We start from the raw sequence: 144,179 nt of genomic DNA on the forward strand, positions 1-144,179 counted from the left end.
AAATCAAAATGAAGGCAGTCCAAGAAGATGAAGAGCTTCTGTGTATTGTATGGGCCAAAACTGGGGATGTGAGTGGCCACACCATTCTCAGATATGGCAGCACATAGTTATATTGCACAATCTCTGGCCTGGGTCATCCATTAATAATATGTTCTATGTTCTCAAAACCAAAAGTTCAGTATACTACAGGCCACTACTCCGGTGGTTCCAAACCTGGGATACATGTACTCCTGTGCAGAAGTAGTACAAGGGGTATGTGTCAGAAAGGGGAGGGGGGGGGAGGGGATCATCAATGATAGACTTACTGAAATGTTACAGTAAAACCCACAGTGTTAGATTTACATGGGAGGCCCTAATTGCAGTTCTTTAACCCTTTTTCTTATATTCCTCAAAATAAGGATTATATGTCACTTGTTGAGATCAAAGCAAGGAACAACAGAGACGAGGATCCAAGTGCAGGTGAAATAAGATTATATTTAAGCAAAACAGTGGCTGGTACAAAAAGGGCAACCCAAAAACGTAGTCAAGAAAAACTGGCATAACATGATAGGATGTGGTCTGATAGAATTTGTAGTTCCTAAACATGGCATATGTAGTTCACCAGCGATCTGTCAGAAGTGGATTGCTGGTGATCATGACAGTACTCCCCTCCAAAAGCGGATTCCAGACGCTCCCAGAATAGTTCATGAGGGAGGTGGTGCAGAGGCGAAACAGGGGGAGGGATGGAGGGCTTGGAGTGTGGAGCTGCAGGGGGTCTGGAATGTAGAGCTGCGGAGGGCCTGGAGTGTGGATCTGAGGAGGGCCTAGAGCGTGGAGCTGCGGAGGGCCTGGAGGGTGGCGCTGTGGAGGGCCTGGAGCGTGGAGAGGGACTGGTGGTTCAGATAACCCCAGTGGGTCAGGAGGCACTGGCAGTTCAGACAACCAAACTGAGTCAGGAGGCTCTCTATCAATAGTCACTGGTGGTTCAGGTAGCACCAATGGATCAGGAGGCACTGGCGGTTCAGATAACCCCAGTGGTTCAGGAAGCTTAGGGTCAGAAAGCTTGGAGTAATCAGACGGCTCTGGCAGCACTGGGAAGTCACACGGCTGTGGTAGCCATTCAAGGAACTCAAGTGGCAGCTCCGGCCTTTTGTGGGACTCAGGTGGCAGCTCCGGCCTTTCGTGGGACTCAGGTGGTGGCTCCGGCCTTTCTTGGGACTCAGGTGGCGGCTCCGGCCTTACGTAGGACTCAGGTGTTGGCTCTGGCTTTTCGTGGGACTCAGGTGGTGGTTCTGGCCTTTTGTGGGACTCAGGTGGTGGCTCTGGCAGCACTGGTTGTGACAAGGAATCTGGAAGCTTTGGCTGTGATGGGGAATCTGAAAGCTCTGGCTGTGATGGGGAATCTGGAAGCTTTGGCTGTGGCGGGGAATGTGAAAGCTCTGGCTGTGAAGGGGAATCTGGAAGCTTTGGCTATGACGGGGAATCTGGAAGCTTTGGCTATGACGGGGAATCTGGAAGCTTTGGCTGTGACGGGGAATCTAGAAGTTCTGGCTGTGATGGGGAATCTGGAAGCTCTGGCTGTGGCAGGGAATGTGAAAGCTCTGGCTGTGAAGGGGAATCTGGAAGCTTTGGCTGTGACGGGGAATCTAGAAGCTCTGGCTGTGATGGGGAATCTGGAAGCTCTGGCTGTGATGGGGAATCTGAAAGCTCTGGCTGTGACGGGGAATCTAGAAGCTCTGGCTGTGATGGGGAATCTGGAAGCTCTGGCTGTGATGGGGAATCTGAAAGCTCTGGCTGTGACAGGGAATCTGGAAGCTCTGGCTGTGACGGGGAATCTAGAAGCTCTGGCTGTGATGGGGAATCTGGAAGCTCTGGCTGTGAACTTGACTCTCGAGCAGAAAAATGGGGTACAAGTGATGCCCTCACCCTTGTAACTGTGGGCTGTCTTATACAACGTATAATTCCATCATTTACTGACTACATACCTGTTTTCCACGTGAAAGGCTTGGAAGATGGATTAGACTGTAGAAGAGCAGGGCTGTTCAATTGGCGGCCCGTGGGCCGAACCCGGCCCCCGAGGCAATTTGTTCCGGCCCTCCAAATAGTGCAACCAAGACATAAAAAATAATTTAGTTCAGTGGAAAAAACCCATGATTATTCTGCAGACTATATAATCGTACAACCAAAATCTATAACTGTTGCCTCCCTAATTGTAATGCAGTTTGAAAAGTAACATATGAATGTATCTGAATGAAGAAGCCTACGTCAGCAATACACTGCTTTTGTTGTGCTCTGAAATACAACATTTGAATATGTTTGTAAAAAAGAAAAGGTCTATTGTACACTGCACTAATGTTATGTAGTTTCAACATACAATGTATTAACATTTTAATAGGAAAAGCCAACGTGAGTATCTTAAGGAGGAAAAAAACAGCATATGGGCTCTTATATGCAGTTTTGTTATCCCTCATATAGCAAGTCATATCTTTCCGGTCCTTCGTTTGAGATGTTTTTCATGAACCGCCCCTCATGACAAACTAATTAAATAGCCCTGCTGAAGAGCAAGGCACATTAAGCTGCACTCGGCGACTTGCCTCTGCTATTGTGAGGCCATGGTTGATGACATGGTCTATAACTGTGGTCCGAATTTCATCCGGGACATCACAGTGTCTTTGTGCACTAAGGCCTCTTCCACCTATTCCACCACCCTTACTCCTCTTCCTCGAGGAGGCAGCTGCCCTTGTTCATTTACTTGGCCAGGTGCCTCCATGTTCAGAAATAATACTGGTCCTGCATGGTCAAGCTCTTAACATACATGTTTGGCAGCATTCACAGTCATGGGCAGCAACTGTCAAAACTGTCAAAAGTAACTTTCCACAACATTGTATATAAATATAATGTGTGTGTGTGTATATATGTGTATCATATATATATATATATATATATATATATATATATATATATATATATATATATATATATATATATATATATATATATATATATATATTTTTTTTTTTTTTTTTTTTTTTTTTTTTTTTCAATTTAAAAGAATAAACAACATCTAGAGACTGAAGACTCAATGCTGGTCTGCTCAAATTGTGTAATCCAGAAGAGAACAGAAAACCAAGTTACAGAGAATACATTTCCAGTTATCGTGCATGTGTGTACACACCACAAACCACATTAGCCTATACTGCATTTAGTTCATGAGCATCAGAGTAGACGATATTTTAACTTGTACTGTAGCTGAGCACTTGTGCCTTTAGTGTTGTGAGTACAATGGAGCTGCAGCAGCGTTTTTCTGTGTCTGAGTATGAATACGAACATCACGGTGATACAGATATAGAGAACAGAGGCAGGCAGATAAATGAAACTTTTAAAACAGAAGATTTTTACCAAAGTCTTGATGTTCCACCAGCAGACCGAAGAACTGTTAACCGAACTGGACTAAAGTCAGGTAAAACAAAACACAACTGATGAGTAAATTAAATGGAAAGTCATGACTTTTATATGATTTATTATTTGTGTATTAATCTCTAATTATCTCTGTTTAGAAAAGCCTTGTAAGGGGAATTATGTGTATTTACTGTTTGCCGTGAACATCCTTATCTTGGTCGTCATCCTTGCCATTGTGAGCTTAAATTGTAAGTTTTATGGGCAGCATTTGGAAATTACTAATGCTTTAATTATTCTATAAATGAATGGATGGTTATCAGGATGAGTGCGTTTAAATGTTGACAAATTGATTTATGGATATCATGTTTTCTTCTCCAGACTCTCACAACCAAGAAAAACAACCGACAAAAGGACAAACAGGTTTATTTAGATTTTTTACCTATTGACGAGAAGAAACTAATTTTGCAAACTAATTTTCTATCTATCTATCTATCTATCTATCTATCTATCTATCTATCTATCTATCTATCTATCTATCTATCTATCTATCTATCTATCTATCTATCTATCTATCTATCTATCTATCTATCTATCTATCTATCTATCTATCCATCCATCCATCCATCCATCCATCCATCCATCCATCCATCCATCCATCCATCCATCCATTTATCTAACTAATATATGTCTAAGATTTTTATATTATATCTAATATCTCTCTATCTATTGTTATATTTTCTAAATCAAATCCCAAAACAAACTCTAATGATTTCTACATAATTATTTTTATTGATTATTTTTAAACTAACAGAAACCTATCTTTCAGAAGTGTGGCTTCTGTACAACAATGTGTTTTATTTGTTCTGGAGTGACGACAGTGACTGTTACGCTGCCAAAAGCTTCTGCTCAAAGAGAAATGCCACCTTGGCCACTTTATCAGAGCTTAATAAGGTACAGCTTCTATTTGTAATTATCTCTTTTTAAGTACTCTACATTATTGTTATCTACATTTATGTTTTCTGATTTAGGATTTAGACATTAATGGACAAATTGCAACAACTAACAAAAGCAAAATGTATAAAATGTTTTTTAGTATTTAAAAATGTTTAACGATAAAACATTAAAAATGGAAGTGAACAGTTTGCCACGAGCTCTATTATTGTAACAGAATGAAAGAGATCGTTACTTTATTACTGAGCTTATGAAAATATTGTAAAAAACTGAAAAAACTGTACACTGGCAGGGCTGGCTGATCTCCAGAACCAATGGAAAAACTTTTTGGATCTTACAAGCCCCTTCAGAGGGATCTGGATCTGGATCTGGATCTGGATCATCATATGTGGTAATGCATCTGATATATATATATACAACAGTTCTGTCTGGTTCTCGAATTTGATTGGCTGATAGCCGTGATATATTTAAGTAATATCAGCACCCGTACATCCTCTTTACCCTTTGTATATTACTCCGCCCACATACAGCCAGCAAAAAGCAGACACTATAGATCTAAATCTAAAGTTTAAAAGATGCACGCTCAACTGTTTAACTGTCAGCTTATGATTTAAATCTAACGTAGAAGAAAGTAGTTCCTCAAACAAAAGGCTTTTTTAGACTCTCCATGTTTGATTTTGTTTTTATATACACAATTATGCCGTCAAACTGTTGTATAAACGCAATATCACACGAGTAGCAGTGCGATATGGCTGTATATCGGCACTGGTTGGGGCACTAAGGCACGCATGCCTCCCACCAGTGCCGACAGTACAGCCATTTCGCACTGCTACTCGTGTGATATTGCGTTTAAACAACAGTTTGATATTACTTTAATATATAATGGCCATCAGCCAATCAGATTCGAGAACCAGACAGACGTGTTGTATAAATAAAAAAAAAAATATATATATATATATATATATATATATATATATATATATATATATATATATATATATATATATATGAGCAATATCACACGAGTAGCAGTGCGATATGGCACCCACTAGTGCCGTTAAACAGCCATATCGCACTGCTACAAGTGTGATATTGCATTTTTTACAACAGTTTGATGGCATAATTGTGTATATAAAAACAATATCGCATATTTAGAATATCGCACAGCTATCAGCCAATCAGATTTGAGAACCTGACAGAACTGTTGTATGTGTATATATATATATATATATATATATATATATATATATATATATATATATATATACACACACACACACACACACACACACACACACATATTATATTTATATACAATATAATGTGGGGGAAAGTTACTTTAGAAAGTAATACACTACGATATTACAAAAATACTTTTTAGGTAAGTATTGTGTTACGTTACTTTTAAGTTATTTTTGCATTACCTGGCTGCGGCTTGATCTTTTTCAGAAATTGCAGGTTTTTGTCTTCCGGTTGTTTCTTAAGAGCTCTGCAATTAACAACACACTGTATAATGAACGCCTTTAATAACCACATTCAAAAAGTAAGATTATGTTATCTTCTGAGAACTTCCTGACCTCTGAGTTACACAAGCTGTACATATACAGATCATTTACTTTTCTGCTTTTTGTCTTACATATACACACACAGTTGAAGTCAGATTTATTAGGTCCCCTTTACATTTTTTTTCTTTTTTAAATATTTCCCAAATGATGTTAAACAGAGCAAGGAAATTTTCACAGTATGTTTGATATTTGTTCTTCTGGAGAGTCTTATTTGTTTTATTTTGGCTAGAATAAAAGCAGTTTTAAGTTTTTGAAAAAAACATTTTAAGGTAAAAATTATTACTTCAAGCTATTTATTTTTTATGATAGTCTATAGATCAAACCATCTTATACAATAGCTTTACTAATTACCCTTACCTGCCTAGTTAACCTAATTAAGGCTTTAAATGTCCCTTTAAGCTGTATAGAAGTGTCTTGAAAAATATCTAGTCAAATATTATTTACTGTCATCATGGCAAAGATAAAATAAATAATTTATTAGAAATGAGTATTAAAACGTTTATGTTTATAAATGTGTTGAAAAAACTCTTCTCTCTATTAAACAGAAATGAGGGAAAAAGTAACCGGGGGGGTGGGGGGGGGGGGGGTATTTCCATAATAGCAGCACTTATACAGCCCCCTCGCCCTTGCGTTTTACTTCGCCCACATAGTTACAGCAAATCAATGATCAATGACTTCAGCTTTTGACAAATATTGCTGCTGTTGGACAACATAAAGTACTTTTGAAACTTTTTAGGCAATAATGTAGTTGTTTAGATTGCAACTATGCAGTTTATTTATAAGAATAGTGTTTATTTTAAATGTTTATAATTTTGGAGAGACAGCGCATTGGCATCCATCAGCCTGTCTTATTGGGCAGAGCAAAGATGGTTGATGTTGTTCGTCCACAAGATGGTGACAGAGACCACCTAATATAAAAAAAGTTTTTAAAACAACTGAACAAATCATTATTAAACAGGCTAGTTACATTCTAAAATGATCTGTCTCTTTTTTATGTTGTAATGATGTATTTATCATATATCACAAATGTATGTATTGTGTGTTGGCCACTCTTTCTCACATGTGTTTAGCATTTTTCCTTATCGCTAACACAACAGTAATCTGGTAGTGTTTGCGTTGCATTGGATTTTTCTGGGTTAATTATTGTGATCTCCCGATTACAACAGAGAAATACTGGGAAATCCCTGTAGACTGATGGCATTTCTTGGCGTTCAGTCTTATAATCTTAAAATGCCAGCAAAATCACCTGTTTTGTCATTACGTTAGACATTATGCAAGAGAATCATTCAAACACTAGCTCCAAAGTGACATTTGTGAAGTAGTGAACAGATTCTGCTGTTCTGACGTCAGCTGCAGATGTGAATGAATGGCAGAAAGAAAGTAGTTCATCATACAAAAGGGTTTCTCTCCTTGTTTGATTTTCAATTTTTTATACATGATTATGCCATTGTATAACTGTTGTATAAATGCAATATCTCATAAGAAGCGGTGTAATATGACTGTATATCATCACTGGAGGGAGACTTAGTCATTTACTATCATAATTCGTCACCTTAGAATTATATGGTTCTATCTGAGATTTTTGTCAAAACTGAGTTATTGAAATATTCTTATTAAATGACAACTTATTTAAATTATGGGATGTTTTTTTTATAAGTTGTTTACATTTTTACAACTTTTCATTTTAAAAAGAAATTTTACAAACATACTGTTTACTATATGGAATGCAAAAACTTTGAAGCTCAATATCTCAAAATCATTCAGAACGCAGATAGAACCTTATAATTGCAAGGCGACTAATTGAGAACAGAAAAAAACACTGATGATAAAGACAAAACTACAGGAAATGTGTTTTTTGTGGTTACACTGTTTTCTTTCTTATTTGTGGTTGCACTGAAAATGTATTGGAACATTTCTGGGTATTTTTTTAAGGAGGATTTATTTTGCTAAAATCAATAAAATCAGGTATTCTGTTTTATCACATACATACATACATTTCGTCTTTGTCCAGTTGTTATACCCAATACCTAAGCCATTTTTGTACATTTTTAGCCACCATACATATTGATTATTGTAACTCAAATTTCAGCTGGTTTCAAAAACATATAATCTATCCATATAATTAATTACCTCTTTCACCAAACGCAATTCTCGTCTGTTTTAGTAACTTTCTGTACATTGATCTTGTCCTCTTGACTTGTACTGAGTTTTAAAAAGAAGCCTATACAATACATTATAATTACTGCTGTTGTTGTTGTTATGTGCACAGTATTGTGATACATTTTGGGGGGAAACACTTGTTCTGAGTACTATGTTCTTGTTTTTCTCTTAGGATGATGAAGATCATGAGTGTGGCATCGTGAGCTCTGATGGTGATGCAAATTATGGAGAAGGGTTTGTGTGTGCTAGAAGAGTGAATCTTGACAGCTCTTCGGGAACGATGCTGATGTACAGATGAACAAAGGGGGGTTTCAAGGGTTTCAAGTGTCACCTTCTGATGGTCTTCATCTTCTCAAGCAGTGCCTGTTAAGCGTTTTTGCTATTTCTGTATACAGTATCTTCATGTTGCCTACTGATTTCCTATTGTGCAATTCTTTTACTGAAACTCTTCAAGATTAACTTTATTGTAGTTTAAGATAAATTTAATTAATTAAAAATATTTAAATGAGTTTTTAAAGCATTAACTTTAAACATGAACACAGTTAAACATAACTCCTTTTATGTTTCCTTATCCTAAACGGGACATTCAGAGAGAAACATGAAAGCCAATATTACCCTTCTCGCATTCGTTTTACGGGTTCTGGCGCCCCCTTCCTGTTATGTTTTAAAGTCCGCTTAACGAAGTTGGTTAGAAAAAACAACAACAACAAAACTTACCTTAATCCCCAGAGAGATCGTTATTCAGGTAAATCAGAGGTTCTTATCTTATTTTACGTCATTTTTTTTGGCGTTGTTACATTTCAGTCTAAGACCTTTATGTTTATTGTTTTTTCATTAAAAAGTTAAAAGCTAGTTTAGTTTAAAACCTAGCTTGCTGTCATTTTTTTATTATTTATCATTAATATTACAAACGCTTAGTAGCATATATTTAATGTGTTTTACTGACTAGTCCTGTGTAAATGTTGATACCGTGTCACAAAGACATGAGCGACCATTAAGTTATATGTTATTATATTATTTACTGTAGGGATGGAAGCAGGAGATTCTCTGTCACAGTGGCTGAACTCTGATATTTTCATCGTGTTTGTGGTGTTGCTGTTGCTGCTGTTGCTGGTCATCTTTGCAGTGTGCTGGCTTATGAGACGACAAAACACACAGAGACCCCCAGAGTACTAAAACACCCACTCTGCACCTCACTTTAATTTCCATTTCCATTGAACACTGGTCCCACACATTTCTGTAATTAAAGGGATAGTTCATCCAAAAAAAAAATGTTTACTCACCCTCATATGGTCAAGTGAATAGCAAATAAGTGATGACAGAATTTTCAGAATTTTAATTTTGGAACAGTGGAACAGTGGTCCCACACATTCCTTTAACACTGGGTTCCTTTCGGAAGAGCTGATTATGTCATAATCCAGGGGTGTCCAAATTTGGTCCTGTGGGGCTGGTGTTAATGCATAATTTAGTTCCAACTTTCTTCAACACACCTGGTTACTTTAGGTTAAACTATACAAATGATGTGTCTAGTTCTTTTTTTAGTGTGAATACTTAAGATGACTATCGGTGCTCTAGAGCTGCCAGTTTCAGACTTTGAATATTTTTTCTTATAGCATTGATTGGCATAATTGGGTAATTTTTTAACTACGGGCACTTTTATGTCCTTTGATCATATATCCAAATATATATATATATATATATATATATATATATATATATATATATATATATATATATATATATATATATATATATATATATATATATATATATATATAATTTTGTTAAAATTCCTCTTTTTTTGTTTCAAATTTACTACATTTCTATTATATATTTTTTTCATATTATTCCACCTCCTTTTTGGTGTCAAATTCTCTGTTTTTGCCTTGTTCGACACCCAGAGTTTTAAACTTCAACAATGAAAATAACCTTTTCAAATATTATTTATCTGGTAACTACTAATGTATTTGAATTTTTTAAGCGCTAGTGAAATAATTTAAATGTTTTATAGTTATTAATGTGAGACTATTATCAATATTATTTTTATACAAAATATAGCTGTCGCACAGTATCAGTGTCATTTCCACCACAACTCTATAATGGCGATTTAAAAAGATTATTTTGGTGGATTTTATGAAAAGGAATAGTGACATTCGAGCACATGTTCAAGATCGAAAGAATAAAAATGTTCATCAACAACACATGAAGAAAAAATAGGCTAAACATTTCTTGACAAGGTCATACATTTATTCTGTCATTTCCAAACATGCTGTACCTTCAAAGGTGTTTTTAAAAACCAAACAAAATTAAGGTAAATAAGGGTATTTTGTATAAATGAAATGATAGTATCAATTCAAAGCTGATCAGTGAAGCTATCTTTATTTCTTCTCAATAAACTGTAGAAATGTCATTTCCACCACACTGCCCCCTGTGGTGGAAAAGAGCATGTGGTGGAAATGACATTTATGGTTATAAACACAATTGATATGGATTGCAAATGTACAGGGGTTAGACAATGAAACTAAAACAATGGCAACTTTAGTGTTGGAGGTTTCATGGCTTAATTTGAGCAGCTGGTGGCCAGTCTTCATTGATTTTCATTCCACCAGTAAGAGCAGAGTGTGCTCTTTGCTTAAAAGATTGCAATGCACACAACATTATGTCATATGGTGGCATATCACAGTTCAAAAGAGTATAAATTGTTGGTGTGTGTCTTGCTGGCACATAAGACAGCAAGTCTTTATCAATTATCACAGTATCCAGAGCAATGTCAGCAAACCAACAAGAAGAAGAACCACATCCAAAAGGAGTAACAACTGTATGGACACAAGAGGCAACTGTCTGAAAGAGATGCCTGGATGCTTACACCAATTGTATTCAAAAGACATAGAACCACAGCTGCCCAACTCACTGCAGAATTATTGTGCAACTCAACTCTCCTGTTTCCATTAAAACTGTTGGTCAGGAGCTCCACAGGGTCAATATAAATGGCTGGGCTGCTATAGCCAAAACGTTGCCTACTCATGCCAATGCTAAACATCTGTTTCAATGGTGCAGGAGACAAAATCTTGGGTTGTGGACAATGTGGAACATGTATTGTTCTCTGATGAGTCCACCTTTGCTGTCTTTCCGACATCCGGGAGAGTTACGGTGTGGAGAAGGCCCTAGGACTACCAAACTGTTCTAAAGGACCATGTGCACCCAATGGTTCAAATATTGTATCCTGAAGGCAGTGGGGTGTATCAGGATAATAATGCACCAATACACACAGCAGGACTAATGACAAAGTGGTTTGATGAACATGAAAGTGAAGTTGAACATCTCCCATGGCCTGCACAGTCACCAGAGCTGAATATTATTGAACATTTTGGGGTATGAATCAGGAAATGTTTTCCTCCAGCAGCATCAAATAGTGACCTAAACACTATTCTGCAAGAAAATCAGGTCAAAATCCCTCTGGCCGCTGTGAGAGACTTGAATCTGTCATTCCCGAGGTGAATGATGGTATATTATCCGCAAAAGGAGGCCTGACACCATACTAATGAATTATTCATTCATTCATTTTCTTTTCAGCTTAGTCCCTTTATTCATCAGCGGTCGCCACAGTGGAATGAACCGCCAACTTATCCAGCATATGTTTTACGCAGCGAATGCCCTTCCAGCTGCAACCCATCACTGGGAAACACCCATGCACTCTCAATTACACACATACACTATGGACTATTTAGCTTACCCAATTTTTCTGTACTGCATGTCCTTGGACTGTAGAGGAAACTGGAGCACTTGAAGAAACCCCACTGAACACGGGGAGAACATGCAAACTCCAAACAGAAATTAAAACTGACTTAGCTGAGACTCGAACCAGCGACCTTCTTGCTGTGAGGCGACAGAGCTACCCATTGCACCACCACACCACCTGACTAATAAATTATCGTGCTCTAAAATCAAGCCTTTCAGTTGTATTATCCAACCCCTGTAGATGTATAATACTTTTTATTTTAAAATAAATTCATATAATAATGCAATAATAATTAGTTATTCACAGTATGCTGTTACTGTTCATCTGTTCATCAATCTCAGCCTTACACATGCAAAACGTGTAGTTATGTTTAGTAATTTTGTAAATTGAGTTTATTAGTGTGAGTTTACGAGTTTATTATTTTTTCTAATAAATATCTAAGGTTTTTCAACATTAACATTGATTCATTGTCATTTCCACAACACCCTGTCTTTCCATCACCACACACGTTTTTTTTTAAATATTTTAAAAGTTCTTATCACACAATAAAAATTTATTCACAATGTATGAGTGCATGCTCTATTTAATATACAAATTCAATTCATTTATTTTCTAATAAGCTCTTAACTAAATTAATTTTAGAGTGTGGCAGGTGTACAATTCAGCATTTGGTCCTAAGGGACTAATTTATTCATTGACAAATGTACAATTATTGTATTGTGGAAAGATTGGTTAAACTAGATACAAAAATGATCTCGGACAATGTTTGACTGCCAGAATTTATTTCATTTCTAAATAAAAGCTGTGTATTGAGATGTGCTGGAAATGACATTGGTTCATTTCATGACGGAAAAAAATGTTAAATACTAACAATTTCTCATTTAAGTTTGTCCTTTTACAGATCTTAAAACTAGACAAATTGTTGAAACATATGAGGCAGTGTTGTGTTACTTTTAAACAAGTTTTTTTTTACTCACCTTCACAAGGCTAAAAGTGCCCGTAGTTGAAGAATTGCCCAATTATGCTTTCACAATGGTATGAACCATTATAGGTGGGTCAAATGTGTATTTATATTTACATTTTTAATTATTTATATTTAAGATATAGAACAGAGAAAGCTATTTCCTACTATTAAAGGGCTGACCCCCTGCACTTAAATAGCAGCATCATTGGTCATGATTAATTCACTCCGAATGGCCCTTCAAAGGGCGATAGCCTATATCCCGTTTATAACACACAGCACACGTGTCCCTGAAGATCTTATTTTGTTGGTTTACATGCATTGAATACATTTGTAGTAACACTTTATTTAAAGGTCCCATGACATTTAAATAAAGGTAGATATTATTAGTAAAATTGCTATAAAACAGTGACAATAGTTGTGTTTAGAAGATATAAAGCTGATAAAAACATGTAAAGCTTGAAGTTTGTCACTTCCTCCCAAATTAATTAACGGTCTTAGTCATGTGACCTCATACTTCAGTTTCTCATCAAATCTTGACCAATCAAAGGCTCTCTAGTATCTGACATGCTCCGCCCCCTTTAATTTAATTAATAACGTCTCTCACTCTCTTTTTCTCTAGGAAAATGGCTGAAATAGAGATTATTCCAGTTAACAGTGCAGACGCGGGCAACCCATCCAGATTTACCCTGAAGATTGTGACAGAGCAGACACATGCGACAGAGCTTGTGGAGATGTTAACCCAAAGAGGCTGCTGTGTTGAACCACTAAATACCCACAGGAACCCCTCTGTCTCAGCTGATGCAGCAGATAATGACAGCGATCAAGACTTCACTGATGCATTACAAAGCATTTAAATATTTTTATGTATCAATTAGATTCCCAACCAAAACATTGTTTACTTACATTTGAAATACAGAACAAAACAAGTGAACTTGTTATTGATTTTCTATATTGTTTATTAAACTAATAAAATTAAGCTCACTGCAACTGCACATGTTTGTACTATGTAGTAATTAGTAGTATATTTTAATGGACACACTCTCTCTTATTTCCGTATGCACCACATACTTTGCTTGACAAAACACCTCTGGACAGACTTTTCTCTTCTCCATGCTTGGAAAAAAACTTTTCAATTTAGTAACTTCTGGCTGACATACATGCGACAATCTATCGCCTTTTCTGTTTAGGGGTTACACCAGTTGTAACCCTCCTTATGTCCAGTACAGACAGAAACTGAGCTATAAACCTTGTTTATTTAAATTACTGGACACATACATGTGACTCAGCATTTTACATCTGGTTTGCAGAATGAATGCATGAGTGGGCAAATTTTCTCTAAATATCACAGGTCTAGAGAATCTCTAGCTCTAACTTGAACTTGATAATAAGTCTTATAAAAAAGCTTGTGCGGATTGGTAAATAGCCACATTTTATTTATTATCAGCTGCTAAATGCGTATCTCCCGCCTATGCCAACACCATGGCAAAAATTTCGTGAAGCATTAGAGACCTCTGCTGCTCTTTACATGAAACCCATAATTAGTTCATTTTCTTTTCGGCTTAGTTCCTTTATTAATCTGGGATCACCACAGCAGAATGAACCGCCAACTTATCCAGCATATGTTTTATGCAGCGGATGCCCTTCCAGCTGCAACCCATCACTAGGAAACACCCATACACTTTCATTCACACTCGTACACTTTGCACATTTTAGCTTAACCAATTCACCTTTACTGCATGTCCTTGGACTGTGGGGGAAACCCGAGCACCCAGAGGAAACACACGTGAGTGCTGGGAGAACATGCAAACTCCACACGGAAACGCCAAGTGGCCCAGCCGAGGCTCGAACCAGTGACCTTCTTGCTGTGAGGCGCTTGTGCTAACCACTGCATCACCGCGTCACCCTAACAAATAATGTAAAGTACATAAATGTGTTGAACACATGATTAAATGCAGTGCTTTAATGAATGTCAACTCTCTAACTATTGTTCCAAAAACTATTTTATATATATTTTATATTAATTTTGTGCCATTTAAAATTTGTCTTAAACCTTTTGACACCAAGTAACTTTTGTTTGGATTGTATTCATTAACTCTTAATGTCGTTACTTACCAAACTCATTTTATTTTAACACATCCCATAATTTCTAAATGATCAGCATCTACCAAATGCTAGATATGTCGGTTTACAATAAAAGTACAGAAATGAATACAAATGCTTTGAAAAATCTGAAAATATGAAGTGTAAGAAAGAAAGTAAGAAAGTAAAACATTTTTGAATACTAAATCATCTTTATGTTTTGAAGGATGCCATAAAATATTTCAGATTCTCGTTTAACATGTTTTTTAGTTTTTCTTTTTAAAATAAAACCAAAATCAAGCAACAGGATTATGTTTGTTCAATTTTTTTTTTTTTTTTTTTGTAAACCAACAATGCTGTGTGTAAACCATTATTTAAAACAGAAACTCTTTAATTTACTTTTATGCTTTTTAATTAAAACAGTCAAAATAGGGTCAACCATTTCATAGAGCAGGCAGTTATAAGGAATGATACTGGTGTCAGTAATGATCCGTTGAATGAGGATAATCATTCCAGACTGGAACTGACATAAATCACTCTCAAATGTCTGTAAACATTATAGCTGCAGGCTGTCCATAACCTCTTTCAGATAAAAGCTATAAGTACAGGCAGAGTTTAAATCTCCTTATACTTCGCCCGATTCACAGTGTTAATTTTATTTATTTTATTTTTCTATTTATATTTCGTTTTTAAGTGGTACTGAGAAATATGAGCTTTCTACCTACACACTTTTGTTAACATTAACAATCTGAGTTTAAAACGATAGCCGTAGCGTATTTTGCATAACATACTGTATTCCAAGACCTTGTGTTGAGTTGTGTTTGATGATCAATTGAACTTCACACATTATTAAAATAAACAAATCCTGCAAATCTACAACATTAGGAAAATTAGACCCTTAAAGCACGCTACATAACTCTCTGTTCAAGCTCTTGTTCTGTTCAAATGCCTGTTCAATTGCACTATTTGAAGATCTCCCAAAATGTTTATGAAATATCGAAAATTTTCCTGATCAGTCAAATTTGCCTTTTCTGACTTATTCTTTCTTAGACATGCAATAAATAAACCTTAAAATGACTTTGATTGATAGTTCACCTAAAAATGAAAATGTCCTTGCAATTTACTCACCCAAGTGACTTTCCAAGTACTTTCTCTCTTTGTCCAACTGAACACAAAACAATATACTCTGAAAAATGTTGTTGAAAAACAGCCATTGAGAGAATTTACAATATGGAAGTCAGTGACTGCTTTTGTGTTTAACAGAAGAAATAAACTCAAAATAATTTTGTCAAGTGAAGAGAGAGCACATGATGACAGAATTTAAATTTTTGAATCAACTATCCCTATAAACATACAGTGTAAAAAATCTGTAAATGATGAGTTTTTTTCCGGCAGCTGGGGTGCCAAAAAAAGTAAAATAACGTCCGTTAAATTACAGAAATGTCCATAAATTAAAATTTCTGGTAAATTTCTGTATTTTTAACTACTGCTATTTTACAGTAATTTTTTGTAATTTAATGTCTGTTTTTTTGCTGTATTGTTTTTTAATTTAACGCCTGTTATTTTACATGACGAATTTTACAGTTTTTTCACAGTGTGTATATATACAGTGTTGGGGTAACATATTACAAGAAACGCAAGTTACAAAATAAAATGAGTAAAGTAGCACATTCATTAAAAAGTAATAATATTTGTTTAATTTTATTTTAATTAGTTAATTTTTATTTTAATTAATTAGATTTTTTTTAATAATTGCTGAATTAAAAGGATAATAGTCACATTGAATCATGCACACAATAAGATAATGCATTCATTATTTTAAATGCATCAAAAAAGGTAAAACATAGATTGCCTCAATGGACAAAAAGCAGAAAAGTAGATGATCTGTATATATACGGCATGTGTAGCTTTGGGGTCAAGAAGTTCTCAGAAGATAACATCTTACTTTTTATGTTTTTTTTTTAAAGGTAATTAAAGGCATAGGTTTAACAGTGCATTGTTAATTGCAGAGCTCTTCTATTAAAAAACAAGAAGAAGAAAAAACCCTGCAAGTTCTGCAAGAGATCAAGCCTCAGCCAGGTCAGAAAAAGTAAAACAGAAGTAACTCAATAGTAAGGTAGCACATTACTTAGCAATTAGTATGCTAAATGCACTTAGCGCATTACTCTCTGAAGTAACTTTCCCCAACACTGTTTATAAGTGTAACATGAATACATTTATTCATTCATTTTCTTTTTGAGTTAGTTACTATATTTATCTGGGGTCGCCACAGTGGAATGAACCGCCAACTTATCCAGAATATGTTTTACGCAGCAGGTGCCCTTCCAGCCGCAACCCATCACTGGCTAACACCTACATACACTCATTTACACACATACACTACAAAACAATTTAGCTTATTCAATTAAACTATACCACATGTTTTTGGACTGTGGTGAAAACTGGAGCACCCAGTGGAAATACTGTCCACACAAACACAGGAAGAACATGCAAACTCTACACAGAAATGCCAGCTGACCCAGCTATGGCTCAAACCAGCAACCTTCTTTCTGTGAGGCATGTATACATATATTTGTTTCAGTTTTTCTTTTTATTATTTAAAATTATATTAAATAAATAACATCTAGAGACTGAATGCTGAAGGTCTGATTGGTAAGTTTTTTTTTTTTCTTTTTCTTCTGCTTCATTTGGCAGTTTGCTCAAATTGTGTAATTTTCTTTTTATTTCCTGATCAGCAAATCATAGTTATGATTCTTCCCACTATTTCCTGTTTCTGAATCTTCAGTATTCTGTTTCATGTATATTCAAGCACACTGTCATCATAAAATTTAACAAAAACAGTAGACTAAACAGAAGTCCTGAAGAGAACAGAAAACCAAGTCACAGAGAATACATTTCCGGTTATCGTGCATGTGTGTACACAACCACAAACCACATTAGCCTATACTGCATTTAGTTCATGAGCATCAGAGTAGACGATATTTTAACTTGTACTGTAGCTGAGCACTTGTGCCTTTAGTGTTGTGAGTACGATGGAGCTGCAGCATCGTTTTTCTGTGTCTCAGAATGAATACGAACAACACGGTGATACAGATATAGAGGACAGAGGCAGGCAGATAAATGAAACTCTTAAAACAGAAGATATTTACCAAAGTCTTGATGTTCCACCAGCAGACCGAAGAACTGTTAACCGAACTGGACTAAAGTCAGGTAAAACAAAACACAACTGATGAGTAAATTAAATGGAAAGTCATGACTTTTATATGATTTATTATTTGTGTATTAATCTCTAATTATCTCTGTTTAGAAAAGCCTTGTAAGGGGAATTATGTGTATTTACTGTTTGCCGTGAACATCCTTCTCTTGGTCGTCATCCTTGCCATTGTGGGCTTAAATTGTAAGTTTCAAGGGCAGCATTTGGAAATTATTAATGCTTTAAGTAATCTATAAATGAATGGATGGTGATCATGATGAGTGCGTTTAAATGTTGACAAATTGATTTATGGATATCATGCTTTCTTCTCCAGACTCTCACAACCAAGAAAAACAAACGATAAAAGGACAAACAGGTTTATTTAGATTTTTTACCATTGACGAAAAGAAACTAATTTTGCTAACCAATTTTCAGTATGTGTGAAACATGTGAAGATCTCGTTTCACACAATCTATAATTTGAATTTCTCAGATGTGTCACATCCTTGATGTTCACTCTATCTATCTGTCTATCTGTCTCTATCTATCTATCTATCTATCTATCTATCTATCTATCTATCTATCTATCTATCTATCTATCTATCTATCTATCTATCTATCTATTTATCTATCTATCTATCTATCCATCCATCCATCCATCCATCCATCCATCCATCCATCCATCCATCCATCCATCTATCTATCTATCAAGATTTTTATATTATATATAATATCTCTCCATCTATCTATTGATCTAAATCAAATCCCAAAACAAACTGTCATGATTTCTACATGATTATGTTTATTGATTATTTTTGAACTAACAGAAATTTAACACTGATTGTTTATCTTTCAGAAGTGTGGCTTCTGTACAACAATGTGTTTTATTTGTTCTGGAGTGACGACAGTGACTGTAACGCTGCCAAAAGCTTCTGCTCAAAGAGAAATGCCACCTTGGCCACTGTATCAGAGCTTAATAAGGTACAGCTGTCTTTTGGTGTTCACTCTTTTTTGTATCTTTTAATAACTCTACATTAGTTTATGTTTTCTGATTTAGTATTTAGACATTGATAGACAAATTACAACAATTAAGCAAAATGTACAAAAGATTTTTTTTCCGTATTTAAAAATGTTTACCAATTAAACATGTAAAAAAACAGAAGTGAACAGTTTGCCACGAGCTCTATTATCGTAACAAAATTAAAGTTATTTACATTATTATATAGTGAGCTTATGAAAATTTTGACAATTTGTTTGATTAATTCATTTTGAATTCGGTGTTATATAACCTCTAATTGGTTATTATTTTCATGAACTCGCAAGCTGAGTTCACAGTGGCGTAATTTGTACTGTATTCAAATTATTTCATTTTAACTTAAATTAATAATAAAATGAACATTATTAAAATAAAATCTGTTTTTTAAATTTTGTAAAATAAAATTAAATGCAATTAAAAAAACATTCAGACAATTGTTTTCTAAAAATATAGAGTGGATGCTATCTTATCTGTTTTTTGTAATTTTGTGATGTGGTTTGATCCTTTACAACTTTGAAGAGTATCCTTTTCCAAATAAATAAATAACTTTTGGTTATTAATATCCTTTGAAAATATCTTAAAAAACTAGAATCTTCAGTCTTCTGTTGCATCCACATGAATACCTGTGTAAATTATTCTTTTGACATGAAACAATGACGCATCTGTACACTGGCAGGGCTGGCTGATCTCCAGAACCAATGAAAAGCCATTTTGGATCTTACAAGCCCCTTCAGAGGGATCCGGATCATCATATGTGGTAATGCATTTGAAGTATATACAAGTTTTATATAAATAGAACAGATTTATTGCAGCTGTTGGACAACATAATGTATTTTTGAGGCTTTTTTAGGCGAGAATGTAGTTGTTTAGATTGCAACTATGCAGTTTATTTATAAAGATATTGCCTATTTTAAATATTTATTATTTTGGAGTTTCAAAGAGCCTGTCATACAGAGCAGAGCACAGGCGATTGATGTTGTCCATCCACAAGATGGCGAAAGAGCAAAAAACTCAGCATAATTTCTAATTACAACTGATCAACTCATTATTAAACAGGCTAGTGACATTTTAAGTTGATCTCTCTTTTGTATGCTGTAGTGCTGTGTTTATATTATAATATTGTAGTGTGTTGAGTGTGAGATGGGACTCACATTTCAGGAATGTATGTATTTTGTTTGGGCTACTCTTTGTAACCCTGTATTATTTTTAGGTCGGTCATCTGTTTGTAATGCATCTCTTGTTTTCGTAACTACAGACTGGTTCAGTAAAAAGAAAGAACGAAGATATGTTTAGCGTTTTTCCTTTTCGCAAACACAACAGTAATCTAGTAGTGTTTGCATTGCTTTGACTTTTTTTGGAGTTAATTATTGTGATCTCCCAATTACAACAGAGAAATAGTGGGAAATCTCTGGAGAGATGGCATTTAATGACGTTCAGCCCTATAATCTTAATGTGAGCAAAAACTTTCCTGTTTTGTCATCACTTTAGACATTACACTAGAGAATAATTCAAACACTAGTTTCTGCTGTTCTGAAGTCAGCTGCAGATGTGAATGAATGGCGGAGGAAAGAAGTTCCTCATACAAAAAGGTTTTGAGACTCTCCGTGTTTAATTTCTTTTTTATATACACGATTATGCTGTCAAACTGTTGTATAAACACAATATCACATGAGTAGCAGTGCAATGTGGCTGTATATTAAAAAAAAAAAACTTTTTTGTGGTTGCACTGAAAATATATTGGAACATTTATTCTATCTTTGTAAGGAGGACTTGTTTTTGCTAAAATCAATAAAATTATTACCAAGTATTTTGTTTATCACATTTCATCTTTGTTCATTTCTTACACCCAATACCACAGCCATCCTTGTATTCTTCATTTTTTAGTCACCTTAGTGATTATTGTAACGCAAATTTCAGCTGGTTCCAAATTACATATAATCTATCCATATTAAAACCTCTTTCACCAAACGCAATTCTCCTCTGTTTTAGTAACTTTCTGTACATTGATCTTGTCCTCTTGACTTGTACTGAGTTTTAAAAAGGAGCCTATACAATACATAATTCTTGTTGTTATGTGCACAGTTGTGGGGGGGGGGGTTTGGGGGGGACAGTTATTCTGAGTACAATATGTTTTTATTTTTTCTTTCAGGATGATGAAGATCAGGAGTGTGGCTTCATTAGCTCTGATGTTGATGCAGATTTTGGAGAAGGGTTTGTGTGTGCGAGAAGAGTGAATATTGACAGCTCTTTGGAAACGATTTACCGATTAACAAAAGGGGAGTTTCAAGGGTTTTAAGGGAGTGTCTACCCTCTGATGGTCGTCTAAAAGAGCGCCTGCATTACCTTTTTTTTGTGCTATTTTTGTATAACTTTATAGGCTACTGATTTATTGTGCTATTATTTGACTGTAACTTTTCAAGATTAACTATGCTATAATAATAAAAAAAAACATTTATTAAAAACGAGATTGTCTCCTTTTACGTATTTAAGTCAGTTTTTACAAAGCATAAACAAACAGTGTAACATCTCATTGTATGTTTCTTATTGTCTGTCTCTTATTCGTTTTCCTGGATCTGGCGCCCTCTTTCTGTCCGTTTAACGAACATTTGTTGCGTTTTAAAGAGAAATAAAACAACAACAAAACTTACCCCACAGGTATCATCAGATGTCCTCGCTTTTACTTGAAATATTGCCATGGCCACAATGTTTGGATATTTTTTCTCAAAATATTTCACGCTAGCTTGTGGTGAACAAAAGAAAAACAAAAGAAGAGATCGTCTTTTAAATAAATCAGAGGTAGGCCATCTTCTTTTATTGTACATCTTTGGCATGGTTACAATTCTATGTTTTTTCACTTACAAAGTTAAAAAGCTAGTTTAGTTTGAATAGCTAGACATAGCTGTCATATCATTATTTATTATTAATATTACAAACGTTTAGTAGCGTATATTTGATGTTTTATTGACTAGATATGTAAATGTTGACACAGACAAGAGCAACCATTATATTCAATATTCTTTGTTGTAGGGATGGAAGCAGGAGATTCTCTGTCACAGTGGCTGAACTCTGATATTTTCATCGTGTTTGTGGTGTTGCTGTTGCTGCTGTTGCTGATCATCTTTGCAGTGTGCTGGCATATGAGAAGAAAAATCACACAGAGACCCCCAGAGTACTAAAACACCCACTCTGCACAGTCTCACTTTAATTTACATTTCCATTGAGCATATCCCACTAAACTCATACCGTACTTAAGGGGTTTTCGTTCATTTTCCTGAAGAGTCGGTTCAGTTCTGGTCCCATACATTTTACTATTTACTCACCCTCATGGTCAAGTGAATGGCAAATATGGTGTCATGCATAATTTAGCTCCAACTTTCTTCAACACACCTGTCTAAAAGTTAGTATACCTAGAAAAAAAGAGCTTGATTACCAAGAAAGAGCTTATTTGGTTTCCGTGTGTCTAATTGGAATTAAGGTTGGAACCAATGTGCGAATTATACATTGATGATGGTGGGTGGGGGTGATGGGGTCAACCTTTTTCAGTAGTAGTTTGGTAAATGTATTTACATTACATCTAATTCATTAATAAAATGTATATATTTGCAATGTTTTGAGGGATGTTAGTGACTAGTGAGGTTACTGTAGGTCAAACTATACAAATTGTGTTTAATTCTTTTTCTAGGCTACATGCAGATATAAACACCTTTTTTTTTTTTTTTTTTTTACAAGAAACGTGTTTTGTAAATACTTAAGTTGTCTATCGGTGCTAGAATTGCCAGATTCAGACTGTTGAATGATATATTTTTCTTAGCATTGATTAGTTCAATGATGCTTTCGCAATGGTATGAATCGTAATGGGGGGGGGGGGGGGGGGTTCAAATGCATATTCATATGCATATTCATATTTTACATTTTTAATCATTAATATTTAAGATATATCAGAGAAAGCTATTTCTATTAAAGAGCTGATCTCCCCATACATCTTGTTTTGATGTCCTTCAGGCAGGATCAAGTGTTAAATAGAGGGGTCCCCCCACTGGGATCCACCCAGTTCACACTTTGGTTGGAACTAAAGTCTGCTAGACACCGGCCCTCCAGGACCGAGATTTAGTACCCCCGCCTGTCCTAAACCCTTTGGGGGTTTCCTCTGAGGCACTTGGAGAATAGAGATGACTCCTTCTGAATTGAATGCAGTGTGTGACACCCATAAAAATTTAATGCTCTAAGGATCATGGACCGAAGGGTCAGACAGTTGTTTCCTTTAAAATTCTTTATTTCAAAGGGCTTTTCAAAGTGGCCAGTTTTGAGCACTTCAGTTTGGACCGGCACTTAAACAGCAGCAAAATCAGCCATGATTGTTTTACTCTGAAAAGCTCTTGAGGGCGATAGCCTATATCCCGTTTGGAACGCAGCACACGTGTCCCTGAAGATCTTATTTAGCTGGTTCACGTGTATTGAATACATTTGTAGCAACACTTTACTTGACGATCTCATGAAATTTAAATAAAGTTAAGATTTTAGTATTAATATTATTAGTTGTTAATATATAAAAAAGTCAAAACAGTGCCAAAATTTGTGTTTAGAAGATATAAATCTGATATGAACACTTAAAGCTGGTTGTTACTTTCTCCTTAATGGATGAACAGTTTTGTCCATGTCACTTCATACTTCAGTTTCTCATCCAATCTTGACCAATTAAATACTCTCTACTAGTATCTAAGATGCCCCGCCCCCTTTAAGACGATTCACGTTTCATAGGCTTAAGCTCAACCACTCTTACTGGCAGAGCTGTGATAAAACAATATGCTATTGGCTGTTTTTTTCAAAGGGGATGAGGTAGTATTTGTTCCACCCTTGCTTCACGTTTCAGTTGAGATTAGATCAAACATGGAAAAAATGCACATTTCTGGAGAGGGGTCTGGATGCAGACCTGGTGCAGTGCAATCTGAGATGTATCCAATGCTTTTTAATGCGCTCACTTACCCCTCCCCCTTACCCTACCCGTCACAATGATGTCACTCACTCCATTGAGTGCATTGAGTCCAACATTGCATCGCTGAGTGCACTGTAGGAAAAATAATTGTAAAAAAAAGGTCAAATGACTGGCAGCTACGGCTGCCAAACAAAAACCATAAAATTACGGTAAAATGTCTTTGTTGAAATAAAGTGCAAAAAATATTATTCTACAGATATTTTTATTAAAATGTTTACAGAAAAACACTGTTATTTTACACACTAAGAGTTTTACAAACACAGACTTTTCCTAGATTATTATGATCAAACACCATCAATAAAATGACTGCACTAAAAGTTCAAGAGAAAATAATGATATTTGAAAGAATTTTCCCTAAATCATTACAATTAAACACCTTTAATAAAATGCCAAGACATGCTCATGATCGTAATTTAACAGTTTTATTTTGGATCAAAATTTTTTTGGAAAAAATAACAAACGAGATACAACTGATTAAAATTCTCACAACTTGAAAATCACAGTTGTTACATTTTATTGAATAGTGTTTGTGTAAAACATGTAGAGGTTTAAGTTATATGGAATGATTCAGTTACAGATCTTAAATGAAATGGAACTGTAACGTGAAGGAGACGTTGACAAAGGAGTGCAGATCCAAATGCAGGTTTATTACACAGAGATGGTCAGGCAAACAACAGTCAACACAGGGGCAAACAGATGTAATATTATGCAAGGAATCCAGAGTCATGGTCAAATAACAGGCAAATGGTCAGTCCCAGCAGCAAACAACGTAAACAATTAACAAACAAAGCAAGGCAAAAGAAGAGAAACGCGTCATAATGTTTAAAGTAACAGTATAACAAGACTAAGCAATTGGTCTATGCTGCTTTTAAAGTGCATGTAATCAGTTCATAACGATCCTCCGACAATCAGCGGAATCCGGAACAGGTGCATGTGAGCGCACTTAGTGTGTAACTTTATTGAACGGATTTGATCATAATAATCTAGGAAATATCTGTAAAATAACAGTGTTTTTCTGTAAACATTTTAATGAAAACATCTGTAGATTTATTATTTTTTGCGCTTTATTTCAACAAAGAAGTTTTACCATAATTTTATGGTTTTTGTTTGGCCAGTCATTTGACATTTTTTTAAAGATTTTTAATTTTTTTTTTTTTTTTTACAGAGCAAGTAATTACAATTTATTACTTTAATTTTACGTAATTTTAAAAGTACTTCATAAAAAACAGGAAAAAACACTGTGTAAATAATACAGCAATTTTATTGTTAAAAACAGACAAATTGCTGTAATTTGTCATTACTTATATAGTACATAAAATAACAGTCAAGCTGTTAATTTGCAGATATTGTTTGTAATTTTTATGGATTTTTGAATATAATTTAAAATAACAGAAAAAATACTGTATAAATAATACTGTAATTTCCCTGTATAAAAAAACCCCTAAATGTCAGTAATTTATCTTTAATGATAAAGTACCTAAAATGAAAGTCAAACTGTGAATTTAGAGAGATTGTTTGTCATTTTACTAAGTTCTACATATAATTTTAAATTACAAAAAATTACTGTAAAAAATTAGGGATATTTTCTGTAAAATTAGGGTTTTTTTTTACAGTGTGATGCAATCTCAGCTTGCATCATAATGGCTGCATCCCAGGCCCAGATTGGCCAATCGGGAGAACCGGGAGAGTTCCCGGTGTGCCGGTCCATTTTTTGGCCAAGAGGGCCGGTGTTTCTAGCTGCTTGCACTCTCAGCAGTCGCACTTTATTTATTTATTTATTTATTTGACCATAGCCTCACTCTTTTTAATCATTATTTTGCCGCAGCTCCGCTCTTCTTATTTATTGTCTCGCAGCCCAGTGAGCAAAATGCAGCCTGCAGGGTAATGATGATATAACTATCATTCCGGCCACACATCTGTAACACCGCCATTGTGGTCCAGTGGTCAGCACGTTGTGTTATGACGATGTCAATCTCTGTTCGATCCTCTTGTGAGTTGTTAATGATTTTTTTTTTCATTTTTATTGTTAAGACAAATCAAACTTTAAGCTTGTTGAACATTTGAAGTTCTAAAGCAGCTGTTTTCTTGAAAAAGACGTGAAAGTGTCATTAAAAACTGAATTGTAAATGACCTTATTTTAATATAGTCAGTCGTAAACTGAGGTGGGCCAGTCTAAGGCTTGAAACTCCAGGGCTGAAAAGGAGTCCCACTCCGGCCCTGCTGCATCCAGATACTATTGCATTTCTAAGCATTTCATGGGACCTTTAAATTTTCTCTTTAGGAAAAAAAGCACCCCTGCTGTACATTATGAGCTTGTCCCAATGTCAACATTTGCCATCTTGACCTCTGGTCTGCTTGATACATTTCCTGTGTTTGACTGTTTAACTGTTTGTGTTCAATTATTAAAAAGCAGTTGTATGTTAAACAAAATTTACATACTCATCTCAGTGTCAATAAAATGCGCAACACTTTACTGCAGTCTCAGCAGACGTGCACATAATGGACACAGAGGGTTTGATCTGAATATTAAAATTATGAATATGACCACTTACAGTTATGGAGATCATTATAAGTCTACAAGTGCACATAAAGTGAGCTATTATGGGATCATGTCTTCTTGTGCATTTACCACTTTCAGACCTTGGGCTGTCTTGCACACTTTCTGTCACACCACAAGTGTGCTGGCATAGGCCTTAAGTCTTCTCTCTCACATTAATAAATGTTTCACCCTCTTTTTTTCAAGGAAAATGGCTGAAATAGAGATTATTCCAGTTTACAGTGCAGAAGCGGGCAACCCATCCAGATTTACCCTGAAGATTGTGACAGAGCAGACACATGCGACAGAGCTTGTGGAGATGTTAACCCAAAGAGGCTGCTGTGTTGAACCACTAAATACCCACAGCAACCCCTCTGTCTCAGCTGATGCAGCAGATAATGACAGCGATCAAGACTTCACAGATGCATTACAAAGCATTTAAATATTGTTTTCAATTAGATTCCCCACCAAAACATTTAGTTTACTTACATTTGAAATACAGAACTAAACAAGTGAGCTTGTTATTGATTTTCTATATTGTTTATTAAACTAATGAAATTAAGCACACTACAGTTGCACACATTTGTAAATATGTTGTAATTAGTAGTGTAAGGTCCACCCAGTTGGTCCAATAGAGGTGTCCACCGGTGGATGAAGGTTCAATGCCTGTTCGGTCTTTCCAGTTCACAATGTTGATTTACTTTAAATTTAAATTTATCATTTTGAATATGAGGTAGTTTAGAATATTAATATATTTATCTTTCGTTTTATCTGACTCCAATCATAAAACATTAAGAAGATTATATCAATATATAATTTAGATAAATGTTTGAACCTTTTATCTTCACTCGTAACTATTACATTTGTTCATTCGGGTGCTTATGTCGATCAGAGAGATCGCCCCGGCCGATGTCGTCCCTCACGGTCACACTCTTGTCAGTCTTGAATATTAAACAGAGGTAGATGACTACTACTTTTAGATGGCCGCTCCCATGCTTGCTCATCCTTTAGTATTTTTGAATAGTCCTCCTTAGATGTACACCCTTGAGTAAAGACGACATCATTTCCAATCAGAGGTTAGGGCCATTATTATAAATGTAACCGACTACTGTACTCTATAATAATTTTGGTTTAGCCAAGCCCATGGTTTCCCATATACACTTAATTTAGTCCGTCTACTGACCTAACACAGGAAGTGCGGAAACAAGGATACAGCATAATCTACTACAATGAATAATTACAGAGAAAGTAAAATATGTTTTCATTTAACAGACGCTTTTATCCAAAGCGACTTACAAATGAGGATAAGGAAGCAATTTACACAACTATAAGAGCAACAATGAATAAGCGTTGTAGGCAAGTTTCAGGTATGTAAAGAAAGTGTAAGAAGCACAACATTAGTAATTTTTTTTTTTTTGTAGTTAGTGGAGGAGTCAGAAAGAGAATTGCATATTAGTAAGGAAAGTGGAGACTAAATAGTACACTTTTTAGTTGTTTTTTGAAGACAGCGAGTGACTCTGCCGTTCTGATGCAGTTAGGGAGTTCATTCCACCAATTGGGCAGATTGAGTGCGAGAGTTCGGGAAAGTGATTTCTTCCCTCTTTGGGATTGAACCACGAGGTGACATTCTAGTCAGGTAAATGTGTATCATGCCAATTAATTCAGTCAATTCATAAACGTTCAATACAAAACATCAAGTTATCAAAGATAAAACCAAGATTAAAAGATGCATACTTGACTCCAAAATATACATAAGATGGAACATGAAGTTCCATGTTATGGGCTGATCTGGGTAACAGAATGGCATGACTGGGTATAACAAAAACAAGGGAAAGATCCAAGTGCAGCAAATCACATTTATTTTCAAACAATATAGATCCAAAAAAATTACAAAGGGACAGGCAAGGTACCAAAATCGATGAAAAATTGAAGTACAAAAATTAGGCAAAAGCGTGAATCAAACAAAAACTAAACAGGAATCCAAAAACATAGTAAGGATACTAAACAAAGTGAACAAACAACCCAAACACGATGAACCAGATCACAAATAAAGCAGGGCAGAACTTTAAAAATCAAAAGGCATACTAAACACAACATAACAGGGCTTATAAAGACAGAACTAATTGGACAACGAGGGACAGCTGGAAACAAGGAGAGATCACATAACTAGGATACAAAACCCAAAAAACTAAACAAAAACTGTTGCCCTTGAAGACCATCTGAGGGCACTGCAGCAGGTGTGACACAGAATGCGACGAACATTTAGAAACTTCCCCTTAAGTATTATTTCCAAGAATTGCCTCGAGGAAAGAGGTGTGTTAAAAAAACAAAAGAAATTTGCATATAGTGGAAGAGTTTCGGGCACACCCTTCGCAGTGATTCAAAAGATGCCTGAAGTTATTAATCTATTGTTTTGATTGTCTACTTCTGAGGGAATGAGACCATTGTACCAGTCACACTGAGACATTTCAAATAACATTTTCAAAAATGATAGATAAAGTCACTTGGATTGATATAGAACACTCATATTTTGGAATGACCATTCTGTGTGAGTTGAGTGAAAAGGGGCTTAGTGACCATCTGGGTTTCGGGAGATGTTTCAAATGTAAATGGAGGAAAGGAGGGGAGCTGTTTTTTTCCTGCTGGGTTGTGGAGCCGATTGTCTCGGTTTTTTTAGCTCATGTTTGAATTGTCAAAGACATCAAAATATTTGTGATATCTCAAGTAGTAGTATATTTTAATGGACACACTCTCTCTTCTCCATGCTTAAAAAAAACTTGTAGATTTAGTAACTTCTGGCTGACATACAGTATGCAGAGAATTGATAGTCCTTTCTGCTTAGGGGTTACACCAGTTTCAACCCTTCTTAAAGCCAACACAGACAGAAATTGAGCTGTAAACCTAGTTTATTTAAATTACTGGACACATACATTTATAGACTCTATTCTACATGTGAATTAACATTTTACATCTGGTTTGCAGAATAAATGCATGAGTGGACAAATGTTTACCTATTTTTTAAAATCCCTAATTTTTACCTATTTTACCTAAGGTCAAAAATGGTTCAAGCCCCGGCTGGTTCAGTTGGCATTTTCTGTGGAGTTTTGCATGTTCTCCCCGAGTTGGCATGGGTTTACGGTTGCTCAGGTTTCCACCACAGTCCAAAGACATGCGGTATAGGTGAATTGAATAAACAAAATTGTCCTTAGTGTATATGTGGGTACAAATGCAAGAGTGAATGGGTGTTTTCCAGTGCTGCATTGTGGCTGGAAGGGCATCGGTTGAGTAAATCATACGCTGGATAAGTTGATAGTTCATTCCCTTCTGGCGACCCCTGATTAATGAAGTGACCAAGGCAAAAAAAAAACAATTATGAATGAATTATATGCCATATGAATCAAGGAAACGCGGAATCCTTGGAAACATGAGTCTGCTGCAGTGTGTGCAGGTGTGTGGGAGCCAAATGAAGAGGAAATATTACTTAAAAGTTTTCTTTTTCTTAGGTATGCTACTGTGTGTTCATTATCGTTTTATTTAAGCAAACCTGTTTTTTATTAATGTTAGAAAAATAATGCTTTCTCATGCTGGTGGAGTAAATATCTGTGATGAAAACAACTAAGGGCTGCAAAGTGGCGCAGTGAGTAGCAAGTTCACCTCACAGCAAGAAGGTCACTGGTTCCAGTCTAGGCTGGGTCAGTTGCCGTTTTTGTGTAGAGTTTGCATGTTCTCCCCGTGTTTGCGTGGGTTTCAGGTGAATTGGGTAAGCTAAATTGTTTGTAGTGTATGAGTGTGAATGAGTGTGTATGGATGTTTCTCAGTGATGGGTTGCAGCTGGAAGGGCATCCACTGCGTGGAACATGTGCTGGATAAGTTAGCGGTTCATTCCACTGTGGCGATCCCAGATTAATAAAGGGGTCTAAGCCAAAAAGAAAATGAATGAATGAATGAATGAATGAAAAACAACTGACATGCGAATAAAACTCTTTATTTTTTATTTGTGCTACATCAGATGAGGCATGATACATACATAGAAACATTGCTGTTGGACTGAAGGATGTAATGTGATGAATGCATTTCAAAAATGGAATGTGACTTGCTCAGTTTTTTTTTTTTTTTTTTGCTTTGTTTTAATATCTGTATTGTGTAGCAACCAAGCGTGTAGGTTTGCACTTGACATTGGTGGAGACTGGGGATGAGTGAATACAATCCCCCTACAAGAATGAATATTGTTTTATATATATATATATATATATATATATATATATATATATATATATATATATATATATATATATATATATATATATATATAAAATATATTTTGTATATTGCTCTTAATTATTTAACTGCTATTAAAATATATAATTAATTAATCCTCTCTTGATTTATTAGGTTAAGTTTATTAAGTGAAATGAAATAGTCAGACACGTAGATTCAGGTGGTTTGAAAGACTAAAAGTTGGATTACTATTATTGTGTTTGAATTTATCTTATTATTCAAATGGCCAAATTCTGGCTGAGGAAGGTTGATAGCGCTGGCCAGTTTGTTATTTGCCAAAAGGCTTCAGTTTTTAATTTAAATCAAGTTTTACAGATTTCCCAAAGAAAATTATGATTAAGAAATTGTATTTAAAAAAAAAAGTATATTTTCATATTTGAAGAGTTTAGATGCAAAAACCTCTAAATGCCATTTAATATTTTCTTCTAAAATTAGCATTTTTCTCCAACTCGTACACTCGTCCATACAACATGTGTATAGTGACAAATGCATTCTTTTCATTGCCTTTAAAGTGAAATAACTAAACATAAATAAACAAAGCTGAGAAATATGCTCATTTTACATGGCATTTAGAGGTTTTGGCATCTAAACTCTTCATTTCTTTATTCTAAGAATTTAAAATTCTAAGTTCTAATTTAAAGTATTTGTATTATTTATAAAACTGTAATATAAAACTTACAGTTTAAATGCACATGTAAATAAAGCAATTTGACAAAACGGTAGGAAATATTTTTGGTACATCAACAACTGTAGTTATAATAACTATCCAACAAGATATTCCAGCAAATACAAGTTCTTAATGTGTCACTAAAATGTAATATGTATACCCCAATTAAACAGAAAATCAGGTGAATAACTGCAAAAAGATTCAGTTCTTTAGAAAACAACTAAGACCTCCTTTCAATAAGCTGGCTACAGGCCTGAAAGTGTAATGTTAAAATAATGTTTAATAACTGATAAAGAGAGAGTTTAATAAAGACTTTTGTTCATTTTTCATACAAATTAAACATGTCTCATATAGTATTATTAAAAGATGGAACACAGGCTGTAGTTTTTCTGACAAATTGTTTCAACCGAAATTGGAGATGTTACTAAGAGATTGAAGAACTGGCAGGGTCATATATGTTTACATGTAGGTGTTTATTCTGCAGTTAGTTTTCAGGGAATATTATATATTATGTTATAGATTTAATATTATACATATTATTCACTATATCAGTGAATGGAATATATAAGTTGCTAAGTTTGTTTTGTTTTGCTTTATTTTAATATCGGTATTGTGCAACCCATTTGTAAGAGCAGTGAGGTACTTAAGGAGTGTGGTATTGCAAATAATTCACTCCTGAAGGGGTTTCAGACATTTGGTCAGAACTACAGTATGTACTGTAATGTACTGTACAATGTTGCATTTATTCAACTTGCTATAAATCGCACTATTGACCCTCCACTGCACCTATTTTGATAGTAAATAATAATAAATCATATTTTGGTTCATTTCGGATAATTTTACTGAAAGCAGATTTATAAATAATAATTATTATAAACAATATTGAGATAGAATATCAAAAGTATTTTTAATTGCCTGTTGCAGAAATCAGAGAAAAGTATTAATATAAGACACAACCAAAAGAGCTATACAAAACTTACGAAAATACAAAAAAGTACACATTTTTTTAATTGTCAAACAAATATTGCATTTCTTCCTCTTAATGCCCTATTTATTTGACATTTTATTGTTTATGTAAAATGTACAATACATTTATTCAACTTGTAATGAATAAACACCCTATTAACCCTCTGATGCAAACATGTTGATGGTAGATATTATATGTTGATTAATTTGGGATCTGATAGAACATGAATAATAAAATAAAATAAAAATAAAAATAGTAAAATAGAATATCCAGAATATTCTTCATTACCCGAAGCACAAATCACAGAGAAAATTTTAAAATACACACCCATAACACAAAACCCAAAAAAAGCAACACAATTTTTTTTTGGTATTGACACAAAATAATAATAATAATAAAAAATGTGATTATCAAAAAAATGATTAAAATCTGTGTGAGACGGAAGTTGCTGTGTCTGATTATATATTTCCAACTAAAGGGGAATATTGAGTCGGGGGCGGGGTATTATTTTTGTGCTCGTCCTCTTATTTTTCATTTGCGGCAAACTAATGGTTAGGGGTGAGCATTTTTCATCTAATCTGTAAAACTGACATCATCTAGAAGGACTGCCATTCCAGAGTGGAAACAGATTTTGATTATACCATACCAAATAGTGTGTTTTTTTTCAGTGTATTACAGTTTTTCTCCATTGGTTTGGCTCATTTCTTGAAACAGAAACTACATTCTCAAATCAACATGGACAAACCTCCAAACCACTTGGCAGCTGTTCAAAACAGAATTGAATTTCTCATTCATTTCATCAAATTGCAAATGTCTAAGTGCATCTTTGCAAATGATTAAGTACAGATAGCCTACATTTAGCACAATTTCCAAGTAAATAGATCTTGTGTATCTAAACTGATTGTTGATTCTCAGTCTAATGGTTGTTCTCTGCAAAATATGTCAGCGTCATTTCATTGTATATGTCATTACACGCACAATAGTCTGTTCAATAGTCAAAATTAGTCAAGACCATAATACCATGAATACCATACAGTAGGTGAATCCTAGGAACATTTGATCATTGTAGGGGACAGTTGCGGCATTTACGCCGTTTCTTCCCTCATTGCATCGTGTGCTCTGATTTACGGAAGTTACTTTGGGAGAATATACGCTGTGATGTGGACGGGAATCTGTGGCCACACAGACTACAGCATGTGGATGGTCAGGAGGGTGAGGACAACGGGCAGTGAAGAACTGTATGAAACTCCAGCTTTATTTATAGCACTCTACTTTTATGTTTGTGTGTTTATATTACAGTTTATTATGCTGTATACAGTTTCTTTTTGCTCTGATTTACAGAAGTTACTTTCTGTGTGGTTGATCGTTACAATAATAAAAAAAAGAGTTCCTTGGCAGTATGAGTGCAATGTGTGACGTCAAACCTTGGAAGCTACTCTTTCCCTAAAATCATATTTTTTTCAGTTTTATACACAGTTAGCTATATAAAACAGTACAGTAACCATTGTCAATGAATGACTAAGCTGTAAGGCAGACATGAGGAATATTTTAGTGGTCCTTTGCCATAATGACAAAACATCTAAACATTTTGAATTGCAGTGCTCACACAATGCTAAAGGGACGAAGCATTTTGGTGGCACTGACTGTTTAAATGAGAAGGAAATTTAGTTTTGACGCATGAGTGAACTGTTTTGGGAAAGGTATGAGCTATTGCAGGTGAACCATGGTGTTGTGCCGACCATCCACATTATTTTGGCAAAAGCACCAAGAGTGTTGAGAATGTCCACTCTGTTTTAAGAAATAAGCCAAACCAATTAAGAAGGATTTTTGTGGCACTGACTTTTTATATGGGAAAGGAATTTAGTTTTGATGCATGAGTGAACTGTTTTGGGAGAGGTATGAGCTTTTGCAAGTGAGCTATAGTGTTGTGCTAAACTGTAACACTGTTTTGCCAAATGATCTTAGAATTTTGAGAATGTAATTTCTGTTTCAAGAAATGAGCCAAACCAATGGAGAAAAACTGTAACTGATTAATTGTTCGCATAAAGACTAACAATTTGTAGTAGTAAAATGAACATTGTACATTTTGAGTTCATGCAGACTTTAAGCAAGCAGATAATCTTGCTTTCTTCCTCTCACACCATGTGCACATTGAATCACATATCAGAAATCAAGGTGCCAAATACTGCATGATAGTGACCATCACACCTTATTACACTGTTCTTTTGATGATTGTTGACCATGCTAATACAATCACTTGAGGAAACATACTGAAAACAGGCCCAGTGTAGTGTAGTGGGTTACATTATAAATCTAGACTAGGATTATTTTCAACATTTGTAATAAAAATGCATTTAAAACATATGAAACAATAAAAAAATTTATCCACCATGTTGTTTTCCAATAAAGATGTGCAGAATTTAAAATTTTAAAGTTTGTCGCATTTTGCGTTGCTTGCCTGATGTGATCAATTCCACTGTTCAGAGAAAAACACAAGTTTTCGTTTTTTTCTTGGAGGCATCACGTTTTTTGCGTTCATCTCTATCTGTGGATAATTAAGTGTTAAACCTTGAACAGTTAGCTAATTTGGCATAAGTAATAAGATATCTAATTTAAACAAAGTATACTCATTTACTTACTATGATCATTTCTACTAGACCGGACATCTGGGGAGGATGTGTCCTGCTTGCGGCTTGAATTGTCATCAGCTACTTTTTGGTTTTTCTTTGAAGAACGGTTCCTACGTTGCTGCAGCAATTTTTTCTAGCGAGTAAAAAAAAAAAAAAAAAATAGAAGAACACTATCAGCATGTTATCAAAATTAATGGTGCAGAATCATAAAACTTTTCACAAACTAGGTGGTGCTCATAAGCAAACGTCGAAAGGAATATATGAATATATGTAGGAAAGTTATGAACAGTAAATCAATAAAATCTAGCTGACATAAAAAAGCTGACATGTAATACTGAAATGAGAACATACATTTGATTTTATCCACACTGCAGCTTCTTTATAAGCCTCCTCATTTTTTTTACAGGCAAGCAAGCCTTTACCCTCGTAGAACAGACAGTCAAGAACAAGCATATTCTCCCTTTCCACAAATGTACTGCTTTTTGACACAACAGCCTCCTTCTCAAGTGTTTGATGAAGCACCACTAAAATGGTCGGCTTATCGTCTATAGACAAAAATATAAAAAACGATTGTGAGTAGGCCCTATATGTAGCAGTACATATGAAAAAAAAAACATTTCCGTTTTTAATTACTACTAATGTAATATATTCGCAAAGACATTTTTTACCTTTAATATTCTTGAGTGTTGCATCAATGTTAGTTTTAGTGTCAGAAACTACTGGACAGAAAGCCAGGTAAACATCACTGGGCGTTTCTCTTGTCTTTTTGCGATGTCCCTCCTCAGGGTTTTTTAATCTAACATTTTTTATCTTCTTCTTTAGATTTTTCTTGAATTCTTGAGCTGTTTGTTCCACATTTTTAGGTGTTACGATTGTATAAAAAACTGTAAAGAAGAAAAAAAATATACAGGTTAGTCTCAATCTTCTAAGAAACAGTCTTAAAAAATAAACCCTTCAAAACTGTGTTTTAAATATTATGTTTGCTAAGTTTAAAAGAATGAAAACAATTTTCAGTACACACCCTGTTAAACATCATAAATAGATAATGACAGGTAGTCAATCTGTGAGCAACTTGCATTTTATGCTGATATGATAATATAATCCAGATGCAGCTTTTCGTCAAACAGCAACCCCTTGCAATATGGATTGTATTATACAAGCCTACTGCTTTTATGGATAATTCATCCAACAATAAAATTCAGTCCTACATCATACTGATGTATGTGTTGTTATACCACTGACTGACTGGCTGACTTATGTACATAGGCTACTCACAAAAGCCATTCAGTTTCAGTGTGTGGGGATATAAAAATGACTTTTCTCCAGGGATGAAAGAAAGTCAACAGGTTTTGAATATCATGAGTTTGAAAATTGTAACAGCTTTATGTTTCAGTTGAATTATTGCTGGCTGACAAGTCGATAATAATAAAAATATATATTAATAATAGCATGATTATAACAAATATGTGACTTACTTCTACTCAACATTATATTCTGAAGTGAAGGGATAAAAAACGTTCGCTGTTAAGAAAACAAGAGATGGTAATTATTAAAAACAATACAGGCCTGTGACAAAAGCGATTCTCAAAGTTAGTACTATAATGGTCTGCAAATCAATAAATTCTCGGTAACACTTTACAATAACAGAACATGAATAATGATGTATTAATATGTAAACTAAACATTAGTTTATTATGAATAATGATGAGTTAAGGTCTGCACTAATCATGAATTAACTTTAACTTGAGTCACATGAGTTCATGTGTGAATGACGGCTACCTTAATTACTTGTTAGGACATGATTGTTTGTTAATTAATGTATTAATTACCACATTAGTTTATGCTTAATTTAACCATGATGAACTTATGATATGTTATGTATAATTATGTTGTGACTTTACTGGGGGGGCACATCATCATTAACCTATTCTTAACTACTCATGAACTCCTTATGCACGTCCAACTAGTGAGTTTACACTGAATAACAATAGAAAAGTGGTCTGTCAACATTAACATGAACAGGAGGTAATCAGTAGTTTAGGATGAGTTAATAGTGATGTGCCCCTCCAAGTAAAGTCATGACATAACTATGCATTAACAGCTCATGAGTTCATATTGGTTACATTTAGCTTAGACTTAAATAAATACATTAATTAACAACATGTACTAACAAGTAATTAAAGTAGTCGTTATTTACATATGAATTTATGTGACTCATATTTAAGTAAAGTTAATTCATGATTAGTGCATTCCTTAACTCATCATTAATTCATAATAAAATAATGTTTAGTTTACATATTAATGCATCATTACTCATGTACTGTTATTGTGAAGTGTTACCAAATTCTCTTGACCTGTTTGTTAAATTTGTCTTACCTTATATCTTGAGTAGCCTACAGTTGTTCCAAGAAATCTTACTGAACAAAGGTTGATCACCTTAACGCTATACACTTAACCAAGGAAGGGGTTGAGGTTGAAAGAATAAGAAAGTGAAAGCAAATTTATAATCTAGGCCACAGGCGACTCAGTTCCTGAAGAGACGGAGCTCTGCGCAGTTGAGTTTCAGCCACACCTGATCAAACTGGAGTCCTTTTGTCTTCTTTGAACTAAATTTGACACCCCTAATCTACGCCATACTTCTTAAAACAAATCAGACAAGTCACAAAAAAAGGTGACAAAATTAATCTGTTATAAATATTTGTGTGCTTTAACAGTCCATGGTGTTACAAGAAGTTCTAATATCCAAATGACATGAAAACTAGCTAGCTAAAGATTGTAGCTACAGGTGATGCAGTCAACGCCAAATAATAAAAAACGGAATTAGGACACTCCTAGATCCTAGAGTAAATCTAATCTTGTAACTGTAGATGGCGCTTTGCTCTTCAGCTTTAGGCCCCGTTTACACTAATGCATTTTAGTTTGAAAACACAAGTTTTGCTACGGTTACCCCATCCGTCCACAATTCGCCGGAGTTTTCGAGCGCTGAAAACGGAGCGTTTCGAAAACGCTGGAGAGGCCGTTTTCATTCTAAAGGTGCTTTGACACCTGTGAATCGGTTTAGTTGTTCTGAAACAGAGATAACAATTGTTACATTGTTGCTCTTTGCTCTTAGAGCGGTTCGCTTTCACACTGCAAAGTTTCTAATCGGACCAAAAGAGCTAAAACAATTCACGTGTGAGTAAACTCTCCTCACATTAGTCAGTGTCGGGGTTTATTTTGCAGAGTACTGCTCAGCTGTCAGGAGAGATGGTGGTTTGGTGGTGTTTGACAAGGTGCGTGTGACGTGCCTGAAGAGTGAGGAGAGATGCGGTGGGGAGGGGTAGGAAGAGTGTTTGAAGTAGCCTATTTGAGGACCGGAAGGAGACGCGAGATTACCTGGAGACCATCACTCGTTTGTGGGCATCCGGAGACTTGTGAAACTTTCCGCCCTACTCATACTTCTCTCTTCATATAGCCGTATACATATCCATAAAACACAGTGATATAACGGCGCTCGGATCGTTTGCTTTCTCACTGCAATCGAAGCTTTAAACGCTGCTGCTCCGTCTCAGTGTGGATGGAGGAAAACGGAGACATCTGAAAACGGAGGCGGTGCTGTGATTGGGGCTTTTCCTCAATATTAAATAGCCTAACACACACAGTTCAGTCCTGCATTCTCTCCCTGTAAGTTCAGACTTCGCAAGTTTGATATGGAAAACAGAGCCTCGAGGACATGTCCGGTAAATCTTCAAAGGGAACAGTGTACTTTATAACCTTATTCACATCATCCTGGCTACGTTGTTTCACTTTCTCAACAATAAAATGAAAACATGATTTAAGGAACTTTGAAGGAATTTTCATTTTGATATGAACAACTTAACAGACAGCAGAAATGCTGAGGTGTCGTGCTGCATCTTCACTGTATGCAAATTTATAATAAAACGGAGCCTAACAACACTGCCTCTTTTCATTTTCCTTGAAAATACGAAACGTATCCTCTGCTTTGCTGAATGTCAGTTTTAATAATCAATAATAGCCATTATGAAAGTATAACGCACAATAAGTGTGGACGCTGTGGAAGCGGATCGTTTTCATTCTAAAACGCCATTTTAAAACTAAAACGCACTAGTGTTAACGGGGCCTTAGTCCACGTGTTCTTTCCAGTATTTCTCTTCAAAATCGGAAATCTGTTAAAATGACCTTGACAACACAATGATACATTATCACCATCTACATGACAAACACGTGTCTGTGAATAAAACAAAGAAAAGAATTGCTTGGAATGTTTATCATTTCCATATCTAATATTTACCATAACTTCTGATGGTCTTCATCTTCTCAAGCAGTGCCTGTATAACGTTTTTGCTATTTCTGGATACAGTAACTTCATGTAGGCTACTGATTTATTGTGCAATTCTTTCAATGCAACTCTTTATCAAGATTAACTTTACTGTAGTTTACTTTAAAATAAAATTAATTAATAAATGAAAAAAGATTTAGGTGAGTTTTTAAAGCATTCATTTTAAACATAAACACAGTTAAACATAACTCATTTTCTGCTTCATTGTCCTAAGCGAGACATTTAGAGAGAAACATGAAAGCCAATATTACCTGTCTCGCATTCGTTTTACGGGTTCTGGCGCCCTCTTCCTGTTATGTTTTAAAGTCCGCTTATCGAAGTTGTTGCTTTTAAAGGAAAAAAACAACTACAAACTTACCTTACCCAAAGAGCATATAATCCCCATTCTAAGCTCTTTGCTTTACCGGTATCATCAAGTGTCCTCGCTTTTATTTGAAATATTGCCATGACCACAATGTTTGGATTTTTTTTTCCAAAATATTTCACGCTAGCATGTGGTGAACAGAAGAAAACAGAAGAAGAAATCGTTATTCAGGTAAATCGGTTCTTATCTTATTTTACGGCAAATCTTTTTGGCGTTATTATATTTTAGTCTAAGACCTTTATGTTTATTGTTTTTGTTTGTTTTTCATTTAAAAAGTTAAAAGCTAGTTTAGTTTAAAACCTAGCTTGCTGTCATTTTTTCATTATTATGTTGGCTTGAGAAAGCCAACATACTGTAATGCGACTTAAACTTATTCTTATTATTATTATGTTGGCTTGAGAAAGCCAACATACTGTAATGCTACTTAAACTTATTCTTATTATTATGTTGGCTTGAGAAAGCCAACATACTGTAATGCTACTTAAACTTATTCTTATTATTATTATTATTCCGGCTTCTGACCAAAAAAAAGCAATCGCTTCTCCTCCCAGGGCTTAGATGCTACAAGCCCCAAATTTGGTCAAAAGCTGCCTGCTGCTCATGAGATGGTTGCTGTATGTCCTCATGCCGATAAGATTTGTAGTTTTTTAATTAAAATTTTTTTTATTAAAAAATTGTATCGAGTATTTGGGGCATATAAAAAAGTATACAATCCTCAAATTTGGCCAAAAGATGTGTTTGAAATTACTGATAATTGTCATATTTATTTGGTGTAATTATAAATAACAGTTTTCCTATAAATATTTTTTTTTATATTAAATTTGTAACATTCAAACAAAAAGCTTGTCAGAGTGTCCACGAGATGGCGCCAGAGAACCATTTTTGAGCCCTTTGTAATTTAGTACTGGCCCTTTAAGAGGCACTGCTCCTTTAAGAGGCGGAGATATCCGGAGTTATCCATGCTGACTCCTCTACTTGTGATAATGAAAATGATAGCCATGCGAACATTCACGTATATTATACAATAAACATATTGAATATAAAATCATTCTAACTTTATTTTTCATCTGTATTTAACCCACTAAAACAGCTATGTCCTTGCCACAAAACTAATAATCCATCTTCAAAACCTACAATTTCTTTCCATTCGGTGCGGTCGGACCTGAACGTCTTTATAATCACGTGTAAATTCTAACAAAGACAATGTTTGCACTTTTTAAATCACATTTTATTTATTGTGCAAAAATAAAACATCCAAACAGCATCATAACCAATAAAAACACACAGCAAAGAAAATGTATTTTAAAATAGTGAATATATATATATATATACATACAATGTATGAAGATTTTTTATATCCCCTTAATATGCTCTGCTGTTGCTGCATCAATTTCTCTCTGTAACATCTGGATTGCAATTTACACTGCAATGTTCACAATTTATTATTATGGGGGGAAAATCCAAACAGTATTATAATGTTTTAAAGCAAAAATGTTAAGAACAATTATTTACAAACAGTGAAAATAAAGTGTGTGTATATATATATATACATACAGTTGAAGTCAGAATTATTAGCTCCCCTGTTTATTTTTTCCCCAATTTCTGTTTAATGGAGGGAAGATTGTTTCAGCACATTTCTAAGCATAATAGTTTTAATAACTCATTTCTAATAACTTCTTTATTTTATCTTTGCCATGATGACAGTAAATAATATTTGACTTGATATTTTTCAAGACACTTCTATACAGCTTAAAGTGACATTTAAAGCCTTAACTAGGTTAATAAGGTGAACTAGGCAGGTTAGGGTAATTAGGCAAGTTATTGTATAACGATGGTTTGTTCTGTAGACTATAAAAAAAAATTGCTTAAAGGGGCAAATAATTGTGTCCCAAAAATAGTTTTTAAATAATTAATAACTGCTTTTATTCTAGCCGAAATAAAACAAATAAGACTTTCTCAAGAAGAAAAAATATTATCAGACATACAGTGAAAATTTTTCTTGCACAGTTAAACAAAATTTGGGAAATATTAAAAAAGGGGAAAAAAAAATCAAAAGGGGGTTAATAATTCTGACTTCAACTGTATATATGTATGTATATATATACATACATATATACATATATACATATATAACACATACACACATTTATGGTTAGGGTTATAAGGATTATTTCTTAATCCCCCTTTTATGTTGGCAAAAACATAAGTTTACTTCAGATATTTCTTTCAAAACAGAATATTCTGTGCCGCAAAAAAGCCTTCTCCTCACTTGTGATAATGACAATGAAAGCCAAGCTTTTGGCCTATGCTGTACCAAAAAAAAAATAAAATCACCCAGGTGATGACAACTAAATATTACGATTATAACATTGTGTTAGTGGCCAGTGGGGTGGAACAACGTCATTGGTCAGAATTAACCACGTGATGAAGACGTCCTATAATATTGTATTTAATGCGATTTTCTTCCTGTAAACTGTATATAACTATATAACTATAACGATATATATAATGCTGCAAATTACTGTAAATTGACTGTACTCTATATTAACTGCAAAAATTATAAGACTGATTAAGTAAAAGACAAATTAACTAAATGTATGTGCTATTGTTTCATTAGTATTTTAATTTAATATTTTTCTTCATATGATGTTTATTATAATGTAATTTTGTTCAGATTATAATATATACTATAAATACTAACTATACTATAGTGATCTGCATTAAACAACCTGAACAAATCAGTCCTCTCTCTCTCTCGATTTGATCAAAAATGTAAATGAGGCCTTCCGATTAACAGTCCAGTGGACCCTAGCAACAGCCTAGAAACCACTCAGAACACCCTAGCAACTACCTAGGAATGCCTTAGCTACACCTTAGCAACCGCCTAGCAACCACTTCTCAACCGCTGTGCTTCCTGCCAACTGCCTTTGAGTCCCCGGCGCAGTCACGTTGGCTTTCTCAAGCCAACATCAAAGTTCGTCAACGAACTTTAGGTTCTAGTTATGTTGGCTTGAGAAAGCCAACATACTGTAATGCTACTTAAACTTATTCTTATTATTATTATTATTATTCCGGCTTCTGACCAAAAAAAAGCAATCGCTTCTCCTCCCAGGGCTTAGATGCTACAAGCCCCAAATTTGGTCAAAAGCTGTCTATTGCCCATGAGATGGTTGCTGTATGTCCTCATGCCGATAAGATTTGTAGTTTTTGAATTAAACATTTTTTGAATTAAAAAATTGTAAATATTACAATCGAGTATTTGGGGCATATAAAAAAGTATACAATCCCCAAATTTGGCCAAAAGATGTGCTTTAAATTGAAGATAATTATCATATTTATTTGGTGTAATTATAAATAACAGTTTTCCTATAAATATTTTTTTTATATTAAATTTGTTAATTTCAAACCTAAAGCTTGTCAGAGTGTCCACGGGATGGCGCCAGAAGACTATTTTTGAGCCCTTTGGAATTGAGTTTACTGCACCTTTGCACCTTTTACAATTTCTTTCCATTCGGTGCGGTCGGACCTGAACGTCTTTATACCGTTGTAATCACGTGTAAATTCTAACAAAGACAATGTTTGCACTTTTTAAATCACATTTTATTTATTGTGCAAAAATAAAACATCCAAACAGCATCATAACCAATAAAAACACACAGCAAAGAAAATGTATTTTAAAATAGTGAATATATATATACATACAATGTATGAAGATTTTTTATATCCCCTTAATATGCTCTGCTGTTGCTGCATCAATTTCTCTCTGTAACATCTGGATTGCAATTTACACTGCAATGTTCACAATTTATTATTATGGGGGGAAAATCCAAACAGTATTATAATGTTTTAAAGCAAAAATGTTAAGAACAATTATTTACAAACAGTGAAAATAAAGTGTGTGTATATACATATATATACATACAGTTGAAGTCAGAATTATTAGCTCCCCTGTTTATTTTTTCCCCAATTTCTGTTTAATGGAGGGAAGATTGTTTCAGCACATTTCTAAGCATAATAGTTTTAATAACTCATCTCTAATAACTTCTTTATTTTATCTTTGCCATGATGACAGTAAATAATATTTGACTTGATATTTTTCAAGACACTTCTATACAGCTTAAAGTGACATTTAAAGCCTTAACTAGGTTAATAAGGTGAACTAGGCAAGTTAGGGTAATTAGGCAAGTTATTGTATAACGATGGTTTGTTCTGTAGACTATCAAAAAAAAATTGCTTAAAGGGGCAAATAATTGTGTCCCAAAAATAGTTTTTAAATAATTAATAACTGCTTTTATTCTAGCCGAAATAAAACAAATAAGACTTTCTCAAGAAGAAAAAATATTATCAGACATACAGTGAAAATTTCCTTGCTCTGTTAAACATAATTTGGGAAATATTTAAAAAAGGGAAAAAAAATCAAAAGGGGGTTAATAATTCTGACTTCAACTGTATATATGTATGTATATATATACATACATATATACATACATACATATATACATATATAACACATACACACATTTATGGTTAGGGTTATAAGGATTATTTCTTAATCCCCCTTTTATGTTAGCAAAAACATAAGTTTACTTCAGATATTTCTTTCAAAACAATATTCTGTGCCGCAAAAGAGCCTTCTTCCACTTGTGATAATGACAATGAAGCTTTTGGCCTATGCTGTACCAAAAAAAAAATAAAATCACCCAGGTGATGACAACTAAATATTACAATTATAACATTGTGTTAGTGGCCAGTGGGGTGGAACAACGTCATTGGTCAGAATTAACCACGTGATGAAGACGTCCTATAATATTGTATTTAATGCGATTTTCTTCCTGTAAACTGTATATATAACTATATTTTATATATATATATATATATATATATATATATATATATATATATATATATATATATATATATATATATATATATATATATAATGCTGCAAATTACTGTAAATTGACTGTACTCTATATTAACTGCAAAAATTATAAGACTGATTAAATAAAAGACAAATTAACTAAATGTATGTGCTATTGTTTCATTAGTATTTTTATGTAATATTTTTCTTCATATGATATTTATTATAATGTAATTTTGTTCAGATTATAATATATACTATAAATACTAACTATACTATAGTGATCTGCATTAAACAACCTGAACAAATCAGTTCTCTCTCTCTCTCTCTCTCTCTCTCTCTCTCTCTCTCTCGATTTGATCAAAAATGTAAATGAGGCCTTCCGATTAACAGTCCAGTGGACCCTAGCAACAGCCTAGAAACCACTCAGAACACCCTAGCAACTACCTAGGAATGCCTTAGCTACACCTTAGCAACCGCCTAGCAACCACTTCTCAACCGCTGTGCTTCCTGCCAACTGCCTTTGAGTCCCCGGCGCAGTCACGTTGGCTTTCTCAAGCCAACATCAAAGTTCGTCAACGAACTTTAGGTTCTAGTTATTATTATTATTCCGGCTTCTGACCTAAAAAAAGCAATCGCTTCTCCTCCCAGGACTTAGATGCTACAAGCCCCAAATTTGGTCAAAAGCTGCCTTCTGCTCATGAGATGGTTGCTGTATGTCCTCATGCCGATAAGATTTGTAGTTTTTGAATTAAAAATTTTTTTATTAAAAAATTGTATCGAGTATTTGGGGCATATAAAAAAGTATACAATCCTCAAATTTGGCCAAAAGATGTGTTTGAAATTACTGATAATTGTCATATTTATTTGGTGTAATTATAAATAACAGTTTTCCTATAAATATTTTTTTTATATTAAATTTGTAAAATTCAGACTCAAAGCGTGTCAGAGTGTCCACGAGATGGCGCCAGAAGACTATTTTTGAGGCCTTTGTAATTTAGTAATGGCCCTTTAAGAGGCGGGGAGATCCGTGCTGATCTGGATGCAGAATCTTCCGCGTCGGAATCGACCCGCATGCATTTCTGTCTGCTACCCTGTGAGTTTTAAAATACATGCCTCTGATGTTGGCAGAAACATAACTTTACTTCAGATATTTCTTTCAAAACAGAATATTCTGTGCCGTGAAAAGCCTTCTCCTCTACTTGTGATAATGAAAATGAAAGCCAAGGAACATTCACGTATATTATACAATAAACATATTTAATATAAAATCATTCTAACTTTATTTTTAATCTGTATTTTAACCCTCTAAAAACAGCTATGTCCTTGCCACAAAACTAATAATCCATCTTCAAAACCTACAATTTCTTTCCATTCGGTCCGGTCGGACCTGAACGTCTTTATACCGTTGTAATCACGTGTAAATTCTAACAAAGACAATGTTTGCACTTTTTAAATCACATTTTATTTATTGTGCAAAAACAGTATTATAATGTTTTAAAGCAAAAATGTTAACAACAATTATTTACAAACAGTGAAAATAAAGTGTGTGTGTGTATATATATATATATATATATATATATATATATATATATATATATATATATATATATATATATATATATATATATATATATATATGTATATATGTATATATATATATATATAGTTGATGTCAGAATTATTAGCCCCCCTGTTTATTTTTTTCCCAATTTCTGTTTAATGGAGGGAAGATTGTTTCAGCACATTTCTAAGCATAATAGTTTTAAAAACCTATATCTAATTACTGATTTATTTTATCTTTGCCATGATGACATTAAATAATATTTGACTTGATATTTTTCAAGACACTTCTATACAGCTTAAAGTGACATTTAAAGGCTTAACTAGGTTAATAAGGTGAACTAGGCAGGTTAGGGTAATTAGGCAAGTTATTGTATAACGATGGTTTGTTCTGTAGATTATCAAAAAAAAAAATTGCTTAAAGGGGCAAATAATTGTGTCCCAAAAATAGTTTTTAAATAATTAATAACTGTTTTTATTCTAGCCGAAATAAAACAAATAAGACTTTCTCAAGAAGAAAAATATTATCAGACATACTGTGAAAATTTCCTTGCTCTGTTAAACATAATTTGGGAAATATTTAAAAAAGGGAAAAAAAATCAAAAGGGGGTTAATAAATCTGACTTCAACTGTATATATGTATGTATATATATACATACATACATACATATATACATATATAACACATACACACATTTATGGTTAGGGTTATAAGGATTATTTCTTAATCCCCCTTTTATGTTAGCAAAAACATAAGTTTACTTCAGATATTTCTTTCAAAACAATATTCTGTGCCGCAAAAAAGCCTTCTCCTCACTTGTGATAATGACAATGAAAGCCAAGCTTTTGGCCTATGCTGTACCAAAAAAAAATAAAATCACCCAGGTGATGACAATTAAATATTACGATTATAACATTGTGTTAGTGCCAGTGGGGTGGAACAACGTCATTGGTCAGAATTAACCACGTGATGAAGACGGCCTAATATTGCATTTAATGCGATTTTCTTCCTGTAAACTGTATATATAACTATATAACTATAACTATATATATAATGCTGCAAATTACTGTAAATTGACTGTACTCTATATTAACTGCAAAAATTATAAGACTGATTAAATAAAAGACAAATTAACTAAATGTAGCAACATCTAGCAACAGCCTAGAAACCACTCAGAACACGCTAGCAACTACCTAGGAATGCCTTAGCAACACCTTAGCAACCGCCTAGCAACCACTTATCAACCGCTGTGCTTCCTGCCAACTGCCTTTGAGTCCCCGGCGCAGTCACGTTGGCTTTCTCAAGCCAACATCAAAGTTCGTCAACGAACTTTAGGTTCTAGTTATTATTATTATTATTATTCCGGCTTCTGACCAAAAAAAAGCAATCGCTTCTCCTCCCAGGGCTTAGATGCTACAAGCCCCAAATTTGGTCAAAAGCTGTCTATTGCCCATGAGATGGTTGCTGTATGTCCTCATGCCGATAAGATTTGTAGTTTTTGAATTAAAAATTTTTTTAATTAAAAAATTGTAAATATTACAATCGAGTATTTGGGGCTTATAAAAAAGTATACAATCCTCAAATTTGGCCAAAAGATGTGCTTTAAATTGAAGATAATTATCATATTTATTTGGTGTAATTATAAATAACAGTTTTCCTATAAATATTTTTTTTATATTAAATTTGTTAATTTCAAACCTAAAGCTTGTCAGAGTGTCCACGAGATGGCGCCAGAAGACTATTTTTGAGCCCTTTGGAATTGAGTTTACTGCACCTTTAAGAGGCGGAGATATCCGGGCTGACTGTTTTTGCTCTACAGAAAGTTCGGCTCATTTCAGACGTGCTTGTTACAACATTTGAAGCTGTTTACATTAAAATTTCTCAGCGAAAATACACAAATACAAGTGATACAACTCTATTTAGTGTTCCTTTAAGAGGCAGAGAGATCGGTGATCAAAATCGAGGTGAGGTTGAACTTAATTCTGGTCATCAGTCATTCATATTATGCTCGGGGTGAACTCCATAAAGCGTAATAAAACTGATCTGGATGCAGAATCATCCGCGTCGGAATCGACCCGCATGCATTTCTGTCTGCTACCCTGTGAGTTTTAAATACATGCCTCTGATGTTGGCAGAAACATAACTTTACTTCGGATATTTCTTTCAAAACAGAATATTCTGTGCCGTGAAAAAGCCTTCTCCTCTACTTGTGATAATGAAAATGAAAGCCAAGGAACATTCACGTATATTATACAATAAACATATTTAATATAAAATCATTCTAACTTTATTTTTAATCCTTATTTTAACCCTCTAAAAACAGCTATGTCCTTGCCACAAAACTAATAATCCATCTTCAAAACCTACAATTTCTTTCCATTCGGTCTGGTCGGACCTGAACGTCTTTATACCGTTGTAATCACGTGTAAATTCTAACAAAGACAATGTTTGCACTTTGTAAATCACATTTTATTTATTGTGCAAAAATAAATCCAAACAGCATCATAACCAATAAAAACACACAGCAAAGAAAATGTATTTTAAAATAGTGAATATATATATATACATACAATGTATGGAGATTTTTTATATCCCCTTAATATGCTCTGCTGTTGCTGCATCAATTTCTCTCTGTAACATCTGGATTGCAATTTACACTGCAATGTTCACAATTTATTATTATGGGGGGGAAATCCAAACAGTATTATAATGTTTTAAAGCAAAAATGTTAAGAACAATTATTTACAAACAGTGAAAATAAAGTGTGTGTATATACATATATATACAGTTGAAGTCAGAATTATTAGCTCCCCTGTTTATTTTTTGCCCAATTTCTGTTTAATGGAGGGAAGATTGTTTCAGCACATTTCTGAGCATAATAGTTTTAATAACTCAATTCTAATAACTTCTTTATTTTATCTTTGCCATGATGACAGTAAATAATATTTGACTTGATATTTTTCAAGACACTTCTATACAGCTTAAAGTGACATTTAAAGCCTTAACTAGGTTAATAAGGTGAACTAGGCAGGTTAGGGTAATTAGGCAAGTTATTGTATAATGATGGTTTGTTCTGTAGACTATCAAAAAAAAATTGCTTAAAGGGGATAATAATTGTGTCCCAAAAATAGTTTTTAAATAATTAATAACTGCTTTTATTCTAGCCGAAATAAAACAAATAAGACTTTCTCAAGAAGAAAAAATATTATCAGACATACAGTGAAAATTTCCTTGCTCTGTTAAACATCATTTAGGAAATATTTAAAAAAGGGGAAAAAAAAATCAAAAGGGGGTTAATAATTCTGACTTAAACTGTATATATGTATGTATATATATACATACATATATACATATATAACACATACACACATTTATGGTTAGGGTTATAAGGATTATTTCTTAATCCCCCTTTTATGTTAGCAAAAACATAAGTTTACTTCAGATATTTCTTTCAAAACAATATTCTGTGCCGCAAAAGAGCCTTCTCCTCACTTGTGATAATGACAATGAAAGCCAAGCTTTTGGCCTATGCTGTACCAAAAAAAAATAAAATCACCCAGGTGATGACAATTAAATATTACGATTATAACATTGTGTTAGTGGCCAGTGGGGTGAAACAACGTCATTGGTCAGAATTAACCACGTGATGAAGACGGCCTATAATATTGTATTTAATGCGATTTTCTTCCTGTAAACTGTATATATAACTATAACTATATATATAATGCTGCAAATTACTGTAAATTGACTGTACTCTATATTAACTGCAAAAATTATAAGACTGGTTAAATAAAAGACAAATTAACTAAATGCATGTGCTATTGTTTCATTAGTATTTTAATTTAATATTTTTCTTTATATGATATTTATTATAATGTAATTTTGTTCAGATTATAATATATACTATAAATACTAACTATACTATAGTGATCTGCATTAAACAACCTGAACAAATCAGTCCTCTCTCTCTTTCTCGATTTGATCAAAAATGTAAATGAGGCCTTCCGATTAACAGTTCAGTGGACCCTAGCATCAGCCTAGAAACCACTCAGAACACCCTAGCAACTACCTAGGAATGCCTTAGCAACATCTTAGCAACCGCCTAGCAACCACTTCTCAACCGCTGTGCTTCCTGCCAACTGCCTTTGAGTCCCCGGCGCAGTCACGTTGGCTTTCTCAAGCCAACATCAAAGTTCGTCAACGAACTTTAGGTTCTAGTTTATCATTAATATTACAAACGCTTAGTAGCGTATATTTAATGTGTTTTACTGACTAGTCCTGTGTAAATGTTGATACCGTGTCACAAAGACATGAGCGACCATTTAGTTGTATGTTATTATTACCATATTATTTACTGTAGGGATGGAAGCAGGAGGTTCTCTGTCACAGTGGCTGAACTCTGATATTTTCATCGTGTTTGTGGTGTTGCTGTTGCTGCTGTTGCTGGTCATCTTTGCAGTGTGCTGGCTTATGAGACGACAATACACACAGAGACCCCCAGAGTACTAAAACACCCACTCTGCACCTCACTTTAATTTCCATTTCCATTGAACACTGGTCCCACACATTTCTGTAATTTAAAGGGATAGTTCATCCAAAAAATGTTTACTCGCCTTCATATGGTCAAGTGAATGGCAAATAAGTGATGACAGAATTTTCAGAATTTTAATTTTGTGGTGAATTAATTAATTATTTTTCTTACAGCATTGATTGGCATAATTGGGTAATTCTTTAACTACAGGCACTTTTATGTCCTTTAATATATATATATGTCCTTTAAATATATATATACTTGTAGTTAAAGAATTACCCAATTATGCCAATCAATTATATATATATATATATATATATATATATATATATATATATATATATATATATATATATATATATATAATTTTGTTCAAATTCCGCTTTTTTGTCAAAATTTATTACCTTTCTATTATATTTTGTCATATTATTCATCCTCCTTTTAGGTGTCAAAATTACTGTTTTGCCTTGTCGCACACCTAGAGTTTTAAAGTTCAACAATGAAAATAAAATTTCAATCAATCAAATATTATTTATCTGGTAACTACTAATGTATTTTAATTAAGCGCTAGTGAAATAATTAAAATATTTTATAGTTATTAATGTGAGACTATTATCAATATAATTTTTAAACAAAATATAGCTGTCGCACAGTATCAGTGTCATTTCCACCACAGCTCTATAATGGCGCTTTAAAAAGATTATTTTGGTGGTTTTTATGAAAAGGAATAGTGACATCCGAGCACATGATCAAGATCGAAAGAAAAAAATGTTCATTAACAACACATGAAGAAAAAATATGCTAAACATTTCTTGACAAGGTCATACATTTATCCTATGTCATTTCCAAACATGATGTACCTTCAAAGGTGTTTTTAAAAACCAAACAAAATTAAGGTAAATAATGGTATTTTGTATAAATGAAATGATAGTATCAATTCAAAGCTGATCAGTGAAGCTATCTTTAATTTCTTCTCAATAAACTGTAGAAATGTCATTTCCACCAATGACATTTATGGTAATCAACACAATTGATCTGGAAAAAGTACAAGGGTTAGACAATGAAACTAAAACAATGGCCAATTTAGTGTTGGAGGTTTCATGGCTTAATTTGAGCAGCTGGTGGCCAGTCTTCATTGATTTTCATTCCACCAGTAAGAGCAGAGTGTGAAGGTTTTAGCAGAGTAATAGCAGAGTTTTGCTGAAAAGATTGCAATGCACACAACATTATGTCATATGATGGCATATCAGAGTTTGAAAGAGAATAAATTGTTGGTGTGTGTCTTGCTGGGGATGTTCAGGTGCTAACACCAATTGTTTCCAAAAAAAAAAAACATGAAACCACAGCTGCCCAACTCACTGCAGAATTATATGCAACTCAACTCTCCTGTTCCCACTAAAACTGTTGGTCAGAAGCTCCACAGGGTCAATATACATGCCGGGCTGCTATAGCAAAACGTTGCCTATTCATGCCAGTGCCAAAGTGCAATGGGTTGTGGACAATGTGGAACATGTATTGTTCTCTGATGAGTCCACCTTTGCTGTCTTTCCCACATCTGTGAGAGTTACGGTGTGGAGAAGGTCCAAGGACTACCGAACTGTTCTGAAGGACCATGTGCACCCAATGGTTTAAATATTGTATCCTGAAGGCAGTGGGGTGAATTGCCCAATTATGCTTTCACAATGGTATGAACCATTATAGGTGGGTCAAATGTGTATTTATATTTTACATGTTTAATTATTTAGATTTAAGATTTAGAATAGAGAAAGCTATTTCCTACTATTAAAGGGCTGACCCCCTGCACTTAAATAGCAGCATCATCAGTCATGATTAATTCACTCCGAATGGCACTTCAGAGGGCGATAGCCTATATCCCGTTTGTAACGCAGCACACGTGTCCCTGAAGATCTTATTTTGTTGGTTTACGTGTATTAAATACATTTGTAGCAACACCTTATTTAAAGGTCCCATGAAATTTAAATAAAGTTAGATATTATTAGTAAAATTGCTCCAAAACAGTGACAATAGTTGTGTTTAGAAGATATAAAGCTGATAAAAACATGTAAAGCATGTGAAGTTGTCACTTCCTCCCAAGTGAATCAACGGTTTTATTCATGTGACCTCATACTTCATTTTCTCATCAAATCTTGACCAATCAAAGGCTCTCTAGTATCTGACATGCTCCGCCCCCTTCAAGACGCTTCACGTTTGATGCGCTTGACCACAACCACTCTCACTGGCAGATAAGTGGTAAAACAAAACACTATTGACCGGGGGTTTTTTTTTTATTAAAGCGAAGGAGCTAGTAACGTCTCACCCTCTCTTTATATTTCAGTTGAGATTAGATCAAACATGGGGAAAAAAACTGCACATTTCAAACACTTCATGGGACCTGTAAATTTAAAAAAGTGCAACTCTTCAGGAAAAATGCACCCCTGCTGTACATTATGGACCACTTACAGTAATGGAGGCCATTATAAGTCTATAAGTGCACACAAAGTGAGCTTTTTTGGGTAAATGACTTATTGTGCATTTATTTACCACTTTCAGACCTTGGGCAGTTTTGCACACTTACTTTCCATCACACCACAAGTGTGCTGGCATAGGCCTTAAGTCTTCTCTCTCACATTAATAACGTCTCTCACTCTCTTTTTCTCTAGGAAAATGGCTGAAATAGAGATTATTCCAGTTAACAGTGCAGACGCGGGCAACCCATCCAGATTTACCCTGAAGATTGTGACAGAGCAGACACATGCGACAGAGCTTGTGGAGATGTTAACCCAAAGAGGCCGCTGTGTTGAACCACTAAATACCCACAGGAACCCCTCTGTCTCAGCTGATGCAGCAGACAGTGACAGCGATCAAGACTTCACAGATGCATTACAAAGCATTTAAATATTGTTTTCAATTAGATTCCCCACCAAAACATTTAGTTTACTTACATTTGAAGTACAGAACTAAACAAGTGAACTTGTTATTGATTTTCTATTTTGTTTATTAAACTAATGAAATTAAGCTTACTGCAACTGCACATGTTTGTACTTGTTTGTACTAGTAATATGGTGTTATTAGTAGTGTAAGGTCCACCAAGTTGGTCCAATAGAGGTGTCCACTGGTGGATGAAGGTTCAATGCCTGTTCGGTCTTTCCAGTTCACAATGTTGATTTACTTTAAATTTAAATTTATCATTTTGATTATGAGGTAGTTTAGAATATTAATATATTTATCTTTCGTTTTATCTGACTCCAATCATAAAACATTAAGAAGATTATATCAATATATAATTTAGATAAATGTTTGAACCTTTTATCTTCACTCGTAACTATTACGTTTGTTCATTCGGGTGCTCATGTCGCTCAGAGAGATCGCCCCGGCCGATGTCGTCCCTCACGGTCACACTCTTGTCAGTCTTTTGAATATTAAACAGAGGTAGATGACTACTACTTTTAGATGGCCGCTCCCATGCTTGCTCATTCCAAAGTATTTTTGATTAGTCTTCCTTAGATGTACACCCTTGAGTAAAGACAAAATCATTTCCAATCAGAGGTTAGGGCCATTATTATAAATGTAACCGACTACTGTACTCTATAATAATTTTGGTTTAGCCAAGCCCATGGTTTCCCATATACACTTAATTTAGAATAACATTACTTTTAAAACAAGGGTACCCTATCTAGGTTAGTCGTGCAACTCCTTGTTGTCCTAGACGGAAGTTAACGCCCTTTCCAACTAAGTACACTTGAATCAATTTCAAGAGTCAGTCGGATGCCTAACATTCAATTAGTGTGCCCAATGCTCCATCTCAACTGGATTTTAGTCCATCTACTGACCTGACATAGGAAGTGCGAAAACAAGGATACAGCGTAATCTACTAGAATTAATAATTACAGAGAAAGTAAAATATGTTCAAACATAACAATTTATTAGTCAGGTAAATGTGTATTATGCCAATTCATTCAGTCAATTCTTAAACGATCAATACAAAACATCAAGTTATCAAAGATAAATCCAAGATTAAAAGATGCATACCTGACTTCAAAATATACTAAACATGGAACATGAAGTTCCACGTTATGGGCTGATCTGGGTAACAGAACATTTAGAAACTTTCCCTCCAGTAGTAATTCCAAGAATCACCTCGAGGAAAGGGATGTGTTAAATAACAAAAGGCTTTAGCATTTAATGGAAGAGTTTCGCCTATAGGAAAGGTACACCCTTGGCAGTGGTTCAAAAGATACCCGAATATTTTTTGTTTTGATTATGTCTGTTGTTGAGTGAATGAGACCATTGTACCAGTCGTACTGAGACATTTCCAATGATATCGAACATCATAGATAAAGTCACTTGGATTGATATAGAACACTCATATTTTGGAATGACCATTCTGTGTGAGTTGAGTGAAAAGGGGCTTAGTGACCATCTGGGTTTCGGGAGATGTTTTAAATGTATACTACTGTCTTACAGTAGTATATTTTAATGGACACACTTTCTCTTATCTCCGTATGCAACACAATCTGTGCATGACACAGGACCTGTGGACACACTTTCTCTTCTCCATGCTTGGAAAAAAAACTTATTAACTTCTGGCTGACATACAGTATGCAGCAATATTACTGGAATAGAGAATTGACAGTCCTTTCTGCTTAGGGGTTACACCAGTTTCAACCCTACTTAAAGCCAACACAGACAGAAACTGAGCTGTTAACCTTGTTTATTTAAACTACTGGACACATACATTTATAGACTCTAGTCTACATGTGACTTAGCATTTTACATCTTGTTTGCAGAATGAATGCATGAGTGGACAAATGTTTACCTATTTCACCTGAGGTCAAACATAGTTCAAGCCCCGGCTGGGTCAGTTGGCATTTTCTGTGGAGTTTGCATGTTTTCCCAGAGTTGGCGTGGGTGCTCTGGCGTTTTATATAAGCAAACCTGTTTTTTTTATCAATGTAAGAAAAATAATGCCTTCTCATTCTGGTGGATGAATGGTGGAGTAAATATCAGGGATAAAAACAACTAAGGGCTGCACGGTGGCACAGTGGGCAGTAAGTTTGCCTCACAGCAAGAAGGTTACTGGTTCCAGCCTCGGCTGGGTCAGTTCTGTGTGGAGTTTGCATGTTCTCTCCGTGTTTTTTTTGTTTTAATATCTGTATTGTGTAGCAACCAAGGGCGTAGGTTTGCACTTGACATTGACTGGGGATGAGTGAATACACCCCCCCCCCCTCCCCCCAACACCCCCGCCTAGAATGAATATTGTTTTTTTAATACATTATATATTTTATATATCGCTCTTAATTATTTAACTGCTATTAAAATATTTTATTAAGTTAAATTAAATATTCAGACACAAAGCCAAGAAGATTTAGGTTGTTTGAAAGACCAAAATTTGCATTATTATTATTATGTTTGAATTTATCTTATTATTCAAATGACCAAATTCTGACTGAGGAAGGTTGATAGTGCTGGCCAGTTTTTTATTTGCCTAAAGGCTTCAGTTTTTAATTTAAATCAAGTTTAAACAGATTTCCCAAAGAAAATTATGCTTAAGAAATTGTATTTTAAAAATAAGTATATTTTCATATTTGAAGAGTTTAGATGCAAAAAAACTCTAAATGCCATTTAATATTTTCTTCTAAAATTAGCATTTTTCTCCAACTCCTGTGTGTGGACTCAGTGATTTTACTTTTATAGTGACGAATGCATTCTTTTCATTGCCTTTAAAGTGAAATAACTGAACTAAATAAATATACGAGGCTGAGAAAAATGCTCATTTTACATGCCATTTAGAGGTATTGGCATCTGAACTCTTAATTTCTTTATTCTAAGAATTTAAAGTTCTAATTTCTAATTTGAAGTATTTTTATTGTTTATAAAACTGTAATATAAAACTTACAGTTTAAATGCACATCATCATCATCATCATCATCCTTAGCGTGACAATCCATTACTAGATCCTGGCTGCCTCAAGTAATTTCCGCCAATGTTCTCTGTCCCGGGCAACTGCCCACCAATTCCTTATTCCTAAAACATTGGCATCACTACTAATGCTGTCTCGCCATCTTGGTTTAGGCCTTCCTACTTTTCTTTTGCCTACGGGGTCAGTTTTGAAGATTTTTTTGTAATGGAATTTTCATCCATACGTGTGACGTGTTCTGCCCACCTTAGCCTCGCAAGTCTGATATATTTAACTATATCAATTTCCTTATACAAGGCTGCAAGCTCATTGTTGTGAAGTATCCTCGATTGATTATTGTCTTTTATTGGGCCATATATTCTCCTCAGAATTTTTCTTTCAAAAACTAAGAGCTTTTGTTCTATGGCTTTTGTCATTGTCAACGATTCTGATCCATAGGCCAGGACTGGGCGAATCAGGACTTTTTAGAGGGTTATCTTTGTCTGTCTAGGCAGTGAACGGTTCTTCATGAGTCTGTAATAGCTTTTATTTGCAGAGGCAAGTCTCTGTATCACTTCTTGATTTAGATTGTTGTTTGTAGTGATCACTGATCCTAGATACTTGAACTTATTGACCTTTTCAAATATATAATTTCCCACTTGTATCGTTGAGTTGGTCTGGCGGGCATCACTAGTCATATACTTTGTCTTGCTTTCACTTATCTTAAGTCCCATTTTCCTTGCTGCCAATTCCAAAGAAGAGGAAGCTTCTTTCATTGCTGATAAAGTTCTGGCAATAATGCAAACATCATCAGCATATGCTAATATTTGGACAGTTTTATTGTATATTGTGCCGATGGTATTTATACCAGCATCTCTAATTACATCTTCAACCGCCAGATTGAACAGTGTGCAGGCAAGTGTGTCTCCGTGTCCTAAGCCACGATCACACCGGAATTTCTTGGAGAGATCTCCCTGCACTCTTACACAACAGCTTGTGTCCTGCATTGTCATTTTGACTAAGCGTATTAACTTCAATGGGATTCCTAACCTCTTCATTGACAAGTATAAGTTCTCATGAAGGTGTGTCGTATGCTGCTTTGAAACCAATAGATACGTGTGGACATTAAATTCATTCATTTTTTTCCATGATCTGTCTGATAGTGAACAATTGATCTGTTGTAAAACTTGCCTTTCACAAAGCCGCACTGGTATTGCCCCATGGCTTGCTCAGCATATGGCCAGAGTCTTGAATTCAGGAGGCTGGAGAGTACTTTATATGCAGAGGGGAGCAAGGTTATAGCTCTGTAATTGTCACACTCCAGTACGTCGCTTTTTATGTATTGGACATATGATTCCTGTCTTCCACTCTTCCGGGATCACTTCCTCTGTCCACAACTTCAGTATTATTTCATGCAGCTTTTTCATGGATTCCGAGCCTCCTTCTTTCAAAAGTTCAGAGTCTAGCCCATCAATTCCAGGTGCTTTATTATTTCTTAGAATCTTCACGGCATCAAATACCTCATCATCATCTGGTGGTTCTAAATCATCGCTGCTGAGGTATTCCTGATGTATAGTTTCATGTTCGCCCTTTATCTTAAAGTGGTTTTCATAATGTTCAGTCCACCTTTCCAATATGCCAGCTTTATCTGTTACTAGGGTTCCGTCACTTTTCCGAATTTGGCTTATCCTTGGTAGAAATGCTTTCCTTCCCTCGTTTACACTTTTATAGAAATTTCTTATATCCTTCTGCTCCTTTAATAATTCTAGATTTTCCACTCTGTTTCTCTCCCAAACTCTCTACTTCTTTCTATGGAGCTTCTTCTCATCTCTTCTGCTTTTTCTATATTCTTCCACCGATTTTCTCGTCCTTCTCCTACTAATCATACGCTTCGTTCTTTTCCAATGTAGCTCTTCTGCACTCGTCATCAGACCAATCGGGTCGCGGTGACCTCTGTTTAATTCCTAATGTTTCATCTGCCGCCATTTTTATGCCCTCTCTAAATACGTTCCATTCCGCATCAATATCCTCCGAATTCTCCGTTCTCCTCATATTTTCATCCAAGCAGTATTGGAACCTTTGTATAGAGGTTGGATCTTTGAGCTCGGCTATATTATACTTAATTACCTTATCCGATTTTGTTTTCCTAATATTCGATATTCGAGCTCGGAGAATTCCCATAACAAGATAATGGTTTGAGTCGACATTTGCACCCCTGTAAGTCCTCACGTTGAGGAGATAACTTTTGAGTCTTGAGCTTATTAATACATGGTCAATTTGATTGACAGTTCTGTCATCTGGGGATACCCATGCAGCTTTGTGGATCATTTTAGATTTAAAAAGGGTACTGCCTACAATTAGGTATTATGATGCTGCAAATTCATCAGTCCATTATTATTTGTTTCGTCGTGTAGGCTGTGTCCTCCTATCACAGGATGCAATGATCTTTCTTTGCCTGTGCATTGAAATCTCCCAGAAAGAGCTGTTGTGGGCACTTTTCTGTCGCTTTCTCTAGTTCGTCTTAGAAGGTATCTTTTTCACCGTCTTCAGCTGCCTCTGTGGATGCATACACACTGAAGATACTGTAGTTAAAGAATTTCCCTTTTAATCCTACATAACATATTCAAGGACCATCTGGCTTAAAATTAATTACCTGGGATCTTAGCCTTTTACTTATTACCCGGCCGGTCCCTAAGATATGATGTATTTAATGACAACTATTTTTTCTCCAGTAATCCTGATCCCAGCCATCTCACTTCCTGTATAGCTGTTATATCACTCTTATATTTTTAAATTTGCTCGAGTAGTGCATTTAGAGCTCCAGGTCGGTACAGGGATAGAACATTCCAAGTCTCAATCCTAAAATCATTAATCCTTAAATGTTTGCCAGGTTGTTTCCTATTAGTCAGTCCAACTTTCCTTTTTATTTCCTGAGGTTTCGTAATCGATATATTTAGGGCAAGTGGGTGATTGGCCCTCTGCGCCCAAGTCACGTGATGGGGCTGCCATCTTGAGGTCTCTTGACTTGCCTGTTTTTCTGTCGGGGTTGTCTCCCTTAGCCGATGAGTTCCAGTTTTAAGGCGCTGGAAACTCGCCTTTACCCTTAAATGCACATTTAAATAAAGCAATTTGACAAAACGGTAGGAAATATTTTTGGTACATCAAAAAGTGTAGTTATAATAACTATCCAACAAGATATTCCAGCAAATACAAGTTCTTAATATGTCACTAAAATGTAATATGTATACCCCAATTAAACAGAAAATCAGGTGAATAACTATAAAGAGTTTTTAGAAAACAAATAAGACCTCCTTTCAATAAGCTGGCTACAGGCCTGAAAGTGTAATGTTAAAATAATGTTTATTAATTGATAAAGAGAGAAGTTAATAAAGACTTTTGTTCATTTTTCGTACAAATTAAATATGTCTCATAGTATTAATTGTTTTTTTTTTCAGTGTATTAACTTCCACTGATTAATTGTTCACATAAAGACTAATTTGTGCTAGTAAAATGAACATTGTACATTTTGAGTTCATGCAGACTTTATGCAGGCAGATAATCTTGCTTTCTTCCTCTCACACCATGTGCACATTGAATCACATATCAGAAATCAAGGTCCCAAATGCTGCATGATAGTGACCATCACACCTTATTACACTATTCTTTTGATGATTGTTGACCATGCTAATAGAGTCATTTGAGGAAATGTACTGAAAACAGGCCCAGTGTAGTGTAGTGGGTTACATTATAAATCTAGACTAGGATTATTCTCAACATTGGTCATAAAAATGCATTTAAAACATATGAAACAATAAAAAATTAATCCACCATGTTGTTTTCCAATACAGATGTGCAGAATGTAAAATTTTAAAGTTTGTTGTATTTTGCAGTGCTTGCCTGATGTGATCAATTTCACTGTTCAGAGAATAACACAAGTTTTCTTTTTTTTCTTGGAGGCATCAGGTTTTTTGCGTTCATCTCTATCTGTGGATAATTAAGTGTTAAACCTTAAACAGTTAGCTAATTTGGCATAATTAATAAGATATCTAATTTAAACAAAGTATACTCATTTACTTACTATGATCATTTCTACTAGACCGGACATCTGGGGAGGATGTGTCCTGCTTGCGGCTTGAATTGCCAACAGCTTCCTTTCGGTTTTTCTAGCGAGTAAAAAAAAATAATAAGATGAACACTATCAGCATGTTATTAACATTGATGGTACTGAATCATAAAACTTTCCACAAACGTTGAAAGAAATATATGAATATATGTAGGAAAGTTATGAACAGTAAATCAATAACATCTAGCTAACATAAAAAAGCTGACATGTAATACTGAAATGAGAACATACTAGCCACTTTGCAGCTTCTTTATAAGCCTCCTTATTTTTTTTACAGGCAAGCAATCCTTTACCCTCGTAGAACAGACAGTCAACAACAAGCATATTCTCCCTTGCCACAAATGTACTGCTATTTGACACAACAACCTCAGTGTCAAATGTGTGATGAAGCACCACTAAAATGGTCGGTGTATCGTCTAAAGACAAAAATAGAGAAAATGATTGTGAGTAGGTCCTATATGTAGCAGTACATATAAAAAAAAAAACATTTCGTTTTTTTATACTACTAATGTTATATATTCGCAAAGAAATTTCTTACCTTTAATTTTCTTGAGTGTCGCATCAATGTCAGTTCCAGTGCGAGAAACTACCGGACAGAAAGCCAGGTGAACATCACTGGGCTTTTCTCTTGTTTTTTTTCCCCTCTCCACATTTTTTAATTTAACATATTTTATATTCTTTTTTAGATTTTCCTCGAATTCTAGAGCAGTTTGTTCAACATTTTTAGGTGTCATGACTTTGTAATAAACTGTAAAGAAGAAAACAATAGAGGTTAGTCTCAATCTTCAAAGAAACAATCTTTAAAAAATAAACACTTTAACAACTGTGTTTTAAATATTATGTTTGCTATAGTTAAAAGAATGACAACGATTTTCAGTGCACACCCTGTTAAACATCATAAATAGTTAAATGACAGGTAGTCAATCTGTGAGCAACTTTTTTACTGATATGATAATATAATCCAGATGCAGCTTTCCATCAAAAAGCAACGGTTTGCAATTCAGATTGTATTGTACAAGCCTACTGCTATTATGGATAGTTCATCCAACAATGAATTCAGTCATTTACTGATGATGTGTGTGTTGTTATACCACTGACTGACTGACTTATGTACATAGGCTACTCAAAAGGGTCTGTGTGCCATCCGTTCATTTGATTATTCATTTTATTCTGGAAAACGAAACATCAGAAAAACAGTAAATTTTTCGTTTTTCTGTTTATTCGGTACGCACAAAAAAACGAAAGCTCATCTGTTATTCTGCTTTTTAACATAAAACGAACAATTAAAACAAGCACAAAACCAAAACAAGTCAAAACCAATTAATGAGTCAAAAAACTGTGCTCTTATTTGTTTATTCGTTTGATCAAAAAAATGAACACGCACAATTTGTTTTCCAGTTTTACACGGGATAAAGAAAAGAAAGAAGACCTTTTTTGGTTTTACTTTTACTCACAAAAAAATTAAAAAACAATTTTGGCTGGATTTTCTTTTTTTTATTATTTAGGGTAGGAAAACAGATAAACCACTTTAAAATTTATTACACATGTAGGTGGTGCTGAAACGTCAATTGGCCAACCAAATCTGAGCTCGTGATATAGCCCTCAAAATATTATGCTAGTCCTCTGCGATCAGCACCTTCTTAATTATTATTTAATTATATAAACTAAGTGTACGTATTCTATCATTTGAACCAAACACAGTTAGCAGGCTTACATTCATTGCATATGTAAATAAAAATAAAAACGTAAATTGGTAGTATTATTAGACATCTATTAATCAAATTAAATTCATAGTTTGCTGCCAAATGTCTTCTGCTGCTGTGCACCTGATGCTAAGCAAAGATAGCCATTTCCGAGAAGCACCTGGTTTACATAATCGATTCTTTTTATTATTATTGTTTAATTATTTTTTTAATAGTTGTTAGGACCAGAATAAGAACATACTGGGCCCTGATGCTATGACAAATGGTACCATTTGTTTTTATTTCATTTCCTCCTATTTTATTTACTATTAGCCTATTTTAATTAGCCTATTTATTTGATAATTAATACTTTTTTATTGAAAAGTAGACCTACTTTGGATTTTCAATAAAATAGTGAAATAATCAACTGAATAACTTTTGAAACTTGAAGCCAATCAGTTTCAGTGTGTGGGGAAATAAAAATAACTTTTCTCCAGGGACGAAAGAAAGTCAACAGGTTAAAAATAAAAATATTTATTAATAATAGCATGAATATAACAAATATGTGACTTACTTTTTTCCAACATTATATTCTGAAGTGAAGGGATAAAAAACGTTCGCTGTTAAGAAAACAAGAGACGGCAATTAATACAGGCCTGTGACAAAGGCGATTCTCAACGCTAGTATTGTTCCAATTATAATGGTCAGCAAATCTTTAAATGATCTTGACCTGTTTGTTACATTTTTCTTACCTTATATCTTAAGTAGTCTACAGTTGTTCGTAGAAATCTTGCTGAGCAAAGTTGGATCACCTTAACGCTTAACTCTTCCGGTGAAGGGGTTGAGGTTGAAAGAATAAGAAAGTGAAAGCAGATTTATAATCTACGCCACAGGCGACAAACTCAGTTCCTGAAGGGACGAAGCTCTGCGCAGTTGAGTTTCAGTTACCTGATCAAACTAATAGAGTCCGTTTGTCTTCTTTGAATCCTACAGGTAAATGTGATGAAACAGGGTTGGAGGCGGTGTTAGCAACTAAATTTGACACCCCTAATCTACGCCATACATCTTAAAACAAATCAGACAAGTCACGAAAAAAGGTGACAAAATAAATATGTTATAAATATTCCGTGTTCTTTAACAGTCCATGGTGTTACAAGAAGTTCTAATATCGAAATGACATGAAAACTAGCTAGCTAAACATAGTAGCTACAGGTGATGCAGTCAAAAAAAAAAAAAAAAAAAAAACACGGAATCAGGAACAACCCTCTATGCTAGAGTGAATCTAATCTTGTAACTGTAGATGGCGCTTTGCTCTTCATATTTAGTCCATCGTGTGTTTGTTCTTTCCATTATTTCTCTTCAAAATCAGAAATCTGTGAAAATGACCTTGACAATACAGTGATACATTTTCACCATCATCTTGACAAACCCGTGTCTGTGAATGGAACAAAGAAAAGAATTGCTTGGAATGTTTATCATTTCCATAAAGGCCTACCATAGCAATTTATATAAATAGTGTATCGTTTTTGAACCAGTAAAATAGGCTACTTGAATTAATCTGTCGGGGTAATTCCCAGTACATGGTTGCGGCTGGAAGGGCATCTGCTGCAAAAAAATGCTAGAAATTAGAATAGTTGGTGGTTCATTCTGCTGTAGCGACCCCTTATAATCTGGGACAAAGCTGAAGGAAAGTAAATGAATGAATGGTAATTATATAGCTGTATGAGGTGGAAATACATTAACAGAAATAAACAAATTAGAAACAAATCTAAATTAGGAATATTATATTACATTTCACAATTTACTGTAGTAAAAACTAAAGTATACTATATTTATTACAGTTTATCAGTTCACGCTATAATAAGTGACTATGAGTGACTCTGCATAAATAAACCTTATGGAAATGTATATTTTTGTATAGACCAATACAGAACATCTATAGTTCAAAGATGTGGTTATCATCACACTTCAAACACTACAGTGTAAGAACAATTCTGCTGAAGAATGCAGTATACAAATAAAGTGTAAGAATGTATTTGTTCAAAGGACATCATCTGGGGCTACTATTTTATCTACATTCCAACCTGATTTGTCACTCAGTGACCTCCTTTATAGGAGCTCATTGACAGGTTTCTTTTTCTGTCAATTTATTTTCTCTTCCTGCTGCTTGGCTTCTGATTAGAGACTGCCAGTGATTTTATAAACCATAACAACTTGACTGAGAACTTTTGTTTGTATGGTGTAATATAATAGTAAAATAATCATTAACAACTTGTTTTACAGCTCAGACATTCAAATAACACTGCCTACTTGTGCATGCCCCAATTTGTAAACATGAATGTTGTGTGTATATGTAAAGTGTAATATGGAAAAATAAATTGAATAAAACTAATTATAATGGAATGTTTATCTTAACCTTAACTTTAGGGATTTTACCCCATCTTCATGAGCATTATTATCTCTTTTACAGCCTATTATTTCTAATTGTTTCCAACTGGATGACTATGCATTTTCTTTCTTGTTTAGAACAAAGTCTTTTACACTTTTGTATGCATTAATGGATATGTAGAGATAAGGAATTAACGATGTACAAGTCAGGCCCAGTCAGAAACTTTGTGAAACATCTTGAGAGATTTAAAATACTGTAATTTAAAGTGTCAACTACATTCACCTTCAGACTTCAGTGTGAAACGCTATATAACTGACATTAAAGGTAAACTGCAGTGATTGTTCACCAGACATAAAAATATATGTTGTGCAATTTAGTTCGATTCCAATAAAATAGACTCTGCAAATGTTGTAACTGAATAAATATGTTGTTGTTTTCATGCTCATAGAAATATGAAGAAGCCATAGGTACATATCAGGTCATGAAAAGTGAAACATATCTAAACATGAAACAATCATATAACAAATATCTAAAAAATTACAGAATGCAAAAGTTAAAAAAAAACTTTTCAGGCAAAAAGTTTTTTTTTTTTTAAATGCTGCCCATTGGCCTACAGTTTGGTTTAGGACATTTTTGCTTTTCTTAAAAATACGTTTAGGCTAATATAAAGAAAACATCCAAAATATGCTTTTAATCAATTTGTGTTGATAGATTTTCTTTACAACTAGCCATAAGTCGATAACCGTTTTCAAGGTATACCACAGTTTGGAAAATTCAAGGTTTTAAAAACTGCCAACATTTTCTGTTATACCGTTCCTTAGGTAGGTGTAAGTTTTTTTTATTTAAGATTTTTTTTTTTAACGTTTTTAGGGCAACAGTTACTCCAGCAGAAAAGATCTCCAAATATGCCGTTTAAATGGTAAAGAAATCTGTGTTCTTTTTAAACAAACGAAGACAGCAGAAGTCAATGATTCATTTGAATTATTTAGCCTGACGTTTCCTTTTCCAAAATATTTTAAATGTTTCTCAAAGTAAAATATATTGTTTTCAAAGAGAAAAAAAGTTTTTGTTTATTACTCAGACATTTAAAAATAATATATTTTAGAGCAGTAATCACTACACTGTGGTATTGTTAAACCATGATATTTTTATCCAAGGTTATCATACAGTCAAATCTTATACCAGCCCATGCCTACTTACAATACATAAAACTATTTTCTCAATAAGATTTTGTTTTACTTCTGCACTAATTTGTTTTTAAAATCCATTGCAAACATTTGAAATGCAAAATTTGAAATGTTTGCAATTGAGCACATATTTAATGAGATACAATTTAATATAAATAACTATGGATTTAATATACTTAATCATAATAATAGCTTTTTTGCCTAGTTAAACATAATTGTTTTTTAAAACTTGTAATACACAAAAAGTGTTGGCAATTCTTCCTTTTAAGCTTGAACTATTTTAAAGCCTGCATCACGTGATCTCTCTATATGAGTTTTTTCGTACTTTGCCTCTTGTAAAGTTTTTGGTTTTTTTATTAGTCTTTAACTATAATATACAGCGTCTAAATGGGAATTATATTGCAAATATATATAAAGCGCGCATCTCGGCTATATTTTGTTGATGTTTTACCTCATTCTGAACACACGGTGTCCTCAGAGGCTCAACTTTGCCTCGCAGACACTGAACGCGTGAACGTTCATGTTTTCCCGTGCGAGGATGTGCTGTTGTTTTTTTCGAGGGGTAATGGCCGCCTCGGAGTCTCGCAAATGGGGAGCGGGCTGTATGCCGACAGACGCACGCGCGCTCTCGTGTCCATTAAGACCATGCGGCTGGACCTACGGTCTGGACAGGTGGTTTATCCTCATTTCAGAGGCGGGAGTCTGTCTAGACTTCAGTCACATAAACACATGAACGCGCGCGCGCACACATGTTGGGTTTCCATGTTTTATGGGGACTTTCCATATAGACATGTTTGTTCTGGACTAAATCCTATCCCTCACAGAAGAATACTATGCTTTTTCACATTTACAATACTTATACATTGTAACAAATAATAACTGCAGCCTTAAATGTTGATGTAGCCTAGAATCAAGGTAAATCTGTACGTAAGTACTGTATGTTTCCATGACTCATTGATATTTTTGCAGTGTAAGCTAATATACCATATGATAAGTTATTACACTGCAATATCATATGATTTATGTTTTCTGCATTGGAACAAAAAAATGCCACACACCTTTCCAACAAACAGCTCAATCTGTTAAAAAAGACACAAGCCACACGTTTCAGTTCTCTCATTCTTTTTTCATCATTTGTTCCATAAATTGGAGTGACATTGTCTTAATCACAGGCAATAATCATTGAGGAATTTCTGAATTCAACAGACATGTCTACTATATCCAGACCATACAGTCAGTCTCCCATGCCCACCCGAGCCCAATATTTCCCATTATTCACAGAATTATACAGTAGCCCGCAGCCTAATAACTCTCTTATTAAAACCCCTTTATACACAATTGTCATTGAAATTTTCATAGCATTAGATATACAGAAGAACAGATCAACTTTAAAACTTTACACAGACCCCTGATTGTGCATATCAGACCCTTTTCCCCCAACAACTTACAGGTACTTAAAAGACAATAAAGCATTACTTTTCTTTTTTTGTTTGTTTCTTTTTTTTTCTGGACTATATACAGATAGTCCTTACCTACAGTATACATATGACCTTGGCTGTATTTCTACATCACTTAATACCATGTTAATGTTTTCTGGAAAGTACGTCTGGGGACATACAACTTTATACACCAAACCAGACTCTATAAAAATGTCAGTCAGAAGAAAGAAACAAACCCACTGCTAGAATGCAGAATCTTCAAACCTGCTCTAGGATAAAAAGCATCTTTTACAGCTGCCGTGTATTAAATAAGAGCTAATACAGACAATAAGGCAATCAAAATATAGGAAAGAAAAGACAAGGAGGAAAACAGAGTAGCCAAACGCGCTGGACAGACAGAAAAAGACACACGCACAAGCACAGTTTGATGCTTTCTTTGTTTTTTTGTTATGGTCCGGCCATGAGGTGGATTTAAAAAGGCATATGTCCTGCTCAGGATGATAAGTAAACAGGTTAAAACTCTTAAGGGGGCATTAATAAGCCCACCCAGCGTTTTAATCCCCAACTGCTGTTGTTCTGCTAGTTTTATTCCTAGTATAAAGAGTGTGAAGATTTCAGCGAGAGGTATGTATGTTATCTGTAATCATTGACAACCACTGTATGATCAGTGATGTGGATGAGTATACTGTAAGCAAATGTCACTCCTATTACACACTGCATTGAATGTGGCATGTGGTATAAATGAACCCCTATATAATATGCATAAACAAAGGAGGCTCTTATTTTCACATGATAGAAAAGGCATTCGTATAAGCACTATAAGGCTTCATGTTGATTCCCGGTAACTGAAGGCAGCTGTTGTACTATGTGAGATATGAATTTACATTAGCAAATAAGTGATAGAAAACACGCAGATTGTGCAGGCAAACGAGAAAAATACTGCTTACTAAAAATCTGGTATTAAAAAGCATCATGAGATCAGTCATTGGCATGATCGATGGTAGTGTGTGAGTTAGGAATTTGGCACTAAAACAGGATCACTGATACATGTTATATAACCGACACTGTACAAAACAAACTTTAGATTAATTAGAAAACTGCAGAAGCCATCAAAAAGAATCGTTAATTTTAAAACAGGTGATTAAAATATAGATATATATATATATATTTAAAAATCATTAAAAAAGAACAACATGCTACGTTTCAGCAAAGACAGGCACCACTGTCCAGATGGCATAAAAAGACCCTGTTCCCTTGTAACTCTCATCTTGAAATTGCAATACTGAACAAAACAACTGAAAGCGAAAGAAACTGAAGCACTGAATTCACCATTACAGGGCATGTTAACTGTGTGTGTGTGTCCAAAATGTAGATTGCTAGAGTGTAAAAGTCAATGGGGCAGATGAATAAATTAGATGGATATCTCTCCAGCAAACAATTTCGTGTTTAATAGACCTCTAATAGACATTGAAATGTAGACAGCTAGGCTAAAACAAAGCTAAACTTGGGTTGTCAGTGAAAATCTAATAGACGTCTAATAGACATCTAAATGTTGACATCTAGGCTAAAACAATGCTAAACTTGGGTTGTCAGTGAAAATCTAATAGACGTCTAATAGACATCTAAATGTAGACATCTAGGCTAAACAAGGCTAAACTTGGGCTGCCAGTGAAAATCTAATAGACGTCTAAGATCAGCCCAAAACCAGACTAGCCGTCCAATTGACCGATTAGACAGACTTTATATGTGCAGACATTGCAGTCATTCATTTCTGTTTATTTGATGACTAGTCTAGTTTTGGCCTATTCCTAGACGTCTATTAGTTTTTTACTGACAGTTCAAATTTAGCCTTGTTTTAGCCAAGATGACTATGTTTAGACATCTATTAGACATCTATTAGACATCTTTTAGAAACAAAAAATGCTTGCTGGGTCCTGTCTGGCAAAGTGTGTGTTAAATTTATATAGCAGTTCAGTCTGCTGATAACAGATCTGCATTCAAGAGGCACAGTTTTAAATCTGAATGCGAATGTGTGTAGCTGAAGTAAACTGGGGATGGGGAAATCCTACAATAACACAAAAGCGACTACATGACTAAAAACAATAAGGCCATGGAGACTCTCTCTCACACACACACAATCATACACACACACACCAGATGTTTCATATTGATCAGACATCTATCAGCCATCTGATGCCACCATGCTCAGATTCATAGAGCAAAGAATAGATGATGTTTGCATATGTTTGAAAATATCTATTTAGGGGTAGATGCATCCAATAAAATTGAACTGGGATAAAGTATATGCAATCAGCTTTGATTTTACTGTGGTTGTGTATTTGTGGGAGTGTGTGTGCGTGTCTGAATCTTTTATTAATGAAATGAGGCACAGCATGGCTGAGGCGACTGATTTCTCTCTCTCTCACTCTCTCTCACTCTCTCTCACACACACACACACACACACACACAAAGATAAATCGAGAACAGTAAGGCAATCTGATTACAAACCATAGCAAAAATAAAAAAAACAACTTGCATCCATCCAATAGTTTTTCTTCACACTCTGTCTTTCGACTTTGTTCAGCATAGCAAACACAAAGGAATGGGAAAGAAAAACAACAACAAAGAGAAAGCATTTGTCTTTTACAGAGCACATTGAGACCTGTGTAAAAATGGCTACAATCAAAAATGAGGCACTTTTATAAAAAAGTTGTATTTATATATTTATAAGATCGATAGATAAGATTTATTCTCAGTAATATTATGTCTGCTATATATTCTTCATCTATCATTATACTATAGAACATCTCTTTTACAATAATTGAAAGTTTGTGGTAGAGGATAAAAAGAATATCATTGGCTCCCGGTTGGCAGTCAGAGTCGCAGTGGCCCTTCATAAGGGCACGTCCATCTCGGTGATCTCTGGCAGAAATGATGGATCGTCTTTTGGCACAAATTTTATTTTGATTGAACCGATGGGAAATAATGAGAGCAAATGTTGTTATGAGGCAAGGGCAGTTAAGTTTCCACTGTTGAGGGTTGTGGGCAATCGCACCATTTTTCAGAGCACATCAAGTGCAGGGAGAGATGAACCGCTTTCTCTCTCTCACAGGAAGGACAGACGTTGACTGGTCCGAATGCTGGAGCACATTAACAATCTGCAAAAAATGACACAAAAACACCCGGTTAGCCACCTTGATTTAACAAAAAAAAAAACAGTTCAGTTTTTTAGAAACTTATAATAAATTCAATTTATGTTTATTTCTTTAGCACTTTTACAATGTAGATTGTGTGAAAGCACCTTAAGATACTGTAGAAGTTCTAATAAAATAAAAACGTGTCAGTCCAGTTTTCAGAGTTAAATACAGTTTACTTCAGTTCAGTGTGGTTTATTTCACTGCTGAAAGTCCAAACACTGAAGATCAAATCCATCAATGCGCAGCTATTAATGACCTCAATGACCTTAAGTAAAAACACACACAAAAATGTATGTACAGAAATTAAATGCAAGAGCGTCACTATGATATGAGGGGAAAAAGGGGGAACAAATGAGCGCTGAGGTTTGCAGGGGCCCACAGACCGATATTTAATCCAATCCCTAGAAACACTCTACATTAATGTATCTAATCACTTTAATCAAGTACAGTATTATAAACTATCCCCAGTAAAATATGATATGATTGTGATATGATCTAAGCACATGGTCTAAAGCATACGACACAAGAGCACTTAGGGTGTATCAGAATCCATTTCTGCTTGTTTAACGACAGGTAAAACAGTCTGTGCATCCAGTGCATGGTCTAAAAGGGTTGCTCCTATTCTCTTAATGAATAATAGGTGTGTTTTTGGGTGTAACTTGCTGCAAACCAATTAGAGTCTCCCATCCCCTTTATAAGCCAGTTGTGCTCACATTAAGGCATATTTGACATTGAAAGAATTTCCATGTTCAAAGAAATGCACTTCCGCATAGAGAGACAAATCTGCATGTTAAAGTGCATGAACAAATCATGTATTGTGCAATTTTTTATACACTGTAGTAAAATGTTGGTGTAATAAGGTAGAACACTCACTATCCTTCGGCTTAGTCCATGGTTTATCAGGGGTCACCACAGCGGAATGAAACGGCAATTACTCTGGCCTATGTTTTATGTGGTGGATGCCCTTACAGCTGCAACCCAACACCGGGAAACACTCAAACACTCTCTCACTCCCAAACACACATGCACACTCATACCCAATGATTTCAAACTGCATAATTTTAGCCTCGATTTTGACAAATTCACTGGCAAATCGGTCCTCGTTCACGTGAGTAACAGTCACACAGTGTGAACTATCAAAGACATGATCTGAGAGAATCGTCAATGAGTCGCTGACGGCCGTGAGGTATTTGGCATGCTAAATATCTGGACCCGTTAGCTGATTGAAAATAACATCTGCGATCACCTACAGCCAATGAGAGAGCAGCATCCACTAGTGTGGGTATTTCAACGCAATCTAATGGCAATTCGTAACTTTTTAATGGCTAATTCGTATGAATTCATACGATCTTATTCGTACAATTTTATACGATTTGCTCATCACCCTATGACGGTTGGGGTTAGGGGTGGGGTTGGGTGCCACACCTCCTTTTTATAATCGTACATTGTCATACCACTGAAATTGTACGACTTAGCCACTAAGCGAACAAAACGTAAAATACATACGTTTCCTCGTGAGATCAGGCTGGGTATTTGCAGGCCAGCTGGAGGTTGGGGGAGTTGTTAAAAGCTATTTTTTTCCCCCTGTCTATTTGAACTCAAGAAATGGAGTAAAAATTGGAAGTTTGGCAGAAGCACCCATGACTATTTGACGTGTCATCTGAGCAATGCCACAACTTGGTCAAAAAGTAAAAAAGGTTAAAGAAAAATTGCTAACTCCCTTCAAAGGCCAGGTGAGCAAAATAAGTACATTTTCTACCCCACCAAAGACTTCTTTCTCATTATTTTGTTAAAAACAAAAGATATACTAGGTGACCTCACATTGTTTCCATATCAGACCATTCCAGACAATTAAATTCTAAATCAGACTTAAAATGTAAAAAATGTGTGCCATTATCATAAAACAACATCAATTTAACATATCTGACATCAAAACAACGTAAATAATCAACTATTGGACTGTTCTGTGATTTTTTTACATGTTTTTGACGGCAATGTTTTGACACAAAAGTATTTAAATGCATAGTAGGGATACAAAATCCAGTGTAAATTCATCTAGAATTGAAGCTTTTAGATGAATAAAACTTTTCTTTGATTATAATCCATTTGGCTCATTATCTTGCTAATCAAAAGGCCATCATTGTGTAGATGTCAAACGGATGGCAAAGTGTTGACATTAAATCAATTAGCATTTTTACACGTGTTTTTTTTACACAAGTTGCCCACTGGATAGCAAATCTGGCCATCATGTTTAATAATTAACTCGTCTCTAAATACTGGATTAATGTTTTGCTTTATTCTTTCTTTTAAATATCTGAGATCTGATGTTCACAGTCTTAGGGCAGCAAGTACATAATGATGTGTTTATTCACAGAACTGCGGTCACTGGAGGACACTGGTGCCAGTGAACTGCATGCCATTACCTACAGTGGCAGTGTCTTACAGTCTCAATGTTATAACAAACAGCATACCAGAGCATAACACAGTCACAGAGGCACCAAACCACTTTCAGTTTAGTCTACTCGCAGGAGACGGTGGGGAAAAAGACAGATATGAACACACACATATTCAAACTGAGAAAACACTTCAAATATATATATATTTATAAACACTAGCAAAAGAAAAACTGAAAAGAGAGTAATGAAAAGTGTTTCTAGAAACTGATAATCATTTTGATTTGTATTTTTAACTCAGAATACTGAAGAAACTCTTTATTTCTATCTATATTCCTCTCGGTGTAAATGCATCACTGAACAGGTCTCATGGGATTTCCCCTTTTTTACCTTGAGTTTTCATTTTTCCATCGTTTCTTTACTGAATTTTCACCGGGAGACATGTTTAAGATCAAAGTATACACTTTACTGTCAGTATGTGTGCACTTACATATAACTGCTGTCATGTTCGCAGTGTCAAAAAGCACACACATCTGTCTATATGCACAAAAAGCAAATGCAGTACATATTCCCACTGCAAACATTACTCCCTGTGGAAGGCTTTTTGAGCTCACACACCAGTGACTCTACTTTGTGTCTAAATGCAAACTGTGCACAAATACAAGGGTCAATCTCAGGAAATTCACTTTTTAAACTATTATTCATAAAAAAAACTGATCATAAAAATATATTCTGAAAATGAAAATAATTTTCTCATAAAACTTACAAATTTCTGGTCAAATAGTTTTAGTAGCCAAAATTTCTCATAGCAATTAGTATTTTTTCTGATTTAGAGGCTAATTTGTATTAATTTGTATGATCTCCTTCACACATTTTAGTTTGATTTATCATTCTCCATTGAGAGGTTTCATACAAATTCTTACAAACTAATTACTTTTCTGACAATATGTAAAATAGTTGTGCTTTCTCTGGAAATTTTACATGCGATCCAACAATCCAATTAACCAACTGGACTTCTGCTTTGAGGTTTAGATTTACAGTTAAACTCAAATTTATTGCACCTTTGAAAATGCTTTACCAGTAAAATGCTACAGAGTAAATAAATCATTTCTGTATAAACATATTCAAGCAGTGTGACTTATGTAGTTGCGAAAACAACTATGGGCTCTATTTTAACGATCTAGACACAAAGTCTAAAGCGCATGGCGCAAAAGCATTAAGGGCGTGTCTGGATCCACTTTTGTTATTTTAAGGGTGGATAAATACAATTTGCGCCCTGGAGCATGGTCTAACAGGGTTGTGCTTATTCTCTTAATGAGTTCTGGGTGTGTTTTGAGCATAATGTGCATTAAACCAATCACAGTCTCATCTCCCATTCCCTTTAAGAGTCAGTTGCGTCGCGCCTGTGCATTTGCTATTTACATGGCGGACTTTGAAAGTGGAAAGACAGAACAATTCACTAGCGAGGAAACAGTTAAACAGACCATCTGCAGCGGGGATAAAGAATGAGCCTCCTCCATTCAGCCTCTTTACTTTCTCTTTACTTTTACTCTTTACCTTACTTGTTTACTTTTGTGGATAAGGAAATAGTGTTGTTCGCACTCCACTAAAGACATCCATTAGCATACATATTAAATTTAGTGTGTTAAAACGCACTCTGCTCTGGGCTTTAGACCAGATTTCAGTTGGTCAATGGCACAGTCTATTTCAGTTGTTCAAAATACAAACAATGTGCTTTAACACACCTCCTTTTTAGACTGGAACACCCATGAGTCCACAAAGTAGCTATTTAGTGGCAAATTAGCTATTTAAACAATGTGAATGTGAAAATTAGGGTTGCGCTGGTCTGAAATAGCAATAAATTGTGGCAAAACACACCTGCACCCTATTGCGCTGGCTGTACCATAGGGCCCTATGAGTGAAAAGATGACAGAAACACAAGTAAAGCAGAAACACAAAAACATCCAGGCAATAGGCCACTAGAATGTTTTACTCTGATATTGACCACAACAGCTCCTCACTTTCTCTCTATCCTTAACTGATGGCTCTCCCCAGTTTTTTTCTATCAGACCAACCAATACTGTTATTGCCAATGTATAAGAGAGAGAAAAGACTTGGGAGAAACGCTGAAGGAAACACTGAAAGCGATTTGTTTCCATGTGCTAGAGAGAGAGAGACTGAGAGCTGCATCTGTTTGGATCTGTTTATGTATACTAAGGGAGGTGTGTGTAAGGAAAAATTGTGATCAAGAATGTAGTATAGATCTGTGAGAGAGGATTTGCCAAGTAGACTGGCCAAAAAGAGAAAACAAGCCTTAGCGTGAAAGTGTATGTGCACAGATTTGCATATCTAGAATAGCGTTAAAGTTTAAAGGAAACTGATGCCTGTGTATATTATATACTGAATAGTAAAAACAGTTTAGGGTCAGCAAGACCCAGCAAGAATTTTATTCAAGCATGGGCAGATTAAACGGAGTGACAATATAATAAAAGTAATAATTAGCAATAAATTATTAGCTCCAAGGTCATTAGGTCATCAGGGTGTGGGTTTTCTATGTCTAGAGTTTACTATGTTTAGAGTCAACAGTGCAACACACAAGTGTTGTATTGACTAAATAGACGCACACCATGATCTGATGACACTGAAGACATAAGTGAACAAAGGGGGGCTGCACGGTGGTGCAGTGGGTAGCATGATCACCTCACAGCAAGAAGGTCGTTGGTTCAAGCCTCGGCTGGGTCAGTTGGCGTTTCGTTTCGTGTGGAGTTTGCATGTTCTCCCCGTGTTCGCATGGGTTTCATCCGTGAACTCCGGTTTCCCCCACAAAGACAAGTAAGCTAAATTGTCCGTATTGTATGATTGCAAATGAGTACATGAATGAATGAATGAATAAATACTGTATAGATGTTTTCCAGTGATGGGTTGCAGTTGGAAGGGCATCCGCTGTGTAAAACATATGCTTGATGGACACTTTTCGGCCCATAGATTTCCATTCATACGCATGCAAATACAACAGACCTGAAACGCAAGCTCGTGCGACAAGTTTCCCAGTTCGCTGCATTGCAAAGTTCAAGCTTGGTAAACCCTGACCTGCGAAATTACATCAAATGACTGTGTGAGACCAAAGAAAATCAAAACGTGTATTCCATACAATAATTTTTTTTATTATTATTTTTTTTTATCTTTAAATTTTATTTAATTTTTTATTTATTTTTTCTTCTTTTTTTCTCCTGTATAAATGTAATTTCAACTTGTTAAGGGTAAGGGTGGGAATAATATTTATTTAAATTTCTCTGTAAAATTACTTTGTTATATCTGTAAAATTTTATAAACAGATCAAAAAATAAAAATAAAAAAATCACCTCTGTATAGAAATTTAAAATATGGACCAAACGCTTGCTTTTTCAATGTCTAATCATCTTATTTAATCTCGCCCCTTTTTTGAAGCGCCGTATGACAGAATTTCACATGCTCAAAAACTTGAGTGATGGTGGCATTAATCGAAAATATCTAAAATCTTTGTCTCAGGGGTTTGGGACAAAATAAGGGTGAGTAATTAATAACAGAATTAGTCATTTTTGATTAAAACATTTTTGGTTAAAATCATTATATTTGGGGTATATCACCCCGATATGACTGTGGACACACTATACCTTCACACAGTTCTGTCCAAACAGCTTAAAAAATATGATTTTCATCATAGGTGCCCTTTAAAACAACACTCCTCCAGCAGTTCATATGCATGAAATATTCCTGAATGAAAGTGAAAGTGCCAAACTGCAGTTAAAGTCGACAAATTACAAAATGAAACACCCCAAATTACATGAATCTCGTTAATGATAATACATGAATGGCGTTATTCAAATTATGTGTTATAACATGTAAAACAGGATCATGAACGGAACATTTAAAAAGCAACTCATGTAAACACCTTAATCATTCTATGTTCTAATTCAGATTAAGGCAAATTATTTGAATACCGATGTCCATGTAAACATAGTCATTGTTGACTGAGGTTAGAAAAAAAGTCCCACATTTATCATCATGACACATCTCTAAATGACATATGCTAAATAACACATTATTTCACCGGTTTACAGAATACAGAAGAATTTTGCTCAAAATGTCATCATTGTTAAAATATCATCACTAGTCGTGAGTGGAGCCCATCTCATAGTTCCTGGAAGAGCCGCATACATTTGCTGTATGTGTGTGTGAACTGGACCACAGCCACCTTCACCTTACTGTATGAAATACCACAGACTCTCTAGAGCAGTGAAACCAATCCAACAGCACACTCTCACTCTCTCTCAATCTTACAATATTAGCAGTCTAAACACGCGCATTACAACTCTCTCACTCTCTCGCTCTCATGCTCTAAACTATCAGTCTAACTATGCTTATATCTACTCCCGCTCACAGTAAGTACACAGTAGTGAGTGTTTGTGTGTTTCGTTGTATGTGTGGATGGTTTGTTAACAGCAGACAGATCAATTGGCTCTGCTCTCGGTACACCCACTTGAGTTAACCATAATCTCCCGGCAGACAAGCACCTACCCACACACATATACCCATATGCATACACACTCACACACACACTAACCCTTTCCGACTCACTCAGACATACACAAGACACACATTTCCACATACACACACTCACTCACACACACACACACACACACAAAGATGGTGTTTGCTTAGCAAAAATAGTAACATTTCCCTCAGACCATCTCTCCTTCAGACAGGCTCATCTGTTGAGTGTCTAGACTAAAATTCTCCAGGTTTCTACAATTTTAGGATAACAGAGGGTGAATTCACAATATGATTAAAGAAACAAGTTTGTAAATTGCTCATTATTGGAATTATTTACAAATTAGAAACAAATATTAATATAATGTGTACATTTACAAACTGGCTCTTATAAAACTGAAGATCAAGTTTAGCTTTTGCTAGTGTATTATAAGGTGAAGATATATATATATATATACTTATATATATATATATATATATATATATATATATATACTCCCTTAAAAATAATTGTGACAAATTATATATTTAATTTACATGACAAGGAAAAAATATAGGCTATATTTATTTTCATAATAAAAAATATTATAGTAGATCTTGAGATTGAACACAGAAATGAATTTTGTGGGACCCTGGTCTACACAACACTGAAACAAATACAAATAATAAATATCTTGCACTTAATGTTAAAATGGCCCTCCTATGAATTGTCAGTCGCTGAAACTGCCCTCCGCCAATTTGAGTTTGAGACCCCTGCTCTAAAGTGATGACAAAACAGGTGATTTTGCTGACATTTTAAAATTATAAGGCTGAACAGCATGAAATGCCATCAGTCTACAGAGATTTCCCACTTTTTCTTGGTTGCAATAGGATGATCACCATAATTAACCCCCGAAAAAGCCAAAGCAACACAAACACTACCAGATTACTGTAATATAAATGCAGCACTACAACATAGAAAAGAAGGAGATTGACTTAGAGGGTACCTTGCCTGATCTATAATAATTGGTTCAGCTGTATTTTGAAACTTATGCTGAGAAAATGCTGAGTTTTTCTCCCTCCCTCTGTCAACCATCAATTTCTTTGCTCTGCTCAATATGATAGGCTGGTAGCCACCAACACCCTGAATCTCCGAAATTATAAATATTTAAAATCGGAGCAACCCATAGAAATAAACTGCATAGTTAAAATCCAAACCAACTACATTCTCACCTAAAAAGCCTCAAAAGTACATTATGTTGTCCAACAGCAGCAATGTTTGCCAAACTGTTATAAGTTTATTTCTCTGCTTGTCATGTGGGCGAAGTAATACACAGGGGTAAAGATGCTTTACGAGTGCTATTATTCCAGAACATTGCATGGCTATCAGCCAATCAGCTTTGAGAATGAGACAGCTAAATACATATTTTGCATCCATTATAGAACCAGAAGGTAACAACTTAATCACACTTACAGGCTGTGATTTGGAGGGAGAAGAGGTTGGTCGTAATAAATTGCATCCTGACAAAGTCCCATGTAAATTTACAGTCTTTGTTACTGATCCTTCCTTTATAAACCCAAGTTGTAGGGTAGGCTACTGCAGCAGTCATCAGTATAATGGTGGGAACACAGCACTAAAATGGGGCTGTACTGCTTAAAGCTATAATTTAAGCATTGATTCCTCAGCTTCGTCTTTAGGCAGAAACGTTTATAGGTTACAAAATTACAATTTTCTCTAACAATGCAGATCACAGCATCTTTGTGATATGGTTCCCCGAACCAGTTTCACTCAGACATCACAATTAAACAGCTCAAGTTACGTTTGAAGAGCGACTAGTATTAACAACTTTGAGTTGACTCTTTCTATTTGAGAGTCAATAAATTTATACACAATGCACTTTCAGATTTATAACTCAGCTGGATGTTTTCATTCATTTAGAGCTGTGTTACACAATGCGAGAAAGGTCATTTTAAAAAAATCCATAAAAGGGAAATTTAGCACATTTTATTTTATTACAGCAGGCATTGTAACTATAACTGCTGGAGAAAGCAGAGACTGTCACTCTAGATTTTACACCTTTGCTGACCTCAACCTAACGAGTGTGTATGTTTGTGTGTGGTGCTGTCAAAGACTTGGAGAGGACAGGAGGGAGAAGCTCTGGCTGACAAGCAGAAAGAAAGAAAAAGACAGACACGCAGGGGGGAGAAAACGAACAACACTTTCATTAGTATCACTAAGGAAACGAAACGGATGAGTCTTCCTTTGACGTAAAGTCCAAAATAATCATCAATTCTTTTCACTTACACCACAAAGCCATTGTTTATTCCGGGCTTTAGAAAATTGCAACAAGAAAGGCTTAAAAATTCAAAATATACCTTCAAAACTTCAAGCATTTATTAAGAGTATACTCAAAAACTACTGCATTAAAGAAAGCCCAGAGCGTAAAAGCTAGTCTCTGACAGTTAGTGAACAATAACTTAATAGTAATAAGTCAGACATTCTGGACAATACATGACCTTCAGCAGAAATCGCTACAATTCTATGCAAGATTAGTTTGAAAAGTAACTACAATGATCAGTCTGTTCTCTTTACCTCATTTGAGGGACGTCTATATAACTGAACCTATACTGATCGGCCACTTTATTAAGTACACCATACTAGTACTAGGGTTATCCTGCTGGAAGTAGCCATCAGTAAATGAGTACACTGTGCTCATAAAGGGATGGACATGGTCAGCAACAATACTCAGGTAGGCTGTGGCGTTGACACGATGCTCAAGTGGTACTAATGGGCCCAAAGTGTGCCAAGAAAATATCCCCCACACTATTACACCACCACCACCAGCCTGAACCTCTATTACAAGGCAGGATGGATCCATGCTTTCATCTTGTTGATGCCAAATTCAGAATAGATGCTCTTCTGCATACCTCGGTTCTAATGAGTGGTTATTTGAGTTACCATTGCCTTTCTATCAGTCTGGCCATTCTCCTCTGACCTCTGGCATCAACAAAGCATCATTATCTTTTTTCCGACCATTATCTCTAAACTCTAGAGATGGTTGTGTGTAAAAACCCCAGTAGATCAGCAGTTTCTGAAATACTCAGACCAGCCTGTCTGGCACCAACAACCATGCAACGTTCAAAGTCACTTAATTCACCTTTCTTCCCCATTCTGATGCTCGGTTTAAATGCATTGAAATGCAGCCATGTGATTGGCTGATTGGAAATTTGCATTAATAAGCACGGTGACAGATGCAACTAATAAAGTGGCCGGTGAGGGTATATTAAGTCCCCTCTATACTCTAGGTCTTTATACAAAACAGATGTACAAACAAATCACCAGTCAATTTATAATGTAAAACTTATTTTTATTTAAATGTTGTTGCATTATTTGTGTTACGATAAAGAACAAGCTTTTGGATAAAATAACACTGTTCCTTTATTTGGTAGATTTTGCTTCACCAGATTGGGGTCCAGTAAGGTTGCAGGATCAGAAGTGCACCACAAAAGACCTTCTGATGCAGGTCAAATAATAGAACAAAAACAACCCCAAAAAAAATAAAAAGAACATAAGACGCAAAATCAGCACATGAAATCAGCTTACGAATGGAGAGCAAAGATTTGTGCTTTAACAACAAACATGCAGACAAAAGCAAACCACTTTAGCCTTACAGTGTGTTAGTTACACTGAAGACAAATTAAATTGAATTCTGACATTTTTTAAATAATACAAATTCCAGATGGATAACGTGATAAATCACAGCACACACACACATACATGCTTACGCTGCCACATAATAATGCTTGCGTGATTAAACGTCCTCCTTCAGGTCCACTATAAAGGAGTGTATTCTCTACTGGGCTTTTGATGGGTCGGCTAGATTACAGGTCCTCTGACCTACGGCAACCTGCTTGTCTAGACAGTTTTGGGTTGGAGCAGATTCCCCTCTTCTTAGCACCACTGTGGTGACTGGGTTTGTATGAGGTAAAGCCTTCAGAGCGTCACATTGAGTCACACAATACCTGCATTGACGCTCTGACTCCTTGTCTGTCTCTGTTAATCTTTCTCCCTCTATCTAGTCTCAACCATACTGTCTTTCAAAGGCCGCAGACTCTCTGTTGGTCTATTCTTTTGTTGTGCGGTGTCATCTATCTTTCAACCACTGAAAACATTTCTTTGACTTTTATTCTACTCGTCTTATACAATTTCCTGTCCTCATTTTATATCACCCCACATACTTTCCACCAGTGTGTGAACTACTGTATACAGACTTCTGGATGCATGCCAAATTTATTAATCAAACTCGATTAACTTAACACTGATAAATGAATTATCATAAAAGATTGCTCTCATTGTTTTATTGTTTAAAGTGGTGGTTCACGACAATATCATATTTTAAACTTTAGTTGATGTGCAGGAGCAATTTTAGGATTTACAATTTAGGGGGGCTATATATACAGGGTGGGCCATTTATATGGATACACCTTAATAAAATGGGAATGGTTGATGATATTATCATCCTGTTTGTGGCACATTAGTATATGTGTGAGGGGGCAAACTTTTCAAGATAGTGACCATGGTGGCCATTTTGAAGTCGGCCATCTTGGATCCAACTTTTGTTTTTTCAATAGGAAGAGGGTCATTTGACACATCAAACTTATTGGGAACTTCACAAGAAAAATAATGGTGTGCTTGTTTTAACATAACTTTATTCTTTTGTGAGTTATTTACAAGTTTCTGACCACTTATACAATGTATTCAGTGTGCTGCCCATTGTGTTGGATTGTCAATGCAACCCTCTTCTCCCACTCTTCACACACTGATAGCAGCACCGTAGGAGAAATGCCAGCACAGGCTTCCAGTATGCGTAGTTTCAGGTGCTGCACAACTTGTAAATATAGGCAACAACCATGTTGATGTGTAATGTAGCTGTGTGAAAATAAATTACATCTCTGAATGTAATACACTCGAAGTTCAATGCAAAGGAAGACATTGTCTTTTACAGAGTTAGCTTAGCAATGCCTACAGCCAATTAAGTTTGGGGACTACAAAAAACACATCCAGGCTAGTGAGATTACAAACGCTTCAGGCTACGCGCATTCACCACACACATACACATGTCGCACAACGACGGGCGAGGCATGAGGTGCTGTGATGTTATAGCAGAGAAAGCTAAAATGGCGTCCAAACGCTGTTCATTCCACAGAGCTTGTTCTGTATTTGGGCTTCCAAAGGACACGACACAAAGAGAGAAGTGCTAACAGTTTAATTTTAATTATGGTACAGAGAATAATAAAAAATATAGCTAGCATATGACAAAGAAGAACTGTTTGACACAGTTAATAATTTAGCTACAAATTCATATTTATCAGTTAAACTGCGGTAATTAGCCACAATCTTTATCAGCGCTCATCGCCTCTCTATGCGGCCACTTTCCGTCCATTCTATATCCCAATTAACAAACTTGCAAAACATATGTAAAGGTTTCATATTACTTACACATGTTTATTCCGAGTATATGTAAATGACACTTATCAGATGTTATTTTAGAGAGCAAACATGAGGTTCAGCTGTGTCCTCTGTGTCATTTTCTGTCTGATTCAGGGTCAAACTGATACGGCTAACAGCTATTCTGACTGACAGTATTTACACAACGCAGAAGCGTGTGCCTATAGGGCCGTGGCGCTTTTACTGGTGACATGGAGCCGATTCGTGAATCACAGCACATTATGTTAGCTGATCAATTAGAGCCTGTTGAGGGTGGGCCTTTTGGAGGAACTATGAAATATGACAGACATTTTCATGTTAGCAGAGTAGCTGTATATAGTTAAAGTAAGATATATGAAAAAATAACGTGATTTTTAACTAATGAAGCATGAACACACATTGCTTTGCATCTTAGAAACACCTTATACACCAATACACTGTCTAAACCCTCTATTTAACTTCCTTGTGCAAGCATAGGCGTCTAATAAAATACACATTATATGAGTGTAATTTGACTTTACTTTTAGACCATTTGTAGATTCAAAAACTAATTTCATAAGAAAAAAAAACCCTTTAAGACTTGCAGTGCGTAGACTAGATTGACCCTACTGGGAGTGATCATGCATTGACAATGGTATGAGTCATCACAGGGTGTCAAATTTACATTTTATCAACTTATTATTATTATTTTTAGATATAGATCAGTGTTAACTATTCTCAATTTTTAAAGAGTAGACCCGCAACGCATCTTGTCCCTAGTGGGATCAAGTGTTATTTAATGAGGTCAAACCCTCAACCCAACTTGTAATTTGCATTCTGCTTTTCACCCTGATGAGACTATTTTCAGGAAATCCAAGCACTAACCTAAACTACACACAATCAAGGATAATACCTTGACATTTCTTTGGCTTAATCTGAGCTATGCGAGAAATGGTGGATGGGACATTGACTTAAAATAATTAGTAGTGAGGTGCATGCTAATTCAGGCGCAACAGGCAAAAAACACCTTAGCAAAAAACATTTTAGCAACTGCCTAGCAATCCCCTAGTAATGATGATGGCAACTTATAAAGAGCAAGCACCTCTCAATTTTTTCAAAATAAAATGTCAAACCCAAGGTTTTGTAGTGCGCAATTGCTGTGCCACTTTTGGAATGGAATTGCAAATTAAATAGTGTACAAAACACTTCCTCCCTGCGCTATTGTAACACAGGTAATCCTGCCCTCAAAACCATTAGTAAAATCAATGTTGCTTGCATGGCAGTACATCTCACAAGCTATGTTTTTATATAACAATGCGAGTTAGATGTATGTGCAAACTTTAAAACATTTGCAAATAAAGCGTTGTTTCCATGAGTCAAAGTGAACTTAATCGTCACTTCCTGATGAACGCACATCATCATTTTGTCGAGTGTGGCCCAATCCTGGTTTAACATTTATGTTGATCCTGGAATATAATTTTTTTGTTGGAAAATATAATCCATATCTATTCCCTGATAGATTAATCGAGAAATAATCGAAATCTGAGTCACGTGACCTTGCTCTGTTTAGGCTGATATATACTTCTGCATTAAGCGCATCCATGTGGTCCACAGCCTTCACGCAGTCACATACCTGCGCATATCAAGGAGGCACCAATGCAGACTTGAGCACCGAACTCGCTCTAGAAGTCCCAGAAGCCATTGGGGTGGAATAAAGGAGGTGGGAACCACAGCGTTTTATTATTAAAGTTCAGAGATATAACTTATTTATTACAGGAGTTTTCCTAAATGAGATGGCGAAACTGAACATGAACACAAAAATCTTAATAAAGCCATAAGATAGTTTATTTGCTGAAATTTGTATTGAAATCTGTTTTATTTGTATTGTGAAAAGTATATTTGTAAGGTTTTTGTGCATGTTACATATTTTGAAAAGGGAAAAAAAAAATCATTGGATAAATGTTTTAAAAATTGTCCGCCAAAACGCGTGAAGATCACATGATCACCAGGGAGAATGCAGCATCTCATTTCTTATAGGACTTGTTCTCGCGGTCTCCCGAGTTCATTCTTCCAAGGTGACCTGGCAAGACTGGTCTTCACGAGAATAGAAGTGCGTACTTGGAATTGAGATTTTCTTGTATAATAAATAACTTGTTCCTTAGAACTTGAAGACAAAATGCAATCAATGCACTTCTGCTTTTGGAGGTGCACGACCGCTCCTTGGGAGCACAGCCACTCAAGTCTGTTCTAGTAGGTCATAATACTGAATCACAGGGCTGGGCGATTAAATTAAAAGTAAACAAAATCAACATTCAGAAACTATAATCTATTTATTTTTTCAGGTAAATTTTTTCAATTACTTTCCCTACCGTGTGAGCCATGTGACCCCGCTGTAAGGCTAATTTATACCTATTATATTATTATTTATAATTATTATATTATTCAGATATTATACTTCTGCCAAGTGCATATGTATGGTCTGGCGCACCCTTCGCATACCCACAGACCTCTCAAAAAATTGTAACTATACGTGATAATGACACGCAAGCTTTGTGATTGGTCATTTTGGTAGCGATGACGAGTATAAGCGGTGCAGAGAGCCATGTTTTAGGCAATGTGTGTTTTAATTTCAGTTGTTCAGCATTGATGTTCAATAAATAATCATAGATAGTGCGTGATAGTGTTTACTTCAATTATTTTAAAGTCAAGTGATGCACTCAGCGACCCAGTGGTGCAGTAGGTAGTGCTGTCGCCTCACAACAAGAAGGTTGCTGGTTCTAGCCTCGGCTGGGTCAGTTGGCGTTTCTGTGGGAATTTGCATATTCTCCCCGCTTTCGTACATGTGGTATATAGTTGAATTGGGTAGGCCAAATTGTCTGTAGTGTATGTGTGTGAATGGATGTGCATGGATGTTTCCCAGAGATGGGTTGTAGCTGGAAGAGCATTTGCTATGTAGAACATGTGCTGGATAAGTTGCCGGTTCATTCTGCTGTGGTGACCCTGGATTAATAAAGGGACTAAGCCGAAAGGAAATTAATGAAAATAATGCACATTCAAAAATCTCTCACTTGTAATGTCAGCATATCTACTGTGCAAAGCTTGTCAGTGAACTATGAGGGCACAAACAAAATAAAGAAATAAAATAATCGTTTATGAAATTGTAATCGAGTTAAAATGTTCAATTAACTGAGATTTTGATTTAAGGCCAAATCGCTCAACCCTACTGAACCACTTTGATGACAGACTTTAAAATGACCAAAACATCACTTCAGATTTTGTGCAGTGTGGTGGGTCAGCTAGTAGTCCATTGATGCCATTCCATCGCACAGACTTGTGTTAGCATATGAGTTAAAACAAAATCACATGACTTTTCTGATGTGCATGTTGGAATTTATTCAGTATATATCTCCATTGTATTTTATGCACATTTTTTCTGATCAGATAAAAAGTTTGTCCTACTCAGTTTTTTTATGCACATATTCAAAATTGATTTGCCATTTCCTTTCTGTTGAGCAATTATTTATGCAATATTGCAAAATGCTCTTAAAAATACATGGATGCAAACATAGGTATATGTCAAATCAATGCAGTTGTCTTTTAGCACCATTAGCTATGATAAGATAAAACATTTAAACACATCACATGCAGCAGCATAATTAAAACATTTTGGCTGAACATTTACGCAGACAAAGGTTCCGTTGAAGGGTTGAAAACCACCCATTTATTCATCAGGGATGCCATTCCAGCTGCAACCCATACACACTCTTTCACACACACACACAATTCACCTATGTCATTGGACTTGTGGGGGAAACCGGAGCACCCGGAGGAAACCCACACCAACACAGGGAAAACATGCAAACTCCACACAGAAATGCCAACTGACCCCGCCTGGACTCTAACCTGTGACCTTCTTGCTGTGAGGTGAAAGTTCTAACCACTGAGCCACCGTGTCGCCCTGAAAAACACTTTATAAGAGCAAATCAAACTACTCATCTGACTAGTTGTTTTACGATCACTGCATCAATTCTTTCTATAGCTGTCATTGCAAGCGAGGTGCATATGAACAGTATCCTTATTTCCAATTTGATCATAATAAGTCTATGAGTAGTGCTTTCTTGCAAAGCCTGTCTATATGTTATGGTGAGAGAGAAAAAGAGAGATGGGAGGTCAAAATGAAAGACTTTAAAGAAAGAAGAGAAAAAAGGAAAAGAGGAGAGAGATGAGTAGAAGCAGAACCACATTCAGGAAGATTTTCAGCAAGTCTGAAGTTAAATATCCATAATTATCTACAATCACAGTGAGTTAAATATATATGTGGATGCAGGGCTGCTCAGAGGTATCCCTTATAAACGCTTAGACAAGCCACAAATATGCTATATTCTCTATCCACATGCATCACACACGCATATGTCTGTACTCACACTGCCTGGATACCGTGCGTTTATAAAAATCCAACAAACACACGCTCACAACCAACAACTTAAATGATCTTAATAGTACATTAAGTACATAGTTGCAAGAGCTGATTTTTCTTATACTCCACCTCCCCTTCACTAATGGAACCAGGCAGAAAGCAGCCTAGATAAAGAAGTATGTCGCTAACAATATTTACTGTTGTTAAATTGCATAAATAAGACATAAGTCAGATCCCAAAATAACCTTTAAAAGATAAATACCGTTACTGTAAGTATTAGAAAGACACTTTTTAACACAAAAAAAAATGCATCTATTTTTTGAATGAATTTTAGAATCATGTTGTTGATCTGGGATATTGTCTTATACTGATACTTTGGTCTGTATAATTCTTGCTAAAGGAAAAGAAAATTCCAAAAGGTTTTGCACTACTGGTCATTCTCAGCAGTCACATTATGCACCTCAGTAAAGGTGGAAAAACAACTATATTTTAATATTTGGAATGCCAAATGGCAACAGTAGGAACAAGGGAACACCGTAGTCAGCACAGTAACACCGTAGTAAAATTATGTAGTGTATATAATACTTTTTTTTACCTTTGCTGTCCTTCCTGTTGCTTTGATGAACTCTTAATTCATCCGATTTGATGAAATCAATGCTGGCATATGTGTTGATGCTGGAGGTGGTGTTACCTCCTGCTCCACCCAATCCACCAGTCAACCCTCCCACTACAGGAGAGAAAAATGAGTGTGGGCCAGAAGGTCCATCCACACTTGTTTGATTCTCCTTACTGATCAAGTCTAAATCAATGTAGTTCAGGCCTTGCTCCAGGGTTAGAGAAGATCCCTGAGCGGCAGGAAGAGTTGCTGCTCCAGGGCTGGCACACTTTGGAGAGGGTGGCTGATTATTAGACCAAAGGTTGCCCTCTAATCCTTGCTGTCGTTGTAGACCACTATGTGGCGTTTCAGGAAAAGGGGAAGGGGAAGCAGAGGGGGAAAGGGGATGAGTTGGAGGGGCAACAAATGTCTCTGAGCGATGCCGCCTTCTTGCTGATGATTCTGCCCTGACTACGCGGGCACCCTGATCCACATTTGAAAAAGCTTTAGGTGAGGAGAAATTCATGGTATGCTCCTGCTCCATGGAGGATGGCAGGGGTGTTTGGCCAGGTTTTGGGGATTTAGATGTTGAATCTCCCCCCAAGCCAAATTTCATCTCAGTATAGTCAGTAAAAGGGGCAGCAGCCACATCTGTGGGTGTCAAGCCTGTTACTTTGCTCTTCCTGAGTCCCATATCAACCTCCTGTTCTACTAGGGGAACTCTGCTGATCTCATCTCTAACCTTTGGGGCAGGTTTAAAAGAAGAGAGGGGAGTGAGAGAAGAGGGTGAGCTACCCAAGTCCATGTTCACATATTCAGAGGACAATGAGATGGAAGTTGCAAGAGGTGCTGAGAAGCTCCGTGGAAGGTTGGCAGATCCACCTTGACATGGCTGCGGTCGGTGAAAGGCTCTCTGATGTCCTTGTGTCCTGGAGTTTCCTGATTCCACTGCAGTTCTCCCCTTATGTCCTCCTCGTTCACCCTTATAAACAATGCTCACATACTCTCCAGGGCTCTGAGATGCCGTTGGGAGCAAAGTCTCCCTGACTCTCGGCAGGGTATTGGCTTTGGACATATCCACAAAATAGCTGGATGATTTGTCTTTCCTTGTCTGTAAATGACCCTGTTTCGGAACCCCTGGCCCACAACTCTGCTGGTGATGGTGTTGGGATGTAATTTTGGGGTGAGCTCCCCGTACCCTGTGTCCTGTGCTCAGCCTAGCTGCTCGTCCCACTCCACCAACAGAAAGAGACAACGATCTGTCTTCAAGGCTTTCACTGCTAGCTGAACTGGAGGAAAAAGAAGATGAGGACAGAGAAAGTTGTCCACCGCCACCGGAGCCCACAGGTGTGTCTCCTCCACAATCATAAGCACTATGTCCAGTTTTTCCTGCAGCTTCACCTCTTCCCATGCAAACCCTCTCCAGATTATCCTCAAAACGGGCAGAGAGAGTGGCGTGTTTGTAGGAACGTGGTAATGAAAAATATGAATAGACCATCTTTGGCTGCAGTGGCTGTTGCTCTGGGTGTGATGGAGGAGTACTGCAAGCTGACCTGGCACTTATAGGTGACATGTTCATGTAGTCACTGCCTGCTCGACTCTCCATGCTGCCTCTGCTGCCCCATATGCATCCACTAATGCCGTGCAAGTCCGGTGAACAGCTACTGTTAGGAGACATCATCATGTAACCTTCACTGATTGGTAGACGAATGTGCTGAGGGGGAGAGACACTATTATTGGGGGTCATGGCCATGTATTCATCTCCACCCTTTGGCACTGCATCTGAACCAGAAACTGCTAGTGATAATGAAGCAGGAGGAGCTGTAACGCCTGGTAACATGGACATGTAACCACTGTCAATTGAGGAGTCTTCAGGACCCCCTTTTGTACTCACACCTTTATCTGCAGAGTTTTCCTGCACCAATGATGTTGTTGCTGAACCTCCTGAGCCTCTGCGTGATGTGAAAGATTCCCTACTTGCACTGCGTGACATGACTGCATACTCTTCTTCATCCTCTTCTTCCTCCTCCCTTCGGCGGGGGACCAAACCCTGGGTAGAAGTGGGGGGTAAGGAAGCACGCTTACTGAGCAGCCTGCGCTCAACTTCACACTCGCGGCTAGATGAACGGCGAAGGACTCTGCGTCCATGAACACGTTTGTGAGAGCCTTCTCTGTGACCCATTAGGATGTAACTAGCTCCACCTTCAACAAGGGCAGCAGGGAGTCCAGCAGCTAGCAGAGAGTGCTCTCCAGGGCTGGATCCATACTCATCTGAGGAACCATAATCACTGGGTGATCCTGACATAGACACTCTCTGAGGAATTCGAGCATAGGTGCAGATGGGGACTGCTCCAAAGGTGGCTCCACCCAACCCACACTCGGACCCATGACCAGAGCTGGATGAGAGACTGGGTGCTGGGGAAGGTGCAGGGTTTGGTGTATATCGTGCTAGGCTAAGAGTGATCTTTGCTGGAGTGGGTGCTCGTGTTGGTTTAGGTCTCAGGGTTGGGGTGGTTGAGCAGGATGACCCATTGAGACTAGGACTCGTGCTGAGTGCTGTTGCTCTGCCCCCTCCATCCTCTGTTCGAGCCCCAATGCTGGCTGTCCTTGACCTAGAGAAACCATGCCGTGGAGTTGGGGAAGTGTTAGTGTTATGGACACCAGGTGTTTCTGTTCTAGCACGTCTGGAAAAGCCAACCTGTGAAGGTGGTAGATTAGGATGGTGTCGTCTAGACGGTACACTGATTGGGTTAGAGGCAGTTCCTCCTCCACAGCTCACCCCAACAGTCTGAGATTTGCTTCTTTGCCGAAACTCTTCGCTCAGGGCCTTCATGGCCTCAAGAAGAGTCTCATGCATATTCTGTGCCACCACTGAATCCTCTACTTGCATCCAGAATTCACCAGGGCCTGTCATGGCAGAACGACCCACTTCAATAAAAAAAAAGTTCTCTGAATGGCCACAGCGTCGCACATTCATCAGCTGGAGGACCACAGCTGCAACATCAGAGTTGAGTTTTACAAAATTGACTGTTTTGTCCGTCAAGCAAAGTCTGTATATTCCAATTAGATTCCTGGCCTGGCCCAAACCTTTTGGCCAGACTTTAACCTGCCAGACCTCCTTAAAGGCAGGGCCCGGGGAAGGTAGTCCACAGTCTCCTCCACTGCCGCACTCATCAGGAGTCTTACCTACAGATATAAAATAAAAGACAGTAAGATTATAGAACTGTGAAATAAACACACAAATATTTAATGGTATTGTATTGAACTGTTGTGCAGATATGATGTTAAATGTGTCTATCTTTATCTATTTAGACATAATTAAAACATTAAATTGTTTCAAATCAGAATTGTCAGAAAATATATTTCCATAAAGAACACTATACACTGAATAAAGCTTTGATTTCTTAAGCCACTAATATAAACAAAATGTTTATTTTATATTGATAAATTTTTAATTTACATATTTTTTTATATTTATTGTATAAATCTTTTATTCGTTACATGTAATATTCCTAGACATTACAAATTTCTTCTAAACAACAACAAAAAAAGACTTCATATATTGATGTGCTACCCTTTCTCAAGCTAGTACCATTGTGGATTCTGTCGTTTGCCAAAAAGTCCCTTGCTTTACAAGGATATGTAAAAAAAGATTCAAGGACAACAAGGTTTTTCCAGGACAATTATGATTTCTTTAATTTCCATGTGTTCTCCATGACTGAAAATTGTTCAATCATTTTCCAGGTCGCACAGGAACCCTAACAGACCTTCATCAAAACAAACAGGTCATGACACATTTGGACTAACTACCGTTTAATAAAACTAATTGGTTGCAACTGATTTGGTTTTCTGTTAGAATGCTTTTTTGATCAGTTTACTGAAGAAATGCTGCACTATTTGAAGCGTACTTGTAAAATATGAAGAAAGATGGTGCTCTGCGTTCAGTGGATGGATATAAACACTTTATCCAGATGAATCCATTAATGTCTTTACATAGTGCTCAGCATAATTGAGTACACCCCATTTTGAAAAGAAATATTTTTATCCATTTCTCAGTGAATATATGTAATTTGGTGCTTTTAAACATAACAAATTTATTAGATATATTTATTAAAATAATATTTTAGTCAGCAAACATTTAGAAATTGAAAGATAATACAATTAAATTCAAGCAAAATATTGCAAAAAAAATTACAACCTACAAAATTTCAACTAAATTTTTCTATTTTATTTCATGTATTTTTTCTTCTTTTGATTTTTACTCCTTTTTAAATTTGTATTTAATATTTACTATAACATACATTTGGGTGTAGTAGTTTCTGGACCGGTCTCGTAAGTGATTAGATTTCTCAGATTTGGCTGCTTCAATACTGACTAATCTAATGTATATGCACAAATACAATATTGTATAGCTTCCTATTAAAAATATGAATTTAAAAGATTGGTTTGTGAGGGGTGTGCTTATATATATGCTAAGCACTGTGTGCTAAAGGAAGGAACTGTGTGCTAATGTCTCCATATGATCACTGATGGCCTACTGTTCAACCCGGTGATCGGTTCATTCAGCGGCAGGGTGGGGGGATCATGCTCTACCAAAACATGAGGCAAGAGGAGACCCGTATTCCAATAAATACGCACGGCTGCTGCGGCTCCCCTCCCCGGCAAAACCGCTATGACAGAAATGTAGGTTACACGCACAACATGCACAAATGTGTAGAAAAACAAAAACAGTCGTGAGCGCTGCAGTAGCGTCCGCTGCACAATGCGCCACTCTCACACTACGCATTATAGTAGTTATGTCTAGGGCTGGGGAGTATTTCATTATATGCTATATTGCATGTCGATTTTCCAATTAAAATCAAACGATGATATCGTCCATTTATGAATGGATCTACAATGCATGCACCGTAATCAATCTAGCCCTTTTAATACCGCGAGCGTCCACATCTCCAGGTGTGGTGGCTACATTGAACAGACGGGTGGGGTAGAACGTGCATTTCAATCCAAACAGCTTTGCAAATATACATCCACTGAAGACAAGGGGGCTCCCCTCAGCAACACGCAAGTTGATGGGGAGATGCAAGCAATTGCAACCACCAAGGTCTATGCTGCGCCCTGTATTTGAATGACAGATCATTAAAGAATTCGACTCTAGGGTACAATAACACATAATTTTCCTGCTCACATTTACACTGTAGATCCAGCATGGCCTGGTACCATTCGTTTTGGACCTCCTCGGTGTCCGCGGCTATGGCAAAGCTCTCCCCGCGGGTGTACAGCACTATCATGTGCTTGTTTTTTGAATCTGCCCGTTTGTTGATGTTGAAGCAAGAGTCCAGGTTCACTGCTTTCTTTGGGACTGGTGACTTGCTTCGGAATTTCTTTTCGTTCTCGTAATATTCGAGTCTGGCCGGGCCCTGCTCCGAAGCAGCCCGGAGAACGAAAAAGCGCCGGTGCATAGATTTCTGCTTGCGGAGATACCCGCTTTTCCGCACGTCCTCGTAGCTCTGCTGCTCCATCGCCGCCTGGCTCTCCATTGCTCGGCCAGTTGCTTGTTTTATTTCTAATCCACCAACGTCTGTTTAAAATCTGTGGTATATTTTACATTCGTTCATGATAGCAGCGGTTCTCTCCTCTCTCTCATCATGCACCCTCGCGCCCTCGAGGAGAGCCCAAATTAGCTTGTTTTCCTCCTGGTCCAGGCTGTATGGTTGTGTGCACCCGGGCAGGCTCCACTGACAGGCGTGCACATGCGGCATCCGACGTCTGCACTAGCATGCAGCTCTGATGTGTAGCATCATTGCAAGCGTACCAGAATTGTTTACTGTACAGCTCTACCCCGCACACTCGGATGCCCCCCTCCCCTCTGTCTGTACGTCTGTGAGGCTGGTAAACCCGCTAATGCCAGTTCATGCACACGGTGTACACACAGGAGATCTGAGACTGCGTTATTTTCGGTGGATTCGTGGATCGAGACAGCTCAGCATCCTCCAGGTTTAATTAACACATGTCGCGTGTAATCCCACATTATGGGTTTCTTTTAATTGGCAGTTTGTGATTTTGCATCTGGCAGGATGTAGGAGGAATGCACGGTCAAATCAATTCTGTAATTATTTTTCTTATGGTAAACATACACGACACTGTGTCTTTTTAACGTAGTGTTGTATTTTTTAATTATTAAATGCGGAATCCCCTTCTCTCCGGTCATTGGCAAGTCTCTTGCGCTATAGAGCATCCCTCATGGCGAGACGTTTGCGACCCCTGTTGGTTGTCTTTTGCATTATTTTTTTTTTTATGTGTGTGTGTGTGTCAAAAAATAAATTAACTTGATAACTTTCACCTGCACTACACATTAGATTAATTTGAATGCTTAATGAGACAAAAATGCTAAATTACTTATTAGAATTTGTTGAAATTCATGCAGTAAATGTGAAATTACCAGTCTAAACAACCCATTTACAGTTGCAGCTGGAAGGGCATCCGCTGCATAGAACATGTGCTGGATAGGTTGGCGACTTCAGATTAAAAAAGGGACTAAGCTGAAAAGAAAATGAATGAATAAATGAACAACCCATTTACAATTTGAACATAGCAAACATTTAATTTCATTTTAAAACCATTTGTATTTAGTGGATATACATGCTGTAAAAACCCAAAAAGTAACTCAAACTGTTTGAGGAAACCAATAGGAACAAATCATTTAAGTTCAAAAACTAATCCTAATGAGTGCTGTGAACTTAATCCACTTGAGTAAATAAAGCAATTTGAGCACAGTAAAACCTGACAAATGAAGAGAACTCAAACCAGCTGAGTACTGTAAAACCCAATAAGTTAAGGCAGCTCAAACCGTTTGAGGAAACCGATTGCTACAAACCATGTGAGTTAAAAAACTAATCTATATATGAGTACTGTGAACTTACTCCATTTAAGTTGAATGAGGTATTTAGTTAACTCAATACCTTTAACACTGAGTTCAAAACTCTTTTCAAATGAGATGAACTAACTTTCAGTGCATTTTGAGTTAACTGCACTCATTTCATTTAAAGAAGTGGACTGTTGGATCTTAAATTGTAGTAAAGACTAGTGTTTTTCAGCAAGATCACTGTGCATTTTTTTAAAATAAATCAATATTAAATATATATTTTCCAAAACATTGTTATTTTCTGAGTAGATCTTTTATAATAAAATAATGATTCATGATTAATTTCCACATTTGCCTTATGCATATGCATTGATAAATTATTGAAATATTGATTTTATTGTGTTAGATTACAGCTTGATTTTAAGTGGGCCTACACATTTTAAGATAATGGTTAGCTGACAAAAGTTTGAGAATGCCTGAATTATAAGAACATATTAAAGATGACAATGACATTAGTCAATTATTAGTTCACTGTATATGATGAAAGCATGTTTCGTGCGCGAACTTAAAAGTGGGAAGCGGTTATGAAGATGGTTGCACGTTGGGTTGGTGTGCAGGGGGAGTTTTCTGAAATACGGGAGACTCCTGGGAAAAACGAGAGTGTTGGCAGGTGTGGTTTGTGTGAATATTTTTAATTTTATGAGGTTCCTTTTACAGCATCAATGTTGTGATGTAATCACAATACATTCAGTTAAAAAGACTTCAGCATTCATTAATTTGATTAAGCATAATACGAGATGAAAGACAGTGTAAGCGCTAGTGCCGTCAGGATCAGCAGGCGAGCGCTGAAACTCTGGGGTAAAATAAACAGTCAATTTTAAAGACATGGTGGGGAGAAATGGGATTTAATGCAGTGCTTCTTGTCTGATCTGAGATAAACATAATATTGTATATCTATCAGGCAGTGAAGATCACTAATTTTTAAAGAAATCAGATCTTACAAGTCTTAAACATCTGTGTGCATATAGCCCATTGTCTGCAGCCATTTCTTTCAATAAAAATGCATGTCTTTCTGTACAAAATTAGTATCATTACACCCTTAAAAATATGTTGTTAGACATATATTACCTTGTTTAAAGATAAATATCATATTCATCATACATAAAACAAATGCAAACCCAGTTTATTTTGATGATTTTATGAAAATGTTTCAATTTCAGACACTTAAAAAGAAGAAATATATGCTCTTCTGTCAAATTATTTACATGTTAATTCCATCCTGATTTACAGTTTAGTTGCCTTTCAGCCAAATCCATTTAATGTTTTTCTCCTTTTTTTGGAGGAAAAAAGAAAGAATGAATGACCAAATAAAAGCGGACAACTGTGCTGTATCCTGGAGTTGTATTTATTATAGCCATCATAATTCTATTTAACAGTTTTATTGGCCATCTAAATGGTATTTTTAAAGAATTCTGTGTTGTGTTGTGTTTATTTCAGCCCTTTTGATATAAGTAGACTTGAGTAAAATTACACACAAATGTCGAGTCGCCTTAATAAGTGCAACCAAGGAAATGTTTTGGTTGGCCAACTACTAAACGTTCGACACTTCAGCGAGCGTTAGTGGTGCACACTGGCTCTCTTCTCAAGCAGTTAAAGTGCTGTCAAAAAGTAGTTTTAAGCGAAAAGGACAATGGAGGTAAACGGCGGTCCTGCGAACTCCACAGTGACTTCAGAGGTGTCATTGTCGTTTCAAGAGGAACTAACCGCGACCCTGCAAAACGCGCTCGGTGTGGCGGTGGAGATCGCCGTTGTGGAGATCACCAGACTGCTGGACAGAGCCCTCCGAGAGGTGCAGGGACAGATTCAGGAGGCTCTGCGGGACAACAGCGCGCTCAAGTTTAGACTGCAAACCGCTGAAACGCAACTCTCCTCAGTGTGCGGTGGCCTGGACCTGCAGACGCAGAGCCTCGAGGATTTCCCCGTCAGTAACAGCAGCAGCAGCGGCGGCGGTCAGCTGATGCCTCCTCCTCTCAGCAGAGCTCAGCGCGGCGGGCTCCAGGTCAGTGCTGTTAACATCCGGCAACAAACCCAGTCCAGTGTGAACTCGGAACAAGATTATTTGCTGTGTGAACCAAAGGACACCACTGTTTTCCAGCGAGTACCGATGTGCGGGAACCCACTCGCAGAATCGGCTTTAAACTCTGACTCACTAGGGGAAGCGACCCACTATCACCACGGGGCAAATGGTAAGGTGTTTGAGGTTTAAAGACGATTAAAATAACGTTACTTAAGTTTGTTCAGTCGCTTAAAATGGCCCACCCTCAGTGAAGTGAAACAGACTAAACCGATTTTATTGGCCAGCCTTGAGTTTAGATTGAGGTAAAGTTGGTTAAGATGTATTCATTCATTTGTTTATTCATTCATTTTTCTTTGGCTTAGTCCCTTTATTAATCTGCGGTCACCACAGCGGAATGAACCGCCAACTTATCCAGCATATGTTTTACACAGCGGGTGCCCTTCCAGCTGCAATCCATCACTGGGAAACACCCACACACCCATATTCACACTCATACACAAGAATAATTTAGCTTACCTAGAGAAAACCCACGCAAACAGATGCACAATCCAAACAGAAATGCCAACTGTTCCAGCCGGGACTCGAACCAATGACCTTCTTGCTGTAAGGTGACAGTGCTAAACACTGAGCCACCGTGTCGCTCAAGATTCACACATTCAGACTTTAATTTCTACTTTTAATTTTTAATATAATTTCAGAAAAGTGTTGTTTGCTAATTTTTTTAGCGAAATCATATTAGTGGCCAATAACTAGGTTACAACCTAGATATTATACAACATTGTTCACAGTAAAAAAAAAATAGTCATGAATAGTGGAACGTTCCTTCTGTACAGCGCATGCAAATATTGAAATCCAATCACAAATATGGCTAGTTTACTGCACATAGTTTGTGAAATAGTTTTTTATTTGTTAGCTTATTGTATAAAAATATACATGAAGAAGATAAAGGTTCCACTTAAAATATATATTTTAGCTTGCAGTTTATTTAAAATGAACAAAAAAAATCTATAGAGAAAAACAATATATCTATTGAGAAAGTTTTGAATTTCAGTGGTTAGGCCCCCAAATCACTAAGTGAGAGAGCATGTCAACTGAACGGATGTGCGAATATAAAAGCAACTTTACCTCAATCATGTTTACTCTTGCAAGCCCTGTCATGACTATGGTGTATTCTTAGTTTGAGTCTGAGAAATCATGTACAGGCAAACTAAAAATAATGCTTAGTTTCTTGCACACAGTGATCATTTTGCTTCATAAACCCCTAATAGATTATTTGGAGACGTGAGGAAGATTTTAATTCTCAAAAAGTGTGCAGCAGCAAACATGTAAGTTTGAGAAGAACTGAGCCAGGCTGTGGTGTGTAAGATGAGCCCACAGAGGACCAAGCAATGCAAAGCAATGCTGAAGAATAACTGAACATGTTAAGCACTCATTAAATATGTTAATTACCCATATGAAGCTATATCTGTGACAGGATTTCAGGAGAATGATTGATATTTTATCAAATGAATGGACCTGCTTAAGAATATATGTACATACTCAGAACAAGTTATGCACAGCTATGGGGAAATGAAATGACCACCTAACATGAGCTTTTAGTAAAGACTTCCTAAGATGGTCACAGGTACACAGAGGTGGGCAAGAAAATATGTATAAAAGCTGGACCATGGACATAGACACTTTAGATGGTCTAGGGGAGACTTCAGGTTCTCCTGAAGGGCTATTTTCTGACATCTCTGCTTTATTATGTTTTTACCCTTTAACGGCCTGCTCTACCAAATGGTTGACCATATTTTGACTGTTTTAAATAATGACCCTTAAAATGACTGTTTTAAATAATGGTTTACACACACAAACAAAAGACATCTAAGAACCATAATCCTGTTGCACTATTACACTTGTTATCTTGTTTTTTCTTTTTTTACAGTAAAAACAAAATCATGTTAAATGAGAATCTGAAATATTTCATGGCATACTTCAAAAAATAAAGATGATTTAGTATTCAAAAATGTTTTATTTTGATTGTGTTTTTAAATAAATTGGTTTTACACTTTATATTTATGGATTTTACATAGTATATATATTAATTCCAGTACTTTTACCATAAACCAACATATCTACCATTTGGTAGAGGCTGATATTTTGGAAAATTATGGGACATATTGAAAAAGAAATGCATCGAGTATGTTAACTAGCGGCATTAGGAGTTAAGTTCTTGGTGGGGCAGTAAAGTCTCGTTTCTAGTATGCAAACCTTCAGTCTGATTGTGGTTAATGAATGGAAGAGCCGGATAACTACGGCAGATGCAGAAAGGAATTTTGTTTTGTATGTGAGCAATTCCAGCGTTATGGATGTGACATTTGCAATAAAAACTCATTTCACAGAGAAAGTATAAGTCAACATTATATTGAACTTCTGTTGATATTTCGTAAAGCAACTCGCCACAGAGTTATGTGATCTGAAATATGTCAATCTGTAAACATCTTTTATATTTTGAATAAGGAAAATAGACATGCGTTATGAACGTGACCAAAAAGTCTGCAAGTTTACAGTGCACAACATACTAATTCTGTGAATTAAACTGCACAACCCAAAAGAAACACTGCTAATCAAAAGGATAAGAGTTTGCTTACTGTAGAACAAACTTGATTGATTTAATTTTAGTTGACATTTTTTTATTTATGAGGAAAAAGCATTGTTATGGATGTGACTGATGTGAAATGCCACTTATGCAACTTTGGTAAATCAAATATAATAGTTTTGAAACATTGACAGAGACAAATATGAGTATTTTTACAGTCCTGTAAAATATAAGCCTATGCAAAAAACTTAGAAAGGGTTTGACTGTTTTGGCGAAAACTTTTCATGGCAAAGTTGACATTTGCACGGAGTTGTTCATGTGTATGCATATTTTGTTGTTTTTGCCTCTCAGATTGCTGGCAACTGTTGACTTCTATTCATGACTAAATAATATTGTGTTCTGCCATAGAAATATTATTTCATATTCGGATGAACTTCCCGGTGACATCTCAAATGAAAGCACAAAGTCTGGAATTCTGAAGTTTCGTTGCATGCACTGAAAAAAAATAACTTTCTGAAGCGAAATAAGCTATAAACTTGTTTTCTGAGAATTTAAGTTGACTTAAGTTGATTTTTCTGAGCGCAGGATAAATGAGTGTTTCCCCTTTCAGACACCAAGAATGAGCAGCACGGTATGACCAAAGCTGACCTGTCATGTGCTGGAGAAGTTTCGCATGTGCTGAGTGATCCGTCGTCCCTTGAAGTGGCTATAAAGGTGGAGAAAGAGGAGAGTTATGGTGACCCAATCCCTGTGTCCATCTCTGTAGCAGAAGAGCCAAACTCAGACAGTCTTTCTCTGGCTCAATCGCGACTGCTGGAAGACTGGAGACCTGAGCAATTGCAATCAGAGAGCTGCCATACAAACATGCCTTGCCAGTCTGCCAACCACCCTGTTGGTGAGTATTGTACAAAACTCTATGCTTGAGAAGGCGATGATAGAAAGACGGGTCTATTTATTTAAAAGGCAGAAGTTACATGCAGTTTTCCCTTTTCTTTGCCTTTTAACCTAGATTTCCTGTCATTGTCAGGCTCGGGCCAGCAAATCCACTTTCCAAAGCTCAACAATCGCAAGAGGCCCGATCACTTTATGTTTCCCGGAGGCCGAGGACCGTACCATTGTATCATATGTGGACGAGACTTCAACCGCAAGCACCATCTGAAGATTCATCAGAGGATCCATACAGGAGAGAGGCCGTACACATGCTCCATCTGCAGCGCACGCTTCCGGCATGCTTTGACTCTTAAGCGTCACTTCCGCCTCCATACAGGAGAGAAACCTTATACTTGCGGTCAGTGTGGGAAAAAGTTTCGAAATGATGGTGGATTGCGGTCGCATCAGTGTTCATGACACCTACTGTATGAAAGCATTATTTATGGTAGTTTTGCGACATTAATGGGGTACATGCACATGGACTTTTAACTTCAGCCAGCCTCAGCGCTTCCGGTGAGCTTTCTTTCCATTATAAAAGTGCCATGTCTGTTTTCCTTAAAAATCAGTTATCTTCACTGCCTTTATAAAGTAGGTCTTAGACCGGACAAGGAGCGCTGCATTAAATCCCATTTTCCCCCGACATGTCTTTAAAACATGAAAGTTTATTTTACCCCATTATTTTCAATGGAGTTTCTGTGCTCTGTTGCTAATCCTGATGGCGCTAGTGGTTACACGGTCTTTCATCTAATTTATGCTTGAACAACTAAATGAATATTGGATGTATTGTAATTACATTACAACATCGATGCAGTAAAAGGTACCATGCTCATTTGAAAACATTTCAATTAAGCTTTCAATTAAGCTTTCAACGGAAGTTTATGATTGGCTGAAAAACACTAGCTGTGCATAGAGCCCAGTCAATATCAGGTCACCCCCAGGCATTGAAAGGTTAGGAGAAGCAAAGTTCACCCAAAAATGAATGAATCTTCTTGTTTTAGATTAGCTATGGTTTCGCTTTAAAGCACAATCTAAGCTATTTTTAATAATTACTGTTTCTGTTTTTCTGAAAATCAAGGTTAAAATTCTCATAAAGGAGTTGTTAATCTGTATAAATAATAAAACAACTTTTATTCATTTTGGGTGAACTAACCCTATGAATGTTCATGAATTAAAATCTGGAATAACTGGATGAGAAGCATTTGTCTGTTATACGTTTAATGCCTTTTCAAATATTTAGTGCCTGATGAAGGACTCAGCGATTTATTTTATTTATTTTTCTATTATTTTAATCCCTCATTTCTTTCACAAAAAAATTTCTTTATGATTTTAAATAGATTTTTCAGATTTTTAGACTCAAAGGGTATTAACCTATACAATGTGCTTAAGCATATAATTATATAATTACAGGATTTAAAAATGATTAAGAAAAAAACTTTCCCCTGAAGAACGGTTCTAGCTGTCATTTAAAGAATAAATGTAACAAGATCCATTTACAATTGCATATAAGACTTTTATAATAATAATAATAATAATAATAATAATAATAATAATAATAATAGTAATATCAATTAAACCATTTTAAAAAATTTAAGTAAAAGTAAACTCTTAAAGATTTTTTAAAAAGGGCACAGTTTTCAAGAAGATTAATTTCCCTATTATTTTGTGCTTTTTATTTCAACATGAACATACATTCAGAGGTTTATTCTATTTTATTGTGTTATATTGTTCATATAAATCACTAGTGGATTGGTTATATTTTTTTGCTTTTATTTGTATTGGGCTGCTGCATTTGGTAGACCGGTGCACTGGTGCCGCAGTGTTTTTTTTCTACTCATAGAGTGCAACATTTCTCCAGGTTCATCCCTGCTGGCTGGCATGTTGTTTGTGTTTCTATGGAAAAATCCACAAGGAAACTGTGGGAACCCAAAGGAGAGCATCGCATGTGTTAGAGTGAAACTGATTTTTATTCAAACAAATCGATGTAAACTACACACTCGAGTAAATTGATAAAATTGATTTATCGTCCAGCTCTAGCCTGATGGTAGTATCATAAACCTGGACAGTACTCTTATGTTTAAGACTTTAATATGAAAACTTTAAGACTGAATCAACATGCCAGAAATACTGGATCCTTTATTTTTTTTTCTAGTACCAAAAACTGTTAAAATCAAGTCAAAAAGTGTTAGAAGAGCTGTCTACTGGGGCTGTATATTTTCAAAAGGTATACATTTATAAATAAAGGGTCAATATTGCCACCTTAAAGGTACAAAATAGTACCTAAAAAAATCAAGTTTATCTCATGAAATTTTTAGTTACTAGTTTATACCTCTGAGGTACAATTACTGACCTTTTTAGGAATTTCTACTGCATTATATGGTTTGGTATGGCACAGGAGATTTTTTGCTGCGTTTCGTCCATACTACCTGGTACTTTTTTCTTAGGACCTCCTGGGTTGAGGTTTCAAGAAAGCCATACTGATACCTAAATGTGAGTTATATACATCAGGGGTGCCAAAGTTAGTTCCTGGAGTGCCGCAGCCCTGCACAGATTAGTTCCAATTTTGCATCAACACATTTACATGTAGGTTTCAAACAAGCCTAAAGGACTTAATTAGTTTGATCAGGTGAGTTTAATTAGGGTTTGACCTAAACTGTGCAGAGCAGCGGCCCGCCAGGAACTGACTTTGACACTTGTGATATACACATTGCTTATTGGTAACTAGTGAATTGTCACTATCAGCATAGTTGGATTTGACACAAAACCTGCTATATTTAAATAGTGAGCAGCAGCCACTGCTGTTTTGTTGGATTACACAACTAAAGAATTATTAAACCACCGGATGATAAATACACCACCAGATGTTCCTCTCATTGGTAGCAGTGTAGTGAATCCAGAAAGAGTTGTATGTAACAAACTTGAATGAAAATACTGGCGGGCCAGCTATATTGATAATCCCACCCCTTTTAAGTGGCACTGAACTGCAGTGGAAATGCAAACTGAACCGAACCTTATCTTACAGAGCAGTGGAAAATTGGCTTTGGGTATAAATGTGTGCCATTTGCAAAGGTACCACCCCAGTGAAAGCTCTTTGACCTTTATTTAGAAGCAGTTTACGCAAGCTTGTTTTGCCTAGTGCCCAAAACTACATTAACTGAAAATCAGTCTGATTATAAAATGATGTAGTTTTATTCAATAATCAGGGTGTGTTCACAGATTTAGGTTATATTAATGTTTGAAAGATTTCATCCAAACCCTCGTATGCACCAGGGACCAACTGGCAAAAAGGGGATTTGTGTCGTTGGACTTACTAATGGAAAAAATACACACATAAACCAAAACCAGGACATGCTATCACAAGATATGACCATAACAAGAACAGAAAGCTTAAGTATACCTTATGACTGTATGTCATAAAAGCTGTTTTGTGTTTTAAAAATGAATGCCAACCAAAAAGGGAACTAAATGTATAGTTATACTTTCAACCACATTCCAAACCATAAGTATGAACACACTTTTAGTTTTTCAATACCGTGACACCGACTGAACTTTATTCCTCCTCTGTCAGGTCAGCACAACATTAGTGCTGTTCAACCAAAGCGTAAGCAGTGGAAAAGTACTGCTTCACAACTTCGCCCTGTGACACAAAAACCTTGAAATGGAGACAATATTTATCTGTAACTTATGAAGAAATATGCCTCGAAAACGCACCGTCATAATGTTAAACAAAACACTACAAGATCAAGTAAAATCATAATAATATAAAAATGAGCATGGCAAAATGGCATTATGTTTCAGTTGGAAATTAAAAATGATAATTGGGATTTAATTAAAAAAAAAATTGAAATAAATTGACCTTCTCAGTGCTACACACATCGGATGCTTTATTTCTTGATGAATAGAAGGCTGTGTCTTTCTATATTGCTACACGACAATGTTGCAGTCATTTTAGGTAGAAAAACAGTAACCGGCTCCTAGTATGAGAAAGCGTATAGAAAGCTTTGCTAATAATATTGTACACAGAAGTCTGTAGTGTCACTTCTCCAGGACTGTTATCCAAGATTTCAGGATTTAATTCCTGCACAGCAGCTCAACTGACAGTTCTTGAGTTTTGTCATTTTTGAGTCCATTCCAATGATGAATCTAAATTCAAGATTCTGTTGACATAAATCTCTGCCTTTTTGCTCTCTGCTTTGCACAAGTTAGTGTCCAGTAAAGTGCTTTGTCTTTGCTACAGTCACCTTGCAAACAGATAAAACAGAACCGGTGATGGCATGATTTGCATCTTACATGCTTGCATCCATGGCCTTCATGCATAATCAGACTGTAACACTTGGGACAGGCTCTGAATATTGGACAACCAAACACTCTACTCGTTGGATCTGTCACCACGTCACAGGTCAGCAGTGTGGAGACCAGCGCACACAGCTTGTTGGTGCAGACGGCAGAAGTGCAGGGGTAAAGACAAGAACCACACAGGATGGAGCATCGTGGACATTGAAGCAGTTCATCATTAGATTGGCCATTCATGCGTGCAGGATTCAGCGCAGACAAACAAACAGGGCACTTTGGAAAAATGTAAGGTATGAGTTATTAAACAGCTGGAACTTTGTGATACTATAGATTTTGTTTTGCACAAAAGTGTGTGTGTGTGTGTGTGTGTGTGTGTGTGTGTGTGTGTGTGTGTGTGTGTGTGTGTGTGATATATACACTCACGGGACACTTTATTAGGTACACCTGTCCAACTGCTCGTTAATGCAAATTTCTAATCAGCCAATCACATGGCAGCAACTCATTGTAGACATGGTCAAGACGATCTGCCGCAGTTCAAACCGAGCATCAAAATGGGGAAGAAAGGTGATTTAAGTGAGTGAACTTGAACGTGGCGTGATTGTTGGTGCCAGACAGGCTGGTCTGAGTATTTCAGAAACTGCTGATCTACTGGCATTTTCACGCACAACCATCTCGACGGTTTAGAGAATTGTCCGAAAAAGAGAAAATATCCAGTGAGCGGCAGTTCTGTGGGCGTAACTGCCTTGTTGATGCCAGAGGTCAGAGGAGAATGGCCAGACTGGTTTCTGCTAATAGAAAGGCAACAGTAACTCAATACTCATATAACCACTCGTGGTGGTGGTGGTGTAATATTGTGGAGGATATTGTCTTGCCAGACTTTGGGCCCATTAGTACCAATTGAGCATTGTGTCAATGCCACAGCCTACCTGAGCATTGTTGCTGACCATGTTCATCCCTTTATGAGCACAGTGTACACATCTTCTGATGGCTACTTCCAGCAGGAGAACACAACATTTCATAAAGCTCGAATCATCTCAGACTGGCTGCTTGAACTTGACGATGAGTTCAAAGTCATGAGCTGACAAATTTTCAGCAATATGGACTAAAATCTCTGAGGAGTATTTCCAGTACCTTGTTGAATCTATGCCATGAAGGATTAAAGCAGTTCTGAAGACAAAAGGGGGTTCAACCTGCTAATAGTAAGATGTACCTAAAAAAAGTGGCCGGTGTGTGTGTGTGTTTGTGTATATATGTATGTCTTAAAGTGCTTTGTTTTACTTGCATTTCACATTAGTCTTACAATCTTTTTTTGATGTTCTACTAAAACAAATAATTCTTATTTATTTACTTTTAATTATCCCATTAATGGCAGTGAAATTAAGTTACAATGCAATGCTCACTGTTCTTGCTGGATCTGGATTTTGTCCATCATTCGGAGATGCAGAGGTGTTGACAGGGTTGTGCGGTACTAGTAGTGTTCGAATCATTAGAGAAGGCACCTTTATAGACCAAACAGAAAATACAATTACTCCACATTATCAAATCAGACTGTTTATGCCATTTTAAAGGAGCTTTTATAATATATTTACATTTACAATATATTCCATTGGAATGCTCTCAAGTTAAATGACTATTTAAACCTTAGAAGTCTTTAACATGAACGTTTTCTCACCATTAAACTTTTTCCATCCTGGCTGAGGACAGTAGTTGGATTGTTGTTCACCTGTGAATTTCCTACCGAACAATGATTGGCATTTATTGTTTTAGCTTTGCAAAATCTGAAACGTGCAATAAGCAACGAGTAGGCATGTTGTGGCGTATGTATCTCAGGACAAAGTGAAAGTGAAAGTCGTTTTGTATATGACTGTAAATATATTTATAAACCAAGTTGTTCACGATCAGTTTGAATCATTCTAAAGGTGATAGTAATAAACAGAACAAATACCAGCTCCCATTGTTGTTGTTCCTCCCGGGCACCACTGTATGACCGTCTCTCTTTGTGGTTCTTCCTTTTTTGTGTTTTTCTTGGTTCTTCTAGTAGTTCTCATTTGATCAGTTTGAGTAGGATTATTTATTAATCCTCACTGTAAACGTGTGCTGTGCTGCGTTGTTAAGCAGTTCTGTAAAGGAATGAAAGTGTGACTGCGTTAATCAACAGGGACAGCCCACAGTGCTGGAAAGTCCTGTGTTTACTCTAGAGGTTTGTGACATCATTATCTCTACATCTCCAGTTCTTTGAAACTCTTGAAGTCAATAAACACCTGTTACATTTAAAAGGATGTTAAGAATTAAAGAAATAGATCACTCAAAAACAAAAATGCATTCTCCCTCAAATGGTCTCAAACTTTAAAGGGTCACGAACCACCAAAACACATTTTTTGAGATGTTGACAGTCATATGTAAATGTCCCACTTTACTAAAAAGCGAAAATTGGTTGTTTTTGTGTTGTTTTAAGCAAGTTTGTTCTTCCTGGTCAAAAAGAGATTTTGAAGCTACATCACGCCGATGAGATCATTGTGTAAAATCCAGCGTGGAGACTGAGTCTGTAGCTGCTGGTACAAAGTGACATCATGTTCAGCATTAATTCATGAGAAAGACTTGGTTCGAACCAATCAGCGCGCTCTATTGTGAATAAGATGCAACTTCATTAATATGCATAATTAAGCTTTGTAGACTCCTTTTACCTGTTGCGGTGTTCAGAGAGACGCCACGTTGTGTCAATAGTGTCTGGATGCAGCCTTTATGATGCAAGCTGAGACTGCATCACTCAGCGATGCAATGTCAGACACAATGCACTCAAATGGAGCTAGTGACGTCACAGTGATGACGGGTGGGGTTAGGTGAGTCCATTAAAAAGCATTGGATGCAGTCCAGATTGCACTGCACCAGGTCTGCAGCCAGATCCCTCTCCGTTGTGTTGCCAACCGTATTTCAAACAAGTACTGTAGTAGAAGGATTGTTCGGAGACATGGGTCATCAGTGTTGCGTTTCTAAAAATGCTGCAGCGAAGGTTTTCTTTACATTTCCCCGCAATGGGAGCACAGTTGGTGTGTGGATCCAAGTAATTGTAGTACAGTGGTCTGCTAACACACTTCAAAAGTATGTTTATGAGGAATATTTTGTACCAGAGAGCCATTCTAATCTGGATGATCTAATCTTTAAAAAAAGACACAGTTCCAGTTAGCGTTGCTTGTCATGTCTATATGAATTTTGCAAATGTGTGATCAGCGTTCTTTATGTTTATTTAGATAGCAAAGTTAGTTAGGTGTCAGCAGTACTCTTTCAGTTTTTAAAGACACACCTTCAAAATGATTTAGTTACGTTTACAGTAATATTACTACAGTATTATGGACTGAAAGTCCTCCACTTCCACACAGCTCTCACATCCGCTGTAAATGCTGCTCTCCGAATCACTGTCTATCTCCACTGCGTCTGTGTTGCCAGTGTGCCAGCACTTTAATAAGTTTACACTGCGAAGGCAATTCATTTCGGCCGCTTGTATTCAAGATCTTGTCCTTTCGGTCATGACTATGATGAAAGTAGGAACGTATATTGACCGGTAAATTAAGAGCTTTGCCTTTCGACTTAGCTCCTTCTTTACCACAACGGACGGTACATAGACTGCATTACTGCTGCACAGATCCACCTGTCAATCTCACATTCCATCCTTCCCCCACTTGTGAACAAAAGTAGTAAGTTGTAAGTAATGTTTATTTATATAACGCATTTATTGTGTATGGCCAAAGCTCTTCACAATCATGAGGGGGGTCTCACTCCACCACCAGTGTCCAGCATCCTCTTGGATTGTCCGTAATACTGCGACGGCAGCCACAGGACAACAGCGCCAGTGCGCTCACCACACACCAGCTAATGGTGGAGCGAGAGACAATTCAATGGATGAGGATGATTGGGAGGTCATGATTGGTAAGAGCCGATCGAGGGAATTTGGCCAGGACACCAGAGTTACACCCCTATTCTTTACGAGAAGTGCCATGGGATTTTTAATGATCACAGAGAGTCAGGACCTTTGTGTCTCATGCGAAAGACGGTGCTCATTGTTTCTGGGTCCAAGCTGCTACTCATTTGAATTAAGAAAATATTTGTTTATGACCACTTTTTAGTCCTATCACACATTAAAGTGAATTTTATATAAAATCATGGTGTACACAACAGTCTCTGGGCTTGCTGCATCACAAATACCAAAATTTCAACAATTTATAAAAAATGTATCACTTTCTGGCCATCGGATATTAGGCATAGATATAAATATTATGATCGTAATTTAAGAAAGTATTACATCGCTTTTAAAACGTTTATTAATACCATTTGATTAGTCTCCCTAAACAGTTCGATAGATGCTTGGACCCGGAAGTTGCTTCGTGTGACGTCCCACTTAACAAGCGGATGGTGTCCCCATCACTATATTGGGGCATAAGGACACACAGACAACAGATTGAGCGCCCTCTGCTGGCCTTACTAACACCACTTCCAACAGCAACCTAGCTTTCTCATGTGGTCTCCCATCTAGGTACTGACAAAAACCCTAAGATACTTAAACTCCTTCACCTGGGGTAAGGACTTTCCACCAACCTGGAGAAAATATTCTGAAAAGTTCGAAATCAAACAAAAAGTGCTTTATTAATTTGATATTAATGTGTCAGTGCTCTTTGGATAAGTCATTCATTCAAAATAAACAACCAAAACCGTAAGTCCAAGGCACTTGAAATGTAAAAGTAATAGTTAAAATCCTTTATTAACAGATTAATGTTAATAAAGGCTTTTTCACTTCATTTTAAGTACCTTGGAATTACGGTTTTGGTTGCTGGAAGTCATTAGACGCTGATATAATAAGACAATAGAGTACTGTGGAAATCTATGACTGCTTGACTGTCCCTTTAAGTTAAAAAACAATACATATTAAGTTGCAGTTGTTGAACAGCTCTTTAGTTTAAAAAGCTTAAATCATGATCTATAGAAAAACCTGTCCAGCATGTTTTCTTACTTAGACATTGCAAGGATTACCTGTATACTGACAAGTCTAACAACAGTTTTTGTATGAAAAAACTTTTACTCACACAGTTAAAACACTTGAAAACAAGCGGTACATTTGTAATATTGAAAGCTACCAGCTTGAAGCCACTAGACATTAACTTCCAAAAAACATAAAAATACAAAATAACAAAAAGCTAAAGTAACAAATTATTAACAAGCCTGTTTGTTTGTGCAGCATTAACATAACCATTATTCTGTAGGCACCCATAGCTAAATGTTTAGCCTGCCGCCATGCACACAGTGTGGGGAACATGTATGTAATAAAAGCCATCCTGTTAAGCACCAGTCCTTCAAGCCCTGTAAACACGCAGATATGAGCGGAAGAGACTGTAAATCTGCTTCTAATCCTCAGCCTTGAGCTGAAACCCCATTATGTCTGAGGGTTCTTGTGTGGGCAGTAAATATTGACCTCTCCTGAACCATAAATAGGACACGCTTGCTATGTGTTTGTATGTCAGCCCCCTTGTGTGTGAGCATGTGTGTGCGTGCAGTCGAGCATCCAGATTGTATGCTTGTATGTATCTGTCGGGCCTTTTTAGACTTCACACCGTCAGTCAAGACTAAGGCTTGCATTCTCCCTAAGGTCTGAACCCAAACTGTCTAATGTGTTTAACGTGTCTTTGATCCTGCCAGCGATCACCACTACAGCCAACACGAGAAGGCCTCTGATGATGAGATTCCTGATGTGGCGGTAACTGTTCGCCAGATGCAGCTCTCTCTCAGTGTTTCTGCACATCAGTTTGGTCTCTGTGAAGATAAAAATAAAGATAATATGAATTAATTGGAAATATGGAAGCTGAATGCACAATTATACTACATACAGTGTTGCCAGATATAGCTGACTTTTTGCAGCACAAAAGCTGTCCAAAACCTGCCAAAGCGCACACAAAAAAACCCAAAATATTAGATGAATGTTTTTATTTTATTTTAAATGATTTAAATATAAATTACCTAGTTATTTTAACTGTTATCATTTTAACCATACAGCAGTCACAAAACCACAACATAACCAGGTCTCATCGAAACACTGCCCCCTCTCAATCACACACAGCAGTAATGTTAATATGTTTTACTTTCGAAATGGGGTATAAATTCGTCCTATTTGGCGTTTTCGTCTTGTCAATCAGACAACGTTTCTATGTTTGTTCTTGCTGTCAATTGTGGAAAAGAAAACGATCGATAAAAATGTCTTGATAAACTGATGCGAGTTTAACTGCAGGCGCTGTGTGCACACAAAGGGAAGTCAGATTTGTCCAGGGTGTCAGATTTTGATACAACTTTCTTTCACCTCTTTTTGTGGCTGGGCCCAAGCGGTTTGCGCAATGCATTGGTCTCTAATAACTGAATTGAGTAAGAGCACATGGTTATTTTTTGTTGAATAAGTTGCATTTAAAAGTTACATTTTAAATCCGGAAAAAATTTGTCAACTTGCCTATGTAATTTTTCACCCACCCAATCAAATTCAAAACTGCCCAGTTGGGTGGGAATCTGCCCAATCTGGCAACACTGACAACATTTGACATTACATAAATTCAGCCCAGGCTCATTGAATAAATGTGTCCTATAATGTAAAATACGTTGCTCTGGGTACGTATGGCTGCATGATTCAGATGACAACTCCACAAGAGGGCGCTGTTTATGTTTTGGAAAAACTGTTACCTAGGGCAATGGTCTTCAAGCACCAGGCCAATTGGTATCGGGCCGCACAATAAATCATTAATTATTTCCATTTTAGTTATTATTTGAGTCTGAACGATCTTTTATTTTGAAAAATGACTGTGTTCTCTCGGTTACATCTTGATCTCTTGAGCGCCCAGATTTAACCCACAAGCAGCAAAATGAGTAAGGAACAATCGTCTTTGAAAAGTTTCTTTGCTAAGAGGAAAAGGTCCAGTTAAGTTGCCACGAACTGCCAATAAATGGTTCTGCAACCCATTTGTCAACAAATCAGAAGAACCCACCATGTCTGTGCAAGATCAACTGCTTGAGATTGCAAATTACGGCGGCTTTTTAGGAGTCGTTTGCATATCGCGTCTTTTCTAGAGTCGAACAAGTTTATTATTTTTAATGGAGGTGTGTGACTTGCATGCGCTAGCGCCTACCAGACACACCCAGTTTAATGAATGCTGCGAGTCTGACCAATCAGCTTCATACTTATTCCAGTACGGAATATACACATTTTGGTAGACTAATTATCTCAGACAAACACAGAACACCAAAACAGTGCAATGCTTTGTGATTTTGTACTTTGTGCTACTGTTTTTGGGACTGCAATTCACTGGACTCAAACCTGAACACTCAGCATCACAAGTGATACACTGTTTAAAGTGAGCAACTGAGAAATCCAACCATGTCAGAAAATTTGTCTATATGTCGATAGATAGGTGGTGCAAATGTGTTCAATTACAAATAAAAGACATTGTGAAATTGTTTAGTGAGTTTTAGTTGGTGTTGAAAAATGTCAGGTCTGCGCAAAAACTAAACATAATTCATTGATAATGTCTGTGTAAATATAATTAATGCAAAAAAAGGAACAAAGGTTGTTGGTGTCATACTGCCCTGTAGAGTTCCCTTTACCTAAAAACTGCAGTCAAATCTATGTTTGAGTATGTTTTTTGCACTTTTACAAAAATGTTGGCTGAGGCACATATTGGAAACTCTACCTAGTAACATGAGCCTGTTTTCAAAAATACTTAAAAAGGAACTAAACAAGGGAATTAGACACTGTTATTATTTAAACCCAAAGTGTACTTGTCATTTAAGCACAATCAAACACACAGGCTATATAGTATTTACTGTTTGATAGCATGTACATCTATGAACATGAGCATTAGGAAGAAGTGCACAAAAAGATTAACTCTTGTCCAGTGCCTCTGTTATTTCTCTCCAAATGTTATGAGTGATAAAATTGTCTTCATTGCTGGTGCCATTGTTTTTGTTTATCTGTGCAGTGTGAATTGGCCTTATGCATTTTGTAGTTATTTAAATTTAGTTTCCTCACTTTCTTTTCTATCCTAAACCTCAGCCTGGTTCAGTCTTGACTACGTAGTGCAAAAAAAAAAAACAATTCAAAGAAGGAGTATACTTTTACTATGTTTGGTTTTTGTCTTGTGTATGGTTGTGTCTGCACCATAGATCGTCGACATGCCTCTATATTATTTTTTCAGTGTTGATAAGTAAAATGTTTAACTGCTAATATCTTTCCAGTTTAAGCCTAGAGATGCTCCCACAGACCTAAACACAAAACACTATATTGCTTAAAATATCTATATAAAAACCAATATATAATAAAACAAATACCTGAAGATTCATTAGCATGATAAGAAACACCTAAAATTACTGAAACTATAATTTGGAGAGGGTGGGGTTGATCACCTGTAGTGCATCCAGCCACCAGGGGGCACTTGATTGTTTTTAAAAATACACTAATGGCCCATTTCCACTGAGTGGTACGATATGGTACGGTTCTGTACGCTTTAAGGCCGCTTCCACTATCAAAAGGCGTACCGAAGTGAACCGTACCACTTTTTGGCACCCTTTCGAAAGGGTACCAAACACAAGAAAGGGTACCATAAGGTGGAGCTACACGCGCAGCTGAACACTGATTGGTTACAGCGGTTCACGAGTAGTAGAGCTAGCCAGAAGGAAAACAAAGGAACCGGCACATTTTAAATACACAGCCGAGAAATTACACCGTAATACTATATGAATATAATTACAAGCAATGGATGACCCAAGTTTAAACAAACCTTGTCGTTGTCTTGATGTACAGACACAAAGCCAAAAAGAACAAAATCTGCCGTGTCCTGTAGTTGTTTTACAAGGCCGTCTAAAAGTGCGAGCAGTTTTCGCTTTCTTCAGGGGCTGTATGTGTTCATATATTTTGCATTTATTTGTTTATTTTTTATAATTACAGACGTTACAGTAGGCTATTTCACACCCTCATTGATCTGCAGTTATAAACAAATCATGTTCATAGAATTGTTAGGAATAAACATTTATACACAAGTATTTATGCATATAAAGTGTCTATTTCCTGAGAAGTGCTTCTCATATGGTGTGTGAATGACCTCTACAGCTTTACTGTAGACATTTATTCGAGTGAGAATGACGTTGACTGAAACTTTCTGTCGTACACCACGCCCACCAAAAGGGTACCCTTGGTAGTGGAAACGCAAGCCTGAGAAAGGTGACCCATACCGACCCGTACTGTAACAGTTAGTAGAAACGGGCCATTATGTGCCCGAATGTTCACCTTGTGCATGCACTATTGTATGTGAATTGTCCATGTAAAAATAAGGGCCAAATTCAAAGGCAGCATAAACCTCTAAGTTTCTTCCTTCTTTCACACATTTGTGATGTAATTTGGATTTGATTGTTGGGTAGAAATCTGCTCAGAGCATATCCTACTACAGTCTCTGCAGACTGTACAACATTCTGTGCATTGGGGGCGCATGGTGGCTGCAAAGGGGGCACTTGCAAGCACCATTCTGAAAAGTAAAATGGTGGACCCATTTGAATTGGGTAAAACAAACAGTATGTGAGCACCGGACCCTTCTGATAAAGAAAATGAAGGCTTAAAAACATATACATTGGCCATCACTCGCATGTCATCCCATTTTTTGACAGACTTTGTTCAGACAGTCAAAAGATATTCCTAAATATTATTTCTGTCTACACCAGGGGTGGCCAACCCTGTTCCTGGAGAGCCACCTTCCTGCAGATTTCAGTTGCTACCCATATCAAACACACCTGAACCAATTAATTAGGACCTGAACACCACGTGATAATTACAGGCAGGTGTGTTTGATATGGGTTGCAACTGAAATCTGCAGGAAGGTGGCTCTCCAGGAACAGGGTTGGCCACCCCTGGTCTACATTATAAAGGTCAACTGAATTAAAAACAACTATTTAATAACTTAACTAGTGAAATGAACTTGAATAACTGTTAGCAGATTCTGAATCACCTTATCTCTGTGACTCCGCTGGTGAGCCCTGAACTGCTCTGGGTTTGTGAACATCTGTTGGCAGAATGGGCAGACTGACTCTGGGAGGGTACTCCACGGCACCCGTCCAACTGAATCTGGAGAGTTCAACTGTTCTTCCAAGTGATCTGACTTTGTCCAGTGCTTCTGTTTATCTGTGTGTACCATGCTAATCACAGACGGTCTGACGTTTCTCATCACTGCCGTGTTGCTCTGAGATCCAGAACCAGATTCAAACCTGCAACTGTACTCTGATCGCAGACCAGCTTCTGGTTTACTTTTCTCCATCCTCTGTTGGGCCTCCTCCCTGCCTGAGACTGAGCTGTGAGTGTCTCTCTCGAAAGTAAATGCTGTGCCTCTACTTCTGTCCTGGGTGTTTTGATCTCCTCCATCATTTCTCTGGCTCTTCTTCACTGTCCCAACTTGTGAGGGCCTCTGTTGTCCCCCCTCTGCATTAAACCTGACCAGCCCTGCGCTCCAGCTTTCAAGTGGAGGCACAGACAGCTGCTGAATGCAGTGGTGGAGAGATGGATAATCCACGTATTTAAACTTGGGCACCTTCTCCTTGGGACTGGCAGGCCTGTAGTTTGGGGCTTTTGCCAGCGAGCAGGATCCCAGCCAGCCGTTCAGAGGAGGCACAGAAAGCTGCTGGATGCACTGGTGCAGGGAAGGGAAATCCACATACTGGAAACGAGGCACCTTGCGGGGAACGTCACAGAGATCATCTTTTCTCACACGCATTGGTGTGGAGGTCTCAGGGTCTCCCTGCTCCTTGCTGACCGCTCTCTCCTCTGTACCACACTCTGCTGGGGAGGAGCGCTTGAGGTTTCCACCTCCATCTGGAGGCAGGTGCCTCCTGTCCTCCATCCCTGTAAGTGCACAATGGTACTTTTGTTTCCTGTAAAGTAGAAGTTTTTATTGTCAATAACAATAACGATGCACACACAAACACAGAAATCACTTTTAAACCACAATGGATTTCTGTTGCAAACTTTTTAGGGACAAATAACTTGGGCATTTGTTCACCCTCTGACATAAAGGCACTTGAATAGTATGGTTTCAAGAGTTCACACTTAGCTGATGATTGTTTATAAAGCTTGTTTGGCATGCTGTCCTGGGAAAGAGCCCTGAGCTCATTAGACCCTCAAGCCTGGGGCTCCCTCTGGTTTGCAAGGCGAGAGGGGAGTTTGAGCTCAGGTAGATCTCAAGAACTCCCCTGCTGTAGTAGCTAATGAACAGACAGTGATTGCTCTTAAGGGATAACTACTTACTAGGAGTATGTCAATGGTACCGATTTGGATTAGTCAATTAACTTAAATTGCATGTTTTTGGATGGTGGGAGGAAACCGGGGAGCTTGGGGGGAACCCACGTGAGCATGGGGAGAACGTGTAAACTCCTCACAGATATGTCAGCTGGCTTGGTAGAGACTAGAACCAGAGACATTCTTGCTGTAAGGCAACAGTGCTAACCACTAAGCCACCATGCCACCCATCTAGGAAGGGAGGAGGAGAAGGGATGTAAGGGGGGATTCTTCAAAATGAAGATGGCTGTTATATGGAACTTAGGGTATTTATAGTGGCTTAGGAATCATCTGATTGGTGAATCACAAATTGAATAATGCGGGACCAGCCGCAAGCAGTCATAAGCACGTGATCCTCTCGAAATTAGTTTATAAATAAACTTTACTTAACATAATTCCCAGTGTTAGGTTGAGGCTGGAAGGGCATCCGCTGTGTAAAACATATGCTGGATAAGTTGGCAGTTCATTCCGCTGTGGCAACCTCAGATTATTAAAGGGACTACGCCGAAACGAAAATAAATAAAGGAATGTTGAAAATGAAAAATAAAACAAATAAAAAAATACATATATACAGTAGATGAATAATAGTATGTTAGGCAAGTTTCGCAGTACTGGGTTGCAGCTGGAAGGGCATTCGTTGCGTAAAACATATGCTGGAATAGTTGGTGGTTCATTCTGTTGTAGCGACCCTGATAAATGAGGGACTAAGCTGAATGAAAATGAATGAATGAAAGTAGGCTAGCATGTCTGAATTCATGGTATTCTAGAAACAGTAGGTAAAATGTAACCAGATGACCTACTATGTGAAATGCTCTGCTGTGGCCTCATGGGACAGTAGAGTATCCAGTCGAAGCACACATCAGATTCTCTCAGTTTAGAAGTCTAACTTTCAAACCAAATGTAGTGGTACAATACTGTAGACAATTTCTGATGCATCAATTTACATTAACAAGCAAAGATGTAAAATTGGATATAACTTTAGACCAGAGGTGCCCGAAGTCTTTCTTATAAATAGCTGCCATGGCTACTTTCTAATTAATTTAATAATATTTAAAATTACTAGAAAACATTGCTTAATATTAACTTATGAAGAATACATTTTTAAATGTTTTTATAATGAACTTATTACAGTAAAAACAATCTCATTTATAACAGAATGGTGTTACGCTAGTCAAGCTGCATCTGATTTTGCCTTGATTCGCCCACAGATGTTATCTATCTGTCGAGTAACAGTGTTTACATTTTTAAAAAGTATTTATTAACGTGTTTAAAATTAACATTTAAATGAAACATTTAAGTTCAGTTGGCTTTTTTTGTAGCTCAGCAATAAAACAAACAAAAAATATTATTTTACACTAAATTAAAATCTCTTTTAAACTAATTCGCCCAAACCCTGCCCATCATTCATACTCATTTCTCAGATGGGATGGTGGGCCAAATCAAAGGTTACAATGGGCCAACTTTGGCCAGCGGGCCCTAATTAGGGAATCTCTGCTTTAGACAAACAGATTAACCCTCTTCTCGTGTTCACACCCCGCCCCTTACTTTAGTGTTCCCGATCAGAATTGACCGCTCTGTTTTACCTGCTCTTTTATAAGCACAAAAAACATTGTTCACCACCAAATTTTTATTCAACATTCCATAGCTGTGAACAATATTTCAAAGTAGTGTTCAACACAAATTTATTGAATTAGACCTATAAAACCTGTAGTGAAAATACAAACAGGCACTGAAAGTGTTTTGTAAAATGAACAATAGATAACAGAAATCAAAATACTTTGTTTCATTACCAATAGACAGCTCGCTAAAATATCTATCACAGGGTCTGACCAAAGAAATTGACATTTATCAATCAGCAATGCACAAACAACATGGTATCCTTTCCACTGATTACACTTTGGTATTTTTTGAGCTAGATGATAACGGTCTAATCCAATAAAATAAATGATGCTAAACCAAGCTAAAAGTGCTCCTGTTAGATCGAAAGAAAGAAAGAAAGAAAGAAAGAGAAAGAAAAAAAAAGAAATGAACACACACACACACACACACAGATGGGTTCACATAACAGACGCCTGTCTAGTCTGTGTAAAGATATGGTACATTGCTTCATCAGGAAGTTGATTCTCGTTGGAGGATCCAACATTATCTCATGGCCATTCATAACTTTTTGATTTAGTGGCTAATCCATATGAATTCGTACAATTTAGTAAGATTTTCTTATGTCCAATAACGATTGGGTTTAGGTGTGGGGTTTGGTGCCATGCCTCCTTTAAAAATTTTACATTTTACAAATTAGCCACTAAACTGACCAAACGTAAAATAGTTACATTTCCTCGTTAGATCAGGCTGGAGGATCAGCACAAAAGTGCGCAAAAGAGATGTGTGCCTGCAAAACACATTGTTCAGTCTGAAATGTGTGTAAGTGGATGTGTATGGGGATGTTTTCTGTCTGATGAATGAATATAGTCTGGACACCCATTCATTTCCTATGGCGGTCACTTTTGAGCGGGAACACCACAAGTGTAACAAGGTTTATAAAAACACTCAAAATACAATGAAAGAGGTGATCATCCCTTTTATTTGTTCTACTGCATGGTGTGATAGATATCATAAGGTCTTGAGATAATCCGATGTAGAACACAATATATAAAAGTGTTTTTAGTAGTAAATCGGTCAGATTTGACTCAAACATGACAGGAAGGTTAACATGGTATTTTGTGTGGCTTATTGAAACAATGGTTCAGGTTTACAAGTTCACTCTATTGAACTAAGTTTATTACTGTACAATCTGTGCTTGTAATGTTTTTATACCTGGTCGATTCGATCACTTGTAGACGATTCCTGCTTGCACCTGCTTTTTAATCTACTTTGACTACTTTTGGATCTTCTTGAGGACGGGGTGTAAAAGCTGTGTGCCTTTTATGATCTTTAAAACAGCACAATTGTGATACAAATGGATTTTAAAAGGAGACAAAAGAAAATGATACAGAGAGAAGCAGCTTTTGTTTCATCTCCGAGTGCCAGAAACCACGTCAAGCGCTGTGGGTTTTTGTGAGAACACTGTGAGAGAACATTGTGTACATTTGTTTTTTACCTTCAAACCAAACTCACAATTTCTGATGCCAAAGTTTGAATCCAGCCTGACTAGCAGTAACCCATCCCATAATGTTTTTAATAATTAGGTCAGCAGGCAGAGAGGATGGTCTTTTGTGATTGTTCGAACACATTCGACTACATGAGGGTCAATGAAGTGCTCAAAAGTGGACGAGCTCAAAACATTTATGACCCTGTTTATATCACATCCGGAGACCCAGAATACAGTCTTGAAGCATCTTTTGTCCGCTGAGAAACTGAGCAAGAATAAGCATGACTTTCTTTTGTGGCAAGTAACCCAGTTACAGATCAACAGAAGTGCAATTCAGTCTCCTAACAGTCTGGGACAAACAAATAATTTCTGATGTGGGTTGATCCTTATTACGTAGATTAAACTGAGGAGCATTCATTAGGCATACGTGCTTTGATATGTGAAACAGGCCTCCACATGCATTCAGGGACCAGACCCTTTAAAAGAATAGAGCTCACCCTCGCTGCACTCTTGAGGGGGTGTGGATTTCACACCGCGTGGGTGGATGAACGGGTGGGTGGATGGGTGAATTTGCTCCTCACAGGCCAGGCTGGGAAAATGAGAATAAAAAGAAGATAAAAAAACAGTGAAATAGCAGGAGGACGTGTCGATGTGTGTGTTTGCGAAGGGAGAGATGGTCTGAGTTGCTCCTGTAGCCCTGTGCCATGGGTATAAATAGCTCTGCAGGTATGGAGTAAAAGAGAAAAGTAGGTCAGCTTCAGACTGATCGCCTTCTCTTGGGGGCCCAAAACAAAATATCTGTCACACACAAGGCTACAATCTTCTCTTTTTGCATTCAACCATGGTCAAGACCAAGAACACCCAATATGGCCACACAAAAGCAGCCCAGCCCACCCCTTACCTCAGATTATAACACACACTATTGAAACTGACACTCTCCCTCTGTGAAATCAACAGGTGAACAGAGATGTGCTTTACCACATGCTCAGCCCATACTAATGTCTATGGCTGCATCCGAAATTGCATATTCTCTTGAGAAGGTACTTATTTTGAAGACTAGAATATAGGATTCATTTAAATGTAATCGGAACTACATCTGCCATCTTGAGACTGTAGTTTTCCCACTTTTCGATTTAATATTTTTTTTAAAGTCACAATCTGTTTTTGCTTATTTAGTATGAAACGTTATGTTTTTGTATGTAGCCACTGTGTATGTTGAAGTTTTGTTTCTGATCTAGGATCAGTATTTCACAACCACACCCTAAGTTTTATTTATGTAAAACATAATAATAATAACAACAATAATGGTAATAATATACATAATAATACTTTGTTATATACTATAATAATGTGATAAAATAACTTAAAGGGCTAACTGCAGGTTTTAGCAGGGGAAATTTTTAATTTATTGATATAAATTAAATAAAATTCTATTGAATTTGCATAAAAAAATTGACAAAATATAAAGTATTAATATATTATTAACATAATATATTAGAGATACTTTATATATACACACAAACTACTTGTCTAGTGTCAAAGTACCATTGTGCAAAAACATGTTAAAAATCCTTGCTAACTTTTTGACACATAGTTACAATTTTAGTTAGCAAACTGGGTAAATGTAGCATTTATTTCTCCTCTTTGATATTTGTAAAAGCCCCTGAACATTGGCTGGCACAGAGAGAAAAACACACAAACACACACACTCACACAGTTGAAGCCGCCCTGGAACCGTGCCGGGCGTGGGGGATAATAACCGTGCTCCACATTCACACTCGCTGTGTTGTTCGCGAGGAACTGGGTCACGCGCCGTGGCCTACATTTTTAAGGTTTGTTGTCTTCGTTTTTCCCCTCCCCACATTTATTTGGGCTGGCCCCGCCTCGCTGCCGGAGCGCTGAACGGGGGTTGGGGAAGAGCGGCGGTTCGCGCAGTTTGAAGCCGAAAGCCTGAACGCTGCGAGCAGGAGATGCGCCGCGGACAGACGCAGCTTTGACGCGCGTGACAGCAGAGCCAAGCGCGAGCCGAAGAGAAACGCGCGCGTGCCGAGCGAGCTAATACAGAAACATGGACATTTTAATACGACGACAGCTTATAAAGGCACAGTACACCTGTCGTGGACAGCAGCACAATAGAATACAACATGCCTGTTCACACAACTGCTGTTTAAAAAAAATTATATAAAGTAAACAACAACCATTATGACATGAACAGATGTCAGGTATGATCAACACATTTAAATCTGCCAAACATGATTTACACATGTCATATTTGAGGAGGTTTACCTTGTGTTACAGTAGTAGTCCGTGGAAGTCCGTGAAGTGCATGTCAAGTGAGTTCTCCGTCGATTTAGCCGAAATTGTGTTCGTCTTTTTAAAGAAGAAAGAGCTTTATCGGCTGCACATAATTGGGAATAAACCATAAGCAAACTATTCCTATGGTCAAATAAGGCGTTTGGTTTCTTGAAGGAGCTTGTCTTCAATTTAAAAACAACGTTGGCACGGTATGAATTATCCTGTGTTAGTATCAGCGACACTTTACCACAGACAGCTCCTTAATGTGTAAAATGTGGTTTGGCTCTAGGAGCCGCTATTTGGATTCTGATAGAGAGAGACGAAAGCCAATCATAGTTTGGTCACGCTTCACGACACACCCATTAACTCCGCCTCACTCGCGTATCTTCGTCCAATCAACGTGGGGCTTTTTGATAAATGGGCGGAGCCACCATGTCCTAGTTCTAGGCGAATTATAATTCAGCTCAGACTCCGTTTACTCGAGTCACCCGAGCGCGAGTTGACACCCAATCCTCCGCGCTTCTTTATCAATCAGTCATATTAACCCTGACATACGCACACAAAACACAGATATCCCTCCTTCTTTATCATCAAACGGATGTACAACTGATTTATAACATAGTAATAATAATAATAATAACACAAACATTATGCCAGAATGAACACAAAGATTTTTTGTCCCTTGTGTGTTGGCATCCTCAGTATACCTGTTAGTCTTCCTCAGTGTGGTGGGAGAAATATATCCCAATACTTTTTTGTGTGTTTTTACCTTATCTAAAACTGTCCAAACAAACAAACAAATCACTTGACCCTTTTGTTAATGCTTATTAAGCTCTGGAACTAGCAATACTTATGCGTCTTGTATCATTTGAACATTTGAAGTGAATAAATAAACCTTTTGCTTTGAATATAGATGACATCATGACACTAAATAAGCACATCTATCCACTAAACACTAAGAAAGAATCTGCACACTCCCTAAAATCAGCTTTTATTTACACAATCACAGACAACAAGATAAAATGGTGAGTTTTACAATTGAAAATTAGCTACATTCTGCCAAGACAGTAGCTCCCAAGATTGTGGTTTAGGTATCAGGTGACAGCGTCATCCACAGGTGCCACAACCTCGTATCTGAATTGAAGATATCCAAACCACACGTTTTAAAAATCCCCAAATAATGGTCAAATAATGCCCCTTTCTATGGGGGTGAATATATTTACAGACTGTATGAGCAGGCAAAATTGCACAGAGAAAATCTTTGGAGAACTTGCTGATATGCGCTTCTCTTTGGTTATATTTCAGGACTTTGACATCAGGATATTATGCATGGAATGTGCCGAGTATCAGGATAATGCAGCGTGCCATTATAAACCTGACCATTTCAGTTTCAGCTCACGATTTTCCTTTTTAAAGTATCTCTTACCTTTAACTCAAAGAGGACAATGGAGTTGAGCTACTCGCCTGAAAGCGAGTAATTGTCTGTCATGTGACCCCGGGTTTGCTTGGCCATGAAAACTGCTCTGAATGCATGTCATTTCCTATGAAGGCCAAACAGTTCGAAACGAAAATGTGAAGAATGTGAAGAAGCTCTTGTCTGAACTAACACCTAGTTATTAAAGCCTGATACTCCTAGCAAACAAAATCAACACGGTATTTTAAATAATTTCAATACACGGATATCATTGGCGTTATTTCTGATGAACTAAATTGATCTGCTGCCGTTAGAAACGAGCGTGTCAATTTTCCTTTTTTCTTTTGTTTTATAAACAACAAAGTAATTTAGAAAACATATCTTCGTAGAACTGCAGAGATGAATCAGCCGTGTGCTGCTGTTCTCATTCTCTCTCTCGATGAGCGATTATCTCAGCAGTGTCTTTAATTTAGTGGAATAAACCTGCATTATAAACTCTTTACAAATGTCAAAGAGTCCTCTGTATCCATCCATAGCAGTTGGTACATGGCGTCTTGTTGAGCCGGTGGGTTTGACAGGCTGGCGTTCAGAGTTCATATGTTTGTGTTCTTGTCAGATGTCCTAGTGGGGCTTTCCATTCTTTTTCGGGAATGTATTTAAGTAGAAAAAGGGTAGCCGAGGGGTTTTTGAACACCTCAATTCACCCTTTTCATCCCCTTGCCCCACTTTCTCCTAACTCGATAGGCTGGTGCAGAAACATGAGCATCACAACCTATTGGAAGGCACAGAAACAGAACAGCATGAGTACAAAAGTTTTAACAACCTTAAAGGGACGGTTCACCTAGAAATGAACATTTGCGGTATATCTGAATGCATTTCTTCACTACAACATCAGAGACATTTTGTTTAGGAGAAATTGTGGTCCATGCTGTTTATTAAAATGCAAGTCTACAGCTACAGGCACTTTGAGAGTAAAAAAAAAACATTTACAGGCAAAACAGAATTGATTCCTGTGGCTCCTGTCTAACAACATTCTGGACAGAAAGCTTCCTGTCACCCAATTTTGTATATGCGCTGATGTAAACTCACACATGAGCTGATACTGTTTGTTGTATTCATTCATTCATTCATTCAATCATTCATTCTTTCATTCATTTTCTTTTCGCCTTAGTCCCTTTATTAATCCAGGGTCTCCACAGTGGAATGAACCGCCAACTTATCCAGTAGGTTTTTACGCAGCGAATGCCCTTCCAGCTGCAACCCATCTCTGGGAAATGTTTGTTATATTGTTCATTGAAATTTTGTTTAGACTGGATGCTGCAACATATAAAAATGTGAAAACATCCAGAATTTTCTCCTATTTAGTACAGTTTTTTGTCTTTCCTTACATGTGCTACTGTGCCTTGATCAAAAAGCAAAAAAAAAAAAAAAAAAAAAAAAAAAAAAATATATATATATATATATATATATATATATATATATATATATATATATATATATATATATATATATATATAGGGGTGTCACGGTGGCGCAATGGGTAGCAAGATCATCTCATAGCAAGAAGGTCGCTGGTTTGAGCCCCGGCTGGGTCAGTTAGTACTTCTTTTAGGAGTTTGCATGTTCTTCCCGTGTTTGTGTGTATGGGTGTTTCCCAGTGTTAGGTTGTGGCTGGAAGGGCATCCGCTGGGTAAAACATATGCTGGATAAGTTTGTGCTTCATTCCGCTGTGGCAACCCCTATATATATATATATATATATATACAGTTGAAGTCAGAATTATTAGCCCCCCTGAATTATTAGGGCCCCTGTTTATTTTTTTTCCCCAATTTCTGTTTAACAGGGAAGATTGTTTCAGGACATTTCTAATCATAATAGTTTTACTAACTCATTTCTAATAACTGATTTATTTTATCTTTGCCATGATGAAAGTAAATAATATTTGACTAGATATTTTTCAAGACACTTCTATACAGCTTAAAGTGACATTCAAAGGCTTAACTAGGTTAATAAGGTGAACTAGGCAGGTTAGGGTAATTAGGCCATAAGGTTAGGTTAAGTTATTGTATAACAGTGATTTGTTCTGTAGATTATCGAAATAAGACTTTCTCTAGAAGAAAAAATATTATCAGACATACTGTGAAAATTTCCTTGCTCTGTTAAAAATCATTTGGGAAATATTTAAAAGAGAAAAAAAAATCAAAAGAGGGCTAATAATTCTGACTTCAACTGTCAGACTTCAACAATATATATTTATGTATGTATATATATATATATATATATATATATATATATATATATATATATATATAAACTAGGGCTGGCCGATAAAATCAGTATCTGTATTTACTGACCGAACACCATTGTCAATATCGATAAAAAATTGTATGAACCGATATAGTTTTATTAAAATGTGGCTGCTGAGCGCGTGCCTTAGAAACAATGATAATAAAACGTAGGGTGTAAGTAAGTAATTTCCAATTGAGTTATGCTCGCGCATTTCCAGGAACATCTAGTTGAAAACATTGGAACTTTTCAGAATGCCGTGAGAGCAACACGATTCTTGTAAGTAGAACTAACCAATCTGCTTCACATGTTGTTTGGAATATATACATTTTAGTAACGGTAGACTAATTACCTCAGACAAACACAGCACACCCAAACACTGCAGTGCTTTTTACTTTTCTCCATAAACTTGTATCGGAGCTGCAGCAATGGTTTGTCCATTTGTCATCCTTTGAGGAAATGGTTGATAGTTATGAGAGACGCCATAAAAAGTGGTGAAGGAAACCACGTGCAAGCGCTTGTCATTTCAGGTCAGAATAACAACACATGTGGAAATGAGTGCTGTGGCTAGCAGCAGTGAGATTGTAAATAATAAGGTGTGAAGATGTCGCCAGAGTGGCTTTTTGGTTTCTTTTCTTGTGCATCTCAGCCACTAGCACCCCATCTGAGAGTTTTTAGCATAGGGAGTAATGTAGTCAATCAACTTCAAAATTTGCAATGTTGCAGTATGTATTTGAATAATGATGGTTTGTTCCTTTACTTGAAAGCTCAGATTTGATTATCATAATTCATTCTATTTACAGAGTTTGAAGTTTACTGTATCATTATTATTCACATCTTAATGTTTGCTTTGATTGTTCATCATTTACACTTTACCATTCCATAACATTTTATTCATAAAGTCTAAGAGTCTCTTTGACACTGAAGTTTATTATAAAGAAATCAGATATTTTGTTTAAATATTTTAGTTTTTGACTGTTTTAGTAATGTTAATAAATTATAATAAAGGGGTTTAAAAAATCCTAATATTTCTAAATGTATTGTTAAAATTTTTTTCAATAATTATCAAAACAGAATGATATAAAACATGATATAGTGTAATAAATTTTTTTTGCAATATCGCCCAACCCTATTAGATACTATGTCTCAAAAAAACAAGCAATACTAATCATACAAAAATAAGACTACAGGAATAAGAATGACTACATTTTGTAAAGGAATAACAACGCAATATGTGCATTAGAATAATCCTTTTATTTACTTTCCTTGACGATGACGTAATGATAATGAAATGATGACGTATTTGTTTTTAGCTGCGTAAAGCTTCAATAAAAATGGTGTTTCCGAATGAATCAGTATGTTGTGTGGCGGGGAGTGGTCGACCACGCACTGCCTGTACTGTTGAAAATATCACCACTGTCAAAGACATGACACTGAGCCAAGAAGACTAAGAAGAAAAAGGTAACGAGTGATATAAATTAGGTGAGGTGGAAAACGTATACATTCATTTATGATTTGTCTTTTTGGCTTAGTCCCTTTATTCATCAAGGGTCGCCACCACGGAATGAACCACCAACTTATCCAGCATGTTTGCGACCCATTGTGCCACTAAAAACGTAAACATATTTTGTAATTTCATCTATTTGCCATATAATTACAAAATATAATAAAGTTGGAGGTAATTTAATGAAATTCTGACAGAAACAATTTTGCTTGGTTTTATTTGAGACACGATGTGTATATATATACAGTTGAAACCAGAAGTTTACACTAGAAATAAAACATAACCATTTAAAAAAATGTCTGATGGTAAATCATACTAAACGTTTACTATTTTAGGTCCGTTAGGATTACATAAATCATTCAAATTTGCTAAATGCCAGAATAATGAGAGTCTTTTTTTTTTTTAGACTTTTTTATTAATTTTTAGACAGTCAAAAGTTTACATAAATTTCCTTGTTTTGTACTTTTCCATTTTTAGCTTTGCTTTTAAACTTTATAACTTCAGATGTTTTGGGTATTCTTCCACAAGCTTCTCACAATAGTTTGAAGGAATTTTGGCCCATTCCTCCTGACAGAATTGGTGTAACTGAGTCAGATTTGTAGGCTGTCTTACTCGCACAAGCTGTTTCAACTCAGCCCACAAATTTTCTATAGGATTGAGATCAGGGCTTTGTGTTGGCCACTCCAAACCATTCACTGTGTTGTCCTTAAAGCACATTTAAACAAAATGTTCAGTATGCTTATGGTCATGGTCCGTTTGGAAGACCCATTTGTCGCCAAGTTTTAATTTCCTAGCTGATGTCTTGAGATGTTGGTTCAGTATTTCTACATAATGTTCTTTCTTCATGATGCCATCTATGCTGTGAAGTAGACCAGTCCCTCCTGCAACAAAACAGCCCCACAACATGATGCTGCCGCCCCCATCCTTCACAGTTGGGATGGTGTTCCTAGGCTTGTAAGCTTTCCCCTTTGTCCTCTAAATGTAACACTGGTCATTATGGCCAAGCAGTTTAATCTTAGCTCCATCAGACCACAGGACGTTTTCTCCAAAAATGATTCTTTTTCCCAGTGTAATTGAGCAAATTGTAATCTGTCTTTTTTGTTGATTCTGGCTTGTTGATTTTCCCATGTTGCCACACGAAGAAGCAGTGTGTTTGAGGTTTTCCTTAAATACTTTTCTACAGTTGTGCCTCCAATTAACTCAAATGTTGTCAAATAGCCAATCAGAAACTTCCGCAACCTTGACACCATCATCTGAGCTTTTTCAGAGGCATAAAAATCCTATTGTATGTAAACTTGAATTCTCTCAAAATTTCTCAAAAAATAACTCTCATTATTTTGCTATTAAGCATAACAGAAACAGATGTAATAATCCTTACTAAAAGAGATAAAGTTATATATAAATATATATATATATATATATATATATATATATATATATATATATATATATATATATATATATATATATGCATCTCCAGCATCAGCTTATGTGTGCATTTGTGTCTGTTTATACATCATAATTTAACAGAAAGCTCCAGACTGTCGTGCCGAAGCAGTGAAATAAAAGTAATAGTGTTATAAAAATGTTCTTTTGCATAGATCAGTGTTTCTCAACTTGTTGGTCATGACCCAATAGTGGGTTGCAGAAGCATTATGGGTCGCTGAGTGGGTTTTAAATTTAGATTTTGACAGATGTGTCTGAAAGCCAGTGATGTTTCTTGTCAGATGTGATTCATGTACGCGAGAAAGACATGTTCCCTTAAAGGCCATTTCAGACGGGACGTAACATTCGCAAGGGTCTGGTTCATTTTCAGTGGGAGAGATGCGGAAAACAGAGTGATTTCACTGGCGGCAGAGAGGCGGCACACACAGTGCTGGAGAATTAACTTTCCTGACCTGTCAGCTGTTATTCTTTGCTCACAGCGCACTCCTCAACTGCACACACAGATGCGGCAGCACACACACAGCGCGTCACTTCATTATGAATTGGGAGGAAAATTACCAGCATGCACCTTCATTTTGACTATGTGGCTCATAACATTAATTTTTTTTAATAAAATTTGGTTTTTTTTTTTGTCTGTTTATTTTATTGTATCAAAAAAACAATTTAATATTCATGTGTGTGTCAATAAGATTAAGGTGGTGCTTGAGTTGAATGTGGAAAATGTGTGGGTCATGGCAAAACCACTTGAGAACCACTGGCATAGAAGAAAATTTTGCTTCCTCAATATTTTGTCAACGGTTTTGTATATAATTTATTTATTCTCAACATGCCAGTGGCTTATTAGCATGCTATAAATCATCATGGGCCACTATTTCAGCTAAAAATCTTCTTCCTTGTTCTAGAATTTTTGGGTGAACTATCCCTTTATGTTGCCAGAATTAACAAGTCAAGATAAAATGTGGATGAAGTCACTGAAATGTTTCTGTTTTCTACCTCAATTGCCCATCCTCTTCTGTCGATCCAAGAATTTCTGTCGCCTATCAGTCGGGATCTCATCCAAGCTGATACCATGGTTGCTCGCCCTTTGTGACGACATAAAGCAATTTGTCAACACATCACACAGAGAGGATTACTGCTTACAATATACACATGATCAAATGTAAATGAAGTTCTCACCCAGGAGTAAGGTCTGGCGGTATAGGTAACGGCTTGTCAAATCCATCCCTCCCAACCAACCAAAATGTTTCTTCTACACCTTTACCCTTTAAGAAAAAGACAGGAGCTCATAGGATTTTCAAAAGCATTGTACTGTGTAGTCTAGTGTGTCTTTCCAGGGTGTTTGCTTTCAGTTTTGGGTAAAGTTACTTTTAAAAGTACTAGATTACAATCTTAATATTTTTTTTTTCAAATAAAGTAACTACATATACTTAGTTACTTTTTAAGGCGGAGTCAATTGTGCCAACAAATTTTAATTTAGTTTTAGTCTTTTGACATAAAATGCCATCAATTCAGTTCAGTTAATTTATTGGTACATGTGGGTAGATTTGTTTGTAGCAAAGTTTGGCATTTCGTCCCCTTAGAATTATAAGGTTCTATCTGCGCTTAGAATGATTGTGAGACATTGAGCTTCAAAGTTTTTGCATTCCATATTGTAAACAGTATGTGTATAACATTTGTGTGTTTTTTTAAATAAAAAGTCTTAAAATGTACACAACTTATAAGAAAAACATCCCATAATGTAAATAAGTTGTCATTTAATAAGAACATGTTTTGTCAGTTTGTCAATCAAATCACACATACACACACTCACATCCTGTATACACATATAAAAAATGTACAGGCAAAGTACATTAAAAAAAAAAAAAAAACTTTATAAAATGTTACAAATTAATCAGAGCGACAATTAATATTGGCACAGAAAAAATGCCATGTCATATTTTAGTCTTCTAAATCATAGTTTTAGTCAATGAACATTTTGGCTTAAGCAAAAAGATTCTTATTAATTAACCTTACAATTGATCTACTCTGTCCAAAACTAGATTCTTCATTGATTTATTTGTACGTCAATGTGTTTGTCAGCAGCAGTGGTCAGAATACTGTGCAACTGACCAATAAACCTGTTTTAAACTGTTTAACTTTGTATGTCCTATACAGTATGTTTGTATCATAAAACACCTAAGTAGATATTTACCAAGTCATACCAAGATCAGTGCATTGTGACATCTCATAGGGTACTTCTAATTTCAGATATGTTCTTTTCGTATATTTTGAAACTGCACAACATCAGTGCATTAAAGAAAAGGCTTTTTTATACACACATTCTGAAATGTGGTGTATTTTGAAACTGCAAAACAGCATCAGCGACTTAAGTGCACATAACAAAAGGTTCATATTATGTGACTAACATTTGTTTAAAGTGTTTTGTTACAAGGAAAGTATAATTTTTGCTTCTTATTTGAAAAGATTAAGATTGCAATAAGCTTTAAAAGTAACTTTGTTTGACACTTTGCTTCACAGTTGTAAAAAAAAGAACTCTCTGTGGGTATGTTCACTTAACTTTTAGTGAAAAAAATATTTAGCATTTTTGAAATGTTTCTCATATGGGTCACAATGTTGTCATAACAAACCTTGTTCACACAGACACCCAGAAATGACTAAAATGCTGAATTACACAACAGGCTATCTGCTAAAATCACTAAAGAAATACAGCACTCTGCTCTTGCTTGTTTGTAACATCTTTGGATGTAACATTTTCAATAGATTGACAAGAGTATCAGATCACCTACATTGAAATTGTGCATATGAACGGACAAAACACAAAAGTTGACCCTTTTTTGATGAAATCATTGTTGTGTTAAAGTACCCTTAAAACATACATTTTACTCTAGTTTTGCTAAAAATGCCATGTTGTCCTTGCTGCAGTCTGTAGCATGATGATGTACAGGATCTGGTCAAATCAAATACTGATCAAATACTTAGTGGACACCATTACAGTAACACACCTATGCTACTGTGACAGCTGGGTTTAGGTTTGGAGTAGAGGTAGATGTTAATAACACACAATGTCATGGGTAATTTAATAATTATTATAAATAATTCTCGTTTCTAGCAACAACCACTCACAAATCTGATCCAAGTGGCTTTGTGCTAGTCTGGACCTCTGAGAACACACTCAAGAGGTCCAGACTAAACCAGACTAAAGGGTGTGGTTGCTTGATTGAATAATTAGCCAACTGAGTAGTTTTTGCTTTAGCTTTTGCAGTTTGCTATTTGCAGTATTTGGATTGATCATATTTATGAGGTGTTTACCCAACACCATTTTAACTTCTTTTGAGTTGGAAAATGTTTTGTGGGAGTAAAACTCAAAAAACAGCTTTTAAATTGCAGGTTTGTGACTGATTGGCTTTTATGTTAGTGTAAACATGTGATTTAATAAAAAAGGTTTTAGTGTGTAATAATATGCATCATGTTTTCCATTTAAATATTTGTGCAAATACTTGTCAAAAGATTAAAAGAAAATCAGCAGATTGACACTTTAGCTCTCAAATTTTTTTATAATATCACAACATTTCGACCTACATGGTCTTCATCAGGTCGAAGCGTTTCAATATTTTTAAAAATGTGAGCGCTAAAGTGCCAGTGTGCCAATTTTCTTTTGATATTTTGCTACTGTGTTTATTTATGATCGAGCACCTGCCTTTGAGCCTTCTAAGATGTGCGCACATTTCTGTTTCAAATACTAGTTAACATAAACAACAGACACAGACTAAATGAGAAGGGTATAACGAAGGTTAGAGCCATCTCCGAATGGGAGAGCCTTCAAGCTCCAAGTTGGCTGTACAAATCTAATTTTTTTATTTATTTAATGTCTTGTACATGACACAGAGTCCAATAATGTGCTTTGTGAATGTCTACACCTACACCAAACCTAAACCCAACCTCACAGTAACCTGATGTGCTTTATTAATATCTGCTCCACCTACACCACCTAAACCCAACCGACTTGTGGTTTAAGTCCCTCCCACTTTAAGGTATATATATATATTAGGGGTGTCAATGTCACGATGCATTGTTGTTGCGATTTTGAATATATTTCAGTATTCTCCAACATCATATACTTTTTTTGTATACTTAAAATGAGATCTTTCAGTAATGTCTGTTTTAACTAAACAGAAACATCAGTTCTTTTTTATTGCTGCTGGATAAATGGGATTATCAAGCAGAAAAACTGTTTGTCACTATCATAAAAATCTGTCATAAATGTAGTATGCATCTTTCTGAGATGCTGCATTTTCATTATTTGACTAACTTTACTGCATGCTGAAGGTGACCCAGCTCTTCAGAAAAATAAAAATCAAGTTCAACACCACCATCTAGTGGACTTGGATTTTATAGTAAATAGTATAATAAATAAGTACAAATAATATAGTAAAATTATCATAATAAAAACACTACACAAATTGTTTATACAAATAATATAATAAAGAATTGCTGTTATATTGATGTAAACTTCCGTATATCTGTCCAATATAGTCATGGAAAATATCATGATACTGTACTGTGTCAATATTTTACCCCACCCCTATATAAAGCATACAGTAGTATACAGTATATACAGTGTACAGTAATCAACATTTGAAGTGGATCAAAATAATTTTTCAAAATTGTCCTAAGACAAGAATGTGTGTTTAATAGTTTTAGGACAACTTTCATGAAAGGTTTGGACCCACTTCAAATGCTCAGTTCTTTATTTGCAGTAAAGTCACCCATAAAAGCCATATTAAATCAGTTTACAGTGATATTATATATCAACATATCAATATCTGTTCTCTTCAACAGAGATGTGAAGTGTGAGAAATGAATCAAACTGACTCTCTATGTTTTCTAAGTTTGTCTGTAAGCTGCAGGCATCACACTTTCAGTTGGTCCAGAGTTAATAATAAACTCTGGATTGAACCCTGAGATAAGAGAGGACGTTTATATCAAAGCATTGTGAAACCACTGAACCTAACAGTCTTAACCAATGTGGGTTTGTTTGGTTTTGTAAATTTTAAACCTACTCTGTAAACGGGAGTTCGCTCAGTTGGATTCAAGCAACAGGCCAGTGGACTGTTTGCTGTTTAAGATACTGACCGGATGCATAATACAGCATTTTTAGCCAATTCGTAAGAGTGTTTTGACAGTGTTGTTGCCTGTACTTGACACATTTCAAAATGCAAAGGAGAAACATTTAGTACATTACAGCCCTGAGTAGTTGGGATTTTCTGTGTTGACTTGTAAGATACAAGCCTTCCTGTATTACAAAGCACTAATAACTGTTTTATTATTCTTTTAGAAAACTAAAAATGGACAACACTAGTTAACCAAATGAAAGAGATTGTATGTTATTGATCAACCATTGCATTGATTTTTTTTCATTTTATTTCATTAGCATTTATGTGGTATTTGCCCACATGTATTTCACATATTTCTCCCCATATATCTCGTACTGCACAGTTCTGAAGTGTGATTAATATATAACTTATATTTATATATGCTTTACTTATATACTAAGTACAACTTAGGAGTGATATTTCACCCTAAAATGAATATTTGTTTGCTGTTTACTCACCCTCAAATTGTGTCAAATATGTGTTTTTCTCTTTTTCTTTGTCGGAAACAAAAGAAGATATTTTAAAGAATGTTGGAAACCGGTAACCATTGACCATTGTAGGAAAAGTACAATTTTCGCGATTTTCTGCTTTCTTCAGTTGTGTTCAACATAATAAAGATATCAAACAGATTTGGAGCAATTGAAGGATGAGCAAATGATGACCTAATTTTCAGTTTGGGGTGAACTATCCCTTTAAGAAGAAAAAAATGTGACTGAGATGATGGCAGAACATTGGAACAGATGTAAGTTATATAATCATGTGATGTGATTATGATATAATAATTTTCTCTCAACAAATATTGAATTAGTTATTGTACTTTCTGTTTAGATCACAGTTATAGGTATAGTCATTTCAATCCAAATAATTTCTCTGAAGGTAAAAGAGCCTGAACTGAAGAAACACGTCAGCGCGTGTGTGTGTTTTCATACCTTGAGCTCGGTCCTGCCCCGAGTATCTATTTTGTAGCCAAGTTTGAGACTGTTTAGGACATCAACTGTACTCTGGTTGACATGAATTCTGTAAGCTGTAGAAACAGGGAAAACACAAATTAACAGAAAACATCTGCACATACGGGGGATCTCAAACAGAAATCATGAACGTGTGTTGCAGAAATACACTTTAAAGCAGAGATGACCAAAGTTGGCCTATGGTAACCTTTGATTTGGCCCACCATCCCATGTGAGAAAAACTTTAGAATGAGGGCTGGGGCAAATGCCTTCAACAGAGATCATCATTTCTTATTTAACGTAACCTTTTGTTTGTTGGTTTGTTTGTTTAATTGTTGAACTACAAAAAAAGTCAACTGAAATGAAAGGTTTCAATTAATTGTTGTGCATGAATCAGATTTTAAAAAATGTAAATACTGTCACTCAAAGATAAAAGACAATACACAAGACATTGATGTGCGAATCAAGACAAAGGCAGGTTCAGCTTGACTCATGTTTTTAGCATTGAACACCATTGTGTTATAAATGTGTTTGCTTATGTTTTTATTATAAGAAGTTCATTAAAAATATAAAAAAAAATAATAATTATTATCAATATGATTGAAGTATGGGCGACGCAGTGGCGCAGTGGGTAGCACGTTCGCCTCACAGCAAGAACGTCGCTCAGTTGGCGTTTCTGTGTGGAGTTTGCATGTTCTTCCTGCGTTCGCGTGGGTTTCCTCCGGGTGCTCCGGTTTCCCCCACAGTCCAAAAACATGCGGTACAGGTAAATGGGTAGGCTAAATTGTCTGCAGTGTATGAGTGTGTGTGTGAATGAGTGTATCATGTGAATGTTTCCCAGAGATGGGTTGCGGCTGGAAAGGCATCCGCTGCGTAAAAACTTGCTGGATAAGTTGGCGGTTCAATCGGCTGTGGCGACCCCAGAATAATAAAGGGACAAAGCCGACAAGAAAATGAATGAATGAATGATTAAAGTATTTTTTATAATATTAATAAAAAATTACTAAGGCAGCTTTAATGTAATAGTTTTTTATATTTACATTTGATATTCACACCCTGAATCCAGTTTGGTTTTTGGTCCTTCATAAGAAAGAGTTTGGGCACACCTGCTTTAAAGTAATGGTGTTTCCTGAGAAAACGCTAGATGGCAGCGTTGTCCTAAACGGACTGGACAGTTCGCTCTAAACTCCACCACATCCTTCACGACTTTCTGTCACTTACTGTAGATAATCTGCCCAACTGCTTTAACCATTTCATCCACAAAATGTAATTAGACAGCACGAGATTTGAGACCTATGAAAATATCTTAAATCTTTTATTTAGGATTAGGGTTAGGATTTTTGAAAATGTTCTGCTCTGTAAACAAACTCTAGATGTAGGTTTTCTTTGCTTGCTTGTAAGATCTAATCTGGTATAATTAGGCACTAATTATTTTATTATGTTTGTCGAAATCTTCAATTATCCAACACAAACAAACCAAACCAAGTCAAGGAGATTATCTATGCCAGAGATGCCCAAAGTAGGGCCAGTAACCTTTGATTTGACCCACTATCCCATCTGAAAAGAGAGGGAGAATGATGGGCATGAGGTTGGGGTGAATGAACGTAACCCTTTGTTTCTTTGTTTTATTGATGATTTACAAAAAAGTCAACTGAGATTTAATGTTTTAATTACATTTTGTAAATGAAGCAGACTTTATTATGTAAATACAGTCTCTTGACAAAAATTGATGTACACGACATTGGAGAGCAAATCAAGGCAAAGGAAGGCACAGGTCAACTAGTGTTTTCAGCAGTGTTTCCATTGCGGTATAAATGAGATGAGTTGTTACTGTAATAATATGTTTATCATAAAATGTTAAAAATTATACTCCATTAATTAATATGATTAAAAGCAAGTTTTCTAGTTATTTTTAAATAATACTGAATAAATTTAAATATAACCAATGTCAAGTTAATGTTATACCATGTGATATATTCAGTTTGGTATATATTTAGCCCACATCATCCCTCAATTAAGTTTGGCTTTTGGCCCTTTATAAGAAAAAGTTTGGGCACCCCTGATCTATGCGATTGACACATTTGCAGCTGCAATGTTTTCTATTGGTGTATTTTTATTTGTGAAATGGTTTCACAATTTAAAATAACTCAGTGTCATTAAATCAATCAGAAATCATTCAAATGTGTTAATTTGCTGCTCATTTATGACTATCAATTTATTATGTCAACGTTGAAACTGTTGAGCTGGAAACATTTAAATATTTTATTAAGAATTTATTAACTAATATAATATTAAAAAGAACTGCATTTTCAAGAAGAGATGAAAACTTTATCGATTTTAAAATGTCTTTACTGTCACTTTTGAAAACTCAAATGCATCCTTGCCACTCAATTTACTGTACATACTTTTTTAAAGTCAATAGCAAACCTTTTATCATGTTTCAAACTTTCTTCTTCAGCACGAAACACCAAGTAACCTTTCTGGGCTAAATATGGAAGAAGGTCTGATTAAAGGTGAGACAGTTCAGGGTGATAGCGGAGGCTGAGTCCTAAGAGGACATTAGCTTTAAAGCAGAATTTTCTTTCTAATTTGGCTTATACTCTTAAAAGCTTACTAGGAACTCTGCACTTTAAGCCCTCTGAGCTTCTCACTGACATGCACTCGCTGATCAGCACACACACATGCACAACTACTGAGTCTTCAAACTGATCCTTAGCAAAGACAAATTCCAGGAATCACGACTTCAGAGACGTTTACAATCGCTGACACGGTTACTATCTGACTTGTGCACGTGCTCATACATATTCAACACGAAACGTTAGTCGGTGTTACTCACGCAACCCTGTGGATTCCATTCGGGAGGCTGTGTTTACTGTGTCCCCGAACAGACAGTATCGAGGCATCTTTAAGCCAACTACACCTGCGACCACTGGACCTGTAACACACACATGAGAATGAGGTTGACTTTTCACTTGTGTGGAGAACAGCATGAGTTGAATTGTGGGAAGGGGGACAGAGGCGACACTGTGCTTACTAATTGGATGAATCTGTTAATTGGATTATGCCTGGGATTTACATTTCACTTGTTCTAGGAATACACCGCTATCAGAGGATCAAGTGTAAATACGCATTTACATTTAGCACTATGTTCAGTGCGTTGATGTAAGACCGGGCCGTTTTTGTCAGTGAAAATCCCATACAAAAAGGAAATGGTTTGTTTGATAATGGATTTAAATAATGAAATTTAAATTTAAGGAACATCTTTTTGGAAATGGGGTCATTTTATCATTCCACTACAGTTAAGAGTGGAGTTTAACCTTTTTGAATTCATTTAGCTGATTTCTGAGTATGCCAAGAGCACTTTTAGCTTAGGTTAGCATAGATCATTGAATCAGATTAGACCATTAGCATGCCATGGGTTGGTCATGTGACACCAAAAACTGGAGTAACAGTGCTGAAAATTCAGATTTGAGCACATAGTGAAATAGAACTGTTGCTTTTCTCACCAGAATGTAGTCCAATGCGAATTTTGACTTTGACGTCAGGCATGTGCCTCATTTTAAATGTACCGATGCAGTGGAGAATGTCCAGGGACATGTTGGCCATCTCTGCAGCGTGGCGGGTACCATTGCGATTGGGAACTCCTGATGCCACCATGTACGCATCACCAATAGTCTCCACCTGTTGAGATACAACACACAAAATGTTCCCTGTGAATTGCAGAACTGGTTTTATGTGCTATTGGTCTAAAACTAAAATATATCTCAGTTCAATTTGAAGACAAAAATAATTTCTTAAGGAAAATTATTTATGAATTTTTGCTGTCATGGTGCTCGTTTAACAGGTACTACTAATACAATCACCGGCCACTTTATTAGGTACACCGTGCCGTGTTGGACCCCCCTTTGCCTTCAGAAGTGCCTTAATCCTTCACAGCATATATTCAACAAGGTACTGGAAATATTCCTCAGAGGTTTTGGTCCATATTACCATGATAGCATAACACAGTTACTGCAGATTTGTCGGCTGCACATCCATGATGCGAATCACCCATTCCACCACATCCCAATAGGGGCTCTATTGGATTGAGTCTGGTGACTGTGGAGGCCATTTGAGTACAGTGAACTCATTGTCATTTTCAAAAAACTAGTCTGAGATGATTTACACTTTATGACATGACGTGTTATACTGCTGGAAGTAGCCATCAGAAAATGTGTTCTCTGTGGTCATAAAGGCATGGACATGGTCAGCAACAATTCTCAGGTAGGCTGTAGCATTGACATGATGCTCATTTGGTACTAATAACCCCAAAGTCAAATGCCACAGCCATATCACCCTGCAGCCAAAGACCGGTTACTCACTGAAGCTAAGTAGGGCTGAGCCTGGTTAGTACCTGGATGGGAGACCACTAGGGAACACCAGGTTGCTGTTGGAAGTGGTGTTAGTGAGGCCAGCAGGGGGCGCTCAACCTGAGGTCTATGTGAGTCCTAATGCCCCAGTAAAAGTGAAGGGGACACTACACTGTCAGTGGGCGCCGTCTTTCGGATGAGACGTTAAACCGAGGTCCTGACTCTCTGTGGTCACTAAAAATCCCATGGCACTTCTCGTGAAAGAGCAGGGGTGTAACACCGGTGTCCTGGCCAAAGTCCCTCTAGTGGCCCATATGATCATGGCCTCCCAATCATCCCCTTCCACCGAATTGGCTCGATCACTGTCCCTCTACTCCACCAATATCTGGTGTGTGGTGAGCGCACTGGCGCCATTGTCCTGTGGCTGCCGTTGCATCATCCAAGTGGATGCTACACACTGGTGGTGATGTGGAGAAACCCCCCTCATGATTGTGAAGCGCTTTGGGTGTATGGCCATACACAATAAATGCGCTATATAAATACACATTACATTACATTACAAAGTGTACCAAGAAAATATCCCACACACCTTTACACCACCAGCCGAAACTTTTGATGCAAGGCAGGATGGATCCATGTTTTCCTGTTGTTGACGACAAATTCTGACCCCTACCATCCGAATGTCACAGCGGAAAACCAATCCAAACCCAATTTTTTCAATCTTCTATTGTCCAATTTTGGTGAGCCTGTGTGAACTGTAGCCTCCTGTTCTTAACTGATAGAAGTGGCACCTGATGTGGTCTTCTGCTGCTGTAGCCCATCCGCTTTAATTTTTGACATGTTGTGCGTTCGGAGATGCTCTTCTGCATACCTTGGTTATAAGGAGTGGTGTATTTGAGTTACTGTTGCCTGTCTATCAGCTAGAACCAGTCTGGCTATTTTCCTGTGACCTCTGGCATCAACGAGGCATTTGCGCCCACAGACTGTCTCTCACTCGATACTTTCTCTTTTTTGGATCATTCTCTATAAACCCTGTATATGGTTGTGCGTGCACCAACACCCATGCCATGTTCAAAGTCACTTCAATCACCTTTCTTTCCCATTCTGATGCTCAGTTTGAATTGCAGATCATCTTGATCATGTCTACATGCCTTAATGCATTGAGTTGCAGCATTGAGTTGCATTAACGATCAATTGGACAGATGTACCTAATAAAGTTGCCGGTGAGTTTATGTACCTTTAAGGCATTACTGCTCAGCTTTTATGAGTATACAGTGTCCTCCACTAATATTAGCACTCTTGGTAAATATGAGCAAGGAAGGCTGTTAGGTCAGAAAGATTACTAGTCATCAAACAGATAGGAATGTACGAATGCACGATGTGAAGTCTATCTAATCTTTCTAATCTTGCTGGCCATATTTAACAAGGGCGCCAAAATTAGTCACTCATTCCTGTCTTATTTGCTGACTAGTCTATTTTTGGACTATTGTGAGATGTCTATTTGATTATCAATGACTGCCCAAATTTAGCCTTGTTTAAGTCAAGATGCTGTTTGGACATCTATTCAAGAGTTCACACTTAGCTGATGATTGATTAAAAAGCTTGTTTGGCATGCTGTCCCGAAAGAGAGCCCTGAGCTCATGATCCTCGAGCCCGGGGCTCCCTCCCGTTGCAAGGCAGGAGGGGAGTTTGAGCTCAGGTAGATCTCGGGAGCTCCCCTGCTGTAAGTAACCAATGAACAGTAAGTGATTGCTCTTGGAGATAACTATATACTAGGAGTATGTCTATGGTGCCGATTTGGATTAGTCAATTAACTTAATTTGCATGTATTTGGATGGTGGGAGGAAACCGGGGAACCCAGGGGAAACCCATGTGAGCATGGGGGGAAACTGGAAACTCCACACAGAAATGTCTGCTGGTTTGGTAAAGCGTGGAACCAGAGACCTTCTTGCTGTGAGGCAACAGTGCTACACACTGGGCCACCGTGTCACCCATCTAGGAAGGAGGAGTAGGGGTGGAAGGGGGAATCTTCAAAACGAAGATAGCAGTGGAATGAAACCCAGGGTATTTATAGTAGTTTAGGTGTCGTCTGATTGGAGCATGTGAATTGGATAATGCGGATCCAGCCGCTAGCAGTCATAATCAATCAATCAATCAAGCCTTTATTTGTCACTACACTTTCGTATAGCGAAATTGGACCCCCCAGACCATACACAACACATCACAAACAACTTTTCAGGGGAGACAGATCTTAGGAGGTAGCATTTAGAAACGAAGAAAGATACATTTGGACAGTTAGGCTAAAAAACACCCCCTCAGCTTGCCCTTGATTAGGACAAAGTAAGAAAAAGGAGAAAAACAGCCCTATCTTAGCATAAGCACACCGGCAAGACACAACATAGACAGAGGGGATGGGAACAGGGGTAATGGAAAACAGTCCGTTGAGTGCGGGCAGCCAACTGGTCCAGCAGCCATTTCCGGCGCAAGTCACAGTCCCGCCCACGCCCCACGTGGGTAAAAGCACACGAAGGCGTTTGGATGGGGATTGGTGGTGAATATTTATCTGTAGATATGTTTGTGTGTGTGTGAGCCTGCATAGTCCAGAGTCCCGCAGGTGTCCTTGACAGGGGCAGGAATTTCAGAGCGTCCGCTTATCTTGCTTACCCAGGGAGTTGTTTACTTCCAGCCGAGGCCGTATGGCAGGAGTAAGAGGAGAGCCGAAAAAAAAAGACAGTAAGATACTTCAACTTTAGGTCAATATCTGCCAATTTCACAGATATTTAATGTCCATCACTCGTCTCCCGATCTGGCCAAAATTTGTTGCAGAGCCGCAAGCTTCACCTCGATGGTTTCCAGTTTGCGGTCAAGGACCATAGTCTGATTCGCGACCCTACCCATCAGTGTTTCAATCAAGCCGGCCAGCCTAGTGGGGTTTTGAGCTGCGCTGACCGCTTTTATCAGTTTCCGATATCCCAGGGCCCCGCATAAGCCCATCAGCAGAAACCCTGTTATCAAAGTTCCGAATAGGTAAATATCTTCAATATGCTCCAGAGACAGAGCAGCTAGACAGAGGACTCTCCACTTCTCCCACCCGTCCAGCACTTATCCAGCTGCGAACGTCCCCGCAGGACAGCTGGGTTCCCCGGAGCCCAGCGATCTCGTTGAGAAGATGGTGTCAATTGCATTCAGAGACCAGTTGATCAAATCCATAACTCCTTTTTCGTTTGGAAAGCAGGACAAGGAGAGCCTCAGAGATAGAATAAGATGAGACAAGAGGTGCTAGCAAGGAGAGATATGGGACGGAGCGGGAGAAAGAGCGACGGCCTTCGCCGAGAGCCAAAGAAGAAGGGGAAGGTGACTATAATGCAATAGCAAAACCACTGAAAGCTTCTGTCAGCTGGAAGTGTTATGAATCAGTTTGTAAGAGAAAGTGTGTTTCTTTCCCAACAAAACTGTTAGGAGAAGATAGTTGGGTCAGAAAGTGTCCAAAACTACAATCCAGTAGTCGCCAGTAGTAAGCATGTGATCCTCTCGAAATTAGTCTATAAACTTCACTTAGACATCTGTTAAACTGAAAGGAACCTTGCTAACCGTTTTGTGCATAATAATATTAACAAAAAAAGAAAGACCCTCAAGTTGTTTTTGGATGACTATTAAACTATGTGTGGTGATGTTGGCGACTACTGGATTGTAGTTTTGGAGACTTTCTGACCCAACTATCTTCTCCTAACAGTTTTGTTGGGAAAGAAACACACTTTCTCTTACAAACTGATTCATAACACTTCCAGCTGACAGAAGCTTCCAGTGGTTTTGCTATTGCATTATAGTCACCTTCCCCTTTTGTGAAGCTCCTTTGGAAAAGTTAGAGAGTTGGACTTGTGATCGGAAGGTTGCAGGTTCGAGTACTGGCTCTGGGATTGTCGGTGGTACAAGGGAATAACCAGCGCTCTCACCACCCACTTGTATGGGTTAAATACAGAGCACAAATTCCTAGTATTGGTCACCATACTTGGCCATGTCAAGACTTTCAATTTTGCTGTAAATCAGAGCTCAGTTATTTGCTCTTTCCATTGTGAATAATGAGTTTAGCTTTGTTTTACCCAATATTAATGTAATATGTATAGACTTGTAAAACAGGATATCATGGTTGAACAATTTCCTGTTCCTTGTCACTAGGTGCACTAAAATCATAAACTATTATTGCCACAATTACTGCCATCCTAATGAAGTATTATAATACTTCATTAGCATTTTGATAAATTATAATTCATTATATTTGTTTATCAAATATATTTTTGATAAAACTGCACTGTTAACATTTTGAGCAAACCTAAAGTTTTCCAATAAAGTGAGTCTTTTCACAGCCTTCTTTTTTGATCTTCAACAAGGGTTTATATGTGGTGGGAACTGTAAGGTACAGGGTTGTACATTTGGCAACTTCTAAAGAAAGGATGTGCAAAAAAATCCTTTAATCTAATACTGTGATATTAATATTGTCTGTTTAGTTCCCTGAAGTCTATAAAAGAAAGATTAAAACCTTCATCAAACCTTATAGACATCGTGGATAGCGATGATTCCATCAAAGTGTGTGTAGAGGTCATTAAGCAGATCGACCACTTCGATGGGTTCACTGAGGGCAGAGATGGTGGTGAAACCCACGATATCACTGAAATACAGTGTGACTTCAGCGAAATGCTCTGGCTTCACTGGCTTCCCTGTTTTTAATGCCAAGGCCACCGACCTGAAAGACAGAGCAGCAGTGTGAGAAATTAGAAGAGCGGGAAATCCAGGGAGAAACGTGAGCATGTTAAGCAGGACTTACTTGGGCAGCATCTGGGCTAGAAGAGCATCAGTTTTCTGTCGCTCTACCTCCAGTTCTTCGGTCCTCTCTCGGATCAGATCCTCCAGGTTTGAGGAGTACTGCTCCAGCATCCTCAACATTGAGTCTATTATGTTAGTCTTCTTTCCTTTGTTCATGCTCTTAAACTGGAAAAAAAGATATAGAATAGGAGATTTATTATATTGTTTTCTCCAATTTTCATTTATATAGTGTGTGATCCTGGACTGCAAAATCAGTCTAATGTTGCACAGGTATATTTTAGTCATAGTCAAATATACTTACTTGCTTACTTCCAGTCCTGTTTTATATTAAAGTTAACTGCAACATGTTGGTGTTTCGTAGCATTCAATTTTACAAGGTGGGTCGTTAGCCCAATGGTCAACCCCCAACCTGGAGGACCATGACATACACACATACACTACGGGCAATTTAGCATACCCAATTCACCCATAGCGCATGTCTTTGGACCAGAGGAAACCCACAAAAACACAGGGAGAGCATGCATACTCCACAGAGAAAGGCCAACTGACCCAGTCGGGGCTTGGACCAGCGACCTAGCGACCTTTTTGCTGTTAGGTGACAGTGCTACTCACTGCGCCTCCATGCCACCCTAGTCAAATATACATTGTATGAAAATAAAATTATAGGTTTTTATATTATGCCAAAATTTTGAATTTTAGGTAAAGATCAACTT

General features: G+C 36.6%; 10 protein-coding genes and 1 non-coding gene across 29 annotated transcripts in view; 5 read left to right on the forward strand and 6 right to left on the reverse strand.

Annotated features, from left to right (window-relative positions):
- Positions 1-3,183: 3,183 nt before the first annotated feature.
- LOC141385561 (uncharacterized) lies at positions 3,184-8,799 on the forward strand. Its single transcript, XM_073951155.1, has 6 exons — positions 3,184-3,439; positions 3,537-3,626; positions 3,757-3,798; positions 4,205-4,329; positions 4,622-4,720; positions 8,227-8,799. The coding sequence occupies exons 1-6, from the start codon at positions 3,262-3,264 to the stop codon at positions 8,350-8,352; spliced, it is 660 nt and encodes a 219-aa protein (XP_073807256.1). The 5' UTR covers positions 3,184-3,261; the 3' UTR covers positions 8,353-8,799.
- Positions 8,714-13,744, forward strand: si:dkey-111e8.2. Its single transcript, NM_001423207.1, has 3 exons — positions 8,714-8,799; positions 9,082-9,223; positions 13,377-13,744. Exons 2-3 carry the CDS (start codon positions 9,084-9,086, stop codon positions 13,609-13,611), a joined length of 375 nt encoding a protein of 124 aa, NP_001410136.1. The 5' UTR covers positions 8,714-8,799; positions 9,082-9,083; the 3' UTR covers positions 13,612-13,744.
- Positions 13,745-17,106: 3,362 nt separating this feature from the next.
- On the forward strand, positions 17,107-21,715 carry LOC101882805 (uncharacterized). 2 transcript variants are annotated; one of them, XM_005165449.6, is made up of 6 exons: positions 17,107-18,046; positions 18,144-18,233; positions 18,364-18,405; positions 18,885-19,009; positions 19,741-19,821; positions 21,214-21,715. In XM_005165449.6, the coding sequence occupies exons 1-6, from the start codon at positions 17,869-17,871 to the stop codon at positions 21,358-21,360; spliced, it is 663 nt and encodes a 220-aa protein (XP_005165506.1). In that variant the 5' UTR covers positions 17,107-17,868; the 3' UTR covers positions 21,361-21,715. The 2 variants fall into 2 exon arrangements, with proteins under 2 accessions (XP_005165506.1, XP_073807255.1); XM_073951154.1 differs by having other exon boundaries at positions 17,755-18,046; positions 19,741-19,835; positions 21,214-21,521.
- Positions 21,716-32,422: 10,707 nt separating this feature from the next.
- LOC100150003 (uncharacterized) lies at positions 32,423-40,003 on the reverse strand. Of its 6 annotated transcripts, none has more exons than XR_012406174.1 (7): positions 37,512-38,201; positions 36,611-36,656; positions 35,804-36,019; positions 35,487-35,680; positions 35,145-35,268; positions 34,548-35,050; positions 32,428-33,202 (listed from the first exon to the last, which is right to left on the reverse strand). XR_012406174.1 is itself a non-coding variant. In XM_073951152.1 (6 exons), exons 2-6 carry the CDS (start codon positions 36,621-36,623, stop codon positions 34,986-34,988), a joined length of 612 nt encoding a protein of 203 aa, XP_073807253.1. In that variant the 5' UTR covers positions 36,624-36,656; positions 37,512-38,201; the 3' UTR covers positions 32,423-34,985. The 6 variants fall into 6 exon arrangements, 4 of the variants coding, with proteins under 4 accessions (XP_073807253.1, XP_073807251.1, XP_073807252.1 ...); XR_012406175.1 differs by having other exon boundaries at positions 32,547-33,188; positions 34,631-35,050; XM_073951152.1 differs by having other exon boundaries at positions 32,423-35,050.
- On the forward strand, positions 39,931-53,807 carry si:dkey-111e8.4. Its single transcript, NM_001100959.1, has 3 exons — positions 39,931-40,009; positions 50,624-50,765; positions 53,455-53,807. Exons 2-3 carry the CDS (start codon positions 50,626-50,628, stop codon positions 53,687-53,689), a joined length of 375 nt encoding a protein of 124 aa, NP_001094429.1. The 5' UTR covers positions 39,931-40,009; positions 50,624-50,625; the 3' UTR covers positions 53,690-53,807.
- Positions 53,808-55,490: 1,683 nt separating this feature from the next.
- On the reverse strand, positions 55,491-65,080 carry si:dkey-111e8.5. Of its 3 annotated transcripts, none has more exons than XM_073950789.1 (7): positions 63,248-65,080; positions 63,070-63,115; positions 61,352-61,561; positions 61,045-61,229; positions 60,769-60,853; positions 60,588-60,674; positions 55,491-59,792 (listed from the first exon to the last, which is right to left on the reverse strand). In XM_073950789.1, exons 2-6 carry the CDS (start codon positions 63,080-63,082, stop codon positions 60,610-60,612), a joined length of 558 nt encoding a protein of 185 aa, XP_073806890.1. In that variant the 5' UTR covers positions 63,083-63,115; positions 63,248-65,080; the 3' UTR covers positions 55,491-59,792; positions 60,588-60,609. The 3 variants fall into 3 exon arrangements, with proteins under 3 accessions (XP_073806890.1, XP_073806891.1, NP_001094424.1); XM_073950790.1 differs by lacking the exon at positions 55,491-59,792 and having other exon boundaries at positions 60,036-60,674; positions 63,248-63,321; positions 63,444-63,839; NM_001100954.1 differs by lacking the exons at positions 55,491-59,792; positions 63,248-65,080 and having other exon boundaries at positions 60,610-60,674; positions 63,070-63,082.
- A 3,857-nt stretch (positions 65,081-68,937) lies between these two features.
- si:ch211-284e13.4 lies at positions 68,938-93,941 on the reverse strand. Its single transcript, XM_690205.10, has 3 exons — positions 93,274-93,941; positions 88,089-91,274; positions 68,938-70,668 (listed from the first exon to the last, which is right to left on the reverse strand). The coding sequence occupies exons 1-3, from the start codon at positions 93,623-93,625 to the stop codon at positions 70,661-70,663; spliced, it is 3,546 nt and encodes a 1,181-aa protein (XP_695297.4). The 5' UTR covers positions 93,626-93,941; the 3' UTR covers positions 68,938-70,660.
- A 2,577-nt stretch (positions 93,942-96,518) lies between these two features.
- On the forward strand, positions 96,519-101,727 carry si:ch211-284e13.5. Of its 2 annotated transcripts, none has more exons than NM_001326577.1 (3): positions 96,519-97,196; positions 100,219-100,503; positions 100,618-101,177. In NM_001326577.1, the coding sequence occupies exons 1-3, from the start codon at positions 96,641-96,643 to the stop codon at positions 100,953-100,955; spliced, it is 1,179 nt and encodes a 392-aa protein (NP_001313506.1). In that variant the 5' UTR covers positions 96,519-96,640; the 3' UTR covers positions 100,956-101,177. The 2 variants fall into 2 exon arrangements, with proteins under 2 accessions (NP_001313506.1, XP_021331994.1); XM_021476319.2 differs by having other exon boundaries at positions 96,533-97,196; positions 100,636-101,727.
- A 1,980-nt stretch (positions 101,728-103,707) lies between these two features.
- Positions 103,708-108,627, reverse strand: LOC110438659 (uncharacterized). The gene is made up of 4 exons (XR_011015546.2): positions 106,774-108,627; positions 106,501-106,562; positions 106,229-106,327; positions 103,708-105,101 (listed from the first exon to the last, which is right to left on the reverse strand). It is a non-coding gene; the product is annotated as an uncharacterized protein (transcript).
- An 813-nt stretch (positions 108,628-109,440) lies between these two features.
- Positions 109,441-121,854, reverse strand: si:ch211-284e13.6. Of its 3 annotated transcripts, none has more exons than XM_021476559.3 (4): positions 121,538-121,854; positions 119,749-119,840; positions 114,848-115,763; positions 109,441-110,627 (listed from the first exon to the last, which is right to left on the reverse strand). In XM_021476559.3, exons 3-4 carry the CDS (start codon positions 115,730-115,732, stop codon positions 110,616-110,618), a joined length of 897 nt encoding a protein of 298 aa, XP_021332234.1. In that variant the 5' UTR covers positions 115,733-115,763; positions 119,749-119,840; positions 121,538-121,854; the 3' UTR covers positions 109,441-110,615. The 3 variants fall into 3 exon arrangements, with proteins under 3 accessions (XP_021332234.1, XP_021332235.1, XP_021332233.1); XM_021476560.3 differs by lacking the exon at positions 121,538-121,854 and adding an exon at positions 120,965-121,090; XM_021476558.3 differs by lacking the exon at positions 119,749-119,840.
- A 666-nt stretch (positions 121,855-122,520) lies between these two features.
- The window catches only part of gucy2d (guanylate cyclase 2D, retinal), a 38,842-nt gene continuing 17,183 nt past the window's right edge, over positions 122,521-144,179 (reverse strand). For 7 of the 8 annotated variants that reach the window (XM_005165261.5, XM_073949735.1, XM_073949733.1 and 4 more), the window contains 8 exons: positions 143,468-143,631; positions 143,194-143,386; positions 137,803-137,977; positions 137,133-137,231; positions 134,279-134,373; positions 129,373-129,458; positions 129,190-129,278; positions 122,521-123,732 (listed from right to left, as the gene is read on the reverse strand). In XM_005165261.5, coding sequence (XP_005165318.1) covers positions 129,191-129,278; positions 129,373-129,458; positions 134,279-134,373; positions 137,133-137,231; positions 137,803-137,977; positions 143,194-143,386; positions 143,468-143,631 — 900 coding nt within the window. In that variant the 3' untranslated portion in view covers positions 122,521-123,732; position 129,190. The remainder of the gene's footprint in view (positions 123,733-129,189; positions 129,279-129,372; positions 129,459-134,278; positions 134,374-137,132; positions 137,232-137,802; positions 137,978-143,193; positions 143,387-143,467; positions 143,632-144,179) is intronic. The other variant, NM_131866.1, reaches the window with a different exon arrangement.

This window comes from Danio rerio, chromosome 5, assembly GCF_049306965.1.
Source record: "Danio rerio strain Tuebingen ecotype United States chromosome 5, GRCz12tu, whole genome shotgun sequence".
In the NCBI taxonomy this organism is placed as follows: domain Eukaryota; kingdom Metazoa; phylum Chordata; class Actinopteri; order Cypriniformes; family Danionidae; genus Danio; species Danio rerio.

Coding starts and splice junctions, on each gene's coding strand:
- si:ch211-284e13.5 (NM_001326577.1), top strand. CDS start 96,641: ATGGAGGTAAACGGCGGTCCTGCGAACTCCACAGTGACTTCAGAGGTG. Junction 97,197..100,218: donor CTATCACCACGGGGCAAATG/GTAAGGTGTTTG, acceptor TTCCCCTTTCAG/ACACCAAGAATGAGCAGCAC. Junction 100,504..100,617: donor GTCTGCCAACCACCCTGTTG/GTGAGTATTGTA, acceptor CTTTTAACCTAG/ATTTCCTGTCATTGTCAGGC.
- si:dkey-111e8.5 (XM_073950789.1), bottom strand. Junction 60,854..61,044: donor AAGAAGCTGCAAAGTGGCTA/GTATGTTCTCAT, acceptor TTTACTCGCTAG/AAAAACCGAAAGGAAGCTGT. Junction 60,675..60,768: donor GTCTAGTAGAAATGATCATA/GTAAGTAAATGA, acceptor AATTATCCACAG/ATAGAGATGAACGCAAAAAA.
- LOC141385561 (XM_073951155.1), top strand. CDS start 3,262: ATGGAGCTGCAGCAGCGTTTTTCTGTGTCTGAGTATGAATACGAACAT. Junction 3,799..4,204: donor ACCGACAAAAGGACAAACAG/GTTTATTTAGAT, acceptor CCTATCTTTCAG/AAGTGTGGCTTCTGTACAAC. Junction 4,330..4,621: donor CTTTATCAGAGCTTAATAAG/GTACAGCTTCTA, acceptor GTACACTGGCAG/GGCTGGCTGATCTCCAGAAC.
- si:ch211-284e13.4 (XM_690205.10), bottom strand. CDS start 93,625: ATGGAGAGCCAGGCGGCGATGGAGCAGCAGAGCTACGAGGACGTGCGG. Junction 91,275..93,273: donor GCTGGATCTACAGTGTAAAT/GTGAGCAGGAAA, acceptor TTATATCTGTAG/GTAAGACTCCTGATGAGTGC.
- si:dkey-111e8.2 (NM_001423207.1), top strand. CDS start 9,084: ATGGAAGCAGGAGATTCTCTGTCACAGTGGCTGAACTCTGATATTTTC. Junction 9,224..13,376: donor AACACACAGAGACCCCCAGA/GTACTAAAACAC, acceptor CTTTTTCTCTAG/GAAAATGGCTGAAATAGAGA.
- LOC101882805 (XM_005165449.6), top strand. CDS start 17,869: ATGGAGCTGCAGCATCGTTTTTCTGTGTCTCAGAATGAATACGAACAA. Junction 19,010..19,740: donor CTGTATCAGAGCTTAATAAG/GTACAGCTGTCT, acceptor GTACACTGGCAG/GGCTGGCTGATCTCCAGAAC. Junction 19,822..21,213: donor GATCCGGATCATCATATGTG/GTAATGCATTTG, acceptor TTTTTCTTTCAG/GATGATGAAGATCAGGAGTG.
- LOC100150003 (XM_073951150.1), bottom strand. CDS start 39,921: ATGGCAATATTTCAAATAAAAGCGAGGACACTTGATGATACCGGTAAA. Junction 36,020..36,610: donor GAATATAATGTTGAGTAGAA/GTAAGTCACATA, acceptor TCTTCTTTACAG/TTTTTTATACAATCGTAACA. Junction 35,681..35,803: donor AACACTCAAGAATATTAAAG/GTAAAAAATGTC, acceptor TTTTGTCTATAG/ACGATAAGCCGACCATTTTA.
- si:ch211-284e13.6 (XM_021476558.3), bottom strand. CDS start 121,674: ATGGTTTATTCCCAATTATGTGCAGCCGATAAAGCTCTTTCTTCTTTA. Junction 115,764..121,537: donor GACTACTACTGTAACACAAG/GTAAACCTCCTC, acceptor TCTACTTTACAG/GAAACAAAAGTACCATTGTG.
- si:dkey-111e8.4 (NM_001100959.1), top strand. CDS start 50,626: ATGGAAGCAGGAGGTTCTCTGTCACAGTGGCTGAACTCTGATATTTTC. Junction 50,766..53,454: donor TACACACAGAGACCCCCAGA/GTACTAAAACAC, acceptor CTTTTTCTCTAG/GAAAATGGCTGAAATAGAGA.